Source organism: Nannobrachium achirus, assembly GCF_963921795.1.
Source record: "Nannobrachium achirus genome assembly, chromosome: 3".
Taxonomy (NCBI): Eukaryota; Metazoa; Chordata; class Actinopteri; order Myctophiformes; family Myctophidae; genus Nannobrachium; species Nannobrachium achirus.
This window is the reverse complement of record NC_137812.1, coordinates 44542151-44686329: the sequence shown is the minus strand read 5'-3', so window position 1 is coordinate 44686329 and position 144179 is coordinate 44542151. Positions and strand designations below refer to the sequence as shown.

The 144179-nt window shown below is 42.2% G+C and overlaps 5 protein-coding genes and 1 pseudogene across 7 annotated transcripts; 4 read left to right on the top strand and 2 right to left on the bottom strand.

Moving 5' to 3' along the window:
* The first annotated feature begins 53179 nt into the window (after positions 1-53179).
* gtf2e2 (general transcription factor IIE, polypeptide 2, beta) lies at positions 53180-65945 on the top strand. The gene is made up of 8 exons (XM_080721538.1): positions 53180-53378; positions 53832-53986; positions 61409-61500; positions 62893-63000; positions 63181-63363; positions 64322-64415; positions 64890-65005; positions 65173-65945. Exons 2-8 carry the CDS (start codon positions 53833-53835, stop codon positions 65290-65292), a joined length of 867 nt encoding a protein of 288 aa, XP_080577664.1. The 5' UTR covers positions 53180-53378; position 53832; the 3' UTR covers positions 65293-65945.
* Positions 65946-67156: 1211 nt separating this feature from the next.
* Positions 67157-71133, bottom strand: LOC308281750 (dynactin subunit 6-like). The gene is made up of 7 exons (XM_080722035.1): positions 71078-71133; positions 68580-68644; positions 68347-68452; positions 68044-68132; positions 67883-67930; positions 67606-67748; positions 67157-67429 (listed from the first exon to the last, which is right to left on the bottom strand). The coding sequence occupies exons 1-7, from the start codon at positions 71104-71106 to the stop codon at positions 67337-67339; spliced, it is 573 nt and encodes a 190-aa protein (XP_080578161.1). The 5' UTR covers positions 71107-71133; the 3' UTR covers positions 67157-67336.
* A 584-nt stretch (positions 71134-71717) lies between these two features.
* hgsnat (heparan-alpha-glucosaminide N-acetyltransferase) lies at positions 71718-82653 on the top strand. Its single transcript, XM_080721271.1, has 18 exons — positions 71718-71880; positions 72946-73076; positions 73585-73721; positions 74070-74188; positions 74414-74483; positions 74882-74951; positions 75215-75318; positions 75653-75729; positions 75831-75861; positions 77157-77317; positions 77960-78075; positions 78431-78552; positions 79489-79615; positions 79783-79869; positions 80016-80093; positions 80283-80353; positions 80760-80872; positions 81951-82653. Exons 1-18 carry the CDS (start codon positions 71781-71783, stop codon positions 82130-82132), a joined length of 1896 nt encoding a protein of 631 aa, XP_080577397.1. The 5' UTR covers positions 71718-71780; the 3' UTR covers positions 82133-82653.
* Positions 82654-84054: 1401 nt separating this feature from the next.
* Positions 84055-94811, top strand: LOC308281450 (recombining binding protein suppressor of hairless-like). 2 transcript variants are annotated; one of them, XM_080721628.1, is made up of 11 exons: positions 84055-84104; positions 85064-85102; positions 85263-85358; positions 86367-86532; positions 88747-88921; positions 89448-89585; positions 89826-89938; positions 90389-90529; positions 92344-92499; positions 93416-93519; positions 94400-94811. In XM_080721628.1, the coding sequence occupies exons 1-11, from the start codon at positions 84085-84087 to the stop codon at positions 94746-94748; spliced, it is 1497 nt and encodes a 498-aa protein (XP_080577754.1). In that variant the 5' UTR covers positions 84055-84084; the 3' UTR covers positions 94749-94811. The 2 variants fall into 2 exon arrangements, with proteins under 2 accessions (XP_080577754.1, XP_080577753.1); XM_080721627.1 differs by having other exon boundaries at positions 88747-88927.
* A 5700-nt stretch (positions 94812-100511) lies between these two features.
* LOC308282279 (stromal interaction molecule 2-like) lies at positions 100512-123900 on the top strand (the record flags this gene model as incomplete). Its single annotated transcript, XM_080722626.1, has 13 exons — positions 100512-100858; positions 112349-112479; positions 115076-115187; positions 115846-115957; positions 116773-116888; positions 117809-117986; positions 118406-118583; positions 119892-120053; positions 120697-120797; positions 121803-122062; positions 122295-122478; positions 122616-122820; positions 123214-123900. The coding sequence occupies exons 1-13, from the start codon at positions 100729-100731 to the stop codon at positions 123898-123900; spliced, it is 2556 nt and encodes an 851-aa protein (XP_080578752.1). The 5' UTR covers positions 100512-100728.
* LOC308281547 (phospholipid-transporting ATPase ABCA3-like) lies at positions 106839-110139 on the bottom strand (annotated as a pseudogene). Its single transcript has 3 exons — positions 110133-110139; positions 109115-110089; positions 106839-109067 (listed from the first exon to the last, which is right to left on the bottom strand). The product of its transcript is annotated as a phospholipid-transporting ATPase ABCA3-like (transcript).
* Positions 123901-144179: the final 20279 nt, after the last annotated feature.

Sequence of the window (144179 nt, the reverse complement as noted above, 5' to 3'; positions counted from 1 at the left end):
TGATTTGATTGTAAAAGCTCTGTTTAATTTAAAAGAGTATTTCCCCCAACAGTATGTGCCTCACAGACGCTTCTAGACAATGCCAGTAAGCCAGTTAGTTCCGTTTCTTCACTTAAGCGTGAACACACAACTGTGCCATTAATTCTCAACACTCACCAACTGCAGAACACAAAATCCTTATTGTTCACTTACAGTAACTGAGAGTAAAAAACGGAACTAGGAAGAAAAAACCATTGACTTATGGGGTCACTGTTGGTCAATTTGTACACTCACAGAGTTAAAAGTACGTTCACAATCTCGGCGTGTGTCTAGCCGAAATATGTTTTGTTGACGTGCATTGACCTTGGAGGTGTGATTTCATAGATGAATCAATCAGCAACGGGGTTGTTTTGGCAGCAAAGTGTCCCTTTAATGAAAAGTGTTCTAGCTCACAGTGGTCATTTTCAGATTGCTGCACTGCACCGTGCGCTCTCTCCCCTGTCCCTGCCTCCCCATGGCTCGCTATTGTTTTTTTTATTTTATTTTTTCTATTCCCTTTCTGACAGTGGTGTGACTGTCTATTTGCAGGTGGAGCTCTCCAGAGGCACTAATAATACCCAAGGCTGAGATATCACTGCTGCCTACACCATAAACCCCAGGTATCAGGGGAGAGGAAGATGCAGGGTGTGTGCGTGTGTGCGTGTGTGTGTGTGTGTGTGTGTGTGTGTGTGTGTGTGTGTGTGTGTGTGCGTGTGCGTGTGAGTGTGTGTGTGTGTGTGTGTGTGTGTGTGTGTGTGTGTGTGTGTGTGTGTGTGTGTGTTTGAAAGAAAGAAGCGGATGAAGGATTGACAAAGGAGGAGGGATGGGCGGAGGAGACATGTCAGACCAAAAGACGAATCTGCTTGTTTTGGTATCGTTTCTTTTCATAAATATCTGCCATTTGGAGCGTCGTGATTAAATGAGTTGACAGCGTGTCCCTTTAAGGACATGCACATTTAAGCAGTGTTGTAAAGTGACTAAGTACATTTAATTAAGTACTGTACTTAAACCCTTTCAAAGCCAAAGGGGGCCCCTTAAAAACAGGGGTACAGAGGTACTGCCGTGCAATCTTCTATTTATTTATAAACATGTTTTAAAAAAGCAATGCACCAAATGATAACAACACGCTTGGATCGCTCAGTGCAAGCCAGCAAAACGTGCATGAAGAACGTTTTTTGGTCGGCCAACCTACTTTGATGCTGCTGAAGGCTGTTTTCCACCGTTCATTTGCATGGAGCGAGACGGGGTAAACCGCGAGAAAAAACAGCGCCCGAAAGTACATTACGTCCTCGTTGCACGCACATCGATCTAATCACATGTAATCCACTCATTCGGAAGCCTTGATTTCGTCTTTCGTCTGATCGAAAAAGATGAGGAGACGCACTGGACAACTGGCTGCATACACAATAGAATGGCACGTAATGGCGGCCTGTGGATCCCAGTTTCTCCGTTGCAGATGACGTCATCACGTCTCTGACGCTTTACCCCTTGAGATGCTCTCTTAAAGAGACAGAGCACGACCGGCGACTGTTTTAAAAAATATATATATAATTAATTTCATTTTTACGATAAAAGTACGGGAAAGTACGAGCGGCTGATTGCGTGGTCCGGACAAGTACGGGCAAGTACGGCCGGCTTAGAAAGTGTTAAAGTGATCCCTGACTAATACGACAAATATGCCTTAATACATTATAATTGTCCTCTATAACTACAATGTAAAATTAAAAACACCTTAAATATTTTATTTCTTCTAGAAATAGCTAATCTTTCACTCAATAGGGGAAATGCCTGTCGCAAGTTGATGATGTCATAAATGTCAAGTGTGATCTATCCCTATGGAATTTATGGCATGCATGTGAAAATAAAAACAAACTTAATACTTCCTATGGTTAATATGAGCATCAAATCAATATTTCAAATGTGTTTGTGTTTTGTCTTTTTGCACATGCATGCCATAAAAATTACACATGAAATTTATGACATCATCAACTTGCGACAGGCATTTCCCCTACTGAGTGAAAGATTAGCTATTTCTAGAAGAAATAAAATATTTAAGGTGTTTTTAATTTGACATTGTAGTTATAGAGGACAATTATAATGTATTAAGACATATTTGTCGTATTAGTCAGGGATCACTTTAAGTACAGTTTTGAGGTATTTGCACTATTTGCAGGATTTCCAATTTCCAATACTTTTACTCCACTACATCTCGGATCCAAATATTGTACTTTTACTCCACTACATTTTTTTGAAAACTTTATTACTTTGCAGATATTAAATTATAATATTATAAAACATACATTAACCACTTTAGCCCTATTTTATACCTACGCTATTTGAAAATAGCCGATCTACAAGCTCACAACGCGTCGCATGGCATTTGTACTTTTACTTTTGGTACTTTAAGTATATTTTGATGCCAACACTTTCATACTTTTACTCAAGTACATTTTGAATTCCGGACTCTTACTTGTAAGGGTGCCCTCACACCAAAATACCTAGAGTGGAATCCGCCAATGCATTTCAATGAGAATGGAGTGTTTTTTTTGCCAGTAGAGCATTTCTGCAAAAAACACTCCATTCTCATTGAAATGCATTGGCGGATTCCACTCTAGGTATTTTGGTGTGTGGGCACCCTTACAGAGCATTTCTATATTGCAGTATTGATACTTTTACTTAAGTAAAATTAAAAAAACGTGAGTACTTTTTCCACCACTGCATTTAAGGCCCGGTAATTTCCCCCACACCTTTTTAAAGTATAACGCACATTCTGTCCAATCCGCTGATCTAGCTCATCGGAGCACAGAATGTGTAACTCAGCACATTCTAAGGTTAATCATGCACATACAGTACATATACAGATTGGCATGGGAACATGTGACACACACGTACATGCACTTGCGTGACAGCATGCACACTCAAACGTGCACGCACACACACACACAGGCCCATGCACACACGGATGAGTCAAATGCATTGGCATACAAATTTCTCTCTGCCGCCCACCTTTTCTCTTTCACTTCCTCTTGCTTTATGTCCTTCGCACTCACTCACTCACTCACTCACATGCACATGCACAGGCACAGGCACAGGCACAGGCACAGGCACATGCACGCACATGCGCGCGCACAGAGTGTGCTGCAGTGAGTGTGCGTTACCCACACGGAAAGGAAATATATGCACATATATGATATTATATGTGACATATATGAAACATATATGTTGCATATATGCCATATTCAGGGTAATATATGTTCATATATGTGGATATATAGGAACATATATGTGTCATATATGGCTTATATATATCAACATATATGCCATAGTCATGGTCATATATTTGCATATATGTCATACATAATGTCTCATATATAGCTCATATATGTCTGACCTTATGCATATATGTCATATATAATGCCTCATACATAGCTCATATATGTCTGACTTTTTGCATATATGCCATACATAATGCCTACATCTCACTTTTATTTGCAAAATAATGTGCATATACGTTTTATATAATACAAATTTATCATGCATAGTACTTATTTTCTACTTAATGCAGGTCACCCCGGTTGCTGGGGGGCCGAGTTATGGCCTTTTTAGTGTGCTGCAGTGGCAGGGGTCCACCACTAGGTGGCGGTCTACGAATGGCTATTTCCGCGCCGCCGAGGCGGACGCGTGGATACCGGCCCCGGCTCTCCCGGTCGCTCCTAGGCCGAGTTACGGCATTTTATGTGCACTGCAGTGGAGGGGGTGCTCCACTAGGGGGTGCAATCACTTTTGGATCTGTTCTGGAGCAGCCGGAGTCGGTGGCCCCCCGGGAATTCCCCATGAGCAGCCCTGTTGGGGTGGTCATTTGGTCATTTTTGCACTTTTTGGCAGCTGGAACAGGGGGTCCCTGGAGCTCCGGGGGTCCTGGGAGGGGTGGAGGTTGTGGTTTGCCAGGCAAGGACTGTGTGTGCAAAGTTTGGCATGGGGCAACGGTGGCAGAGATATGAGTTGGGGAAAAGTGTGACGTGACGGACAGCCAGCATTTTCACGCGAAGGGACCAACTACATCGGACTCAATGTCAAAAATCAAGTCAGAATAAGTGTATTTTATCTGAAAAAATATATAATTGATGCTGTGTGTTTTTTAATATAAAACTAATATAACATTCCTATGTAAAATAACATCCGGATTTATTAATATAATTATAGGCTATTAATTATATTATTAAAATTATTTATAGTATGTATTATAATTATAATAGTTGTAATAATTATTGTTATCATTATCAATCAATTTATTATCTAATATAATCTTTGCATATGTGTTGTTCATCACATGAGAAACAATGCATTGTTGCATCAGCAGTTACAGGGTTAAGTTCCCAAACTTGGTTAGACCAGTGACATCACACAGTGCTTTGATGTGCCTGCAGAGTGAAACTGGATTGAACCGGTTTGTTTGAATTGCTTTCAGTGACTCACTGCCACTGCCAGTGAGTGTGAATGCAGGCTGAAGGCTTTCTCATGGACTAAATTCTCCTCTCCATCATCTCCTTTTGGTAGGTGAAATTTAAACAATACTTATACCACTGGATAATGTATGTTAAGAATGTTGTCTGTGGTGTTTTTGTCTGTGGTGTTTCCTGAAGGGCCCATGCTAACCAGTAGACAAATACAAAGCTAATGCTAACTGATGCTAAAGTTATTACAGTACATCCTAAAGGAACTGAATGTTCCAACTGTGTTGAATAGCTTATACTATGCCCTTTTGATAGAAGTGGCAGTTTTTTTGTTTTGTGTTATCATAGGTGCTTTGCTGTGTACTGTAGTATGTGTGGCTATAAGCTAACATTAGTTAGCAATTGTTCCATGTTAGCAGCATGTGTTGTTTGTAGCTAGCTAGCTAATGTCAATTTGCTAGTTGTTCAATGGTAGCAGAGAGTGTACAAATGGAACCAAACAACCCCTAACAGGTTAATTTGGTTCCATTTGTACACTGTTAGAGTTAAGGGGAGACCTTGACATTTTAATCTGTTGTTGACTGTTAGCCCCCAAAATAATCACATTTGAACTGCATGGGGACCTCCCAAAATATTCACATTTTAACTGGGGACCCTCCACCCACCAAGCACTTGGACTGCAGTGAGCTTGTAGATCTGCTATTTTCACACTGGTTGCCTCTTTCTTATATCAGCTGACAATTTGGCCAATGTTTGACCAGTTTGTATTTAGTGTTGTTTACTTTTGATGTTAGATCTTATAGTGGAGCTGATGTTAACACCACTGACACCAGCCAGACAAAATGACACACATCTGACACTCAAAGGAGGCATGTGCTTGATCCATCATCATTGTCAGATCATTTCATTTAATTTCTGGAATCAAATTGGTTTAATTAATTGATAATGTGTGCGTGTGTGTGTGTGTGTGTGTGTGTGTGTGTGTGTGTGTGTGTGTGTGCGTGTGCGTGCACACTGTAGGAAGAGTCCTTCAAGGCGTGTTAAAGAGGACTACGCAAATCACTGCCTTGTTTCCATACCTGGCCGATCCCTAGGGCACTTTGGGCTATGTAAGTACATAATACAAGTCTAACTTCCTTACTCCCCCTCCTGGAATTGCTCGAAAAGACAAGAGTGAGATTTCAACTAAATTTCAACACATTTTCTATATGCTGACCCCAACAAGTTGATCGCCACAGATGTCAGACCTGTTGACCTTGATTTTAGCAATTCTCCAGACAAGGGCATGTGTTTAGTTTTTTAAGGAGAAAAAATAAAACACGTTCTTGTTTTTTAGGAGCAGTATTACAATCCAGTAGATGGGAGTGGGTTTCTTGCATGGAGAGTGAAAACACTTCAAAACGAAGCCTCAGGGGGACAAAAGAAGAGAAGAAACACTCAGCCACTGACAGGTATGTGATTTTGATTATAGTTAGAATTTCACATGTTAAATAATCTTTTAATGTGCATAGGCCTATAGTGCATTTTTGCTACTGTGGTGGGCATCGCAAGGGGGTCCAGTAAAAAGACAAGTGGCCCTCTGGTGTAAGGGGTAAAAACTGTCTTAACGTTTTTGAGAAACTAAACCCAACATCACATTGTAGCAAATCGCGTGGGTGCCCACTAGGCCACTTGTTCCCAAGCAGTGGGTCGGGATCCATATGTGGATCGCAGACACATTTTTTAACGTCCCTTATATTTGTATAAAAAAGTAGTTAGTGAAAATGGCCTAAACTAGTGAAAACAGCAGATCTACAAGCTCACAATGCGTCGCACCGCATTGTGAGCTTGTAGATCTGCTGTTTTCACTAGCTTGGGTCCTGGGCATAATTTCTCTTGAGCTAATAGTTTGGGAACCACTGCTCCAAGCCATGGCCCATTGGTCAGAACTAGTCCCAAGTCCCAACATACCTTTCTCCTAACCCCTACAAGTACATACCTTTCTCCTAACCCCAACAAGTTGATCGTCACAGATATCAGACCTGTTGACCTTGATTTTAGCAATTCTCCAGACAAGGGCATGTGTTTAGTTTTTTAAGGAGAAAAAATAAAACACGTTCTTGTTTTTTAGGAGCAGTATTACAATCCAGTAGATGGGAGTGGGTTTCTTCAGCTAATGACAGAAACCCAGTGTCTTGAGGGCATCGCACTGATGATGGTCAAGGAGAAGATGAAACAGACCTTCACCCATCGCCAAACAATGGTTCATGACCCAGTGAAGTCCTCTGAAATATTCACCACCTTTACAAGATTTCTTGACATTGCAGCTGGTATGTCGCTCTTTAACTGTCTTGCCTTAAAGTCAAACAGAAATGAAAAATGACTTTAAACAGATCACATCCCTGGTCATAGGGTGAACCCATTAAAATGTATGCCATGTTGTCTGTATTCCATCCTGTCTGCAGATACAGGATTTCAGTCTGATGTTTGGTGATGACATCGCTGCAGAAGTGGCCTACTTACTCACTACATGCAGTAAGTCCTTGAACAAAGCTGTGGACTCGCCCAGACAGGCGACCATGTAGATCTGCTTCATAATGCTGAATCCACAACAGAAGAACTGGAAAATGGTACGCTGGAATTAAAGGAATAATACTAATGGAAGAGGGGATGGTTTTGAAACCAAAATGTAAACTGATTTTAGTAAAAATGTCTTTGTTTCCCCCCACCCTTGTATTTTCAGGATGGGACAGTGAGATGTCCTCCATCTTGCCTTATCCACCACATGCCACCCTCACCTCAAGGCTGCAACGAGACCAGGAAAGCTCTCAGCCCGACAAGCCATTGACCACCTTTTGAAGTTTATCTAGGTAAGCTAGGTTACAGTTCAATTAAAGTTTTTAAGATGGCTCACTGTACTGTCCCTAATATTCACCCTTAAAACTATACTTTTCTGAAATTATGCGATGACCATGCTCATCTGTAATCAGCGACTGATATGTGTCTGCTTCTAAATCTAAATACTGAATGAAGAAATTCAAAAACTGTCCTGGGTGTTCCCAAAAGCCTGATTAGATGCTAAAATGACAAAAAGTAATTTTGAAATTGAAATATCTCTTTAAGTTACTCTAGACCCCCGGGTGTGTTGTTATAAATATCCCCTACCCTGGCTGGGTCACCCACCATTCACAAAAAATGAAGCATAGTGTTGCAGTTGTCAATTCTGTCAGCTCATTTCTTTGTCTCACTTGAAACTTTACATTTTCTGTTTACTGGAGAGATGGGGAGAGAAGGTTGCCGTTGAACATGACAATCCCTGCTACTGAGAAAATAAATATTCCATAGCAATGGCATAGCAATGACTGTTATCAGAATATAGCGCTATTTAACACTTATTTGTACTCAACCTTTGAATATGTTGGGATTGTCATAATATCTTTTCCTCTTCATTCCAGGCATTGAACACCTGCAAGCTCTACAGGGACTTGTTGAGATGGTTGGGGACATGGAGATGGCAGATCCAATGTGAAAAGTTTAGGTGTTGGCCATTGAGGTGCAAGAGCTATATCCAGGTATGTATAAATGTATAATGGATTTTACATTTTTGATGGTACGATTATAGTCCAGGTAAAAATTTGGGAGGTAGACGAACATGTTCAATATACATTTCACACTACAGTGAGAAGATTAACTATCTTAACTATATCCCATACTACGCTTTGTGATCTGATAGAGCAAGAAAGTTAAGTTTCCTTTAGGCCTGCTTTACACTGGCAGTCAAATCCAGCCTAAATCAGATCTGAGTCACATTCAGATTGGAATCCGATTGGCTTAAATGGTCACATGGAACCAATCAGATTCCAACCCGGATGTGACACAGATCTGATTCAGGCTGGGTTTGGCTGCCAGTGTAAACCAGGCCTAATTAGATCACACAATGGTCTGTTTCCATGGTCCACTTGAAGAGCAGAAACTTTGTGAAATGTGTTAATCATGGAATCTTTGTTCACTGGCTGCGGACTCTGTGTTCTCGTTGGAACAGGTAGCCATTCACCACAGTGCTAAGAAGGACTGCAGTCGCCTGTTCCACCAGCTGTTTGACAAATTCTTCACGACTGAAGAACTGGAAGGATGCAGTTGTCACAGGGAGGCATGGTGTTGTTCCAGAGCTCAAGGGCAAACATATGCTGGACCCCACCAAAGTGGAAAAGATTCAAAGTAAGTTTATCTTACACTTACACGTTTTGTAAAGTATATTCAGATATACAGTATGATGTCACCATTGCATTGGTTATGTGTGGGAAATAATGTGTCTGACACATTGTGCAGTAGTTAGTAAAGAAATGCTGCCCAGCTTCAACATGATGTTGCAGTGGTGAGAGTCTCTCCCAGTCTAGTCAAATACTTTTTAATGTAATATTGTAACATCCCCCACTGACTGAGCAAAGGACCGAACATGGGGAAAACTAGCCCCATATAGAACCTCACTCTCCGCTGCATATGATACCGTTGTGCTCCTCGAGATGAGGTCCTAAGCGGATATCCCTGGGCTGCAGTAGAATGCCTCCACGCCGAGGTAGAGGTTCTATCCAAAAAGTAAAGGTAGTTCCATGCTCCCAGAGTATGATTTTCCATCCCGCGGTGCATAACAGTATGCAGCAGAGGTTCTATATGGGCTAGGGGAAAACATGTTTAATGTGCTATTATAGCTAATTTCATCTTCTCTGTCTCCAATCTTACGGTATAGCACCGGAGCTGGATGGAAGGCAGTATCGGTGGAAACATCAAGACTGGTTGGACAACGCTGAGGTGATTCACAGCAAGGGGAAGAGCAGGCTGTTCTTCCTGAGAAGACTGCGATCGTTTTGCCACCAAACAGTTTTTTTTTTATTAATGTGGAATAACGTGCTGGGGAGGAACAACTGAGCGAGTGACACCTTCAACTCAACAGACTGGTGAGGAAGGCGGGCTCCGTTGTTGGGTTCTCCTTGTAGGGGGTGGAGGATTAATTGGCCAGGATGCAAATGGCTAGGACGCTGGATATCCTCCCACCCCCTCCACCTTCCTTGGATAGACAGAGGATCCGATAGATTCATCTACCCAGGACGGAGATGTGAGAGACTGGGAAAGTCCTTTGTGAATGTTATACAATGAGAGACACAGCGGTTGGACAACTGTAACTTAACTGGAATAATTGTTACTGACTGTTCCTGTGCGGCTTTGCTGGGAGTCCAGCCCATGTCACTTCTACTTTTTTGCACTGACCAATGGACATTTTGCATTCTCTGTAAGTATGTGCCTGTATGTTAATTACTGCCCCCCCCCCCCCCCCCCCCCCCCCCCACACACACACACACACACACACACACACACACACACACACACACACACACACACACACACACACACACACACACACACACACAATGTGTGGCCATTAATGTGCCAGGCTACAGCAGTCAATATGTCGTCAGTTCAGTTTTCAAATGGAACATACAGTATCAGTGTCAGTTGAGTTCTGCTTGTATGTGAATAAATGCTAATAATGACTTCAAGACTGTGTGTTTTATTTTGTATTCCTGTAGGTATATATAGAGAGTATGGTATGTGTATCATTTAACACATATATGTACATATATGTTGTGCATATATGTGCATATATTCTACATATATATATGTGTACATACCAGTCAAAGGTTTGGACACAGCTTCTCAAACACACATTGAATAGAAGCTGTCCAAACCTTTGACTGGTAGGCTATGTGCATATATCTTGCGACCATATATAAACATGTGTGCATATATACATATATGTACATATATGTCTATATGCACACATATATGACATATATGACATATAGGCGGCCATTTTTTTATATGTGGCATATATGTTAGACATATATGCATGCATATATTACAAACATATATGTTCATATATTTTTCTTCCGTGTATGACGGCTGTGCCGCTGCATATATTCAGCTTAGTGTGGATTGGAGCCTCTAATGCAGATTTATACTTCACTGCACGGCAGTGTGTCATGCGCCGGGAATAGCTGACCTGAAAGTTCACTACGCGTCGTGGATGCAATGCGTTGTGAACACTAGGTCTCTGCTATCTCCGGCATGCGACAACGTCGTAAGGCAAGGTATAAATGAGGCTTATTAAAGGGGTGTGTGGGTGGTGAGTAAGAGTATATATAATATGAACAGAGGCAATCACATTCTTGTCACTGCTGTTTGATCTGACCCAAATTGGAAGAGCCTGTGCCTCCACTTTTAGTTTCTGAAGACAGTAGGCAGACTTTGTTGAATACCATATATGAATATATAACACCCCTCTCTTCATCAAGTAAAAAAGGAATGCAAAATTGCAAATACGTGTATGTAATTATTAAGCAGCGCATGTTGTCCTGAGCAGTGGTTCCCTACCTGTGGGTCGGGACCCCCAGGGGAGTCCCCAGATGATTTTGGGGGGTCCCCAGATGATTAACTTAATGTGCAACATTTTCTCACTCAACAGTAAACAAACCAACATAATGGTTAAGTGTATAGAGGGTGTCTGCACATTTCTGAATCTGAATTAAGGACTTTTTAATGCCTCTAAAAGGACAAATGAAACATTGGTCAAATTGTCAAATATTAGAGGCTGAAATTGTGGAAAAAAATCATAATAGAACCGTGTTACACAAAATGTAATTCCTCAAATCTCAGTGCTTGCCAGGTTGGGGGGGTCCCCAGTTCAAATGCGATTATTTTGGGGGTCATGGCCTGAAAAGGTTGAGAACCACTGGTCTAGAGCAGTGGCTTTCGAAGTGGGGTCTGGGTACCCCAGGGGTACTTCCAGGGGGTCCCCAGAACATGAATCAGCACCAAAGTTCTGTAATCACTTTAACCCTATTTTATGCTCCAGCTTTTCGAAAATAGCCAATCGCCATTCTCACAACGTGAGCTTTTAGATCTGCTATTTTTCAATGATGTTGTGACATTTTGACACAGATGTCTCTTTTCTTGGGGCACATCTTTTCGGAGGTCGGCAGCCAAATGCATAATTTGTGGGGTCCTTGACATGAAAATGTTCGAGAACCAGTGATCTAGAGTCTGCAAAAGACGTGTGTCATGAAATGGTTGGGTTTTCCTCACAACTTAACTAGAGGAGATGAGGGAAGAGTCTGGGAAAGTTACTTGTGCCAGCTGATATCAGGGGAATTCCTGAGTGAAATATGTACTCTCTCTCTCTCTCTCTCTCTCTCTCTCTCTCTCTCTCTCTCTCTCTCTCTCTCTCTCTCGCTCTCTCTCTCTCTCTCGCTCTCTCTCTCTCTCCTCTCTCTCTCAAACACACACACACACACACACACACACACACACACACACACACACACACACACACACACACACACACACAACACACACACACAGATGTACGTCGCACACAGCAGCCTGCACAGCTGCATAAACACTCTCTCTCTCTCTCTCTCTCTCTCTCTCAAACACACACACACACACACGCATGCACGCACGCACGCACGCACGCACGCACGCACACACACACTATCGAGCGCAAATCGTGCCACATGGACGTTGCTACACTCGCGCGCACGCATTCGATTTTATCTGTGTTGTACTGAACGCATGAACGTCTCCTGTCATTTTCAAATGGCTTTTGAATCAGAACGCGCAAACGTCGCCGGCACGCGTCCCTGTGTGCCTTCTCTTTTGTGCCTCACAGGGGAACGCGAGGTCGCGTAGTGTTAGGCGTTTGTGGCGAACGCATGTGTTAACGCACGCATACATCTAATGGCCATGTGGCCATCATGCGTGAGACGACACGGTCAAATGCAGCGCCGCCATGAACTGTACGCGTGATTGACTTGTTGCTCTGCTCTGGAACGCACGTGTGAGATGTGTGCCACCCATTTGATTCTCAGCGCTAAACCTGCGTGTGTGTGTGTAGACGTGTATATCAAATAAAACATCCAGACGTTCATGCGAGCATGCGTTGGTCTGTCTCCACTGTGGGCTGCATGCTTTCTGTGCTCCTTGGCTGACGTAGCAAATTTGCTTTATATAGGCCTATTTGAATTGGGATAAAATACAGACCCTCAAGGACCACCGGTGGTCCTTTGGTGAGTTGGTGGTCCTGGTGGTCCCCCCCCCCCCAAGGACCACCGTTGGCCAAGGACCACCGTTGGTCCTTGGGGGAAGTTCCAAGTGGTCCACAGCTAAATTATGGAGAGTTGTTAACCAAATGGATCTTTTAAATCTTTAGAGTATAAAGTGAAACCAAATAGATTTCGTTTCATTTTCTGGAAACACCCCGCCATTCCGAATATATTATTTATTATTATTTGGGCGATGATGTGATGTTGAAATGTAACTTTCAGATCAGCGCATGCATGAGTCACGGCCTTGCGCCCTGCTGGTTGGGACTAATATATTAAGTAGAAGTGTGTTGTGTTTATGGACTAAAATAACAGATGCTGGTTATTTTATTTGTTTTGCCCATTTTTATATTTGCATTTTAACCAAATGTTTTAATCCTTGACTGATTGAGACTATACATATTTCGTTAATTTATTTATATTTATTTATTTATTTATTTATTTATTTAACTGTTTTTGTTTTGTTTGGTGTTCCTAAGTTGAGCCCTTCGGAATGGCTGCCTTCTGGTTAAGTTGTCAGTTAAATTGCTTTATTTATTATTTGTTTAGTTCTGTTCAGTTATGTTGTGTTTAGACCTTTATTTCGTTATTTGTTTGTTTTGTTTATTTAACTTCAGCTCTGAGCAGCGGCCTGGCCTGCCGGGCTCAATTTGTCACGCACATGTCGGGCTTTGGGCTGGGTCGGGCTTGAGAAAAATAAAGAAAGAAAAAAATTGGCAAGATCTGTGCTTTGCATCCCGGCCAGCAGCAGTTCCAGTGAACGGGTTTTCAGCGCTGCGGGCAGAACCATCTCCGAGCGAAGGACATCGTTGAACGATTTTCTTCATCACAATTTATAAGATCGGTGAGTACAGCCTAGCCTTTAACTGTTGGCAATATATACCCAATGGCCAACGTAGAATGTAGTCATCTTGGTCTCTTGTGATCTTATCATTTATTTATAAATGTATTTTATTTAATTTCAGCTGCTTGCTGTCTGATTGGATTATTCGCCGGTGCGGCCTCCCGGCGCGGCCTTGCGCCCAGCGCTGGATTTTTGGGACTATTAAACTGAACGAATAAGTGTTGATTCATACAAAGAAAAGTGCTGTGTTACGGACTAAAATAACAAATGCTGTTTATTTTATTTGTTTAGCCTATTTATATACTTTAATTTAACCAGGGAATGGGAATGTTTCGTTGCTTGACTGATTAAGGCTATTCATTCTAATATTTTATACACATACTTAACTTGAGATTGTTTATTTTAATTGCACAAATGTCGCACAACGCAAACTCAAAGGATTGTTCATTGTTAAATTGTCCTCGGGAGTCGGGACCTGTTTCACAATTGAATAAAGACAGTTGGAAAGGGGTATCATGTCTCTGTTCTTCACCAATATTTAAAATGTAATGAAAACAAAAGGCCGCCGCTACACGCACTCTGCAATTAAGCTTGTTTAGAAAAATGTCGGTCTTCGGGCCGGGCCGGTCTCCAATTGTCAATTATGTATCGGGCTTTGGGTTAGGGTTAGGTTACATTAGATTTCTGACCATTCTGGCCGCCTCCTCCCCTCATTGATTTAATTTCTGATCACCCCTCCCTCCATCGCACATAGTGTATTATTTGTGAGGAGTTGCTCACATTTAGATGAAAGGAAAGTGCTTCTGGAGTCACTTGTATATCATATATAGGCTATAGGCTAATATAATATAGGCCGATGTGTGGGTCTCTCGCCCTAGCTCGCGCGCGCTGCTCTCTGTGCCAAATCATGTCCAAATGGAGACGCTTTTGCGCAGCGAGTGAGCCAGCGGAGGGCAAGACGAGGGGCAGAGAGAGAGAGAGAGAGAGAGAGAGAGACGTTGTCCTCTTCGTAGATAGTCATATCTTGCTAAAGTATTTTCTGTCTGGTTTATTGCTGGTAGATTTTGCGAGACTCTCCCGCCGCCGCTGGTTTTATTTTTTGATTGCCCGTTTACGAACGTTGACCGCTGATAAATAGACTAATGCGGCGCTTGCGGGGGTCCTGCGGTTACACACAGGGAGATGGAGGAGGCATTATTATGCAGCTTGGATACATTCATGTCCCTGGACAGACGTGCACGGACGATTCCTTGTTTCGGATGACAAAGTGCAGTGCGAGCGCAAACGTATCAATTAAATATGCAAGAATGTGGCAACTTCACCCCTCCCATTCGCACGACTAAACCGAATTATATTATGAGAATGTGGCCTCACCATTTAGGCCTACTGCTAATCTGCATAGATTCTCTGCCATTCCGCCATTTTTTTTGTACCATGCATGTTCCAAGCTCCTCCATGCTCCGGTTTAGATAACTACTGTACAACGCATTTGCCCTTCGCAATAGGGCCAGGTCTGTCTGTCTGTCTGTCTGTCTGTCTGTCTGTCTGTCTGTCTGTCTGTCTGTCTGTCTGTCTGTCACGCAGCAATGCATGCATGCGCTCAGCGGAGAGGCAGCCCCTTGCCTAGTTAGTAAAGCCTGGTGTGCGAGGTTACCTAGTTAGTAGTATAGTAATAAGGGTAATAATAACCCCTCCCCCTCTCTCTCTTTCCTTTAGTTGTCTTGTTATAGGCATATAGGCATAAAACGTACGGCTAAAGTGGATCAATGGATGTTTTATAATATAATAGGCCTAATCATATCTTTTAATTACCTCAACATTTTACTTGAGTATACAGTATAAGTAAATCTACTTAGTTACTTTGCCCCACTGCGCCCAGTGAGAGCAGAGAGAGAGAGAGAGAGAGAGAGAGAGAGAGAGAGAGAGAGAGAGAGAGAGAGAGAGAGAGAGAGAGATCTCGGCAAGCGCCGAGGTCCATTTGGTTACCAACTGTCCAACTCCATCATTAATAAGCTGGGGATTGTGGACCACCTCAAGCCTCAAGGACCACTGGTGGTATTTGAAGCAGATGATCAGATCGTGCAAAACTCGGAATACCCCGAAACGCTTTGCGTGGTGTCACAGGCGAGAGAGATGAAGCAGGGATCCCCACAACCTTCATAGATTCCATATAGTTTCATTGTTTGACAGCACAATCATTTTTTTTGCGCAGCCTCCTCGCCAGCATGGTGCTTTAAAACGGCGAAATTAAACAAATATAGGCCTATTCGCTATATAAATATTTTGTTCGTGGGCCTGTGTTTCGCCGTTAATAGTTCTCCTTGGCTTTATTTATTTTTTCCTATAGGCCTACGCCAATGTAATGTGCACAGGAGTATTTTAGTTGCACAAAAAACAACCGCTCGCCCAGAACGAACCAACGGCGCAGTACAAAACCAAGGCAGGCAGGGTCCATTTGGTTTCATTTTACGCTCTCAAGAGTTAAGGGTCTATATCAGGGGTCTTCAACGTTTTTAGACCGGGGACCCCCAAACTGATGTGGAGATGGAGCAGGGACCCCCTACCACCTCGTAGGGTGGGGGGGTCGGGGCTACGACATATTTTTTATTTTAAACATGTACAAGTTACAGCGAGCAGGGTGGGCCGTACCACTACCATTTCTAAACATACTACTTATTAACTGAGAACCAATGTCAATAATATCAACAATCTGTCAATTGCATAGTAATCATGTATTCAAGCTATTCCAAATGGATAGAATCATGATTTATTTGTTAACATAAATGTAAAAAAAAAAAAAAAAAAAAAAACATGTTTTGAAAACTTTTTTTTTTTTTTTTTTTTTTTTTTTTGCAATAATTTCGCGGACCCCCTGCAGTACCTCCGCGGACCCCCTGGGGGTCGCGGACCCCCTGTTGAAGACCCCTGGTCTATATAGTTCCGTTTGGTTACTCTCCATATTTTAACTGGAGATCACCTGCATGGAAACCCTAACCCCTCAAGGACCAACACAGCACTGGTGGTCCCCGGACCACTGGTTGAGACCCACTGCTGTAGACTCAATATACTGTAATCATATCGAACAAAAATAAATACCCTATGAATTCAATGAAATGTCGGCTTGACAAGTGTAACGCTGACACTGCATGTGTAATGGATGTGTAATGAATGGATGGATGAAATAATAAAATGTACTTTTCATCATGTCTGTTGCTAAGGTATGGCAACATGACTGGTGTCTTGCACGCACGCGAGGGCGCGCGTGCAAGACACCAGTCATGTTGCCATACCTTAGCTTTTGCTGAACTGACGCCACTGGTAAACCCCGACTCTGCAGTCTGCAGGGTCTCCAGCGAACAAGACAGCGCTGATTTGGGACAAGCGCTAGAGCTGCAGGCAGCTCGCCCCGTGTTGCGTATCTATAGCAGATATACAAGCTCATAGCGTGGTGAATTGCGTGAGCTTGTAGCTCTGATATTTTCAACGCGCGTCACCATCGTACGACGAATAGGGCCTAGGCTGATTTTTAACAGCACACAGCACACAGCACAGAAGAAGCGATTTAAACCACGCTGACAGATCATGATAGCCTACAAAAATTATGATTTGTTTTAATGGTTGTAGCCTACTATACTTTAACCAAATAATAATAAGAATAATAGGCTTAAATCTGATAAAATAGCCCAAAGGGAGCCACATGATAAAATAGCCTATATAAGGGAGACATTTTCCCAGCCGGTCACAGTGTCCGGTGCCGGTGGACTTTATAATTACCGGCCAATTAAACATTTTAACGGTCAATGGCACAACGTATGCTTCGCCAATATCTTTATATATATATACAGACAGACAGACAGACATAGAGAGAGGGGGGGGGGGAGAGAGAGATAGAGAGAGAGAGAGAGAGAGAGAGAGAGAGAGAGAGAGAGAGAGAGGTAATGTTCATGAATCATGGAGACTTGTAGAGGATTGATTGAATAGCCATTAGACACCTGGCACCCCCTCAAGAACCACTGGGGGGCCCCGGACCACTGGTTGAAATCCACTGTCAGTAAGAAAGTAATGACGTGCTGCCGTGCATATCACCGAAAAAAAAAAAAAAAAAAAAGTAGGCCTATACCTCTGCCCTCATGAAAGTCAGGCAAGACTGACGTTAACCTTTATTTTATTTAGAACATAAGATGAAACCAAATGGACCCTGTGTTCATGAATGAGTTAGAGCTTAAAATAGTGAAAGTCGGAAAAAATGCATAACGCACCAATGGATGCGAGCGAGGCAGCAAGTGGAGTAGACTACAGAGGCGCACATGGGTATGGTAGCTACCGTACCTTGATTACAGGAGAAAATAATAAAATGTACTTCTTAAAATGAATTCATCATGCTTGTTGCTAAGTATTGGCAACATGACTGGTGTATTCCATGAGTGCCTTCCTTCACACGTGCAAAACAACAGCCATGTTACCATACCTTAGCATTTGCAGAACTGACGCTGCTGGCGGGATCGCGCAGCCGAGGAGGAGGAGGAGGAGGAGGGCCTATTCGTGGACTCTTTTCATTCTGTCTGTCTGTCTGTCTGTCAGCATATTCATTAGGCCTACATTACTCCGTGTGAGTAGCCTAATGGCAAAGCATCTGGATAAATCACTGTCTGTCTGTCTGTCTGTCTGTCTGTCTGTCTGTCTGTCTGTCTGTCTGTCTGTCTGTCTGTCTGTCTGTCTGTCTGTCTGTCTTCCTTCCACACTGTGTGGACAAATTGAATGAATTTTGATATTTTTATAAATGAATTAATAGGCCTACTGTCATTGCATTTCCATTTTTCAATTATACACCGAATAGCGCAATTAAGTAGGCCTAGGTCAACGAGTCAACCCAATTAGCACTCCCGCAGCTGGTCTGATTGGACTCTGACCAGCTCTGCGCTTCTCAAAGTTACATTAGATCATTTAAACCATTGTGGCATTATTCTCAGCCAACTAATGATAGTCTATTCTGCATTCTGGTTGTCGTCACCCCAAATAATGGATTACTTCTTCATATAATTAATATAGGATATAATGCAGCAGCACTCTTTATGTGCAAAGCCCTCTTCTATAATGATCAGATTCATTTTTACTCACAACAGAGTAAAATATATTTAAACTCTTAGGTCTGCATTGTTAAATGCAACGGAACAGGCAACAATAGTGGATGGCAATGGCATAGAATTGAATGGTTTGGTCTGTATTTGAACTGGAATGAGTTACTGCTTAAAACGAATACAATTAAACCATTGATATAAGAATCACTGTACATTTACAGAATTAAATTCTGTAAAAAAAATAAAAAAAAAATCTGAGATTTTTTTTTTTTTTTTTACATGACATGTCACGCGTACCTTCGCGGAACCATCGTGTAAAGACGCGATGCGTCCAGACGCTTTGATGCAGCGCAAAGTGTGCCCCGGAGTGCCACTGGAGCAGAACTAACGCATGCATGCACGCACGCATATGTAAACAAAAAGCCATTTGGCACACATGCGTCGCTTCGCTTAGCTGGCACGGAAAAGCCGCCATACACACACACACACACACACACACACACGCGCACACACACACACACACACAAACGGGCAAGACCCTTAATGTTCCCACGACATCTGTTGCCACAGAGTCCAGTGGGCTGAGTATGAAAGCCACAATGTAACATTCTAGAAGAGAAGCGGAACTCACAGCATGACAATGATTTGGTCACAGAAATAGACTTGTTGACATGTGCTTTTCACAACTAATTACTATATCGTTGCTGTCGGACAGAAACCAACTATCTCCATATTCTAACTTGCTTTTTCGTAAATTAAAGCCCTATACTTGATCATACTACAGTGTCACACAAAAGCATCAAAAGTATAGCAGATCTGCAAGCTCGAAACACAACTCGAAGCAAGCATTTTGAGCTTGAAGATCTGCTACTTTTGCTGCTTTTGAATTTGAATCCTGAACCGTTTTGGACATAGGAGGTTTCCACCCGACAGAGACGATATCCGAGAGATCTTAACCACTTGAGACGTGTACTTTATATATACTTCATCATATCATGTCACGATATCATATGTCTAAATGAAGCCCCAGTATATGAAGGAACACTTCTTAATTTCAATGTTTGGCAAACGGCCATGATATAAGTGGGATAATAATAGCCTGGAACCAGAACAATCCGCCTGGGCAAAAAATGTAAAACTTGCCCTTGGCGAATATGGGTCTGGCCCCGCTCAATTGTGAATCCATTTCCTCTCCCCCAAAATTTGTGGGAACCAATCAGGGCCCAGCATTGGTCTGGTCTAACCAATCGTGTCCAGAGCCATTTTTTTAACCCACCCCTTGGAAATGAAAATTCTGCCCGCGAGTCCAGACTAATATCCGATACGCAGTGAGGAATTATTATGAGCAACGCAGGTTCTCGGATAATAATACACTCAGAGTTAGGTGTTTTGTTTTTTGAAAAGTATTTGATCTGGCAGAGGAAGGACGCCACGTTTACTTGCGCCAGTTGGCGTGCTGTCTGTACAAAAGCTAGACCATAGACCCTTCACATGATAATTGAATTCAACAAAAAGGGCTCTTTCGGGCGTACTGTTAGGAAATTAATTCATACTCTGCTGTACCTTTGTTGAATATTAAATAACTACTAATAGTACCAGTAGTTGTGGAGTTGATTTGTGTTTTAATTTGATGGTCTTGCAGGTAAAAAGGAGTTGACGATTCAAAGTGTTCCATAGTAGTAAAATGGTTTCAGGACACAATTACATGAAGCTCAAAATGTTGTATTGTGAGGCCAGTTTAGAGGATTTAGATGTGATCATGATCTGCCTCATTTGAGATATGGAGTTATGATCATTGGGTAATTCTATTTTCTTAGAATTTAAGTATGAGAAAGCTACATAAGAAAGCAAGTGCAGCATTTCGTTGTTGTCGGGCGGAAACCTTGTATCTCCAAGTTTCAAATGTGCACGTTCATGATGAAGCAAAGCCCTGCTTCATCATGCAAGGCCGTCGCACAAAAGTCGTGAAAACAGCCGATCTACAGGCACACAACGCCTCGCACCGCGAGGCGTAGTTTAAGTCATTTTTAAAATGATAAAGGCAAAACGAACGGTTTTCATCGGACAACGGCGATTTATGTTGCTGCACCTGGTGACTCACTCCAGTCAGTGTAGGAGGACTTTGGTGAGAACATGGATAAGAATAAGATGGATGATTCGTTGATTTACCACCTTCAATCTGGCATCCCTATATTTTGGGTATGCGTTACAGGACATATTAGGCTAACCATATTAGGCCAAAGCAGCTATGCCCAAATACGGAGCGTTTTGTCTAACCTCAATGTGTCGTCATGGCATCAGTCGCAAACAAATCACCCAGCTCCATATGGGCACTAGAGGGACAAGGACTGACAGTATAAAGTTTTTAATGTATGGGCATATCAGCATGCCCATAAATGGGCATATACTCATGACATCAGGGCTCTCCATCCATATATGGGCATAAATCGGACAAGGACTGACATATTCAGAGATCTCCATAATGGGCACAAAAGGGACAAGGACTGACAGATAGAGATCTCCATATATGGGCATTGGGCATATCAGTCGGATCGGTGGTGCGAAGTAGGTGTGAGGGCCATCATGTAGCGACCCGAACCTCTAGTAATAATAAAGAAGATGCAAAAATATACAAAAAGGGTCAGCAGGTACAGTAGCAACACACTGGGACTGAAAGTATTGAGCCAGAGTGAGCAAATCCTTGAACACAAAGGAGTGGTTGAATAAGGGAGAGTAAAGCAACACTGAACAGAGGCAGAATGTAGAGAAACCACATCAACCATTATCAGCCAAAGACAAAACAGAAGCGCATAATGGAGAAGAGAATAAATATCCCAAAAACTCATTTTGCCTTAAGGTTTGTTTTGCCTTCTCTGAGCCACAATAAATTATGGTTGAAGGTGCACTGCTGAAAAACAATAATACATAGTATTCAGGGACGTGCTGGCCATTGGGAAAAGCGGGACAACTCCCGAACGGCCAGTTCATTCCCGGCCTGGACCATTTGGAAAAAAATTAAAATAAAATGTCGGCCTTCGTTCCATTCTCGTATCTCCAAGTTTCAAATTTGTAGATTTTTTCGCAAAGCAAAGCCCTGCTTCATCATACAAGGCAGTCGCACAAAAGTAGTGAAAACAGCAGATCTACAAGCACACAACGCCTCGCACCGCGTGCTTGTAGATCGGCTGTTTTCACTAGTTTAAATCATTTTTTAAATGATAAATACAAAACAAACAGTTTTGGACATACAAGGTTTCCACCCAACAACAACAAAATATATCTCATGTAATTGGCCCACTTGCTTGTCACTTGTCATGATCTGAAATGGCAAATCTTTGAGCAGCAGCAGCGCTATAGAGAGAGATTTCTCTTTATAGCACGCAATGAGGGCCTCTCCAACTCTTTTTCCCGGGCTGAATCAGGGGCACAGCATGTCCCTGATAGTATTATGTCATAATATTTGAAATGTATACATTATTTTTGTTGTCATATTTGCAGTGACCTGTATCAATCAAAGCAACTTTCTGAAAATGATTTGATTCTCCTGCAGCATGTTTCTGGTGATTGCTTTTGATAGAACAGCTTAGAAACCAACCACTTTGGTTGGGACTCAGGACCCCCTGCTTATGAAACAGGAACAACCCTGGCCAAACCGAGACATGTGGTCACTGATCACTGTATGTATGAAGCACCCTTGTCTTTATGGTGAATTGTGTCTTCAGTGGATGTTGTTTTGAAGAGCATGCAGTTAATATGCCTTCTATGTCTGTGACAAACTGCACTGCACTGCACTGCACTGCACTGCACTGCACTGCACTGCACTGCACTGCACTGCACTGCACTGCACTTCAAAAGCACAGCAATGTACTGCACTATAATGCAGACCATGAATGTTTTACTAGCATAAAGAGAATGGGATGTAAGAGATAATACTGTACAAACACAAACACACACAGGCCTACAGATACACATACACTCAAAAGGACAAATTAGTTGAAATGACATGCATGCACACATCCAGGTGCACATCTGCACACACACACACACACACACACACACACACACACACACACACACACACACACACACACACACACACACACACACACACACACACACACACACACACACACACACACACACACAAATCTGTGTACCCACATTACGTGCCCCCTGCTCAGGAGTTGCCCCTTCTGTGACATTTGAAAAGGGCACTGAGGGCGGGCACACACACACACACACACACACACACACACACACACACACACACACACACACACACACACACACACACACACACACACACAGATCCATGACCTCCACACCATCAGGTGTCAGTGTGGCCCCCCATACCGCAGCTCAATACTCAGATTAGCATGAGAACCAGGATTAGCACCCCCCTGTCGAGGTTGGACAACACACACACGTTTCACCTGGCTGTTGCATCGATGAGCACCGCCCCCACACACCATGCACACACACACACACACACACACACACACACACACACACACACACACACACACACACACACACACACACAGTTCTACGGTATACTTGTGAGGACATTAGGGAGGCCACATTAGATTTTATGAATGCCATTTTTACAAATTCTTTGCCGTTGTTTTGTTTGTTAACCCTATCCTAAAGCCAAAAGCAGTTGTGCTGCAACGGGTTGTGAGCTTGTAGATCTCCTATTTTCGATTATCAACCATAACTCCAAATCTATAGCTTCTACATGCTTAATCCTAATCCCAAAGTACAATATTTTCCTAATTGTAACACTAACACGCATAACAAAACAGTTTTATGTCTATTTCTGTAATTCTACTATACTTGCACAGACATTTGGCCCCACAAGCATAGTAACACAAGAACACACGTGCACGCACGCCACGCGCGCGCACGGCACTGCTGAAAACCCCACTATGCTTTGAGGATGTCAAAAGGGAAGCAGAGAGCAAAACAGGCAGAGAGAGGGTCTCAGTGTGAGATGCTGAAATAACGGACAATAAAGGACAGGCTGACGTGATTAGACCAAAGTGGCAGAATCAATGCTTGGCCGGAAGCTGTGTGCGGGTGTACGTGCATGTGCGTGCATGTGTGTCCATGCGTCTGTGTGTGTCATTGTTGATTTTGTCGACTAAAACTATGACGAAAAATGTTTGTCGACAAAATAAAAACGAAATAAAAGGTATGCTGTGATGACTAAAACTAAGACTAAATATATTGACAATTTTCGTCAACAAAATAAAAACTAGACTAAAACGTTAGGGAGGGACTAATGGAGAAGAGAGTCATTTTATGTTTGGTTGCTCTCAGGTGTTGCGTGCTGAAAATAGCAGATCTACAAGCTCACAACGCTGTGAGCTTGTAGATCGGCTATTTTCAGCATGCAACCAAATGTAAAATCAGCCATTACAATGTCATCAAGGCCTACCAAAATACATTTTAGTTGACTAAATCAACTGTAGATTTAGTCGCCTAAAATATTATGATATTTAGTCTAAAACTAAAAAGTTTCAGGTGACTAAATTATGACTAAAACTAAATGACATTTTATTCAAAAGACCTTGACTAAAACTAAATCAAAATTTGCTGTCAAAAACAACACTGGTGTGTGTGTGTGTGTGTGTGTGTGTGTGTGTGTGTGTGTGTGTGTGTGTGTGTGTGTGTGTGTGTGTGTGTGTGTGTGTGTGTGTGCGTGCGTGCGTGCGTGCGTGCGTGCGTGCGTGCGTGCGTGTGTGTGTTTGTCACAGACAGTGCGTATTAACGTGACAGAGAGAGTGGAAGAACCGTCAACCCTTATCTGTACACTCAAGGAAACTCTCCTCTTCCAGTTACATTATTTGCCGAATAATGCATTAACGCCGTTCCATGTCCTGGATTCATGGGCCTACGGGCCCACATTCTGGGACACTATTTCTGCAAGCAATAAAGGAGGGAGAATGTTTGGGGAAAAAACTGCCTCAGCAACAAAACTTTTCCTGCCCCTGTGGTTCTGCATCTATCTTATAGAACAACAGATCAACAGCTGGGCCTGTACTGCACAGCCAGAACAACGCTGCTTTCGGGTGGAAACCCTGAGTCTTTTTTGAGCCGTGCCAACCGCTCCTACGTCTGGCTTTGTGTGTATGTACGGTATGAGTGTCCGACGTCCGTATATATGAGCACAGCACTCCAAGTATGGAGATAACTATGAGTATGAGTATGAGTGTCCGTATGAGCACGGTATGTACAAGGAGATATGCGTGTGTGTCGCGTTTGATACCATTTTGATACCATTCGAGATTTTTGAACTGTGCTAACCTTCCTATATGTCTGGCTTTGTGCGTATGTATGTATGTATGAACACTGAATATCTGTATGAGCACGGAACTCCATGTATGGAGATAACTAACGTCACGGACAGAACAGCCCATACAAGGAGATATGCATGACACGTGTGTCGTGTTTGATACCATGCGAAGTGACTTCGCATAGTATGCTGGTGTGATTTTTGTTATCTTAAAAACATTTTTAAATAGTGATTAATAGTAATAGCCTTTGATTGATTGAATACTGTATTAGCAGTTTGCATAGGAGAAGCACAGGACAGTACAGTTCATACTACTAATAGGATTTAAACCCAAGAAAGCACTTGTTTACACTGGGGTCCTTTGTACTAGTTTCATTGAGATCTGCTTGTAGATCTGATATTTTCACAACTTTTGTATGAAAACCCTACATCTATGCAATCTATCGCCTTTTCTGCATTGGATTGATGCCATTAAGATAATTCCCTTGTGCACTTGCATTCAATGACCAAACAAAATCATCCATCCATCCATCCATCCATCCATCCATCCATCTATGCATCCATCCATCCGTCTGTCTGTCCGTCCGTCCGTCCGTCCGTCCGTCCGTCCGTCCATCCATCCATCCATCCATCCATCCACCCATCCATCCAACTCAGTTGTCTATTCTGATTCCTTCAGACATGTCTCCTCATCCTTACACTGAGTCACCACTCCACACTTACACCACGCTGATGTCTGAACACTGATTTCCCTATTGCAAAGATTGAAGGAAAGATGTTTTATTTCTTTATTTTTGTAAGCAAGCGCATACTGAACCAAGGCAGTAGACCAGTGACCTGGTTTTGACTGTGACAGCATAATAGACCTCCCCCCTCTCCTCTATTACAAGATGCTTTCTTCCATAATCCCCCACTATCTATTCAGCCATGCCATTTAGATTCTCATGTGGCCATAGCATAGGCCTACTGTTCATTTTGCAAAGGTTAGCAATTGGGCTATAGTCCAGAGATTGGGGTCATTAAAGCAGAATTGGCTATTTCTATCTTCGCACAGTGTGCCTGTCTGACGGAGAGGCTTCAGCTTCTCTCCCTGGATAGATGACTCACTTGCTTGCTGAGAAAGAACGCAACAGTGCTGTTCTACTGCCACCTTGTGGACACAGTGACTGATCCATTACTTCTCTGTTAAAGTAGTGGTTCCAGGGACCCTCAGGGGCCCTTGAGAGGATTCCAGGCGGTCCCCAGCTAAATGTATTAGTTGAAAAGGATCAAAATCTGTTTAACCAATCTAACCTTATACATTGACTATTCAAAGGGATGTATTTGTCACTCACTCACTCACACTGCCTAAAAAAGAAAGTCCCACAACAACTTTATTTAAAAAAAATGTAATATCGCAACAATTGAACTAGACCCAGCTGGGCATAATGTTGTTGATTGTCTTTGATTCTGTGAGCAAGGAACCAAGTAGCGATTAAATTCACTCTTGAATGGCAAAAAATAACCTGTCAAAGACAAACGTCACAACCATCGATGGTGGAAGTGGCGGCTGCAAATGTTTGCTTAAGGCACATTTGTTATTTCACTCTCAGAGTTACAGAACCACTTTTTAAGTGCGGAAAAGAGAGGAGCGATCCAAGCACTCAAAAAGTAAAAAAAAAAAAAAAGGAGAACGGAATTAAAAACTGGGTACTTTATTTCATTACAAAATAATATTATTATTAGTTTGTAATGAAATAAAGTAGCCAGTTTTTCTGTCCGTTCTCCTCCTTTTTTTTACTTTTTGAGTGCTCGGATCGCTCCTCTCTTTTTCAAGTTTTATCCCACTGTTCCTAGAAGCACCCACCACACGTTTTTAACTTTGCTTCTACCTCCTACCCCCTGTGAGCACAGGTCCGTGAAATGAGCAGAAAGAACGTTTCCGGTCTGGGCGCTGGCAGAAATAAGCCAGGCTCCAGCCTTCAAAATAAAAGTGCAGTAAATAATGTATATTTAAAAGACACAAATGTATTTAAAAGATGAGTATATGATGTATGTCTCTATACTAGTGTACTTCTAATTGTCCTAACACATTTTCCAGGTTCTTTCAGATTGAAATTCGTGGAATGCGAGCTATTAAAAGCCATTTAACAAAATTAATTCCATTCCAATTCAATTCGTTCTACTGTAATCCCATAAAAGAGCTATCATAGGCTAGAGCAGGGGTTTATCTGTTTATTTTGACAGGACAGATGCAAAGTATGGTAGGCTACTATATTAATGTAATTAATGAAAATATACCTGTAACAACTCACCATAAAAGTGTTATATAAAAATACTCTGTTGCAAGTAAAAGTCACAGAATTCAAAATATACTTGAGTAAAAGTACAAAAGTATTGGCATTAAAATGTACTTAAAGTATCAAAAGTAGGACTACTCATTGTGCAGAATTCCCATTTCAAGTTTTCAAATGTTTAAATAAATATCTTTTGAAAATAGCAGATCTACAAGCTCACAATGCGTTGCATCACAACGCATTGTGAGCCTGTAGATCTGTTATTTTCAAATTAAAATTGAGTACACAAAGTGCCGTTTTCAGAATCTAGTTGGCCCTGGACAGCAGACGTCTATTTGTGTCGGCACTTTGGACACATGCACGCGGGGAGATCTGCTCTGCCACACTGCACTCTCCACTAAGCGGGAGAGGCGTAAAATCAATTTCTGTTGACATTTTCGGACATTTTCTGACATTTTCAGACTCTTGTTGGCCCTGGAGAGCAGACGGCTCTTTGTGTCGTAAATTTAGAGATATGCACGCGTGCGGGGAAACCTCCTTTATCACACCACACTCTCCGCTAAGCGGGGGAGGCGTCCCCTCAATTTCTGCTGGCTTTCCAGCTGCCACCCGCTCAAAAAAGGGTAATTTTCGGAAATTTTCAGACTCTAGTTGGCGCTGGAGAGCAGACGGCTCTTTGTGTCGCCACTTTGGAGACATGCACGCGTGCGGGGAAACCTCCTCTATCACGTCACACTCTCTGCTAAGCGGGGGAGGCGTCCCCTCAATTTCTGCTGGCTTTCCAGTGCAGCCACCTGCTGAAAAAAGGGTCATTTTCGGACATTTTCAGACTCTAGTTGGCGCTGGAGAGTAGACGGCTCTTTGTGTCGCCACTTTGGAGACATGCACGCGTGCGGGGAAACCTCCTCTATCACGCCACACTCTCCGCCAAGCGGGGGAGGCGTCCCCTCAATTTCTGCTGGCTTTCCAGTGCAGCCACCCGCTCAAAAAAGGGTAATTTTCGGAAATTTTCAGACTCTAGTTGGCGCTGGAGAGCAGACGGCTCTTTGTGTCGCCACTTTGGAGACATGCACGCGTGCGGGGAAACCTCCTCTATCACGTCACACTCTCTGCTAAGCGGGGGAGGCGTCCCCTCAATTTCTGCTGGCTTTCCAGTGCAGCCACCTGCTCAAAAAAGGGTCATTTTCGGACATTTTCAGACTCTAGTTGGCGCTGGAGAGTAGACGGCTCTTTGTGTCGCCACTTTGGAGACATGCACGCGTGCGGGGAAACCTCCTCTATCACGCCACACTCTCCGCTAAGCGGGGGAGGCGTCCCCTCAATTTCTGCTGGCTTTCCAGTGCAGCCACCCGCTCAAAAAAGGGTAATTTTCGGAAATTTTCAGACTCTAGTTGGCGCTGGAGAGCAGACGGCTCTTTGTGTCGCCACTTTGGAGACATGCACGCGTGCGGGGAAACCTCCTCTATCACGTCACACTCTCTGCTAAGCGGGGGAGGCGTCCCCTCAATTTCTGCTGGCTTTCCAGTGCAGCCACCTGCTCAAAAAAGGGTCATTTTCGGACATTTTCAGACTCTAGTTGGCGCTGGAGAGTAGACGGCTCTTTGTGTCGCCACTTTGGAGACATGCACGCGTGCGGGGAAACCTCCTCTATCACGCCACACTCTCCGCCAAGCGGGGGAGGCGTCCCCTCAATTTCTGCTGGCTTTCCAGTGCAGCCACCCGCTCAAAAAAGTGACATTTTTACTTGGCAAAGGCAAAAAGATGTGAGTAGGGATAATAAGTGGAAATGAGAATGAGAATGATGGAAATTAAAATGACTTGCAAAAATTTTTTTCATGTGTTTGTCCTATCTTGGAATACTCCTTTGGACTTTGGGATTCAGGTAACTTAACAAAAGGTGTAAGTGTGCATGAGAGAGATATTAGATATTTTCTGTGAGTTTACAAATTTGCTTTAACTAGCCCTTACCCGTTAAAGATATGAGCTCCGAAATGATGTGCAGTGTGTGGATTATGGGATGTGCACTGTGCACACAATATGTGAGGGATGGAAAGTAACTTTAACTGGTGCTTGCATGCTAATATGTAGGAGCATGTAAATACCCGTTCCATTTAACGGCTACAGAGATACTGTGTACCGATCTGCATGATTTTGGACAACAATTTTTTGGGTTTGTGTGTGATTGTGCATGGCCTGAACAACAGCGCCCCTCCCTTAACATGTGTGGTCACAAAAGGTACTGTAGGCTAAATAGATATAGATACACCATAAAAATGCTATTATACAGCATACGATTTGTGAAAGTGACAAACGGGCTTCACAGTTATGTCAGGTGTGTTCATATGCTGATGGTGATGCGATTTCAGATCAATTGCTCCAGCCACCGAGGAGAAACGCTGAGACAGACAGACACTCACTCAGACATTCGCAAAATTATAGTTTAGATGGAGTTGGAAGCATATTTTAAGTAAGATGAGCTCAGCTTTTCACATTCTGAAAATACCTGCCATTTCCCTTGGAGTAGTAACAGAAAAAATAATAAAACAGACAAACAATGGTATATTGGGGGAACTTATTAATCTTTCTCAACACAGACGTGTTGAGAAAGATCAGAAGTGAAGTGCGCCAAAGAAAAGGCCGCATGAAGACGAGATTCAGGCTTTGATGCTACTGCAAAAGCAGTATAAAGAGAAAGACACAGAAAGTAAAGTTTTAACAGGATTCATTCAATGTATTAAAGCTAGCCCCCTTAAGATTATATGTTTTAATGAAGCAGGAGTGAGAATGTGGCACAACTTGTGTACGAAGGATGCAGTATCATGGGATGCAACGGGGGGAATGATTAAGAGCAATATAACAACTAAAAGCATTTTGTATTATGAGCTTGTTCTAAGTTCATCATCCACTTCAACACCTGTAGCATTTATGATCAGCGACACTCATACACAGCACGCTGTGGAGGAGATCCTCACGGAATTGAGGGCCAGTGAGAGGGACATATTTGGTTGCAATGCAACACCTGTTCAGATCAATAGTGACAGGTCAGCATCCAGTCTGAAACGCAGAAAATGCCGGGAGGGGAGGAAGACCATGATCAACCAGACAGTCCACATGACATTGAGGGTGATGATGTATTTGACTGTAAGCACATTCCTTTAAGTGCATCTCCCTTCAAAGACCATTTTGAACAAGTAAGGACTAAAGCCAATCAAGCAATGAAAAACACCAATGACACAGGTATAAATAACTATCATGCAGAAACTATTTTAAACAAACTGTTCACATTCCTCCCAAGTATTCCAGTATGGTCAGATCTACTCTCAGGTGATTTGCAGAGATTCTCTGCAGACTATGCTGGTCAAATAAACCAATGTAAGAAAAGCACAGCGATCAGTGAGGCTAAGCCGTATAAAGAAGCGTGGTGTATAATAATGACTAGAATCTGAAAATGTCACTTTTTTGAGCGGGTGGCTGCACTGCAAAGCCAGCAGAAATTGAGGGGACGCCTCCCCCGCTTAGCGGAGAGTGTGACATGATAGAGGAGATTTCCCCGCATGCGTGCATGTCTCCAAAGTGGCGACACAAAGAGCCGTCTGCTCTCCAGCGCCAACTAGAGTCTGAAAATGTCAGAAAATGTGACTTTTTTGAGCAGGTGGCTGCACTGCAAAGCCAGCAGAAATTGAGGGGACGCCTCCCCCGCTTAGCGGAGAGTGTGGCGTGATAGAGGAGGTTTTCCCGCACGCGTGCATGTCTCCAAAGTGGCGACACAAAGAGCCGTCTGCTCTCCAGCGCCAACTAGAGTCTGAAAATGTCCGAAATGTCACTTTTTTTGAGCAGGTGGCTGCATTGCAAAGCCAGCAGAAATTGAGGGGACGCCTCCCCCGCTTAGCGGAGAGTGTGGCGTGATAGAGGAGGTTTTCCCGCACGCGTGCATGTCTCCAAAGTGGCGACACAAAGAGCCGTCTGCTCTCCAGCGCCAACTAGAGTCTGAAAATGTCGGAAAATTTGACTTTTTTGAGCAGGTTGCTGCACTGGAAAGCCAACAGAAATTGAGGGGACGCCTCCCCCGCTTAGCGGAGAGTGTGACGTGATAGAGGAGGTTTCCCCGCACGCGTGCATGTCTCCAAAGTGGCGACACAAAGAGCCGTCTGCTCTCCAGCGCCAACTAGAGTCTGAAAATGTCCGAAAATGTCACTTTTTTGAGCGGGTGGCTGCACTGCAAAGCCAGCAGAAATTGAGGGGACGCCTCCCCCGCTTAGCGGAGAGTGTGGCGTGATAGTAGAGGTTTTCCCGCACGCGTGCATGTCTCCAAAGTGGCGACACAAAGAGCCGTCTGCTCTCCAGCGCCAACTAGAGTCTGAAAATGTCCGAAATGTCACTTTTTTGAGCAGGTGGCTGCACTGCAAAGCCAGCAGAAATTGAGGGGACGCCTCCCCTGCTTAGCAGAGAGTGTGGCGTGATAGAGGAGGTTTTCCCGCACGCGTGCATGTCTCCAAAGTGGCGACACAAAGAGCCGTCTGCTCTCCAGCGCCAACTAGAGTCTGAAAATGTCGGAAAATTTGACTTTTTTGAGCAGGTTGCTGCACTGGAAAGCCAACAGAAATTGAGGGGACGCCTCCCCCGCTTAGCGGAGAGTGTGACATGATAGAGGAGATTTCCCCGCATGCGTGCATGTCTCCAAAGTGGCGACACAAAGAGCCGTCTGCTCTCCAGCGCCAACTAGAGTCTGAAAATGTCAGAAAATGTGACTTTTTTGAGCAGGTGGCTGCACTGCAAAGCCAGCAGAAATTGAGGGGACGCCTCCCCCGCTTAGCGGAGAGTGTGGCGTGATAGAGGAGGTTTTCCCGCACGCGTGCATGTCTCCAAAGTGGCGACACAAAGAGCCGTCTGCTCTCCAGCGCCAACTAGAGTCTGAAAATGTCCGAAATGTCACTTTTTTGAGCAGGTGGCTGCACTGCAAAGCCAGCAGAAATTGAGGGGACGCCTCCACCGCTTAGCGGAGAGTGTGGCGTGATAGAGGAGGTTTTCCCGCACGCGTGCATGTCTCCAAAGTGGCGACACAAAGAGCCGTCTGCTCTCCAGCGCCAACTAGAGTCTGAAAATGTCGGAAAATTTGACTTTTTTGAGCAGGTTGCTGCACTGGAAAGCCAACAGAAATTGAGGGGACACCTCCCCCGCTTAGCGGAGAGTGTGACGTGATAGAGGAGGTTTCCCCGCACGCGTGCATGTCTCCAAAGTGGCGACACAAAGAGCCGTCTGCTCTCCAGCGCCAACTAGAGTCTGAAAATGTCCGAAAATTACCCTTTTTTGAGCGGGTGGCTGCACTGCAAAGCCAACAGAAATTGAGGGGACGCCTCCCCCGCTTAGCGGAGAGTGTGGCGTGATAGAGGAGGTTTTCCCGCACGCGTGCATGTCTCCAAAGTGGCGACACAAAGAGCCGTCTGCTGTCCAGAGTCAAATTTGTAAAGGCTATGCACTCCAGTGAACAGCATTTATCCATTTATTATGTTTTTATGTTATTAAAACCTTTCTTTTATACCCAGAAACCTAATTTGCATTTTGTTTGTTCGTTTAGATACTTAATCTATATTTGTAACGTCCATATTATGACAAAATTATCCGTTTTCAATGTTTTTGCAATGGCTTTAGGGGTACTCTTATTCTGAAGAGATCGGCGCCGGAAGCCTTATTTCTGCTAACGCTATTTCTGCTCATTTCACATAGGCGTGAGTCTAGTTTATCTTGTTTTTCACTTTTTAAGTGCTCCTTAAGAAGGTTTGAGAACCACCAATCTGGGAACCCATCGTCAAAGAAGAAAGGGCGACACCTATCGGTCGGCGGTAGCGTTCTCTGAGGCTGTTCTTGAGAGACTAGAGAACCACTGGCCTATAATGACATGCCAAATAGGGATGCCGTGCCAGGTTAAAAGTGTCCGAGGAAATCCTTAAATGCAATCCCCTCAAGAATGACATGGTCGTTGGTGACGCTTCTTGTGTGCAGTGATTTGAACTGAGCCTGTTGAACTTTGTCAAGCATTGTGTTAAACACTTCCTGTTGAATTACCCTGACCAACAGTTATGACTAATCCTCAGTTCATCAGTCATATCCATTGTTTCCTTCCACTCAATCATGTGAAAGGAGACACACACACACACACACACACACACACACACACACACACACACACACACACACACACACACACACACACACACACACACACACACACACACACACAATATGAAACGCACATTAATCTTGTTGGAACTCGGAACAAAAGGAAGTAAGGTTATGTTCTTACATGGGAGACTTCCTGTCTGCGGTTCCCGGAGTTCAACACCAGGCACACCTGCTCTACTCTGCTACAAATACTGTATGTGAAAGAGACGGTGTCCTAGTGTGTGTGTGTGTGCGACTGTGCTTGCGTGCATGCATGACACTAAAATGTCAGTGAAGCCTGCAGGTGCCGGTAACATGCATGCACAGTGCACACACACACGCGCGCGCACACACACGCACGCACGCACGCACGCACGCACGCACGCACGCACGCACGCACGCACGCACGCACGCACGCACACACACACACACACACACACACACACACACAGTTTCCAACAGCTCCAAAAGCTGTCAGTCTGGGGGGATTTGACGGTATAGCTTGAGGACTTCAGTGCATGGTTTCATGTCTTTGACATCACCCCTTGCTTCACTTCAACACTCCAGTGTAGGCCTATACTCTCTCTCTCTCATCTGGGTCCCCGTTCAACGCCCCTTATTACACATGCATGCACACATGCACACAAAGGCATGTGTGCACTTGCGTGCAGTCTATGCACACATGCTACACACACAGAAACAGACAAATTAGGCAGAAGGCCCAAAACAACTTAATTAAGTAAAGTAACTAAGCCATGCCTAGCCATGAGTCCCATAGGGCAGGATCCTGTTTCTGTATAGCGTGAGGCGACTTGATGTACTGTAGTACTTCCCTTTGGAGTGGACATGACACTAGTATGATGATTGCGACCGAAGGTCGCAGTATACCATGAGAAATGTCGTAGCTTGTCCTTCCTTCCTTCTGTCCTTCCGTACAGGAAGTGATGTCACGTGACATCACCTCATCAAAGATCAAACCCTGGATATCCATACTGTCACTGTGATATCACAGGTGACCTATCACCTACCGGTATGTAATATGGGTATCCATTTTATGCCCATATACAGTATGAAGATCCCTGATGTCACTGATATATATCACTGGCCAGATGACAAAGTCATGGCCCATATCTGTGTGACTGGTTCAGATAGGGATCTCCATGTATGGGCATAACATTTATTGTATGTATTTGTATGTATATGGATACATATTATTATTAAAAATAAAATAAAAAGTTCATATATGGTCATTCCCAGAAACAAAATCCCTTTTATGCCCATATAATGGAGATTTTGTGATGTCATCAATCCCAGGCCCTAAAGCCTGTATCATCGTCGGGTCTGCGGTGGAAGGCTTTACACCGCGGTGTAGTCTTTTCGAGTCTTTTTGAGTCATCAACTACAACGTTACATCATTCCTCACGGTGGAGAGCTTTCCACCGTGAGTCCCAACACATCTCTCTGTTTTTACTATCAGACAGGCAGGCTCTACACCCCGTTCACTGATTGGTCGACCTGAACCGGTCTAGACGGGGTAAAGGACTTCACCGTGGGCCGTGACTATGATGGCCTGCACTTATTTTCTGACTTGAGGTGGAAAGCTTTCCAACTAAAATTTGCGGTGGATAGGTCTCCACCGTAGACTCTGATACGGGCTTAACTGGCCCAAGAGCCTGCTTTACTCTGATTTACACCCTACCTTCCCCGAAAACGTTAATATTAAGTCCATGATGCCCTGTTATTGCCTGGTTAATAAACCAGACTCTGGTGTTGAGTAAAGTCTGGTTTTAACCAGGCAAGCCCTGTTAAGGTACCCCCTTATGCTCATTTATGGGGATCCCCAGGCATCAAACCCAGGCCCTACTGGCTTTACTAATTAACATACGTTTAATGCCCATATATGGAGATCCCTGTCCCAATGTCATCAATATTAAGGACATATCTGGGTATGCCCATATTTGGTAATGCCCATATATGGGCATGTTTTGACATCATGCAGGGGTCTCCATGGGTAGCTGGTCATGTTGCCCTGAGGCGTCTTACTAGTAGTATTAGTGTAGTGTCCGTAGTAGATCCAGTACATGTCTGGTTTAGGGGTACAGCAATGAATCAACCTAATCAATTTAATTGATTATAAAAATGTAGCGATTATTTACTAAATAGTTTTTCAAAAATAGCTAAAATAGGCGATATACAAGCAAACAATGCTTCCCGATGCGATACTATTGTGCAATGGCGTATATAAAATAGGGCTTAAATGGTTAATAGGACTAATCAATATTTCGTGTGTGGATTAGTTAATAAAATAATACATTGTGCTTCTAGATTATCGGATTAATCAAAAAAAGTAATTGAACTAAAAGGATAATCAATAGTTGCCGCCCTACTCCAGTTTCTGGGTGACAGTATTGCTGTAACTATAGCTCTAGTTAGAGATCCAATCCATTGTCATATTCTTCCCTGAGACTCCACGGTGATAATAGTGAACTAATGTTAAAGTCGGGCCATCTGAAGCAGAATAATTCTATCATTTGCTTCCTCTGAAAAGTCTCCAATCTCCCTCCCTCACTCTTTGGCTGCAGTGACTAAACAGTGTAATTCATTCATTATGGATTGAAGCTCCAAATTAGGTTAGCACATATTTAATCATTAATGTAAGGCTCTCTTCATTGACCGGCCTGTTGAATCATTAATTAGAGTTTTGGAAATGCTAATTTGTTCTGTGATCTGCATGGACATCTGAAAGTTGGATGGACTGAATGAGGGGTGTTTTGTGGTGTTGTTGTTGTTTGTATGTGTCGGTATCTGAGGTGGTTTCTACATGATCTGCTGTTAACGACTGAGCACAGTCCCACACAACCAAAGACAAACACCCCCTCCACACGCACGCGCGCACACACACACACACACACACACACACACACACACACACACACACACACACACACACACACACACACACACACACACACACACACACACACACACACACACACACACACACACACACACACACACACACACACACACAACACACACACACAGAAAGAGAGAGAGAGAGAGAGGTCAGGCATGAATTTATTTCAGGAAAGCTGTTGATGTTACATTTCATCTATTTCCTAATTTAGCCTATGCTCTGTTGTTCAACGGTGACACGTGCCAAAAGTAACCGAAATGCAAGCTCAACATATCGCCTCCCTGACTCCCTGAGCTTGTAGATGTACACTATTCTTGGCACGTAACACTGTTCTACAATGAATAAGTCAGACTTAAGCAAGTAGCCAAGCACAGATGGAGGATCAAGGGTAAGATAAACACACAATATATCACACAAGTCTCTAAGACCTCATGTAAAAACAAAAGCATGCACACTTAATATTCCTGTAGAACATCAAATTATTATTATGTATTTTTAGAACATGTTTACATGGTTAAATCTGAAGATATCCACCTGTTTCCGCGAGAATTTACTGTAGAATTATTTGCGGGACACTTCCGGTTGACAGCAGACATACAAGCTCACGTCGTGTCGCAGATGCAACCGTTGTGAGCTTGTAGATCACTCTCGGCTGCGGCGCCGGAAGCTGCCTGCACATTCTGTGCAATGCACGATGGGATGTTGGAAAGTTGCGGATGGGCCCCCATGGGGCATTTGTATACCAATCAATGCAGAGCAGAGGTGATACGTTTATGCAGGAATTAACTTTTGCAATTGGAATTGGATCTTCAGAGATGTATCTCCCTGCACCACAAAAAAAGGAGACAGCAGGTAGTATCCGTGTTGCCTTGTACCTATCAGGGGCTTTTTGTGGTCATATGCACATAATACAGGCAGCTGGTAGCAAGTCTGAAATCAAAACTGGATAAACTATACTGTACCAGTAAGACTCCCTAATCGGGAGATAAGCGACCGTAGGTCTCGCTAGAAGAGGGCCATGTGAGAAATGAGGGGTGGGGTCTCCGCGTTGCCTTGGCGGACGAATAGGTACCGGCCCCGGCTCTCCCGGACGCTCCTAGGCCGAGTTAGGGCATTTTATGTGAGCTGCAGTGGAGCTGCAGTGGAGCTCCACTGGGGGCGCCACCACTTTTGCATCCGTTCTGGAGTAGCAGGAGTGGGTGGTCCCCGGGAATTCCCCGTGAGCAGCCCCATGGGGGTGGTCATTTGGTCATTTTTGCACATTTGGTATTTTTTTTACACCTGGGGGTCCCCCAGGGTCCCTGGAACTCCGGGGGTCCTTGGAGGTTGTAGTTTGGCAGGTAAGGAGTGTGTGTGCAAAATCTGGCATGGATCGGGGCAACGGTTGCGGAGAAATGAGCAGGGCAAAAGTGTGACGTCTGACGTGTGACGGACGGACTGACTGACGCACGGACACCTGGTGGAGCTTTCTGTAGTAAGTGCGACCTACGGTCGCAATGATGACTATGCATGGCAGGGGCAGTGGTGTGTTCTAGCTAGTTTTGTACATGCACGTGTGGTCGCTGAATGAAATAACTGCACTGGTGTTAAGTAGTTCATGCGCGAAATTCAGGTAAACTGGTAACCTTGGATTTCTCCAGTTGGAACCTTTGGTTGATCTTGCTCAGATCAGCCGAGAGCTGGGATGTGACAGAGGCAGTCATGTGCCTTCCAAGGCTCAGCACACGTTGGTCCACCACAAGCGGGACCATCAATATTACTGAGAAAGAGATGTTGCCATTCCTGGCTCCTTTCCAGATTGAGAGATTGAGGGACATGGCTGGCTTTATTTTCATCCGATCCCACGCTTGCAGCTCTTTTCAGGAGTCTGGTGGTGCACAGTCTGCACACTGCTGTCTGAAGGAGGGTGATTGCATCATCCCTGTAGGGCCAGGAGTCACTGACCTTATTGGGATCCTCAGACCATCTGTCTTCCTCCAATGATCTCAAATGTTTCTGTGAACAGGATAGGAGATATAGAACAACCCGTTGCTATCCCTTTCTCCAGCTGATGCCAACCAGTTGAAATCTCCTGGATTGTGTAGCAGACGTGGAAGTTGTTGACGTAGTTTGCTCCGAGGCTTTGAATGCATATGGTGTGTGGATCAGTTGAATGCAAAATTGATGAGGTACCGACCCGTAGGCATTTGGGAAAGAAGATCCTACCAAACTATGTGTAGATCTGATTTGTTGCGCTTGGTTGTCTGGATTTGTTCCTAGCTCATGGCAGAGTGCTATATATACGTAATATTCACGTGATTGCTCTGTAGAAGGAAAATACTGCAGTCACTTGCTATACACGTAAACCACCACCATTCAGCGCCCAGGGCCCTCTTATAGGTTCAACATACATCGCGTTTAGTGCACGATTTCAGAATTCAGACCCCTAAACTTTTGGTGGGGTCCCATCTGACTGCGGGGGGAGACTTGTCCCACCCGTCTCCCTAGGATTGACGCCCGACATGAACGCACGCACGCGCATATGCACACACACGGTATAGGCATACACATACACGCAGGTGACACAGGCATATAAAATGGCTGCAGTTTAATAACTAGAAGCAGTGCTCTTCCGAGCACAGGTCTCCACCAGGCCGTGCATCCTGGTGGTGCTACTGTATAATAGGCCAATGTAAAAAAGGGTGGCATATGTTCTTCACCTTAGATCTTTCATGGCAATCGGACGCTGCATGCATGATTTGAAGCATTGTGTTCCAAAAATGTGTTTTGCTAAAGTCTACCTGCTGGTGGCGCTATAACAGGCCAATGTGAAAAAGGTAGCATTTGTTCCTTGACCTAGTGGGAATATGTGTGGCAAATTTCACGGTAATCGCAAGCTGCGTTGATGATTTGAGGCATTTTGTTCAAAAACAGAGCAATCCTGCAAACTTTGGAAGCCAATATTAGCCAAACAGGATGGAATATGAAATATCAGACGGATCGGACTTGATCACATGACTATAGAGATACTGTGTACCGATTTGCGTGATTTTTGGATAAAATCTCAAGGAGTAATATTAAAAAATGTGTTTTACATAAGTCGGCCCAAAGGTGGCGCTATAAAAGGCTGATGTGAGAAATGCAGGGCAAAGGTTTATCCTTAGCCTCTAGGGAGTGCGCTTACAAAGTTTGAAATTGATCGGTGGAGTAAAACCAGAAATCGGCCTGTTATAGCGCCACCATGAGGCTGATTTCAAAAATTTGAAGTGGCATTTCTTCCTCGACCTAGTGGGAACGTGTGTGCGCAATTTCATGATAATTGCACTTTGCGTTTGGGATTTGAGGCATTTTGTTGAAAACGGCTCAATCCTACAAATTTTGGAAGCCAATCTTAGCCAATCAGGATGGAATATGCAAAATTGGACAGATCCGTGTCAATCACATGACTGTCGAGATACTGCCTACCGATTTGTAGGATTTTTGGACAAAATCTGTAAGAGTAGTGCACAGAAATGTGTTTTGTGAACATCGGCCACTAGGTGGCGCTAGAAAAGGCCTATTTGAAAAATGTAAGGCAGAGGTTCTAGATTGGCATCCAGGGAATGTGTGTGCTCACTTTGGCAGCGACCGGGCCAACGGCGACTGAGATTTGGTGCACACAAACTGCGAGGACGCACGCACGGACGGACGGACGCACGCACGGACGGACGGACGCACGGACGGACGAAGGGGAAAACATACTCTCCCCCATGCCTTCGGCTGGTGGAGACAATGACATTTCTTAAGTAGCAGGGTGGGTGGACATTTCTTAAGTAGCAGGGTGGGTGGGTGGGTGTGAGAGAGAGAGAGAGAGAGAGAGAGAGAGAGAGAGAGAGAGAGAGAGAGAGAGAGAGTGGGCGTGGGGAGTAGAGGTGTCACATGTGAGTTCAGAAGTTTATGGCTCTGGCACGGTTCTCCAGATGGTAGCAGAGTGAACAGTCTGTTTCTGGGGCTATAGTGAGGTTGCGTAGCAGGAAAGACTTCCTAAAATCAGTCAAGGTAGTCAAAGCAGAACCCTATCCCTATCACTCATAAATCCCTATATAGGCTCTCTCTCTCTCTCTCTCTCTCTCTATATATATATATATATATATATATATATATATATATATATATATATATCCACCTATCTATATATATATATATATATATATATATATATATATATATATATATATATATATATATATATATATATATATATACATAATTGTCTGACAGCATGTTTTAAAAAGGAAGTGGAGGTTAAAATGTGGTCCATTAGATCTATTACAACATATCTGCATCTATATTTCCAACAAACTATAACTCATAATGTTTGGATTCATGCCTATTTTCGGCATTGGTTAATGGTTGTCATCAGTGATCTATAGCTGTTGGAAGCTTTGGCTCTCATGGGCAAATCTGTGAATCTGAGAAAATAAAATAGAAATCTGAGCAGATGGACCCGGCCAAAGAGATCACAGCTTTCTTTTTTTGAATTCCCTCAATTGGCTAAAGTAACATAGTTCCCATATTTGTCTGTTTTAAAATTTAAATGCAGTACATGAACTGCCATACACTTCTATTGGCCTTTATACTCATAAACAGAGAATAGAGAACAGTTACACTGGATCCAACAGTATTTATTTGTATTTTTATTTATTTTTTAGATTACCAGCAGGGCGATGTCTTGAGCATATAGCTCCTCTAAACAACACCTTTCTGGTACCATAAATAAAAATGTAATCTAACTATTAACATTTGGAGCTGGATCCAGTGTGTCGACTCTGTTCTCTTTTAATATTTGTCTTTGCCCAGGAAATATAACTGGCCGAGTTCTTAATTTACTTGCTTGCTAAACTCATCTTCTTAATGACTCCAACAGTGAAATGACTTTTACCTCTTGGTTTTGAAGGATCCAAAAAGGGCCAACAGAGGGAGCACTGCTATGTTTAACTTCTAGCCTACACCCTCTGCTGGTCTGCATTGAGCCTCAAGGGGGTGGACAACCATGCTTTTTTGAGGTGATTAGATTGGGCTTTTGAGGTCATCAACTGAGTTGATCAAAAATATGTTCTCTATAGTTAGAATGTATCTCACCTTTATTATTCACATTAAATGACTGATTCATTCTGTGTTAGTTTCCATCATCATATTATTGACTTTGCTTTTATTATTCTAATTATCAGGCTATGACTTGAAAGCAGGTCACTCGCCAAACACATCTGATTTCCTGAATATATGTTATTTTCAGATCAACAAAGTCCTATGACAAAAATTAGAATTAAAGATGAAGTGAAGGCAGTGATGAAGGAGGAGATCCACTGCAGTCAGCCTCCAACTGGCAAGCACATCAAAGACATCAATAGAGAATGAATATCATTGGAACAAATTATGTCTGAAAGCAATTGTTTCTCTCCCCCACCAAAACACACACACACACACACACACACACACACACACACACACACACACACACACACACACACACACACACACACACACACACACACACACACACACACACACACACACACACACACACACACACAATGGAAATCAACAAAGCAATTTTCTGTAGGCCTATTGCATTATTATTTTCAATGTTTGTATTGCTCCAGGGCAGCTTTTTTATATTTTCTTTTAATTATCAATCAGTCAATCGCCCACACAGAAACATAGAGACTTCTTTCTAGTCAGTGTGTGTGTGTGTGTGGGTGGACTGGATGGGCATGCACTCCATGATTTTGGGGAGGCCTACGAAATGTGTGGGGCTGCTGAATGCTGAATGCAGTCTGTGATAAAAGAAAATCATGGCTTGCCTCATCAGGATTCAAAGCTTCAAAACAAATAAAATGACCACATCCATTTGTGGACAATGAACTTGAGAGAGTACTGGCTGAATATTAATCAGTCTCCTTGCGTGATGCTGAAGAAAATCAATCTTGATTTCAATTAAAAACAACAGGACATCAAGCACTGAGAGGACAGCATCTATATTCCATAGCCTCTCTGAAAAACGATAAAGGGAGAATGTTGATGACATCAAGCACATTGGCTCCTCTGTGTCCAAGAAAATACATCATAGGAAGCTTTGCCTGCCTGAGGTAGTCTTCTGAAACGCATTCACAACATGATTCAACTTCAGCCTTGTACAGTATGCTTTGAACAGCAGATCCACCACAAGTGGACACAGGATAGCAACATTACATAAATCATTAGCACCCGCTCATTTTGACAAGAGGACAGATAATAAACAACTTTTCTCTGTAGGCCTACTGTCTACAGTAATGTCTACATTAAGACAGTGTGTAGAGTTCTCTGAACCACAAGGTGGTGGTCTTAGTCGTTCAGCAGGGTCTGTTCACGCCTCGGCCCAACATTATCGCGATAATATCATTATAAAATTGAAATTGCTATTTCCAAAATAAGCCTGGTTTTCCGAGGCTACAATAATTGTGACATGACATTTTCATATCGTCCCATCCCTAGTCTATCTACACCCCTGCTTTTTCCTTCTTTTGTGTATCGTCATCATGTGTCCAACTCGGTGTAGATGTGCAGGCACGCCCTCATCTCTGGTCCCACTAGGAAGAGGCCCTCCTCTGAAGCTATACAGGGGACACTGGGTGTTGATTATGTGTCCAGCAGTCTGCTCAAGCTCCCTGCTCCCTGTCAGCCATAGGCCCCACTTCTTCGAAGGCCTTTTGAAGCAGCTGACCAGGCACGTGCACACCTAGACATCAAAGGGGCTTGAGCCCCTGCCCTTTTATCCGTCTGTAAAAAGTGCCCTCTCCAGACCAGGAATGCAGTTTTTACTATGGTGAAATAAAAGCAAATGCCCTCTTTCCATGCCATACCTGAAGGCAGCTTTCAACAGAATTGCCTTGTCCAAACTCTCCTGAACTTGAATGCCTCATCTTATGTTGAAAAAATTGGCCTTACTGTGCAGAAATCCATGCCATTACGCCACATCTACCGTATAGACTTGATTATGCTTTGTTCAGTGTATCAAGTACTGAAAATAGCCGACGCGTTGTGAGCTTGGAGGTCTACTATTTTCAATATTTTAACCAAAAGGCCCTTTTAGAAAGTTCAGCCCCTGCCCCTCTAACATTCTCTGCACGTCCCTGCCGCTGACTGCAGACCCCAGTACTAGGGCGGTTCAGCAGGGTCCATTCGCCGGCCATGGTAGATCTTGGGGGTCCCTGCTTCATCTCTCTCAGTGCAATATGTAGTGGGGTCCCTGCTTCATCTCTCTCTCATACAATATGTAATGGGGTCCCTGCTTCATCTCTCTCATCTATACAATATGTAGTGGGGGTCCCAGCTGCGTCATCGCTCTCTCAGCTACGATGACACGCCTACATATATACACAGAAGTAAGCAGACACACTATGTATATATATATATTGCATGTATTTCTCATAGAGGTATAAAATGGTTCTGGGTGCTATGCAGGAGCAGCACAAGACGTCTCATATCCAACGCAGTTGCGCCCCAGATCCACCAGGTGGCCTCATAACACATACAAAAACTATAACCCTTCCAAGGTGAAGCACCAAGGACAACAGATAAAATTGTATATTAACAGGGCCAAAGTAAGAGTCATAGCACCTACTGTAATCCACCTGACATTCACATTATCCTTAGTGTAAGTAAGATATCTATGATGCATCACCATCATGTGATTTTTCACTTGAAAACGGGTCATTGTCAGTAAACACCATCCTGTGGCCACTATCTAACATATAATTTTCCGAATGTCTGTCTGTCTGTCTGTCTGTCTGTCTGAGTGTCTGTCTGTCTGAAACCGCGTTTCTCCTCAGTGGCTGGAGCAATTGATCTGAAATCGCATCACCATCAGCATATGAACACACCTGACATAACTGTGAAGCCCGTTTGTCACTTTCACAAATCGTATGCTGTATAATTGCATTTTTATGGTGTATCTATATCTATTTAGCCTACAGTACCTTTTGTGACCACACATGTTAAGGGAGGGGCGCTGTTGTTCAGGCCATGCACAATCACACACAAACCCACACACACACACAAACACACACACACACACGGGGGGGGGGGGGGGGGGGGGGGAGTGTGTGTGTGTGCAGGCGGGCGGGGGGGGGGGGGGGGTGGTTCTGGCCCTGTTACAGATGTTGTCCAAAATCATGCAGATCGGTACACAGTATCTCTGTAGCCGTTAAATGGAACGGGTATTTCTTACATTGATGCTCCTACATATTAGCATGCAAGCACCAGTTAAAGTTACTTTCTATCCCTCATATACTGTGTGCACAGTGCACATCCCATAATCCACACACTGCACATCATTTCGGAGCTCATATCTTTGAACGGGTAAGGGCTAGTGTATGAAAGGCAGTGTTTTTTCATCCAGTGTCTCCCTTAATGTAAACCCTGTAACCTAGCTCTTCCATTCTTTTGAATGCCTATTGGATTATTATCCACTTAAAAAAGATAGCAGATCTGTAAGCTCATAGACTGTCTGAGCTTTTATTGCTGCTACTTCTGTTTTTAGATTATTATAGCCACAAAAAACATAAATGAATGGCAAGTTGAAAATGACACTGAATAAGTTAGTTTCCCTTAAATGTGAGAATACTTGGCCAGAAATGAACATATTACACGAGCAAGCATCCATCATATCTTGAACGTAGGCTACAATGAAAGTAACAAAGACACACAGAGATACTATGCCTTGTTAGCTTGTAGATCGGCTATTTTCTCATAAATAATCAGTACTTGCAGCAGGAATCGAAAGAATGAAAGTATTGCAACTTCTGAATCGAGCACGCAAACAGCGTGTCCATTTATTTCACACTCTGCACTCACACTGACAACACAACACACACACACACACCTCTTCTCCCCAAAGCCCCGCTCACTCCATAAAGAACCAGGGTGTATTATTACAATTCTGAGTCACTACATACTTTTACTTTTGGTACTTTGGATATATTTTGAAAACAGGACTTAAATTTGTAACAGAGTATGTTTACAAAGTGTTATAGCTACATTTACCTAAGTAAAACAATGTCATTACTTGCACCACTGCTGCTAACATGCTGGTGTAGAAGGAGTTACAGTAGGGGGGAGGAGTTTGTTGAGGGTCCTTGTAGGCCTCTTGAGCGGAAGCAGTGAGGGTCTTGGAGGACTGCTGCGTTGTGGTCTTGGGAGCCGGTGCTGATGTAAAGCGAGCAGATGAGTGCTGAACATGTTGGCGATGCTGTAGTCAAGCCGGGCTTTTGTGATCTGACTCTTCCCCTCCTTATAGTCCATGATCTGGAAACTGAAAAAAACAAGACAAAGAGCAGGGATTTAAAAAATACATATTTTAATTCTGGTGGGGGCGGTGTGTTTGTGTGTGTGTGTGTGTGTGTGTGTGTGTGTGTGTGTGTGTGTGTGTGTGTGTGTGTGTGTGTGTGTGTGTGTGTGTGTGTGTGTGTGTGTGTGTGTGTGTGTGTGTGTGAGAGAGAGAGAGAGAGAGAAATGTGCACAATAAAATCATCAATCCTACTGTCAGAGTGCACACATTGAATGAGATTGCAAAATGTTACCTTGCCTCCCACCATTCGCTCGCCTCCCACCATTTACTCCTCCTCACTGTCCACCAGATACCGGGGATGAAGGTCAGCCAGCTCTGAGGACGAGAGAAAAGTACAGAAATTAACTGACTGCACCTGATGTTTAAGCCATACAGACAAAAACAGTGCTATATTGGTCGTCAGATTACTACAGACAAAGCACATTAATGAAATCGCATCCAAATTGACCCTTATCAGGTCTTTAACTCTGAGAGCGTGCAATGGTCCTTTACATTTGTACACTCTCAGAGTAATGGGGGGGTCCTTGAAATTAAAAAGGTTTGAGAACCACTGATCTAGGACTGTATTATTCCAAACCCACCTTCTGACACAGCAGCTGGCAGGCTAGAGTTGCCCCCACCGAACTGGACGAAGCACAGGCCAGTTTTGACGATGGACCTGATCCACTCTGCGACCCAGTCCACTCTGGCGTAGACTCCGGGCAGTCCGGGGCGAGCACAGCCATGACCCCAGCTCACAACTCCAGACTGGACCCATTCCTCCCCCGGTTGCTTGCGGTTGACCATTGGACCTCCAGAATCGCCCTGATAAGACAGAAATAGAGCATTGTTTTACTCTTCAGTTCTACTCGGTTATGGCTATAATATTTGGAATGGGATCTAAATTACATATCGTTGTTGTCGGGTCGACTCGGGTGGAAACCATGTATATCCAAAACCGTTCGTTTTGTATTCATCATGTAAAAGAATTACTAAACTAGTGAAAACAGCCGATCTACAAGCACACAAAGCCTCGCATCGCGAGGCGTTGTGTGCTTGTAGATCTGCTGTTTTCACTAGTTTTGTGCGACGGTCTTGTATGATGAAGCAGGCCTCATCAAAAAAACGTACAAATGTGAAACTTGGAGATACAAGGTTTCTGCCCGACAGTGACGATATTATACCTGACATGAGTCTTTGCCTCCTTCCGGCAAACCAGCACAGATCATGTCCTCTGTGATCATCCCTGGATAGCTACGGTCGCAGGATTCGTTGTCGACAACTGGAACCTGGACTTGCTGCAGAACATGAGGGTGCGGCAGGGCGACTGCGGATGGAGACAACACACAGTAGAACAATCTTATCAGTCTGCAGCCTCTCACTGTAGTGGCTGCCTTAAGACAGTTATAGTATTAATCACTTTCAACCTCAATGTTATATTAAAACTATAGGCAGTCACTGCCTATAGTTTTAATATAACATTGAGGTTGAAGGTGATTAGTCTGTCAAAACATTATTCAATGGAATTCTACTGTACTTTGCCAAATTTGATGACTTGGTCACCAGGGTGCCATTTTCACACCACTTCAAGTGAACATGTGATGATGTCATGCTCACCTCCCTCGTGGATGTTCCCCCAGCCAAGGACCCAGCTGGGAGTGCCGTGGCTGAACACGCTGCCATTGGCTGCCAGGCACACAGGTTTGATGTCATGGTTGAACGAGACAGGCGAATTCAGCCGGAACAGAGCTATGTCGGCGATTGGATGACGCACGACTTCAGCAACACGTCTGGACACTCCAGGTGGACCGGTCATCAGGATTCGCTTCCCCAACACAACGCTGGTGAAGTTTGGGTACCCGCGGCAATGTGCAGCAGTGAGTACCCATTCAGCGTTGATCAGTGACCCGCCACACCCATGTCTACCATAATGCTGAACACTGACCACGAAGGGTCCTTCCTTGGCAGGATCACCGCCAACTATTAAGTGTGACGGGTTGTTGTCGAAGGATGATCCAGGTTCAGGTGCAGCTGTGCCAGAACCTGGGGAAGAGATCAGTGATATTAGATACATACTGTATATAATGTATACTTACAGTATATATTGGACTCCATTATAAAGTTACGTTTACCAATCAATATAGGTCTACCAATCAAGAGTTAAAAAGTAAAAGTACTTAATACTGTAATAACATATTTATGGGTTATCATATTATGCTATTTTACAGGGAACATCATTATGCAGATATGTAAAACACTGCAATAAACCACATTATTATGAAACTTGACTTACAGCTGAGGCCCCATATCAAGCCGGCGGTGGCAGACACACAGCACACCAGCACAGCAACGGAGTAACGTTTCCTCCATTTGAACTGGGCTGGGCGAACTGGAGAGGACACACACACACACACACACACACACACACACACACACACACACACACACACACACACACACACACACACACACACACACACACACACACACACACACACACACACACACACACACACACACACACACACACACACACACACACACATGAAGAGAGGGAGAGAGAGTGGGAAAAAGCAGAGAATAAAATCTTTGAACCTAAAAGGTTTAATTTAGCATTATATAATAGCATTATTTTGTTGTATCTTTCTGTAATTTCTAGTTGCAGTAAAATCTCTTACCATCTGTCTTTTCAGCAGTATTGTCAGTCAATTCAAGCTCAGGGACTTGCATGCTGCAGACACTCATGATGCCTCTCTGATCCGTGTCACCAACGAGATGGTGAAAATGTATTTTAAACAGGTCTTTTATACATGTTCTGACGCTCATAAGGGAAAGTCCTACTACGAAACGAAACTTCATATCTGCCAAACGCTACATTGCATCGCAAAATAGGTAACACAGCATGATGTGTCACTGCAGATCACATGTTTTTTCCAAGAATATATTGTAGCAATTCAGTTTCGCCCATCTGAAAATATTTTGTGACAGAGACCCCCATACAACCTTAACAAAAAATAAATATAATAAGATTCCCTCTCTTTTGTCACATGCATTTTCACATAGTCCTATTAGTCCTCTGCATTTAACCCATCCTAGGTATTAGTTTGCCAGGGAACAGTTAGGGGTTAAGTGTCTAGCTCATGGACACTATAGGAACCGGGGGTCAAACAGCTATAGCCGGGGAGCCATAGGCCCAAAAGCTCAAAGAATAGGATGTTACCTGTGATGTCATGACATACTTTTAATTTTTGTTTTTTCTATTAATTTGGTCATCAAGGTCCACAGAATGAGAGGCCTGCTCTGCCGGAAATCCTGCGAAAAAAAGTTATGGCCATTTGTATATTCACTCCATCGACTTCAATATAAAGGAAAGAAACACACCAAAAAGAATATGCTTTAAGTAGCATGTGAGGGGTCAAACTAGGGATTCTTGATGATTCTGAATCCATTGCAAGCATTTGTTTTGCATGAAAAACATTCCTTGGGCTAGAAAACGGACCAAAATAACGGTGAAAAGTGATGACTCATCACTTTTCACAGGTTTGAGAGGCTGAAATCTAGCCCAAGGAATGTTTTTCATGCAAAACAAATGCTTGCAATGGATTCAGAATCATGAAGAACCCTTAGTTTGACCCCTCACATGCTACTTTTTTTGGTGTGTTTTTTTCCAGTATAGTGAAGTCAATGGGAAACTTTTTTCGCAGGATTTCCGGCAGAGCAGGCCTCTCATTCTGTGTACCTTATTGACCAAATTAATAGGACAAACAACAATTTGGAGTATGTCATGACATCACAGGTCCTCTCTCATTTTGGCCCAGTGGCTCCCCGGCATTAGCAATAGGTCTTTATATGTACACAGATGCAGTCCATTGTTTGAAATTCTGAGACCAAAGTTAATGTGTACTAACCCTAACCCTTCTGATTAAATAAGCATTGCTGTACAGCGTAGCTCCCACGTATATATACAGTACGTGTGTGTGTGTGTGTGTGTGTGTGCGTGCGTGCGTGCGTGCGTGCGTGCGTGCGTGCGTGCGTGCGTGTGTGTGTTTGTGTGTGTGTCTATCCGGGATAGGAATCTAACTAGCTCTCTGGTCCATAGCGTTAGAGGTGAATTCCTCTTCCTCGTCTATATGGACCAGAGATAGAATCTAACTATGACCAGCTAGTTGAAAGGAGAGGAGAGATCCGAGCACTCAAAAAAGTTAAAAGAGGAGGACGGACGTAAAAACAAGGTAGGCCTACTTTATTTCATTGTAAAATAATGAATAATTATAATTATGACCAGTTAGTGTTGAGCTGTATGGTGCCATGATTTACAGTCATTCTTAGATTCCTTGGGAATGTAGGGATTTCAGGGCTGAAGGGAGGGCGTTCCACAGAGTAGTGGCTGTGTGATAATTAAAAGACATCTTTCCCCTTAAGCGTCCTGAAGCTGGAGAGAACAAGATAATTGTGAACTTCCAGGTCAGATGAGACCGGGGTTCCATTTTAGAAGTAACCTCACTAGCTCAGGGGTCTTCAATATTTTCAGGCCAAGGACCCCTTAGTTGAGAGACAGATGATTCCATATAGTTTCATTGTTTGACAGCACAATCATCAGTGTATTTTGGATTCATGTCAATTTGTGTTTTCTGATTCTGATATTTAACCACTTGAACTATCACTAATTAATAAACTTGACGATTCACTCTGTACTTAGTGTGCTCTTTTTCTCCTCTACACCAAACCTCTCTGCGAGGCGTTTTGAGCTTGTAGATCTGCTATTTTTGGCTAAAGTTCTCAGCATATGGACACTGGGGTTCAAGTAAGGATTGGAAGATTTGGAGGACCCTCTGTAGTAACTCTGAGGACCCCCTAGGGGTCCCGTACCCCCCGTTGAAGACCCCTGCATGGGAAAAGTTTGAGTACCACTGACGTAGAAACATACTATAGGTTTTTCAAAAAACCCTTAGAAGGATTTGAAATATTTAAGACTTGCACAAATGTTCACGATTTTTCAAAAATAGCAGATCTACAAGCTCTCAGCGCGGCACTCAGTGCTGCACTGTGAGCTTGTAGATCTGCTATTTTTCAATAGTTAAAGCACAAAATAATGCGTAATAATAATGCGTTCCCAGTTCCCCGTATGAAGAACATTCATGGGGGTGAATCCTTGTACCCAGGGCCCAGAATTTGGTGCGACACCCCTTCCTGTTAGTTTGTTATCCAATATACAACCTAAATACTGTAAGTGACCTCTACTCTTGTGACTACATTGTCAGCAACTCTAACCATCATGGGTTCAGTATTTCCGACACTTGTTTTTCATTCTCTCATCTATGCGAAACTCCCATTTTAACATTGTAACCATGAATGGAATGTTCTAATATCTGCTGACTTGTTTGACCTGATTCTGAAGGCCACTCGAGATAAAACATGCGGGCAGGTTTTTAACCTGTCTGAGTATTCAATAGTCTGCTTTAGTCAGTGGTGGAAAAAGTACTCATTGATTGATTGATTGATCGATTGATTGAAAAACGTTATTAGAAGTCTATGGCTATAATTGAGGTCATTTGAAAAGAAACTTGAATGACAGACAGATAATGTTTTACATGTTTCAAATGTTTTACTTAAGTAAAAGTATCAATACTGCAATGTAGCCTACATTGCAGTATTGATACTTTTACTTAAGTAAAAACGCTTGAGTACTTTTTCCAGGGGTCTTCAACATTTTCAGGCCAAAGGAGAAGGGTCTATCTGCAGACAGTAAGTAGGAGGAGGAGGAGAATGATGACGTTGGAGGAGGAGAAGAAAAAGAGGAAGAGAAAGGTGAAGATGGAGGAGAAGAGACAGCAGGTTGAAGTGGCCAGGAGGAGGATTTGGGTTGCAGGTCCAGTGGGCACCTAAACCTTTGGGACACCTCAACTTTAAATTGGATGTTTTTTCTTCTCCAAAATGTAAAACAAATAAATAAAGCATAGGCCATGCTTTGGATTGTAAAATTGCCTGAAGTAATGATGATTTTAGCATGATAAATTTACCCTTGAACTTTTGCCCCAAATGACTGCACAGGTTTTGTAGCAATATTATAATCCACTGCAAAGAAACAGTGCTGACAGTTGCCAACTCCTGTCTATATAACTACCTACAGGAATTCCAATCTGGATAAGACAAACATCTGATTTGGTCTGCCAGTATGAACATAGCACGTAGGCCAGGTGGAAGGAGAAGTCAAGACCATGACCATATATGTATCATCCTCTCCCTTGCCCACAAGCAGGGACTTGCAGAGAATGTTAGAGAAGCAGGGGCTGAAATTTCTAAAAGGGCCTTTTGGTGAAAATCTCGAAAATAGCAGACCTCCAAGCTCACAACGCGTCGCACTGCGACGCGTTGTGAGCTTGGAGGTCGGCTATTTTCGATGCTCTATTTCTACACAGAGAGGGCAATTCTTTCAACATGAGATGCTGCATTCAAGTTCAGGAGAGTTTGGACAAGGCAATTCTCTTTATGGCATGGAAAGAGGGCATTTGCATTTCATTCACCATAGTAAAAGATGCATACATGGTCTGGAGAGTTTTACAGACGGATAAAAGGGCAGGGGCTCAAGCTCCATTTGATGTCTATGTGTGCACGTGCCTGCCCACAAGCACCTTAAATCATCACCGTTTAGAAAATAAGATAGAACATAATCTAAAATTATTTCAAATTGTTAAAATGGCTCCCTCCATTTTAAATACCTGCCAAATTTTACCAGACAGACCTATCTCTCTCTATGTACTCTGCATTTTTGTCTTAAGGCACTTATTTAGCTATTACCTTATAAATTAGATTTGAGGTTCTTTTAGACAACTAACTAAAAATACATTAAAGATGAATAATTAATAAAAAAAAATATATATTACATTTTGCTCAGATGCTGATTAGGTTGCTAATAAAAGACAAATGAACAAAATAAATACCTTTTTCTGACTGCATACATTTGATTAAAGAATAGCTACACATTTGTCAGGCTAAAGGGTAGCAAATACTAAAGGTATTTTAAAATTAAATATTCAATATGTTTTTGTTCTTGACCCTATAGCCTACAAATTCCAGCATTAGTTGCCGATTCGATTGCGGTAACTAAATTAGTTGGCAGCAACTCATTTATTAATCGATTCGATTAATCGTTGCACCCCTACTGTGGGTCCTCTTAGCCTCCTTATAGGAGTAGTCTGACTAGTCTCATGATTTTTGTTTAACTCATTCATCTTTCAGTTTCTCACATTCATGAATGTATTGAGTTTATCATTATTCCTTCATCAATGTTTCCCTTTCTGTGCACTTAGGCCAAACTTGGTTGGAGCTTATTTGATAGGCCTATTATTTGGAACATAGGTTCAGTGAATAGGCCTCCCACCGTAAGATGTTCCATTGCAACAACAAAAACTAAACTTGTGATATTTCCTTAGTTGAGGAAAATATTCTATTGGGCAGAAAACAAGACTTACTCTAGCCTACATAATAAAGTCTACTGGTAGCTAGCTAATGTATTTAGATGGGATAAGTGGTGAACTTTAAAATGCCGTTTTCAGGATGTACAGTAGGTGGCGCACCATTGCTTTGAATCAGATCGGTCGGTTTGAGGGAAACCCTGTGGATGTCCGAGAAGTCGAACAGCAACACACACAACAAGGAACGGAAGTGCACGTTGGGGGCTAACAGTAATACAATCATGTAGTTCAGTATAACTGATAATCCACTAGTTTGAGGAATGCTGGAAGGGAAACCAGCGCGGTAGCGTTTAGGTTTAGAAACGCCATTCACTGTGGCTGACGACGTGTGAAATTATTTCTTTAATTTGTGTCTAATACCAGTTTATCTGAAAACAGGAGCAGTCCAAGAGAAAGGTAATGTTAGCATTTAGCTTAGCCAAGCTGGGCAAACCATCTAACTAGCGTTTCGGATGTTGATGTTTTGAACTTATTATTGTTATTTAACCAGTCCAGTAAGTGATATCGTATTGGTAGACCATTATCAAAGCTTTTCCTTTTTCATATAATGCCAAATAGTTACATGACTGTTGGTTACACACATGAATAGCCTTGTTATGTAATGTCTGCTATTCTGATACCTGCTAGTTACTTTACTGTAACTTAGTTGTCTGCCTTTTTATTGCTTAGTATTCAGATACATTTACATGGCTTATTAGCCCGAGCTGACATCACATTCTCCATAGCATAGCAGTAAAGCTGTGTGTGCTTTGAATATGTATTTACTTGCCGTTTAGATTATGATACGAGGTGAAAAATATTGCAAACACAAGCCTGTATGGATAACGACACTTGTTCTTGTCGTGTCAGGATGGATCCTGCTCTACTGAGGGAGAGGGAGCTCTTCAAGAAGAGAGCTCTGTCCACTCCAGCTGTTGAGAAGAGACCTACAGGCTCCGACTCACACAAGAAGAAGAAGGCCAAAGTTGACAAGGAAGGATCCTCAGGGTCCAAACACAATGCTGGTAAGTAGCAGCTGGTCATGATGAAGAACTACCCTCCAATGTTGCCAACTCTTGTGAGAGAAATAAGCCAACCCACCTCCAAAAACAAGCCAAATCTTGTGAGAGAAATGAGCCAAATCTCACCTCGAATAACAAGCCAAAATGAGCCCAATAATATTACTTATAAAAACATATATACCGGTATATTAGATGCATAAATCATTATAATTACTATGCAAGTTTATATATAATAATGTAGGTTTTGGTTATTCATTATTCATTATAACATTATTACACCCATACTAGAGCCAGGGCTTAACACATTTTGGGCGGGATGTTTGGGTTTCTTGTTGTTATGTACAGTATTTAGCAGCATAATGTATTTGTAACTTTAGTTTTTTGTTAGTCAGAAAACATAGGTCATGATTTAGAAGGCATTTTTAGAATCGGCCTCAGTCCTTAATTGGTTAATAACTAGGGACACCAGACAGATTCTGTCACTCAATGTGATTCACACTCCTCCCCAAACCTATGCAGAATTCATTTAGGCTTGTTTGATTTGCCAAAGAAACCACAGGATTTTTAAAAGAAGCCCCAAAAAATGCACCTGGTGATTTATCATTTTCCCCCTGCAACAAGAAAAAAAAAAAGACAAAAGTTGCGGTAAATAAGCAGACTTGGCACCTCTGCTTCCCTCTGGTCATAATAGTTGGTTGGTGATTGAAGACAGGTGTGAAATGTGTGCCTGTGAAATATCAGTGTCACAAGCCTTGATGCATTTCAATATTGAGTATTGACTTACCTTTTTCTTAAGCAAGTTGCAACTTCTTTTGCAAACGTTTTCGCTTGAGATCCAAAAGGTTAATTTGGTGTTGTCTCCCTGGGACCGAAGCTAGTGAAAATAACCTACAAGCTCAAGTGTCGTGATGCAACGTATATATGCTATTTTAACTACTTATTTTTTTTTTAATGTATGGAATCTTAGTTTTTAAAAAATATTGTGAAAAATTACTTTTTCGATTTAATAAAGGTTGTGACTATGTAGTTTGAGGTATCAGTGCCACTTGGCCACTGGCCAGGAATAAGGTGAATACATAGTAATACTGAGTCTATACATTTATGGAAGGATGATTGTTGCTTAAACATGTAACTATAATTTTGTGAGACAAAATATGCAATATAGTTGTTAAATCGTTATATAGTGCTGCTAAGCGTATAAATGTCTTGGCTCTGTTTATGTTAATGACTATTATGGGTTCGATAAGGGAGACTGAAATTTTGCAGTATAGTAACATAAAACCAAATATGTTTTGTGTTATATGTATGAGCTCAATATATTTTATGTCTAATCAATGGTCGGGACTCGGGAGTGACTCATTTATGCTAAATCCTGTCATAACACCATAAATACCATGTATTTCTGGCCAAAGTTACTACTGCCCCATTCTTATAGATGCAGGACCCTTCAAACACCAAACATGCATTTTTAGTATGTGCCACCAGCCCACCACCATTGAACGGGTACACATTATTGTGTATCATTATTTTATGCTTTAACTTTTGAAAAATAGCAGATATACAAGCTCACAGCGCTGCGAGCTTGTAGATCTGCTATTTTTTTTATATCGTGAAAATTTGAATTTTGACCCGATTCTATAAGTGTCTTTTGAATCCTTCTAAGGTTTTTTGAAAATGTATGTCAATCTGGCTTAGCCATCGTCAAAGAAAAGGTCCTTTTCACTTAACTGGAGCTCAGTTAGTCTGTTCTTGAGAGACTACCATGTCAGTGGTTCTCAAACCTTTTCATGTGAAGGACCAGAGAAGCAAAATTTGAGTTACAAATGTTCGCTTTGAAAATACATATATTCAAAGATTTGCACACATTTTCACAACTTTTTCAAAAATAGCAGATCTACAAGCTCGCAGCGTGGCACTCGGTGCCGCGCTGTGAGCTTGTATATCTGCTATTTTTCACTGGTTAAAGCATTCAATAATTCTAGGCCTAAATGGGTTAAAATATTCAGAAACATCTTGCAGGAAGTTGAGTGTAAATGTTGTGTTGAACCATGTTGAAAATGTAAATGACATTAACCATTGCTCATGTGGCTTTCTTCTGTTGAAATCCTAAAGTATATAATGAAAGCAGTGATGCCAAATCTTGGCATCACTGCTGGGTATACACGCTTTGGCATGTATGAGCTGGTCGAGTCATCACTGTGAGTCCGTGAGGTCAGAAGTAGAGGTATTGACCAGCTCCATATATGGAGATCTAGGTGGTGATCTACAGTAGTCGTCTCCATGAATGGATATACAGGGTTTGATGAGGTCAGTGTTGTGATCTTCATATATGGAGATCCAGGTGATGATAGTCAGCAGTCTTGATTTGCAAATTAATTCTGTCTTTCTTGGCCATATATGGAGCGTCGATGTATGTGCATTGCCAAATATGGGCTTAATATATGGGTATTCCCAGATATGGGCTTATTATTGATGACATCAGGGATTTCCATATATGGGCATGGATATCCAGGTGATGATAGTCAGCAGTCTTGACAGTCAGTCAACAATGTGATGTCAGAACAGCTATAGACATAGACATAGACATAGACACGGACGGACGGACTGACGGACAGGATGTGCTGGTTTTCATAGTAAACCAATGCTGATCTATGCTAGGAAAACCCAAAAGTATGTGTCCAATGACAAATAGTTATTCAAAAAACTTACTGGGTTAAATTCTGTGCACTGTTTAAATCATTGACCATTTATTAGGCAATTTGTGTTTAAGGCATATAAACCATAGTGTGCTCAGTACAATGTGGCTTTTTTGCGTCACTGTGCGGTGCCACATATCACCTGTCATTTCATCTTATTATATAGTCATTTTACAGTGTCAAACACGTTAAAGAAAACAACATTGTGGAATACACACAGTCAAACGATTACTTGACCTAAACTCAGGATTGTTTGTTGCCTGTCTCAGCTTGACAAGCTAATAGATGATGTTGTTCAGGCCCTGTAGAGGACGGTGGACAAGGTTTAATTAAAAAAAAAAACATATCGATTGCATTTTCTGATCTCTTGGCAGCTTTTCACTTCTAGTCAGAGCAGCTTGTTTTATCTTTATCTTGTGTATGGGTCTGGCGAATTTTAAATTCAATATCTGGGCAGTTTGTCAGTGGCATGAAATGACCACTGACAAACCTAACCTATGCCCACTGCTTTGAAACCAATTCACCGTCCCTAGCAATATGATTGCATTGGTTTATAGATGCTGCAATTTGTGACACAAGATGTGTCCGTGGGCCGAGGTCTCTTTTATCTGGGACACCTTTATGCTCCCAGGTCACAATATTGGGCAACATGCAATTAGAGACTTGTAGAGCAAGTAGAGACTTGATTACCTTTTTGACAACCTTTGGCCATGCTACTTGTAGAAAGCTCTTAAATTGACAAACCCAGTGTTGTGTGTACTAGGTAAAATAATCACCTAACATACATATCCAGTATTTCTGAAGCCATAGTGTATGTATCCTAACTTGGCTTCAGTGGTTTCACTGTTTAATGCACAGATCCCGTCAACAACCCGCCTACTGTATCCGGTAATTTGCACCCACATAATGTATCCTAAAGCACTGCCATGCTTGCTTTATTAAATCAGATCAATAGAGTAACCTTGCGTTTTACTCTGGTAGGTTGCATTACATGAGGAATTCATTTCTGAGCTTTTTCTTTAGTTGTGGTGTATAGAGGCATGAACTTCTAAATGTAATGAGAGGGCCAGCTACGGTAGACTTTACTCCAAATCAAAGCAAAAGAAGGGTTGTCCCATCTCTCCTTCTTTACTTGTCTACATGACCCTGTTTCCCTTGACCGACATTTTGTCCCTTCCCTCAACATACCCTTCTCTTTCTGTCAACTGTGAGTGAACTTATCACTACTGGGTGGTTTAAAAAAACAAAACGTTCAGTTCTTTGGGTGTCAAAGTCATGGTATTTGCACCAGTCTCTCCTGGTGGCTTCCCCCCATTCTCCTCTCATCTTCGTCCTACACCACCTCGGTTTCGGACTGTGATGGACGGAGGCTGCTCATGAGCTTGCTGAAGCCTCCAGGGCCCTCCTCCTGTAGCTGGCGATGAGTCTTTCCCTTGGCACAGCACCAACAGTCCAGCAGTTCATATACCACAGCCAGGGCAGCCAGGGACAGCACAGTGAGGATGAAGAGCAGTAGGATGACAAAGCAGGCTATGTTCCATCCATCATGGAAAGGGTAGACCTCCTGTACCTGCAGGGAGACTCGGGAGAGCGGGGCCACGTCTGGGTGCCAGGGAAGAGCACTTGGGAGCAGGCTGGTACTGACGTTGGTCATGATTTCTGAATAGAGAGAGAAAGAGAAGGATAATGTCAGTATTTGCAGATGTAATGGTATTTGGTTCTGTGGGGGAAGCGCTAGGGTAAAGTCATTAGAGTATGAAGGATGACTAAGTCTTGTGGTGCTGGTTGTAAGGTTGCTATCATTGTATCTAAAATAATATTGTGTAGGCCAGTCATACGGTGAGATGGTTAGGCATTGCTACAAGAAAACAATAACAAACTGCACCTGTTCTACTAGTGGGGCCATCTGTTGGATACCAAAATGGACGTGGGGAAAGTTGCAACAGTCACTCATTTTACTTGCGGCCTGCAACATTTGGGCTGTAAGATCTTCATTATAGTTTAAGTCTATGTGGCTGATGGGATTAACATAGATTATCACAGTTGTTACTTCATTTTCACACTACATCCCACTCATGTCACTTCACCTCCTGAGGCAGCAGCATGGCTCTTTAGTCTCCACTAACACATGGACACATACTGTACATACACAAACATCTCTGTACCACACTGACACATGCACACACGATGACCCGCTGAGTGACTAGAGGGGCTGTGCTATGTTGGCCCATTTCGCTTGAGTGAGCTGAAGAGATGGGATAAGGGAACATGGAAGCATGTATAAGAAAGTGGCTTTTAAATGCATCCACAGACCAGTCTATATGCTCCATCATGAAAACGGGTTGTTTTATGCACAGCACCTAGGGTACGTTCATTACACATTCTTGTGTCCTGTCGGAATTCAGAGAGTATTCTTGTGTGGACCGTTGTTGCACTCTGCTGTGAGAGTGTTGATTGCATGTTTTTCAGTCCACGTGACGAGATGGGTGAGCACCGAGCACTCATTCTGTAATGCTAAAGTGGGTCATTCCCGTCACCAGGTAGTGTGTCAGTAATGTGATCTTACAGAGTTGTTGTGCTGGCTTCAGTATTATGAGAGCATCCATCCACCCATCCCATCCCATCCCATCCCATCCCATCCCATCCCATCCAATCCCAAACCAAACCAAATCCACCATTTCAACACGTCTCCATGACGACCACCTCTTTGACATCCACCTTGTCTTTTTTGTCTGGCCTTGCCACCCTCAACTCTCCCTGCCCCCTGCTCTTCTCAATGGGTACACACACACACACACACACACACACACACACACACACACACACACACACACACACACACACACACACACACACAGAGAGAGAGAGACGGACAGATTGCCCCCCCCCCCCATCTGTTATCCCTTCCCAAAATGAAGCCCACCCCAATTCTAAGGTGTTTTAGAGCCACAAACTGCTTTATTTGTGCACAGATGCTCTCCCCCTTACCACACACACACACACACACACACCACACACACACACACACACACACACACACACACACACACACACACACACACACACACACACACACACACACGCGCACACACACACACACACACACACACACACACACACACACACACACACACACACACACACACAGCGCACACACACACACACACACACACACACACACACACACAAACCCTAATGTATCTAGCTGGCTCCTCACAGCTGTCTGTCCTGCATTGATTTCTTGCTGAGAGAAAGAGGCATCTCTTTACCAACAGAAACACACACAAACATAAGAGATGTTTGGCATTCAAGCAGGACAGTGCAGACAGCCAGATCCATGTTAATCTAATCTCCTGGTTTTAAAACGAATCCAAATCTTTATTATTATATCATTTTCTATTACCAACTTTGATCTCCCCTCAGTCCCCTGAGCATTCATATTAACCTAATTATTATATAATCTAGGTGTTTGTAAAATACCAGTTAGATACATTAGAGTAGATATTTCTGATGACATTAGTCATCATTTCCTCTTATTCTTTTAGACCAAATCTAACCGTTTCAAAATGAAATCTTACAAACACACAGGCCTGACAAGATTCCATCCTTATCAAGTCACACCAGCTGCTTAATCAGACCCAGTTGACACACACACACACACACACACACACACAACATTTACATGGTAGCCTAAACGTCCTAATAATCGGTTTTCTCTCTCACAGTCAATCCATACATGCATAGTTAACAAACAAAATAAATCTGCAGACTCACCTATGTGTTGGTGTCAGTTTCGAGATGATGCAAGTGAAGAGATGCTCTCTCCTCTCTGCTGCTCCACCTTATTGCTCGTCCTTTCACTCCCGCGCCTGCGATCTCTCCTTTATTTTTATCGTCTTCTTCAGCTCGCTCCCCCCTCTCTCTCTCTCTCTCTCTCTTTCACTCTCTCTTTCTCTTTCTGTCTGTGCCCCTCCTTGCAGCTCTTTATTTCTCAGCCTACCAGAGAACGGACATCCATTTCTCTCATTGGCCATGCATGAATTCAGCCCCTGCACCATTAGCGCGCCTGCCTATCACACAAATCTAAAGTCCCGCCCCTGAGTACCACACAGCAACAGCAGCTCCCGCCTACACTGTGAATCATTCATGAGCCAGTTGGCTCTGATTGGCTGTACTCCAGCACAGACCTCAGGCGGAGCATAGTCTCCCCGGGGGGTAGAGCATCTTGAATGATTTCCAGCTGGTGGGGCCTCAGGTCCATAAAATCAATCTGATCAGATTACACTAACATGCTGCTTATGTAGCCTTTTTAAGATGGTGTTTTTGGTGTATGGACTGTGAACTGTGCTGATGAGGTGTGTTCCATGAAATGTTTACGTTTCATGCAGATGAAATAACTAAGTCACTGTGACTGCTATTTGGCAATATCGTGTCAATCATATTTAGTAATAATAATAATAAAACTTTATTTGTATAGCACCTTTCATGACATGTAATGCAGCTCAAAGCGCTTTACAGAGCAGAAAATGAATAGTGATAGTGCTTCCATTATAGTTGTTGATATGTTGAGTCCATCTGATCATAGTTGGTGATACTGGTTCGGTCATAGTAGTTGGTGGACATCCTGTGTGTAACATTTGGTCCTTAGGCTTTATTAAATAAGAGAAAAAAGCAAACTTTGTAACTCTGTGACATTTTAAACAAACACCTCTTTCTCTATGTTCTCCAGACACAAGTAATGGCAACTTCAGTCTGAAGGCTCTCTCGGGTAGTTCTGGCTACAAGTTTGGTTGCCTGGCCAAGATCGTCAACTACATGAAGGTAAGACCATAGGCAAGACTTGCTAACACAACCACTAATATAAGAGTGGCCAAGTGTGGATGTACAGTATTCTTACTTCTTTCTCAATTCCTGTCAAAATGTTTTACAATGAACAGCACATGATGATCAGAAATATTAAAATGGCTCATCTACAAGCTCACAAGATCACTTATTTGCACTATTTTTGAAATGTGGCATAAGTGGTTAAAGCCCTCGGCAACAGCATCTTGTTAGTGTTGGATTTTGAAGCACAGACTCTCTATCAAAGCCTAAAAAATTGACTATTCTATTTACCATTCTGTGTCGCTGCAGACAGCCTGCTAGAATCACACCAGTGCACTGACTCATCCCGAGCTGCAGGACATTCATTATTTTTGAATGTATTGGCAGGATTTATTTGCAGTGCATTTGATGTTCCCAGAGAGTTTTGAATTGTCCATTGGCAATTTTACAAACAATAGACCCAAGGTCTAATTATAGATGTCCACTACAGGTCTATTAGCATTTAATATTTTGTCTGTTTTTCTATTGTATTACTTTGATTTCTAAAAAATGAACAAAACCTGTTTCCTCTTTGTACCTGACTGCATGATTAGTTTTTCCATAAAGCAGCTATGTTCCTAAACTCAATACAAGAAGACAATGGAGAATGATCAGAACATTTTATGGAAAAATGGTCAAATGAAATGGCCAGGTCTCTGCTCTCTGGCAGCTATTAAGCAGGCCCTAGGTAGTGGCACATGTGCTGGTCTCTCTCACAACTACCCCTTTGGACTACACTGATCAGTACCGTCCACGAGCAGTTGGGCTCAAGACAGCCACCCATTGACTTCAGCCTTACCCAACAAGAATACTTACAGCCAGACAGCCAGCCCATGACCGGCATATAGATTGGAGTATAGATTATGTCCAGAACCGTTACTTTTCAGGAAATGGAAAGAACCTGTGTTCCAAATGGATTCTGTGTAGTTATTTTATTCACAGGCTCTCCTTAATATCTTTTATTGCTTAAATATTTATAAAAGCAACACAGACAGACTTGTTCACCTGGAATCCCTTTTTGTGTCTTAGGTGACAAATTGGAAAATTGCAGATCTAAAAAATCACAGCTTGTAGAGCAGCTCTTTTCATTACACAACACTGTAAGATGAAATATGGCCATAACGTTTCTGCCCGATAGCAACAATATGAAAGTTGTTTTTAAAAGAAATGCATTCGCTCACTTAAGAGCAACAGTCAGCCTTTGCTGAAATGACAATGCCACACGTTTAATCTAAACTCTACTGTGTTAATAAGAAACGTCTCTCTCACACTCCCTCAAATTCTACTTTTGGCCCCATAAAGGCTGGGGCCGGCTTGGGTGTTTATTATGTTTGTCTATCTCTCAATCAGACCAGGCATCAGAGAGGGGACACACACTTCCTGACCCTTGAGGAAATGCTGGATGAGACCAAACTGTTGGACATCGGGATGAAGCAGAAACAGTGGCTTATTTCTGAGGTGTGTTTGTCTCTTTGGATCAACATTCATAAACCACATGAACCGTAGTGTGCCCATTCTGGGCATGTCCTAATAGGACAAGAACATTCTGCAAAAAATATTCAAACAAAGTTACAAACCAGAACCCTTGGCTTAGAACCTTGAACTTAACCTTGACATGTCCTACCCATTTGAACCCAGGCCTTGGTCAACAATCCAAAGATTGATGTGCAGGATGGGAGGTATGCCTTTAAGCCTAAATACAAGCTGAAGGACAAGAAGTCCCTGCTGAGGCTGCTGGACAAACACGACCAGCTGGGCCTGGGAGGAATCCTGCTGGATGATGTGGAGGAGGGTCTGCCCAATTCAGCCAAGGCCATAAAGGTAATACACACTATTTATGTAAACTCAATTACACTTTGCCCTACGTCCACATCACTGCCCCAAATGAACTGATTTTCATGTGAAATGTGTGTAACAATTGGTTATATTCAGCAAGCAACTGTTGCATGTTTAAATTAGGCGTTAGCCTTTAGCAGACCTGAGTATTGTTGAGGACGGTGCCTTTTTGAAAAAAGTCTAAGCACACTGTCTTATTTGCTATTAAAACATTTTTAATGTGAAAGTTATGTCCCTTGAAAATGCTGCCTTTTTGGCATCATAACATACTGTATTTTTTATGTTGTGAGAGATGGTCCTGATGCAGATTAAGGTCTGATTAATTGAGTACCTGAGACGAATAACAGTCTAAGTCCTTTTCTTTTTTTTTTTTTATTTACCAGTCAGACTATAAACCACAAACTAGTCATTTTTAATCTGTTAAATTGTTAATGCACTCCCCCTCAGTTTGTTCAATTGTCTGTTTTAATGTTATCTGCTCCCTTTGTCTGCTGAATATTGCTTGTACGGACTTGTACTGTTGTTCCACAAACTGTTGGAGATATACTCTTTTTCCACTTTCCATAAGTATTATGTCTTATAATTCCTAATATAGAATTTAAAAAATCTAATTCAATAAAATGAGGGGGGAATGCATTAAGAATTGAACAGTTTAAAAACGTCTAGTTTGTGCTTTGTGGTTTACAGTCTGGTAAATCACAAAAATATCTATATTCAAATTTTTAAAATACGGACTTGGACTGTTTTTCGTCTCAGGTACTCAATTGTTAGTTGCGTGCCAGAGTTGCTCATCGGAAATAGCTGATCTGAAAGCTCATAGTGTGTCAAATCGTGACGCGCTGTGTGCTTACAGATTGGCTATTTTTGGTGTGCGACAGACAGGATGCGTAATCAAGTATTAATCAGACATAAGACCATGTAAAGCCATTTGGTCTCCCTACAGGCTTTAGCGGATCAGATCATCTTTGTGACCAGACCAGACAAGAAGAAGGTCCTATTCTACAATGACAAACACTGCCAGTTTGTGGTGGATGAAGGTGAGTACTGGCCAGGCTTTTTACAGTTGATGATTGACGTAATTGTCTCCTTAATTCTTAGATGGAACTATATTTTGCTTTATTGATTTTTTGGGGGAAATTCAAGATTATTTCCCCATGTGGGGAAGATTATTTATCATCAGAGGTAGGTGTATGCTATTTTTAATAGCAAATGGTAAATGGTGCATTTATACACAGATGGTAGAGGAAACCCTTCGACACCAACTAGGGGGAGCACAGGATCGAACTGGTAACCTCATGGTTCCCATCAGGCCGCTCTACCGGCCACTCTACCCCTGAGCCACAGAGCATTATAGCATACAAAAGTCATTACGATTTGTATGGTCCTTGTTTCCCAAGCTATGCAGCTGCTTCAAAATGTATTTCAGCTTAGACTTGGGTTTCTTTTGCAATGACTTTGCATTGTCATACACTAATCACCTTGCGTTTCAATTTAACTGCTTTAATTCCTAGAATTCCAGAAACTGTGGAGGAGTGTTCCAGTTGATGCCATCGACGAAGAGAAGATTGAGGAGTATCTCAAGAGACAGGGCATCTCCTCCATGCAAGAGACAGGACCAAAGAAAGTGGTCAGTGCCCTTTTGACTCTCCTGTTACTTCCAATACTATGCCCTTTCCCCAAATAGTAACCGTAATCTCTTTTCTGGAAATTGAATACTTGAATCAAAGTTTACAATCATTAACAGAGCTGTTGGATGAGATTTTTATTCTGGTTTTGCTGCTTTACTCTTTTCAGTTACCAGTGCAGAAAAGGAAGAAGCCAGGTGGCCAGAAGAAGAGGCGCTTCAAGACTCACAATGACCATTTGGCTGGAGTGCTGGAGGACTATTCAGAGGGTGTGCCTGCCAAGAAATAAGACCCCTCCTCCTTCCTCTATTTTCTGGTTCAGAGAGGTTTGATGCAGAAGCAGTTGTCCAGAAATGACGTGGATCAACAACAAAACAAAGACTTTATGGTTGTCTCTCTAGTGTTAATGGGCTCGTTTTGCTTTCCTTGCACTCTTTTCTCAGTGATGAGTGTTCTCGCAAGACATGAACTGAATAGAAGCTGTACAATTTAATGGTGTCCAGTTGCTATGTTTATCATTGATAGCAGAAACCAGAGGAATGAGAGTTTAGATTATTAAATAAGACACTGGATGTCTGTGCCAAAACTACAAACAAAAAGACGGGCGCTGGCATTTACTTCTTAAAGCAAAATGCAAAGCTGTAAATATTTTTTTAAGCTTTACCGAGTATATCACGGACATTTATAGTAAAATGCGAAATATTCCATAAGTTTATAATTATTTGGATTTAAATAACTTGCATCTCTCAAATTTCTATATAGTTTCATCAGAACTGCCTTACTAATAGGCTTTTGGTTTGTCATTATCAGAGCAGATGTATTTCCAGTGTGTTCGGTGTGGTATACACTATACAGTATCAACCCACAATGTTTTCATGCAGTACAGATACCATTTGGTGTTTTCTTTTACTTTGTGACTATGCCATAGTAATAAACTCACTCCTTCACAGACTATGAGATCAGGTGTGTTGGACCTACGCACAAACCCATAAGAAATGATTGTCTCCACCAGCCGAAGGCATGGGGAGAGACTATGTTTTCGCCTCCGTCCGTCCGTCCATAAAGTTTGTTACCAGCTAATCTCCGGAGGCGTTGGCCTGGTCGCTGCCAAACTGAGCACACACTCCCTGGATGCCAATTCAGAACCTCTGCTCCACATTTTTCACATGGGCCTGTTCTAGCGTCACCAGGAGGCCAATTTGTGCAAAACTACCTTTTGGCCAGTACTCCTACAGATTTTGTCCAAAAATCACGCAAATCGGTAGACAGTATCTCTACAGTCATGTGATCGACATGGATCTGTCTGATTGTCCATATTCCATCCTGATTGGCTGAGATTGGCTTTCAAAGTTTGTAAAATTGGTCCATTTTGGACAAAATGCCTTAAATCACAAACGCAGAGTGCAATTAACATGAAATTGCGCACACACGTTCCCACTAGGCTGAGGAAGAAATGCCACTTAAATTTTTTTAAATCAGCCTCATGGTGGCGCTATAACAGGCCAATTCGTGGGTTTACCTAACTCCACCGATCAGTTTCAAACTTTGTAAGCGCACTCCCTAGAGGCCAAGGAAAAACCCTTTCCTTGCATTTTTCACATCAGCCTTTTATAGCGCCACCAGGAGGCCGACTTATGTAAGACACATTTTTTGGATATTACTCCTTCAGATTTTACCCAAAATTAACACAAATCAGTACACAGTATCTCTACAGTCATATGATCAAGACAGATCTGTCCATATTAAATATTCGATCCTGATTGGCTAAGATTGGCCTCCAAACTTTGTAGGATTGATCCGTTTCGAACAAAATGCCTCAAATCATGAACACAGCGTGCAATTATAATGAAATGCACACACCTTCGCAAAAGGCCAAGGAAGAAATTACACTACAAAATGTTCAAATCAGCTTCATGGTGGTGTCATGAAAGGTCTAAGATTGGTGAAGAACACATGCCACCCTTTTTACATTGGCTTATAGCACCACCAGGACGCCTGGCCTGGTGGAGACCTGTGCTCGGAAGAGCACTGCTTCTAGTTTTCGTATGAAATTTATACTGTCACTCATTACAGTTTACTCATTACAGTTTATGTCTACTTATTATACTCCTATTCAAATGTAAGTGCAAGTAGTCCACACAACCATTCACTGCTCTTAACAAGTTATACTTTATTTAAGTAAAGAGTGGGAGTAGGAAAGTGTATATGCAAATACAAAACATTTCAGATCATCAAGTCATATTGTGACCGTAGTGTGGTATAAATAAGGCCATACTTTTATAATTGAAAACTGTTTCAGCCCTTCTAGAAAGTTGATTTAATCAATTATTAGGTTAGCTTGCACTGTGGCTGGTTTTGACTGTTTTCTTTAAGTGGTGGTAGTTGGGCAAGATCTTCATCAGAAAGTCAAGCTGAAGAGTCTGGGGCTGAAAAAAAGAAGAAGAAATGGATGCATAAATATTGCAGAAGTGGTGCTTTTCTTCATTTTATACCTTTTTAACAATATTCAAGAGGCATTTTCCATTCCAAAAAATCAGGATATATCGGTACACTCAGTTACATCCATACAACAAAAACAAACGCATGCAGCTACTGTATGTACCTGTGGTCTCTCTGTCTGTACTCGTCTCATGCAGCCAGAACCGTAAATGACTGTATTCTCAGGTATGACCTCACAGGTGTTCACCTGGCAGAAAGCGCCGATGATACAGCCACTAGTTAGGATCACATTCCTCCCGACGTCGGCTGGACAAGAGCAGAGCACATTTGATAATGGCACAATAAAAGTAGTTGACATGGCTCCATTATACGGTATAATGCACTTTGCAGGCAGTGACTGACACAAAACAGCCTAAACGGATGCAAATGGGGCATCTCACCTTTAGATTCAATGACATTGTTGTCACCAAGTTTCATGGCTTGCGATACTGAAGAGGAGGTTAAGGTCAAGTCAATGGTACATACGAAGGTACACAGCATATACATACCAGGTCTAACAGATTGATTCACCGTTACACTTTTAAGACCGACCAAAGGATACCACATCCTACTTCAAATACGTTGTTTATGCCAATTGTCATCGTCTTGGGCTCCACTCCCTCTGAATCTGGTGTGATATTCTCTGGGTAACTGGAGGTAACAGGCAAAATAGCTTGAAATGAATGTGTGAAGACTACAAATGGGACCAAATGGACCCTTGGCTTTTACAGACGTAACTCTGAGTCTACAAATGGAACAGTTGCGGGTGCATTTGGTTTCATTTGTAGACTCTTGAGATAAATGAACACTCAGGATTTTACAGTGTACAATCCATGTACAGAAATCATGATTACTATATAATAACCTATTAATTATGAGAGCTTGCTCCTCTATCAAGTTGCCCTCTCCAATCACAATGGGTCCTGCCTCTGCAATGATGCGAGCTTTGGGGTGGACCACCGTCCTAGAGCCTGATCAAAACACACATAAACAAGGAGCCTTCATTAAAAACATTGTACAATGTTCAACCTATGTGAACCTGATGGTTACAAAACAAACCCCGCAAGTCAAGATTACTGTGTGAAGTGAGCATCTTACCAATAGTAACATCTCCTCGAATTTCACACTCAACACACACCACTGCTCCAGCTGCGATTTTAACGCTGAAAGAAAAGCGAGTAATGTTGAGTTATATTTGTATAATAACAATAATAACTAGAAAAATATTGTTCCTTCGAAACAATTGTGGGCTCGCTTCAAGCCAGAAAACAATGGCTATGAAAGCACAAAATGTCAAGATCGCAGGCAGTGCTCTCTTTGACGTTACTGACGTCAAAGATTGGTCCATTTTGTTCCAAAAATGTGTTGTGCAAAAGTTGACCCGCTGGTGGCGCTATAACAGGCCAATGTGAGAAGGGTGGTATCTGTTCCTTGACCTATTGGGAATGTGCTTGCAAGATTTCACGCACATTGCAGGCTGTGTTCATGATTTGAGGTGTTTTTGGCTTTGGCCACTTTATCGCTGCTTGCAGCTATATTCATTATTATTATTTTTTTGTGTGTGTGCACTTCATAGGCATATTAGATAAAGGTCCTTTGATTGTGTGTAGAATGTTTCATGCAAATTGCAAAAAAAAATCCTAACGGGTTTAAGCGTTTCACAAACTGCTCAAAATGATATAGCGCCCCCCTTTGGCCAATTGGGGTAAGATTGGTTTTAGTGATATTTGGACTAACACTCTACATCTTTGCCAAATGCCATGAACGTGTTACTTTGCATGTATGATTTAGAGGCAGAAGAATAATTTGCATAAAACTGCAATATTCATTGAATTTATTTTAAAAAGCATGTTTCAATTTTAAAGAAATCCGATCTGACAGATCTTTAGATATCGGTCCAAAGTTCACGTAAAAAAAGTTTTGTGCACGTGGAGCGAAAATTCCAGAATAAAAGCGGGTTTACGCGTTTTACAAACTGCTCAATATGGCGGAAAATCGAAGGGCGGAGCTTACTTAACAACGACACAGATGTCTTCCGCTCGAGTCAAAGCACGCGTGTAACAAGTTGCATGTCTTCAAACAAAACGAGTCATGACTTATGCCCGTTTGAAGTTTGAATTTTCAAACGCTTCGTATAGCGCCCCCCTTTGGCCGATTGGAATAAAATTGGTTTCAGTGATACTTTGACTAACCCTCCACATCTTTGCCAAATGCCATGAACGTGTACCTTTGCATGTATGATTTAGAGGCCGAAGAATAATTTGCATAAAACCGCAATATTGATTAAATTATTAAAAAATTATATTTCACTTTAAAAAAAATCTGGTTGATCAATCTGACCGTATTGGTCCAAAGTTCATGTGAAAAAAGTTTTGTGCACTTGACGCGAAAATCCCAGGAGGAGATAGATTTTTACTGTTTTTCATATTATTCCGAATTGTGGGAGACCTAAAGGTCAGAGGTCAAAAGTTAGAGGGTAAAAGTTCTTCGGCATGAGGAGACGCATAAGTGTATACAGGTTTCATGGCTGTATGTATAACACAGCATGAGCTATACCTGTTCAAAGATCGCACTTTCGAAGGCTTCCTACAGCGCCACCATTTGGCCGATTGCTGTATAAAGTAATAGCACACGTCGCCACTGTAAGCTGAACACATTGATGTTTTTATTTTCATTTTCTCACTAAGTATGTAGGAGTAGAAAGGAACCGAAAATCCCGTCTACTTACTAGATAAATAAATAAATAAATAATGACAATATCTAAAGTGTGCTCGCCAGGTACTGGCGAGCCCACAATAACTATTCACGATATTCCTGGCCATTCTATGGAGGCTGCCATTTTCTTTTACAGAGGGTGTGTGCTTAAAAAAACATCTTTTCACTTCCTCCCAAGTAAGGAAGTGACACGGAATTGTCTGTTGCCAGATTTTGCCAAAGAAATAAGCCCAACAGAAGCAACTAGGATCTACTTTACATTTACAATTGAAAATAGCAGATCAGCAAGCGCACAAATTGTGAGCTTGTATATTTGCTATTTAAAAAAATATTGAGGGGAAAAAAAGAAATTTGAATATTTTTGAAAGATTTTAACAACATAAATCTGTGTGGAGGTCCCTGGCACCACATATTTTCAGATGGGGGTCTGCAACTGTGGACAAATATGTTACACTGGGGTCCTTGATATGAAAAGATTTGGGAACCACTGGTTTAAAAAATATTAGAAAGTAAGCCCAATAAACAACTACACAAATTGCTTATTATAAGCAGACATGGCAACACCGGTTCATTCAGAGCCAAGAGCTCAGAGCGCCTCTACTGACACTTTAATGCAAGGACACAGGAAACCAAATGATGTTTTTTATTTTCTTTCAGGATGTGAACAGGAAGCCGGGGGCGGGGCCAGGAATAACGTGAATAGACATTGATGTTTTTGCGAGCGCACGCCCTACATAATATGCTACGTTTAAGACGACAAACATTAGAAGAACGGCCCGTGGTTGTTTCTTTCCCGCCCCACTCCATTCTTCTTTATTCTACACTCTACAGGATGATAATAATATTGTAATGTTAAATAGATTGTCTTCGGGCTTCATTACCTTTTCTGAATAGTTTGTTTATCAGCCATGATGGAAGCTCATCCATCAACTCCTTCCTTCCGCTCGCTCGACAATCGATTTCGAGTCCTACAGATGGCTACGTGCAGAGGCGTCAATTGGGTATGGCAAAGGCTACAGAGGAAAAAAAAAAAATGACTGTAATCGTGCCTGTTGCTAAGGTATGGCAACATGACTGGTGTCTTGCACGCGCGCAAGACACCAGTTATGTTGCCATACCTTAGCTTTTTCTGAACTGACGCCGCTGGCTACGTGTGCGCAATGCGCATGCGACACAAATAAAAGATAAATAAATAAAAGGTAAAGTGTATTTTGTCCCTTCTCTCTCCCACTATAACATCACGTCAGCAGCTGGGCTTCCCCAGGGACTTTCTGCAGTACCTGTGGAAAGCCTGGTTCCTATTTACTGCTCTGTGGTCTGATCCGGTCTAGAGCCCACCTACTATATCCGGCGATACGCACGCGCACATACATGAGTACACAGTTTCCGTATCCGCTCTGGACCCAGACCGGATCAGCTGCCTGCAAGGTGAATGTATCGGTCTATTGCCTGTACTGTGTCAAAACAAGGAGAGGGGGGGGGGAGTGTGTTATTATGAAAAAAGATAAATCAAAGCCAGAACGAAAAGAAAGGTGTTGGGACGCGGGGAGAAGAGAGGGACCAGGGGAGGAGGACTGTGCCAACATGGCTCAACCAAAGAAGAACTATGAGCTGCTTTTTCTTGCAGTGGTCGCTCTGATTGTAGCTGTTTGCGTGGCTCCTCTGACAGCTGACATGTCTTCATGTAAGTCAAGTGTTGTTGGCAGCAGCATCCAGACTGCTAGTTCTACATAGCTACATAGCTAGTGGTGGGGAGGTACTCACAAGTAAAAGTATCGATGCTGCAATGTAGAAATACAAGCAAAAGTACAAAAGTATTGGTATCAAAATGTACTCAAAGTACCAAAAGTTCAAGTTTTCAAATGTACACACATCTTTTGAAAATAGCAGATCTACAAGCTCACAATGTGTCGCATCGCAATGCATTGTGAGCTTGTAGATCTGCTATTTTCAAATTGCCAAAATGTATATAGGGCTGTTAGTGTATATGTTTTGTAATAATAGTAAAAATCTACAAAGTAACTAGTAACTAAATGTTTCAAATAATTGTAGTGGAGTAAAAGTAGTAGGATAGCAAATACATTGTCCAGGATAGTGAAGGGACCAGCCAGCCAGCAGTCAGTTCAACTAGAATGGACCTCAGGGTTTGAAATTCCCTCCCAGGGAGTTATTTTATCCTCTTGAAGTGGATTGCTGGGGCATGTGACAACCGGTGTGATGCGGGCACAACTCAACCCCCCACACTCACATGCCTTCCGTCAGCCAGTCCAGTTAGGCTATTACTGCGTACTGCTTGCTTGCTTCCTAGTAAGATGGAATAAACAGAAAGTTGCTATTTAGACCTGAATCAGAAGCATTAAGGTAAGTGTCAGCTTGACAGCAGATGGAAATTACGAAGTAAACCCCCGAAAGGGCGATTGAAACGTTAAGGTACATTTCCTGCATCTTTACATTTAGGACAGCACTTAAGCATGCAAGGCAAGCAACAGTAGCACCAGGCTATGCTTGTTTAGTCCATCCCAAGCTACAGCTATGGATGGATGCACTGCTAATCTGGCAAGAAGGGTGTATGTAAACAGTGGTTGCACATTTAGGTGTGGTTTAGGAGAGGTTGAATGTGGCTAGTGTTGACTGAGTCTTTGTCTCTTTAAACTTTATGTATTAAACTGTATGTTTTGGGTGGATTTTATAAATCCGATGATGATCAAATAGATTGCATTGCACAGTGTGTATATCGCCTCTGTTTCAGTGGGTCATCCTCATCGTCATCAGCATCAGTACAAATCTCTAGTGCTGAAGATGGATGAAGCTTTTCTCACCGTAAACAATGAACTAAGCACTGAGTTGGTGGTGTCCTGGAGGTCAGACCACTGCTATCAGGTACCGTCCACCACACACACACACACACACACACACACACACACACACACACACACACACACACACACACACACACAGTCACACACACCTAGCAATTGCAATTGAATATTGTAACGTATGAATACAATATTACATTTCTGTTAGCCTTTTATATTTAATCATTTTATAATCGAAATGCCCAATCTACAACCTCACATGTCGCACCCCAAGGCGTTGTGAGCTTGCAGATCTGCTATTTCCACTACTTCTTATGAAAATGTTTGAAAATGTATGAACATTTTTCAACGGATGAATTTAGATGAAAGATAATATTTGTGGATCAGGCATATTGGTTTTGTTATTACCGCTATTGTTTTGAGCATTGTGTGTGTGTGTGTGTGTGTGTGTGTGTGTGTGTGTGTGTGTGTGTGTGTGTGTGTGTGTGTGTGTGTGTGTGTGTGTGTGTGTGTGTGTGTGTGTGTGTGTGTGTGTGTGTGTGTGTGTGTGTGTGTGTGTGTGTGTGTGTCAGTGTTTGTACCAGTCTCTAGGGGTGGTGCCCACAGTGCCAGGTCCTGGCATGGCCAGCTCAGTGGACTTCATTGTGGGAACACAGCATGGCATTACACTGCAGCTCAACAGCTCCAATTTCAGCCTGGAGCTGTGCACGTAAGCACTCTAAACATAGTTCACTTAATGTCAGCATATCATATAAAGGATTTAATTTGATACAGAAACACATTTTTTAACGCTTTGTTTAATATACCTGAACAAAGTCATTTTGAGCATCTTAAGTTAAATATTTTAAATACTTCAAGGTAAATAATGTCCTTACGAAATAAATACATCTCTCTCTTAAGATATTTTTTGGGGCATTTGCAGCCCAGGTGCCTGGACTGATACACTAGCCGCCCAGGCCACAAAACAAATGAATAATAAGCATGCAGAGTTAGTGAATTATTTTACCATGCATGCACGTGAGTGCGCGGATCTCACGGTTTTGATCTCTTCACATAGGGTTCCATTCCACTTTGGGGAGTTTGGTAACTACTCGTTGTGGGTTAAGAATCTGAAAGATCCTGCAGTTGTTAACTGCTCCTTGGTGACCGAATCAGAACCTGAAGACAGCTACATACGTGAGTCTCTCTCACTCTCACACACACACACACACACACACACACACACACACACACACACACACACACACACACACACACACACACACACACACTCCCTCTCTCTCTCTCTCTCTCTCTCTCTCTCTCTCTCTCTCTCTCTCTCTCTCTCTCTCTCTCTCTCTCTCTCTTTCCTACTACAAAATGTACAGTATATTAATCCCATGTACGACATTTTCCCCTCAGCTATCTTGATAGCCTTCCTCTTGCTCACTGGCCTGACCATTGTATCTGCCATCGGAGGTACAATATTGGGGTAAATCACATTTGTATTTTTTATTTTGTATCCTATTTCCTCACTTGAAAGCATGGCATGAGCACTGTTCTTGCCTAGTATATAATATATAAACTGTTTTTCAGTGTGGACTGCTACCATTGCAGTGGTTCTCAACTTTATTAATTCATTTCTCGTTTAGTTTTCTTTTATTATTATTTTTACCCACTGTAAAATGTCATAAAAAGATGAGCTCAGTCACACAAGAGCAGGGTGCAAAGTTAAAGTTAATATATTGTATTAATGTGTTTTTGGCATTCATTTTGATTGCATTTGCGCACAATGCTAATGTCACTCACCGTATTGTTGAGACCCCCTGCTTGGTGTTATTACTGTGTAATAGAAACGGAAGATTGTAGTAATTGACTGATTATGTCCAGGCTGGATGCGGTGAAAAGTGCCCTCTTCCGATTGGGCAGCACCATGGAGACAGAGAGGCTCATCAACTCTGTGAGTATTTTTGTGTAGTGGGCATTCTTGTGATTACACACGTAAAAAATGATTTATTAGACGGGGATGTTTCTGGAATTAGAACAAAAAGATAGCATGCTACATACTATAATTGAGGAGTAACCATAAGTAATGTTATGGTCATGTCCATCACTATTTAAATACAAATGCTAACTAAAGACTGCCCTGTACATGGTTTATTTCTTTATTATACATTTTGTTAAAATGTCTTGGCTGATTGATCATTTTTATCCATCTCTCAGGAACTGGGCCCCCCAGGAAGGTCAGTGGAGGTAGTTCATGATACTATCCTCCCTCCACCACCCACCCCCAGTAATAGGCTACGGTCCTTGGACACTTTTCGAGGGTAGGCCCCTCTCCTCTCTCCAGTTTTTCTCAGCTTGTTTAAAGATACTGAAAGGATAACTGGATTGACTGTGACATATTGAGAAATGAGCCCGTGGACCACTGAGTTTAAAGGAAAGGTTTCTCTGAGCCACCATCCATGGAGAAACAGTAATTGTTTGTAGGTAGATTGTCTTACTTGCATGAAGTAGACCCGGGAAGGGAATTTTTGGGTCATACATTTTAAAACCCTTATTTCCTTCTTAATTGGAACACTGAATGTCCATTTACCTGCAAAATGTATGGAACTGAATGGATAAAGAAATGTTGTTGTAATAATGCATATGTCCTCTCAGAATCTCCTTGGTCCTCATGGTGTTTGTGAATTATGGAGGAGGACGGTACTGGTTCTTCAGGCACGAGAGCTGGAATGGTGAGCGCAGCTCTCTCGGTTCTTTCAAACCCCATCACCAATTCTTCATGTGGTTATTTCTGGAATTGATGGGCAATTCATCTCTATTTGTCTCTGTACAGGCCTTACTGTAGCTGACCTGGTCTTCCCTTGGTAGGTTCACTTCCTGCTTCTTTCTATACTCCCCCAGATTTAATTCAGCACTAGTAATGAATAAGTTCCACTGAGCTACTGTATACTCTAGGCCAATGTATACTTGCCGCGTCTACTTGGACGCAACGGTCCGCAACGCCGCATCACATAAAGTTCATCACCTGCCCATGCTACATCCACGTGCATGCCAGAATTTGTTATTGCACATACTTAAAGTGTGGACAATTACACTGACTGGCTGCACATGTGACCTACTAGAAAATAAAAATGGACTGCTGTATTACTGTATGTTATGTGACAACAAATAAAGGACTTAAATTTATAGTTGACAGGTTTTATAAATTGTATACAAGCAGAACAGAATACAAACCTGAATAAGAAAGACTACTGGATGATTTGTTGAAGGAATTCTGAGGTCTCACAGTATATCTGTAACTCACAGAAATAAATGCCACAAAATTGAATAAACTAGGACAATAGACCTCACAAAGGCCTCTTGCCAGGGCACAGCTGTGTCCATGAGGTTGTGCTTTGTATTGAGTGCAGCCCATGTTACTGTTGCTCTTGAACATGTGCGCGTTTGAAGACGCCATATTATAGAACAGGGGTTTTCAAAGTGGGTGACGGGGCACCCTGGGGTGCCACTACGGCAGTCCAGGGGTGCCGCGAGATAATTTGATAATATTTGGAATTTATTTGGACACTTGAAAAAATATTTAGTATTTTAGACTTCAAGTACAAAGTTATTTTCAGTCACTTATAACCAAAATGGCTATTATCTCAACGTTTTCCTCGCAACATAATCACTAAAATATCGTCACTGTCGGGCAGAAACCTTGTATCTCCAAGTTTCAAATGTGTACGTCTTTTGGTAAAGCAAAGCCCTGCTTCATCATACAAGACTGTCGCACAAAACTAGTGAAAACAGCCGATCAAAAACAGCCGATCTACAAGCACACATCGCAAGGCGTTGTGTGCTTGTAGATCTGCTGTTTTCACTAGTTTAGTACATTTAATTATAGGGAGTGAAAATTATAATGTAGGGGTGCCTCGGATTAAAATAATATTTATGGGGTGCCCTGAGACAAAAAGGTTTGGGAACCCCTGCTGTAGAATGTGTAGAACGTGGACCCTCTCAGCTACATGGTTACACAAAAGTAAAGATCAGGCCTTAACAAGTGCTCTGCACTGCCCACTGTGTGAATATCTCATTTCCTCTCTCTTTTCACACTTTCACTCTCTCCTCACTTCTCCCTCCCCTATGTTTCACCCCACCCCCACCCCACCCCCCGAAGGTTTGTGTTTATAATGGGGACGTCAATAGCCCTCTCAGTCAACTCTGTGCTGAGCAGAGGCACATCTCGAGGCACATTACTATGGAAGACTGTGTGGAGGAGTCTGCAGCTCTTCATCATAGGAGTCATCATCATCAACCCCAACTACTGCCAGGGACCCTGTGAGCACAGCCACACATGCACATTTCTATAGTAGTGTAACAGTATCAGACACATTCCACTGCCTTGTACTGTGTGTGCTTGTGTTACAGAGAGCATGCCTGTATAGGCGTGTGTGTGCGTGTGTTTGCTTGTGGCTGCGGGTAATGGGTATTAGGGATGGGACGATATGAAAATGTCATATCACGATTATTGTGACAAAGGAAATCGCGAATTAAGATATTATCACCATAATCAAAATCCATTATCCTGGGGCTTAACATTTGCCAAAAAAATAGCAGATCTACAAGCTCACAACGTGTCGCGTCGTGTTTTGCGACGCGTTGTGAGCTTGAAGATCAGCTATTTTTTGGCAAAGACATTTGATAGAGAGTTAAAAAAAGACTGTATCAAGTACGTATATTATAAGTACCTTTTACCAATATAATTATAGAGGGTTTAAGTGGTACCGGACATGCAGCTCGGCAAATAAAAGGTGAATTGATCCCAGTGCATGACGGAGGACGATATCACGATAAATTAAATCTCCACGATACGATTATCGTGATATAATGTGTTTTTCATCGCGATAAACGATAATATCGCTTATCGTCCCATCCCTAATGGGTATGCAATGCATGCTCATGCTCTGCTCTCGTCTGCAGTGTCGTGGGACAACCTACGGATCCCAGGTGTGCTGCAGCGACTGGCCTGGTCATACCTGGTTGTAGCCTGTCTGGATGTGTTGGTGGCCAGGGCTCGCCTCGACAACCTGCCCACGGTCAGTCAAACACTGTTGTTTACCCTAGAACCCTAACCTTTAACCACTTAACCACGAAAAAAAGGTTGATCTACAAACTCACAATCCATCGCAGCATGAAATTCAAAACATTTTCAAATTTATAGATTTTGTCTGTAATGACACGTCCAAATTTGGAATGACAGGGTTAAAGTGGTTAATTTTCTCAAGTGTTCTTCCATTGGAATATTTGCTATGGCTTCTACGGCTATGACATGACATGGTACAGATTTTATGACATTCTTACTGTAATCTTGCACTTTATTTATGATAGATGCTTTGTTTATAAGTGTGTGTACCTTTTGTCCAAAATCATTATTGCCTCTTTATTTCCCAGGATGCTTGGTGGTACCCTTTCTGTGATATTCTACTCTACTGGCCTGCCTGGGTGTGCGTGATCGTATTGGAAGGCATCTGGCTTTGCCTTACCTTCCTACTCCCTGTTCCTGGCTGCCCAACGTGAGTCAGACATGAGTGTGTGCGCAAGCACGTGCGTGCACATACAGTGTTTTGTTTTGTGTGATGAAAGTTGTCAGAACAAATGACAGTATTTACATGCAACAGTTAACAGTCCGTAAGGCTGATTTCAAATCATGAAACCTTCACAAACTAGTTGCAGGTTGCAAATTGCATGTAAATTGACAGTTATACAAAGAAATTGAAAGATAATCAGTCATGTGCAACACAATAGAGTGCTATTATTTATAGGTTTTATAGGTTTCATTTGCTCACTATTAGATAATATCTTCTTTCTGAATGATATAATTTCATCCAGCAAGTAATTTTCTGCTGGATGATAATCATGATATAATTTTATCCCGCAAGTATTTCTTTCTTCTAGCACTGGCTACTTTAACTATCAGAGCAGTAACATGTGTTGATATGTGAGAGGAAATAAACAACAATTTACAACCTACTGTAAAAAGGAAAAATGGGTGTGGATGAAAGACCTTTGACTTGAAAGAGTACGAGGGAGGGTAACCAAACCTGAATCACTATAGAGTGAAGACATTCGATTTCTGAATCTATGTCCAATAATGTAATGGATGTTGAAATCAAGCACTGACTGTTACATTAAACTATTTTCAGTTGAAATGTGTGCAGCTGTTAGCGGCTGAGTTCCAAACAAGCTTCAGGCGTACTGGAGAGGGATTTACAGTACTATGCAACTCAAATGCAACTTGGATTAAACTAAGCTTCAAACAACTAAAGCTGCATGAAGTTTTGCCATGTAAAGCCAGATTTTTTACCCTGACTTTCTGATAACTATGAACAATACACAACCCCAACTTGCCATGAACCTTTTAAAAGAGTTTGGCCATGATTCACAGCTGTCCCCTGAAGGAAAAAAACTGACTTGAAACCCCCCCCCCCCCCCCCCTTCTTTCTGTACAGTGGCTATTTGGGTCCAGGTGGAATTGGGGACATGGGTCTGTACCCTAATTGCACTGGGGGAGCAGCTGGGTACATTGACCGCTGGCTTATGGGAGTCAACCACATCTATCAGACCCCTTCCTCCCGGGTTAGTGACAAACTTACCAAAAACACTGTAACCAATTTATTCATGTTTTGTCTTCAGTAATGAGTGGTTATAAACATTATTTGTCTGAGGTTGAAGAACAAACTAGTGACTTATTATTCTATTACATATGTCTAGAATAATCCAATTGTGTTCACACTTTAATTAAGGTAATTTATGCGACTCACGTGCCATACGACCCGGAGGGTGTTCTAGGGAGTATCAACTCCATCGTCATGGCTTTCCTCGGATTACAGGTTTGCGCTTTCTCCGTTCCCCCCTCCCCCCTTTCCCTCTTTTTTTAATCTTCCTCAAGCAGAGGAGATTATCATTAAGGTCTCTGGATCCATCCGACTGAATTAATTGTGTTGTGGATGTGTGTTTCTGTTTTTGGCTCCTCCAGGCAGGAAAGATAATGTTACACTACAGAGATCTCCATTCCAAAATAATGTCAAGGTTCCTTGTATGGGGTCTCATGCTGGTAAGCAGACTATGTTGCTTTATATCACATCTGTGCAGCTCATGTGTAAATCCATCTGTTATCTCTATTCCAACATACTGACTCGCTGTGTGAAAGCAACCTGTGCCTTTTCTCAAAGGGGGGTACTTGGTTTTTCTGTGAAATGTGTCCAGCTCTTGTTGAGCCTCAGCGTTTTTTTGTGTTGCACAGGGAATCCTTTCAGCTGTTCTTACCCTGTGCTCCAGAGATCAGGGCTTCATTCCTGTCAACAAGAACCTATGGTAAACCCACTTGTATTAGTCGTGACTTGTATTAGCAGACACTACTACTTGTTTTTTTGTCCAGGGAGCAACTTGTTTAGAAAACATATCATACCAATAAATGCACAGCTAGATGCATTGCTAATGAAGTTTATGAATATTTCCTCTTTTCTTTTTTTCTTTTTCTTTATTTTGTATTTTTTGTATGCAATTTATGACTGTTTTTTGGTAGTGAAACTGCCTGTTATTTCTAAATATACATGAAATAAGTTTCTAGAATTTTGGCCAGATTCTTTGCCTTTGTGTCCCAAATTCCAAGTGCAAATATTTATATTTGTCTCTACCCCGGTTATGAGTAATGATGTCATACTTGTTTTCTTTGCAGCTACAGTAATTAATTATGCTTTCATGTCTGTCTATTTTCCAGGTCTCTGTCTTATGTGACAACACTAGCCTGTTTCGCCTATGTAGCACTGGTGCTGGTCTACTACACTGTAGATGTAAAGAAGTGGTGGTCAGGGGCTCCCTTCTATTACCCTGGTGAGCAGCTTGTGATTTCTGTTTTTGGGCATATTTACAGTATTACAGGGTTCCCACGGTCATGAAATTCCTGGAAATATTTTGAAATTAGAAAAATATTTTTCCAGTACTGGAAATGTTTTGGAATTTATCAAGGGTCCTGGAAGGTCCTGGAAAAAATAGCTATGCATTTTCTTTGGTTATTGTTTTTTTTAATACCTCTGAAATGACAAATTAAACATGGGCCAAATTGTCAAATATATAGAGGCAGAAATTATGAAAATAGACGATCTACATGCATGTAGATCTGCTATTTTCACAATAGAACCGTGTTATACAAAATTCCTCAACTCTTAGTGCTCATCAGGGTGCCGGGGTCCCCAGTTAAAACATGATTATTTTGGGGGTCACGGCCTGAAAAGGTTGAGAAGAACTGGCATACACTACCTGTCTTTTGGCATTGCGCATAGGAGTAAGCGACCTGTTATTGAGCTGAATTATTGTTATATAGTCCTGGAAATTGGGTTAAATATTCTGGAAGTTTTGGAAATTAATTGGTAAAAATGTGTGGGAACCCTGGTATTAAGTAGAGTGTTGTTCCTTAAGGTGATAGTATACACCATGCAATTAAAAAGTATTTATGTCATATTGTTTATGTCCCAAAAACGTTTTTCAAAAGGTTTGAGGCTAAATTACCACTCCTGAATAGAGAGCCTCTCTCATTTTTTAATGGCTCTGAGCATTTTCAGCTGCAGTACCCTTCGCCCCCCCCTCCCCCCCCCCCCTCCCCCCCAAAAAAAAATATATATATATTTTTGAATTATTATTATTATTATTTTTTTGTTGAAAATCTTCAAAAACGGCCGATGATGACGTCATCATCGGCAGCAAATCTGGATAGCCTGTTTTGAGAACCCGTAGGATACTTTTAACCTTCACCTTCTCAAAACCAGAGAAAGACACAACGGTCAGAAATGGGACTTTGTGAGGATAGAAGGTGCTAGTGGGACCCCAAAAAAAGGTTTTAAAATAGGAAAAGTGAAATTTCATGGTGTATCACCTTTAACCTTACCTCTCCGTCCTGTGTGCATGGTTCCAGGCATGAACTCTATCCTGGTGTATGTGGGCCACGAAGTGTTGGAGAATTACTTCCCCTTCCGTTGGCGCATGGCCAACAGCCAATCCCACGGCGAGCACCTCACCCAAAACCTCTTCGCTACTTCCTGCTGGGTCTTCATCGCCTTCCTGCTTTACAGGAAGAAGATCTTCTGGAAGATTTAGAGGGAGAAATTCTACCCGCTGCCAGGGAGGTCCTGACACACGGCAAACTGTAGTTATGATTTGTGGTCTGGAGTATTTCGAAAACAGAACGTGGAATTTGTTTTGGCACTGTAGTGTAGCTACAGTATGTTTGTTATAGCTGCTTAGATAAACCTGAGAGTTCACTTTCTCCAAAGATATGCTAGACTGGAACCAGCTGATTCCTGGAAATGGCTGAACGCGACTCAGGAAGAACTGGTCGATTTGAACACTGAGCAGCAGTACAATAATTGACATTAATAATTTGTTGTTTGTTAAAAATATATGTCTACTTCTTGTCATTCCACAGCCAAAGTGTGCGTGTGATTGAATTCCTTTGTCGTTGTTGTTTTTTTTACTTACCATGTGCCATGGTAGTACTTAGATAATTTGCGTTGAGAAAAAGATGAAACTCATTTGGCTTTTCCAATGCCCCTGTACCAATGTCTAATGAATGTAAAATATGATCTATGTTATACGCATAAATTACTTTTGTATCAAAATTCTATTACTGTGTTTGAAAGTGTATTTCTCATGTAATACTACCTTGACAGGTGTGTTTCGCTTCAATATGTTATACAATTGAATTTGGGGCATCAAAGGATAGTTAGAATAAAACTGACTGAAGTATGAAGCATACAGTGTTTTATTTTATTTTTTATTTTTTTCCTTTCCAAATCTGGATAGTTTTTGCAATGGCGGTTCTTTAGTGAAAGTAACTTTATATGTTTTTATTCACTCACCAAAAGTCTCATGACAACGATAGATCTGCTTTCCCAGAGGAGGGAGAGTGTAGGCCATCTACTTTATAATATTTGTTTTTTTATGTCTTATCTCAACAACAGTATCATGACCTCAGTTAATACTTCTCAGTGTCCTCTGCTTGTGCTTTCTAACCGTCAGTGTAGAGAGAGGTGTAGTTGGTTTATTGCTCAATAAGGCGTGGGAATCCAGTTACAGTGCGGCACCTTGTGAAAAAAAAGAAGAGAAAAAAAAAACCTAGGAGGTTATGAGGCTATCACTGCGTCTCGCGACAGGTTAGTTCGATCTCTATTCTTGTCTATTGTGAGAGTTTTCCTGCTCTCGCGCGACATCAGAACTTTCCCACGCCTGTTGTTGTGGCGTCTGCCCTTCTGCTTGTCACCCCTCCCTCTCTTCTCACCCCTTTACCCCGTCACCAGGGGCGTCACACGGGGGGGAAAAGTGGGACTGAGCTACTAGGGCCCTTAATTATGTTATACTTTAGCTATTGAAAAATAGCAGAACTACAAGCTCGAGTTGTAGAATGTAGATCTGCTATTTTTGAAAAGTCGTGAAAATGGGGGCAAATCTTTGAATGTAGGGCCTATGTAGTTTTTAAGTGAACATTTGTAACTCAAATTTTGCTTCTGGGAGCTCCCTGGAACTAATTATTTTGAGATGGGGTCCGTGGCCAAATACATATCATTTTGGGGGTCCTTCACATGAAAAAGGTTTGAGCACCATGCACTGACATAGAAAAAAGGCCTATAGGTTTTTCCAAACATCCTAGAAGGATGTGAAATATTCAAAGACTTGCACACATTTTCACAGTTTTTCAATAGCAGATCTACAAGCTCTGAGCTAGTATATCTGCTATTTTTAGTTAAAAGCACAAAATAATGAGTTCCCCCTATGAAGAACAGTGGGGCCCCACAGTGAATCCTTGTACCCAGGGCCCAGAATTTGGTGCGACACCCCTGCTCCCTCTCTCTCTCTCTCTCTCTCTCTCTCTCTCTCTCTCTCTCTCTCTCTCTCTCTCTCTCTCTCCCTTCCAGTCTGGTTCTTCTGTTGTCCTGTGTGTGCGTGTGTGGTGTGTATGTCTGTGTGTGTGCGTGCGTGCGCTTTGGTAAGGGGCTGTATGGGGGAGGGAGGGATCTCGCGATTGTTGGGACTTTTTGGAGAGTTATTGGAAGATGGCGCCCGTTGTGACGGGGTAAGTGTTGAAATTCGGAGCAAAAAAACCCCGAAGTCCTAACTCGTTAAAGTAAAAGTTTGAAATGGATTGTTTCAGTAGCCGTTGGCATGTGGTTGCATTGAAGCGGAGTGTGTTTAGGAGCGCTGGTGATCGTAACCATGCTGCCCTCACTACTACACTTTACTTTGTGTCTAAAATGTTACTGGGCCAGTTCTCCACAACTCGCCACCCTCTTCTTCACCGTGCTATCACGTCTTATTAAGTTATTTGCTGGATTCCTATGCGATCAGTGGTGGGGAAAAGTACTCCGATTTATTTTACTCAAGTGAAAGTAATACTACTACAATGTAGAAACGCTCGGCTACAAGTAAAAGTTGAATTCAACATGTATACTTCAGTAAAAGTACGAAAGTGTTGGCATCAAAATGTACTTTAAAGCTCCAAAAGTAAAGTACAAGCTCGCGACGCTTGTAGATCGTCTATTTTCAAATAGCCTATAGGTTTAAAATGGGGCTAAAGTGGTTAGTGTGTGATATATAATTTATATCTGCAAAGTAACTATAACTAAAGTTTTCAAATAATTGTAGTGGAGTAAACGTACTATATATGGATCTGAGATGTAGTGGAGTAGAAGTAAAAGTACTGAAAACCGTAAATACTCAAGTAAAGTACAAGTAAATGTACCATTTTACAACACTGATATTAGCTTCTTTCAGTTAAACGTAATTTATAACATTATGCTTGTGACTTGTTCATTAATTTCTTTATCGCATTCGATTACAGCCCGATTTGATGTTGTAGTAAGGTTGTGTGTGTGTGTGTGTGTGTGTGTGTGTGTGTGTGTGTGTGTTGGCTTTATGCATGTCTTTTGTAGCTTAGCAACAAATAGTCACGTAGACTGCTTATGAGTTTGACCATGTGAAACCTGTCTATACAGTGTGAACTGCAAAGTAGGCTAACCTTCTATTTGTATATAGGAAGTTTGGTGAGCGACCTCAACCACAACGTTTGACAAGGTAGGAATCAACAACTGTTATAATCATCCCACAATAACTCATTTTAAATGACCCCATTAGTTGTTTTCATATTGTGTGTGTGTGTGTGTGTGTGTGTGTGTGTGTGTGTGTGTGTGTGTGTGTGTGTAAATCCAAGTTTAATCGTGTGTTTTCCCCACAGGGAGGCTATGAGGAATTACTTAAAGGAGAAAGATGATCAGACGGTGCTCATACTGCATGCGAAAGTCGCTCAGAAGTCTTATGGCAACGAGAAAAGGTGTGTGTGTTTGTGTTTGTGTGACTGTGTGTGTGTGTGTGTGTGCTTATTGAAAATTCAGGTTTAGGGTGAAATTATTTTGCAGTTACAAAGTAAGAATAGCTATAAAGGAAAAGGTCAGATAACGAGACAATAATATCAAATGTTTACTACACAAACTGTATAAAAATCTCCCGTGCAAGTAAAGAGACATCTCTTAGCCGCAGATATGTCAAACATGTAAAATAATGCATGCAGTGCAAAAAGCATAGGATTACATAGATGTATACGTAAAGTGATGATAGTGCCTGTGTGACATCCTGTGTTAACTTGCCCATACATGGCCCAGCACTGGTTCTTCAAAGCCATCATGGTCTGGTGTTGATGTCCTCGTGATGTACACCAGTAGTTCCCAAACATTTTACCTCAAGACCCAAAATGTGTGTGATGTCTCCTCGTGACTGATACGTATGAAACTAGCCGATGAACTACACGTTTTTTCTTGTTATTATTCTTGAGCGGTGGTCACACCGTCTCCTATGTGTGACTGCGTGTGTATGTTTGTTACTATGTAACTATCTATGTATGTAGCAAGAGCTGCAATACCGCTGGGTGACCAGTGGCAGGCCTGGGTGACCAAGGGGCGCCGTTGAGCACACACAAACACACACACACACACACACACACACACACACACACACACACACACACTGATTAGCTAGGAAACTTAAATGAACTGCTCACATCCATCGCTCACTTCAAACATGGGTTTGATTTTTTATAAATGTATGGATTTATGGAAATAATAAACTGATTTTAATTGCTAACGAAAAGGGATGTTTACTCACAAGTTGCAACCAAAAATAATTGGCCCTGCCCCTGCCCCATTGTTTGGGAATCACTGAGAGCAGTATGATGTGTGCGTACAATATGCGTATTTACCTGCTTACTGTCAATCGCTTTGGACTAAGAGCGTCTGCTAAATGCCTAAATTGTAAATTGATGGCCTTCTCCTTCTCAATATGCCAGGTTCTTCTGCCCTCCGCCTTGTGTCTACCTGATGGGCACAGGCTGGCAGAAGAAGTTGGAGAGTATGGAGAGAGAGGGCTGCTCCGAACAGGAGGCCCAACCCTGTGCCTTTATTGGCATAGGCAACAGTGAGCAGGAGATGCAACAACTCAACCTGGAGGGGAAGGTGTGTTACACAATTCATAATAACAGTGCTATACAGTAGAGCAAGGGTCTTCAACAGGGGGTCCGGGACCCCTAGGGGGGGTCCTCCAAATCTTTGTGTGATAGAAACTTTTTTCTCCTTTTTTTATATTAACCACTTGAATCATGGCGTCCATATTCTGAGAACTTCAGCCGAAAATAGCAGATCTACAAGCTCACAACGCCTCGCGCTGCGAGGCGTTTTGAGCTTGTAGATCGGCTATTTTCGGCAAAGACGTTTGGTGTAGAGGGGGAAAAAGAGCAGACTAAGTACAGAGTGAAATGTCAAGTTATGTATTGACTGTTCAAGTGGTTAAATATGTTATCTGAAAATACAAATTGACATGATTTCAAAATACACTGATGATTGTGCTGTCAAACAATTAAACTATGTGGAATCTATGAAAAGGTTGTGGGAGGTCCCTGCTTCATCTCTCTCTCAACTAAGGGGTCCTTGACCTGAAAACGTTGAAGACCCCTGCAGTAGAGTTTGTTGTTTTATTTTCAATCCTCTCATTTGTTGTGGTACATAACTACCACACATACACACTGACCACCACAGTTTACTTGTGTTTACCACATACAAGGAATTTCAACTTGGAGGTGTCAAATTAATTTGAGGTTAAAAAGTGTGACTTTTGTCTCTGCATGCATGCGTGCTCCCAAAATGCATTCCAGTCACACGATGAGTCATTCTTAGCCTATTGGTTTCAGGTCTAGGATTGAACAGGAATGTGTACAGTATACCGTTTTCTTTGCATTTCATACCGTGTCAGATGTGTACAGGAGCTTTCTGCCTGCAGTGTATGGAGTTCTATGATGGTGCGAATGTCAACATGGTGCTGTTAATATGGTTATAATCAGCCCAAGGTGTCTATAAACCTTCTGAAACATTTTGTTCATTTGAAGTTTGACACTCGGTACCATTATTGATTTAGCAGTATAGAAGCCACATCAGCAGTTCAGCATATAACCATACACAGTCCCTCACATACATCTTTTGGTCTCATATGTAGCAGTTATTCACTAACTAACTAACTTTTAAACTTGGGTGACAGTTTGATATAAAGTAAATCATACATTTAGCAGGAGGTCCTCAGTCAAAGGGGCCACAGGCAGCCTTTATAGCCCTGGGAAAACAATGTATGAGCTTCCGAACACTTGTACAATAGATTCACCATTGGTGGTACATAATAATGACTGAGTAGGCTAATAAAGGTGCTCAGGTGAGCAAAAACCAGCTGAACTGGTAGTCTGTACAGATGAGTACTGGCCCAGTGGAATCACTTGTCTGTAACAACAATGTCATTAACGAATGGTCCAATTTTCATCCCGCTAAAATAAAAAATGTGGACAAAGCATCAAGTTGCTGATGGTTTAGTCCCTTGGCTGTAATAAAATTGTTGTGATTAACCTGTTTAAACCTACCGGTAGGGCTGCACGATATGGACAAGATTTTGGCTAATATCACAGTATTAATGCCAAATATTTCTATATCGATACGATATTGCCTTACAAATTTCATATTCAATATTTTAAGCGCTGCAACAGTGAAAACGAAGCATTATTCAAACGTATTCAACAGCATGACAACAAGTCAATATCGCTCTATTGGGTTCCCCCACACTTGTTATTTGATATTCAGTGTAGCAAAAGGCAACGATAAGATAATCAATCATTATAATTTTATAATGTCTTCTAATCACTTTTATAATGCATTATATTGTGATTATAAGTGCTATAAGTACTGTACGTGATCTTTGGTTGTAGGCAGAAACGTCATATGATGTTCTTGCATAGATTTAATGCTGTTTATCCCACTTTAATTTATGCACCCAATAACCTTGGACTTAAGGTGACTTATAATCACATTATAAAGCGTGTTTAAAACTGTGATAAGAATGCTTTATACTACGATTAGTACGATCCTTGCCAAGTCTGTAACTGACCACCAGCAATTATGAAGAATTATGATACTTGACTTTTATGTAATTATTATAAGCTTATAATGTGTTAATGATCATTGATTATTGTTATAAAGCATTATGAATACTTCTAGTGCATAATAGTAATAGGACTAACCGATTTAGCCAAAATAAAAATCAACAGATGATACGGAAAAAAAGGCAATTCGGTTAATTGCACAGACCTAATGTGAAGCCCCCATTAACCCTTAACCCTTATCTCTCCCTATCAGCACTTCTGCACAGCTAAGACGCTGTATATCAGTGACTCGGACAAAAGGAAACACTTCATGCTGACAGTGAAGATGTTCTATGGGAACAGCTCCGACATAGGCGTCTTCCTCAGCAAGAGGATCAAGGTCATCTCCAAGCCTTCCAAGAAGAAGCAATCCCTCAAGAATGCAGACTGTGAGGGTGAACGCACAGGAGTACACACACACACACACACACACACACACACACACACACTAGAAAATTGTGTAAGGTAAATTGTGCACCCGCTGTCTTTATCCTTTTAGCCCAGTGGTTCTCAACCTTTTCAGGCCGCGACCCCATTTTTTCACAATTTCTGACTCTAATGTTTGACAATTTGTCATTTTAGAGGTATTAAAAGGTCCTTAAATTGTCACTTTAGAAATGTGCAGATACCCTCTATCTATACACTTAAACCTTATGTTGGGTTGTTTACTGTTGAGCGAGAAAACAACAAAAAGATATTTGGTCCCGACCCACAGGTTGAGAACCACTGTTTTAGCCAACTAACCACTTCCAGATTTTGCGAGCCCAAGGTAGTCGACCCGGCATGCCGGAGATAAGCGCTCAGAGGAGTACGATTTTGTAGTTTTTATTTTACTGATATAATAACCCAACATTCCAGGGTTAAAGTGGTCAAGAAGACACTCTGACTCTGTGTCCATGTCCCTCCTCTCTCCAGTGTGTATAGCATCAGGGACCAAGGTGGCCTTATTCAACCGTCTGCGCTCCCAAACGGTCAGCACCAGGTATCTCCACGTGGAGGGGGGGAACTTCCATGCCAGCTCCCAACAATGGGGGGCTTTCTTCATCCACCTATGTGAGCCCCATGTCCAACTATTCTTTTTAAGCATTTTTCTTTTGCAGACGTTTGTTTTTTGTTATTTATGAATTATTTTGACCTTTATTTTTGTTATCGTCCTCTCCAGCCTAGTTTCTTCCTCCTTTTCCCTTTTCTCCCCCTTTCATTGTTGTGAAGATTGCCTTTCTTACTGTAATTGAAGGCTAGGTCAGGTTATAGAAGTAACATGTTTTGTGTGCACTCTGCCTGTGTTTCTAGTGGAGGATGACGAGTCTGAGGGAGAGGAGTTTGCTGTGAGAGATGGCTACGTTCACTATGGCCAGACAGTCAAATTGGTCTGCTCTGTTACCGGCATGGCTCTGCCTAGACTGGTAAGTGTGCATGTGTGCGCGCACGCACGCTTGTGCGTACTTGTATTACTATACTTGTGAGTGCCAAATGTATAGTAGAATTGGACAAAAAGACACGTTTCCTGGTTCTCACATGATACATTTTGGTTTATGGTTAGGAAATGGATAGTCTTACAAGTAAAAGATTCAGGTTCTTGTTAGGATTAGCCATTTAGAGGTTATGGTTTAGAGGTTGTGGTTGGAGTTACATATATCTGATTCATAATTAGTCGAGGCATGTTGTGACACAAGCATGCAACTAAGCACCATCAGTAAGGGTAGTGTTAAAGACGTCAACTTTTTTTTGTAAAAATGTCATGTCCTCACAGGTATAATAATGGTGTGTGTGTGTGTGAGAGAGAGAGAGAGAGAGTGAACATTATACCACATGAGTGTTTTCAAGTCAACCTAAGCAACCATGTCCATTTACAGGTCATTCGTAAAGTGGACAAACAGACAGCATTGATGGATGCAGACGACCCAGTGTCACAGCTCCACAAGTGTGCCTTCTACCTTAAAGATACAGACAGAATGTATCTCTGTCTGTCTCAGGAGAGGATCATCCAGTTCCAGGTATGCACACCTGCACACATTGAATTTGGTTTAAAGGCCCAGGGGTCTGGCTTGCAGCACAGACTGAGCCATATACTGTATAGTCTTTGGAGAACAATATTGACTTCTGAACAAAAATCAAACATCCATTACTTCTTACTTGCATAATTACAACAATGCCTCAGTTATTCAGGTAAGTTCTGTAAAGTTTTAAAGACTATGGAGAAAATTTAAACAAATGCAAAATTATAACTATAATAATTAACAGGATATTATTGCGACCAAAGGTCGCAGTTAAGTATGTGAACGGTCACAGCTTGACCGTATCTCTGTCACGCCTGACACTGGTTCCACTGACACATCACTGTGACATCACAGGTGACACCACAGTGATGTCAGATACTCAGAGCAGGGCTGTCAGGGGAACCACTCTTAACAGAATGGGTTTGCCGCTCTGATTACGCTCTGGCTTCACTGTGATGTTACACTAACAAATCCCTTTTATGCCCATATATGGAGTTCCCTGATGTCATCAATATAAGCCCATATCTAGGACTTCATATGGGAATGCCCATATATGGAGGCCACATACCACACTAACAGAATCCATATATTGCCAAGACAGCCCATATCTATGTGGCTGGTTCTACAGACAGGGATCTCCATGTATGGGCATAAAAGGGTATGACGTAAGATGTCATAGATATCATAGGACTTTCACATAACGAATAACTTAGTAAGCATGTTTGGGCTCTCACAGCGTATCTTCATATACAGCAGGGTTTCCTGCAGCACTTTACAGGCCAGGCGCCCCGCCCGGCCAGAAAACCCCCCCGCCCCCCCAAGGGTATTAAAAAAAAAAAAAAAAAAAAAATTGGTGACACAGCTGCACAGCGAGTCGTAGATTGCGTCGAGAGAGAGAGAGAGAGAGAGAGAGAGAGAGAGAGAGAGAGAGAGAGAGCTCTTCGCATTTACTCACAACGACACAAGTAAAGTACAAATACCTGAAAATCTCCTTTGTACAGTATAAGTACAGTAGGCTACTTAAGTAAATCTACTTGGTTACTTTACACCAATGTTGTTGTTTTTTTACTGTGCTGTAGACTTCTATTTATATGGCACGAGTGCTGGTTGATTAACCTGGGGGGAAAAAAACAAGTTACACTGTCCTGTGAAAAACGTAGTTATTCAATGTTGAATAAATGTGGATGATAGCATGTAGTTGTGTTTTCCGTCATCATGGGCACATTCATGTGTTTTTTATAGGGCAAAAATAAGAATTAATATTAAAAATTAAATGAATTAATTACTCGAATTCATTAATTAATTATCAAAAAAATTCGGCGCACGCGCGAACATCCCCCTCCTGGTCAAGACTTTTTCCTGCAGGAAACCCTGCACAGTACATGGATCTCCATATATGGGTACCAGGGGTCTCCATATATGGGTAACTGGTCCAATATACATCACTGGCCAGATGGCCAATAATTGGCGCAACCTCAGCGAGGTCGCATGTCGCCCTGAGGCGTCTTACTAGTGTTTATGTACAATAAATGGTCACAACTGTGAATAGAAGTGTATGGTCCTTCCTTTGCAATCGAATCTGGGCCATATGATGAAAAATCTGTAGAACCCCTAGTTCAATATCGTGACTAGTATACGCACGCACGCACGCACGCACGCACGCACGCACGCACGCACGCACGCACGCACACACACACACACACACACACACACACACACACACACACACACACACACACTCACACTCACACTCACACTCACACACATTTTATTAGAAGGTAATGACCATGGACTGTTCTCCACCCCCTCAGGCCACACCCTGCCCCAAAGAGGCCAATAAGGAGATGATCAATGACGGGGCGTCCTGGACCATCATCAGCACCGACAAGGCAGAATACACCTTCTATGAGGGCATGGGCCCCGTCCCCACACCTGTCACACCTGTCCCTGTAGTGGAGAGCCTACAGGTAACTGTCTGTTTTTTATTCACCGGGGGGGGGGGGCTAGTGCAGATGTGATTTTGGCAATGTCCAATCTGCATTGGCATCTACATACATTTGACAAGTTATCTCTCTCAACCACCTGAACCCTAGAGTCGCTATCCTGAGGCGAACATTCTGACAAGCTTAGCGTACGTCGAGCTTGTAGTCAAGTCAAGTAAGCTCTAAAAACACAGTGAACATACACAAACAAGAACATGGACATAGACATGGACATGGTCACAAGATCCAGGTAACAATAAGTATAAGAAGTGTAACAACAACCATCCATGAGAAAAAACAGATACCTCCTCCTGCTTCCGTTATTGATAGCACGGATGGAGGTAGGGACAAATGAGAATTTGTACCTATTATCTTTTGTTACAGGGGCCTTTAACCATTGGCCGGAAGGCAATAGCTCATATGAAGAATTAAGGGGATGAGAGCTGTCTGCTTTAATAGATGATGCTTTCTTAAGCACCTGCTCATCATATATAAGACTCAGACATCTGAATTTACCCCCCATAATCTTGCTAGCACACCTCACAACCAATCCATACCAACAAATGATAGCAAAGGAAATTATAGACTCTGTAAGAGCCCTATAGAACAGAATCATCAGAGACTTATCCACCTGAAATTTAGTTAGCTTCCTTAGACAGAAGAGGCGCTGTTGACCTTTCTTACACAACATTTCAGTATTTGAGTTCAGTATTTGTAGATACATTATTACCACATTATTGATCTTGTTTGTTTGTTTTTTTCCTTCTGCACAACTAATCGTGTACCAACAGTACTGACCACATCCTCTGTGACTGCGGCTCATTTTGAGAGTGGATGTGCACACAGTGCACAGACAAATAGAAATGTGTTCTTCCATATGATCTCTCATTCTCTTGTCTAGTTAAATGGGGGTGGCGATGTGGCCATGCTGGAGCTGACAGGGCAGAACTTCACCCCTCACCTCAGAGTGTGGTTTGGAGATGTAGAGGCTGACACCATGTACAGGCAAGGGCCTTATTATTTGTATGTCTGTGTCTCTGTCAGCCCATATGTTTTTCTTTCTTTTGTCGTAGAGCCTGACTCATACTTGGTTTGGCCAATCTGTCTACCAGTCTGTGACTTTACTGACAACATCGATATTGACAGTTTATGCAGCCACTGTGTCCTGATTTTGAACCTTTTTAAAATGTTTTCAAAAGGGCAGATCAACGAGCTCACAAGAGATCGAGATGAGACGCGTTGTGAGCTTGTAAATCAGCTATTTCTGAAAATAGTATAATTTTCTAAATCAAAACCCTACATCATACAAAAGTAGAGAAAATAGCAGATCTACAAGCACACAACGTCTCGCGATGCTAGGCGTTGTGTGCTTGTAGATCGGCTATTTTCACTATTTTAAATCATTTTTAAAATAATTAAAAAAGGAAGGTTATGGACATACAACGACGATATACAGTATACACTTAAAGTCAATGTGTGTGACTTTCATTTCTTCTTTCTGGCAAGGCATCTGGCAACGTTCCACATTACAGCGTTTGTATCTGTACTGAACCTACTACTCATATGCTGCAGGATTCTAGTCCCTAGCGGTATTTAGGAAGGAACGCAACTAAAATATATCAACTGTAAAATGCATAAATAAATACATTTCCGGTGCCAACACTCACAAATAGAAATGTTTAATAATGTTTCGAGAAGAAAAGGTTATTTTGAAAGGTTATTGTGAAAAATATACCAGTGAAACTTTACCGGGATATAAAAAAAAGAAAAAGAGAGAAAAGGTTTTTTAGCAATTCTAGTCACACCTTCTAGGACACCGACTCGCATCGGTTGGGCTCTATATATGTTCGTGTCACTCACACCGTCTCTCATGCATGTCACCCAGGTGCGGGGAGAGCGTGCTGTGTGTGGTGCCCGACATCTCGGCCTTCAGGGAGGGCTGGCGCTGGGTGAGACAGCCGGTCCAGGTCCCCGTCACGCTGGTCCGCAACGACGGCATCATCTACGCCACGGCGCTCACCTTCACCTACACCCCCGAGCCGGGCCCCCGGCCCCACTGCAGCGCCGCGGGGGCCATCCTGCGCTCGCACAGCACCTCCTCCTCGTCACCGGCGTCCTCGTCCTCTCCGTCATCGTCGCTGGGCGGCCTCGGGGACAGCCAGGGGGCCTACACGACCAGCGACTCCGCCAGCAGTATGTCGTCAGGGGCGTCGGCCATGTCGGTGCTCTCATAGTGATGCGTGTTTGCGCCTGCGTTTGTGTAATTAAAACCCATTTAGGCCTAGAATTATTGAATGCTTTTTAACTATTGAAAAATAGCAGATATACAAGCTCACAGCGCGGCACCGAGTGCCGCGCTGCGAGCTTGTAGATCTGCTATTTTTGAAAAATCTTGAAAATGAGAATTTTGACCCGATTCTATAAGTGTCTTTTGAATCCTTCTAAGGTTTTTTGAAAAACCTATGTTTCCATGTCAGCAATCTGGCTATAGCCATTGTCAAGGAAAAGGTCCTTTTCACTTAACTGGAGCTCAGTTAGTCTGTTCCTGAGAGACTACTATGTCAGTGGTTCTCAAACTTTTTCATGTGAAGGACCCCCAAAATGATATGTATTTGGCCACGGACCCGCATCTCAAAATGTTTATTTCCAGGGACTCCCCCAGAAGCAAAATTTGAGTTACAAACGTTCGCTTTGAAAATACATATAGTCAAAGATTTGCACACATTTTCACGACTTTTTCAAAAATAGCAGATCTACAAATGTATCTCTGCTATTTTTCACTGGTTAAAGCATTCAATAATTCTAGGCCTAAATGTGTTAATGAGTGAGTGAGTGAGAGAGAAAGAGAAAGAGAGAGAGAGATGACGTGTGTATGTACTTCCCAAAGAGGCTCATGGACCTGTGAAGGACGACACACAGTCAGTGACTCTTCATCTGGAGGGCGAGTGTGTTTTTAACAGGAGTGAGAAAAGAGAGTCGGAGTTCAAAGACAGATATATTGTCTCCACTCTAGCTCCCTCGTGTGGATGTTTGTGGATACGACGGCAGTCAGACAATTTGGCCCACAAGTCGGTGCATCCTTCTACTTCTGCACCTGACATTCACCGTAGCCTCTCTTGTGAAAGACACTTTTTATATATTTTTTTTCCCCTGGGTTTGGAAGATCATTTCACCATGCTTACTTTCTATCAAGACTGTGCTTTCACAGCAGAACAGCTTGGTGATTTATCATTGTTGTGCAAGGTGAACCTTGTAGGGGGGGATACATTCTAATAGTAACATAGTTTCTATGGACCAAGGAATATTATTATTATATTATTTTATTCGTATGGTATTTTATAAGCTTTAGCTAAGGTACATTTTCAAATTTTTATTTTGTATCATAACGCATAGTAAGTTCACTTTTGTTACCAAATAGATTGATTTGTAACTTCTTTTTTTTTGTTGAGTTTTGGTCTTCAGTGGGGTGTGAAAGGTAGACATAGAGCTACATAGTCGTAACGTCACTGCCGCTGGCTGGTTTTGTATTGATATCCCCATAGAGGAATCTTAGATCACGTCGTATAAGAACTGTGTTCCAAAATGAAACAAATCGTCCGGGTGTTTCTGTCAGGGGGGTGGCTCTGCATTGTTTATGATATTCATTCATATTTGATATAGCCTGTTTCTGGAGAAAGTTTAGTCGGAATCTACACTTCTGGGACACTTCCAGGTTTGAAATCACTGTTCCCTACCAGCCGCGTTCATGGGAAAGAATCGTTGGGTTTTGTTTGACTCGTTTCTAGCGTTTATTGTGTTACTCTTTGGGTAAATGTGTACATTTCCACCTTCAGTCGATGCTTCGACCTTCAGTCGAGTACAAATCGCTGACGTGGTGTGTTTATTTTTGGAACACAGTTCTTATATGAGGTGATCTAAGATTCCCCTATGGGGATATTGATACAAATTATTACAATGGGAACCCGGGTAATGGCGCCATCTAGCGTCAGTGACGTCAGACGGTTTGTCTATAAGGCCTGAATTATACCCATAGTTGTGCGCGGGTGTCATTGATTGAAAATATCCGGTCTACAAGCTTGCGACGCGTTGTTGTGAGCTTGAAGATCTGATATTTTCTGTGTCGCGCAACTAAGTATAAATATGGCTCAAGAGTAGCTGTCTTTATTGTGAGGTCTCGTTCACTTATATGCCCCTGTGTTGGACAGGAAAGCATGGCTAAATGCAGACCCTGTCTAAAGGGACGCACCATTTCAACTCACTAGTTCCAGAGCAATACAAACAAAGGTCTAGTTCCAGAGCAGTACAAACAAAAGGCTAAAGTATATAGAAGGAAGGACACCCATTAAACTGTCGAGACAGGCCCGCACCTACCGTTGACTTGCGCACAGCTGCCTTTGATCTTCCTGGCCCCTGGCCTCAACTGACCTTTACTAGACCTTTTATACCAAGAAGACGTGTGTAGTGTACATGTGGATGATGTTGTTTAATACACCATCAATGTGTTTCAGGAGACCAAGGCCTGTGATCTAATCAGTTTTTTTGTACCAGAGCACTCAATCAAATTTAAGCCTGGCCCCTCTCCAATCACTTGCACCGAAATGGATGGTTGGTGCTTGCTTCCAGTTTCAGCAGAATATCAGTGGGTGGTGGGAAAAAAGATATTTCTCTTCGTATGTTATTTGCACAGAGAGAGATATGAGTAAAAAAGGGTGCAGCGTAAGGAGGGCAGTTGAGTCTCTTCTCCACACGCTCCACCTTTTCTCACCCACCCTGTTCCTGTGCACGCATCAACAGTTCAGAGGAGCTTACGCTGAGTATTTGAGTTGGTGTCGAGCGTTGGAAGAAGAGCTTTAACACCGTCTCTGCCTTTGTAGCCTGCTGTGCTCCCGCCCCCCAGCTCTTTTATTTAAGAAGGTGTTGTTGGCCTAAAGAAGGTGGTGTTGGCCTGACCACCACAACACTAAAATGGCTTCAGTCGTGCTGTTAAAGTGACCTTCGTGCCTCGTGGGTCTTGTCCAAGCACGATCCAGTAAAGTGCCCTATGCAGAATTTGATACCTCCACATGTTCTCTCAAGTCTACACACTAAAATCCTGGGTGTTCGTTTAATTCTTGACGGTGTAAAAATCTAACTTTAAGGTGGTGTCAGGAATACTACTGTGTGTCATTTAAATTGTGTCTGCCTTAAAAACCACTACTCAAAATGAGAGTTAATCCTGCTCCGTTTCTCACAGTGTACCTGTAGCTACACATTTACACTAAAGTCATGAATGTCATAGTGTGACTTGCTTACTGCCAATTGGTATTTTAAATGTCAATGAGGGAATCAGTTTGTTTATTGTTAGGCCATACTGAACATGCCTAAAAATGCTACAAAGTACATCTACTCTATTACTCAGCTATGTATTTACACAATGGGCTCTACTCTGTAAAATCATTGGTGTTAACTCTGGTTTTACTGTGATAACCTCAAATGGGTTCATTATACCTTTTGTATCACTGGTGCTGTAATACAATGAAAAGGGATAGTTACTGTGTTGCTGTTGAAACACGTTACTGCAACATTTAGAACGTGTTTCTTCTTTTTTCTTCTGGATTCACATTTGGACTAACCATAATAAGCTGCAAATCTAGAGCTGGCTTGAGGGCTGTGGTTAAGGAGGAACATTTTATGCTCACGTTGGTATCACCGGTCATGTGCTTTATCCCCTAGAGCTCTGTTACATTGACCACTATCTTTGATCCTGTCTAAACTAGCGTTATGATGTTTTAACGCTAGCCCTTTGCATTTATTCTCACCATTTCTTATCATTTTCTTGTCCTCATTTATGTATGTTCTGCAACAGGGTTGGTGCAGTTGTCACTTGTGTGTTCACCTGGCATTGGTTTTACAGAACTATCACAAAGCGTTGAAGGACACTCCCCATTCTTCAAACAAGATTCTAACCTGGCTGGGCCCAAAGCTGGCCCTTCAGAGGTAGCCGTGATGTGCATGTTTTTGAGTAACTAGCACGCCTGTGTAAATCTCAGTCCATTTCTACAATCTTGAGATGGTTTTATTGCGGCTCCTGAATAACAACTGGTGTGATTGACTGGGCTCAAAGTAATTGGATCCTTCACTATTTCAGTCTCCTTAATCGCTATGGTCTCAGCAGCTCGTTCTTTTGCTTTTAAAATCTCTGATTTTGAGACACCAGTATGTTCTCCAGGGACCAGATTTATAATAAGTCGGCTTCAATTTACCATGCCAAAAAAAGCTAATATTTTTGATCCTGGCAGCTTTACCTGCCGGGATCGGGATTTAATGTGATGTAATGTCTAATTTATACTTCCCCTTATGGCACAGCAACACGCTATGAGCTTGTACCAGATGTGTGACCATCATACAACAAAGGGCTTATTTCACCCCTTTCTGTCTTAACTCTCTCATCCTTCCATCTCCCATCTTCTCGAGTCCCTCTACAAGTGAAATCAGTCTGCCGGTGTTCTTCAATGAAATGTCATGAATTAAAAAACAAAGCTGAAGTTGGCATATCTTTGTTGTTTTTGGTGTTGTTGGTATTCTGACAGGTTTTGACTTCAAAGTGTCAGACAGCAGTTGTTTTGCTTTTCAAGAAAGCTGCCCAGTCTGTTTTTATTCCAGTCCTCAGTCTGGACTGTGCCCCCCACAGCCAAGCTCTGCTCCCACTGAGGTCTTGATGGACATTTGTCATCTGCACATGCTCTGCAGGGTAGGGGGTCAAGACTGCCCCACTTTATATTTAGACGAAAGTCGATACTGTGTAAGCCTACTGTTCCCATGAGTGTTTGTGCGCGTGTTGCTTGTCCTCTGAGGTTAAACCTAATAGTTCACTAAATGTAATCTCAAAGATAGCCTGGAGTGGAGATTCATGCATGCACACAGCACACACGTTTATGTGCGTGAGGAATGCAGCTATGTAAAACTTGTATCTGGAATAGGCAAGCCAGATATACTGTACTGTAGCTGGGCAGCAGCTGACCAAACATTTTAAATCCATCCAAATCCTACTTAAAACTTTGCTCTGGTTGTATGAGTGCTTCTCTATGGCAGTAGTTCTCAAAGTGGATTACAGGGACTTTATGGGGGTCTAAATTGGCCCTTACAAGTCTGTAACTTTGACAGTGTACAAATGCCCGTACAGGGTCCACTTGCTTCCATTTGTACAAAGTCAAAGTTAAGGGGAGACCTTCAAATTTCAAAGTATGAGAACCACTGCTCTATGCCTGTGTGTGTATATCTCTTATCATGTGCACAGTGAACACGTGTATGTGTATGTGTGTGTGTGTGTGTGTGTGTGTGTGTGTGTGTGTGTGTGTGTGTGTGTGTGTGTGTGTGTGTGTGTGTGTGTGTGTGTGTGTGTGTGCGCGTGAGAGCCGGGGGGAGGGGGCATCATGTGTGTGTTGAGGCTCCCGGCATGGACGTCACTGGCCGGCGTTTTACCAATTACCATATCTACCACTCCGTTTGGGAACGACGGGAAGGGATGAGTTAAGACCGTGGACGGAAAGCTCAAGCTTCGGTAGGCTGCTTAGCTATAGACCAAAAGAGACACTTTGGTTTCTGGAACCGGCGACGGAAGAACTCTTGGCTCTTGCCACGCTTGTTTTTTCTACGGACCATGAACATGCACTTTTACATGTAGCCTAAAAACCTCAAAATTTACGAATGGGATTATAGAACTACTGTGCTGCCTGCAAGATCTGCTCTCCATGGAATCTGGATATGGAACCGGTGTGCCAATATGGAATTTAAATATTCATGGATGTCGTAAACATTTCTTTCCTCACATATAGATCGATCTGAGTTTTCTTTTCTGACTGCAAAGCCGTTCATTTCAAATAGAGCAAATAGGTAGGCATTCACATGGCAGTGTCCATTTTTGGAACATTTTTACGCACGGCCTTCCTGTGGATGACATGACGGATTCTCTAAACTTTCAGCACTTCTCATCTAAAGTTCAAATATATGTTTTTGTTTTTCTTTCTCGCGTAATTATATTAAAGTTGCAAACCAGTTTCATTTTACCACTTCTCAGCTGACTGCTAGTCTTTAGGGGTTGCCGTTAATAGAACCCCAGATCGTGTAACGCACTGGCTCTGGTCCCGTCGTTAAACTTGTCCGGTTACTCCATCTGTTTTGTGGATCCTATATCGTCGCTGGCCAGTCGACAGCAGGTCCGTTTAATCCGCTGCTATGCCTGTGATGCTGCTGCTGTCCCCGGCCGTGCTCCTGCTCTGCCGCTTTGCCCTCTTTGTAGCTGGGCAAGGTGATGACCACCGCGGATATGGCTTCCCCGGTGGAAGCACAATGTTCAGCCCCACAGGTAGGTCAGTCACATTCAGTCCAGGTAGGCTGGTGCCCCAAATTCACTCACTGACACCTGTGGCCGAGATACAATGTTGAAGTCCTATGCCTTTGGGGACATTATTGCCCAATACACATCAGTCAGTCCAGAGGCGTCAATTGGGTATGGCAAGCTATGGCAGCTGCCACCTTTGTTTCAGGGGCAAATAATAAAATGTAGGCCTACTTTAATCGTGCCTGTTGCTAAGGTATGGCAACATGACTGGTGTCTAAGACACCAGTCATGTTGCCATTTGATTGATTGATTGATTGATTGAAGGCTTTATTAGAAGTTTGCATAGGAAAATGTACAGATTCATGACGGTACAGTTCACTGGTACAAGGTCTACTAAAAGGAGATCCATGAAAAGACTAAGCTTATTTCAACAGGAAACCATTAAAGTATCTCATATAACATTGAATGACAGACAAATAGAACACAGTACTATGCAGTAGATATGTAAAGAAAAAAAGAAAACAGTAGGTCTATACAATCAGTAAGTACAGTATATACAATATATACAAGGAAGGGGCAGGTAACAGTAAGTCTAAACAATCAGTATGTACAGTAAGGAAGGGGCAGGGAGGGTAGGGTTGGGCTAGGTTTTTTACCAGTTGCGAACGGCTGCTGCCTGTAAGTGGCCATACCTTAGCTTTTTCTGAACTGACGCCGCTGAGTCTGTCACATCACAATATTGACTAGTTAACACTAGAGGCTCGGGCCCTTTACATAGAGCTACTCAACTCATGTGATAGAACAGCTGAAAGTTCTCATCACCAGTTGTGGAAAAGTACTAACAATTCTTATGTAAAGGCTACTGCAATGTATAGCCTACTCTGTTACAAGTAGCCTAGTAAGTCCTATAGGCTATTATACTCAAGTATAGTACAAGTATAGTAAAAGTAGGCCTACACATTTCATGTTTTCAAATGTATCCAAATCCTTTGAAAATAGCAGATCGACTATTTTTCAAATTGCCCTAGCCTATGTAGGCCTATAGCCTATAGGGCTGACATTGTTTATTTAGGTTTTGTAATAATGATCAAAATCTACAAAGTAGGCCTAACTGGTAACTAAAACGTTTTCAAATACATGTAGTGGAGTAAAAATACTATATTTGAATCCAAGATGTAGAAGTAAAAGTATAGGAAATAGGAAATACTGAAGTACAAAAATAACTCAAAAGTGTATGTCTACTTAGTTACTTTACACCAAGGCTTTCCACTGATGAAAAATGCTGGCCTCTGAGAAATGTGCGTTTTATCAACATCCATGGCATTGATGTAGGCTTTGACTGACAGAGATTTATTATTGTATAGATTCTGGCAAACACAAATGTTAGAATCGATAAAATAAATCTCTGTCAGTCTTGGTCCAAGACTAGGATTGATGTTAGTTCCATTCCATGGGCATGGGGCCCATATTGGTGCAAAAAATAGTATTCTGTAGATGGGTAGAGGAGTCAACATCCTATTAGTTCAGTCAGTGGAGGAATATAACAAAGTGCATATACTCAAAGTTCTAGTAACATTTAAGGGCCCTATTATGAACCAGGTATTATGCCTTATGCCTTAACTTCTTTGCCTTTTTTTACTATTTTGTTTTTGTTTTTTAAATATTTCAAATTGCTGATCTGCAAGTTCACAACGTGCAGATGTAGATCAGCATTTGAAGTATTTAAAAATGTTTTTCAAAATAGTGAAAAAAAGGTAAAGAAGTTAAGGCATTAGGCATAAGACCTGGATCATAATAGTTGTTGTTTGTACAGTACTTGATTTCTTTATAATATATGTATTCTGAAGTATTTCTATACTTCATATAGCTACATTTCAGAGGGAAATGTTGTAGATTTGTTACTCCACATTTATTTGACTGCTTTTGAACTTTGCAAATTTTGATTATTAATACAAATTATAAATCAACAATAAAATCTTTGGTTAAACTACCTAGTATTAAGTCATTATGTACCTTTTCCAACTTTAAAGTGGTGAACATGACTATTGCAGTCAGCTATCTATCTCATTATATGTGGCATTTGTTTCTGCAATGTCACAGTTGTTTACTTCTCTTTGCACCCCTCCACCCCCACCCATTGAAACACTTCAATCAAATGAGTGTTGGTCCATTTCGCTGGATTAAATCATGTTAGCCTACTTTAGTCCTGGGCCGAATTTAATCAAACAGTGGCTAGCTAATTTGTTGTTATTTACCAGTTGAAGCTGTATTGTGATAGTAGACTAATCATTGCTGGGTGTTTGTTCAGTAACAGGGGTCGCCCCATCTCTCTCATCCAATCAGGCGAGAGTATCCATTTATCAGCTTAAAGTTTATAGTGTTCCAGTTCCAATTTTGTCTGCTAATTTATTTGTGTTATCACTTGTTTATGCTGTATGAGTTCTATCCCCTGATTGGATAACATTTGTATCCGAATTGAAAATGCATTTTCTGTTTACTAAAGAGCTGGAGGGGAAGGGGGAGGGGGGGGGGGCTTATTTTAACAGAAGAAAATCACTAATTACCTGTTGGCCAGCAGTAGGTCTTTAATAGCAACAGACCTTTGAACCACAAGCCCTCTAACTATGAGAAGAACTACGGAGAAGGAAAACTACTCTGACTCACCAAGAACTTATGTAGACTAGACTGGTCACTAGGGATGCTGGAAATGGAATACCATACATTAGAGCAGTGGATCTCAACCTTTTCAGGCCACTACCTCCAAAATAATCATATTTTAACTGGGGATCCCCCCACCCTGACGAGCACTAAGAGACGGAGTTGAGGCTTTACATTTTGTATAACACTGTTCTATTGTGAAAATAGGGTTAGGGTTAGGCCTCTAATATTTGACAGTTTGGCCACTGTTTAATATGTAATTTTAGAGGTGTCCTTATTTTAGAGGTGTCCTTAAATTGTCACTTTAGAAATGTGCAGAGACCCTCTATATACACTTAAACTTTATGTTGGTTTGTTTACTGTTGAGAGAGAAAACAATGTTGCACATTAAGTTAATCATCTGGGGACCACCCAAAATAATTTGGGGACCCCCCTGGGGGTCCCGACCCACAGGTTGAGAACCACTGCATTAGAGCAGTGATTTGCAACGTTTTCATATAAATCACACCAAAATTGTGGACCCCCATTATAAAAATATTTTGTGACACAGACCCCCGTAAGTGACGATTTAGGTTGTTGGATTAGATTTAGTAGATATTATACTGTCTATACCCACAGTATACTGTAGGTGGGGAGAGTGAAGAACTCCAGCCAAAAGTGTCAACTACAGGATGTTCTGATAGGCTGGACAACATGCAGCCATGTAGACCTATGTGTGTGTATTTCCGCTTAGACACTTTTTAGGCAGTTAGTTCTTTCCGAGGCTTTATCTCCTCATGAGAGGAAGATAAAACTGGGAATGGGGTTGCATATGAACTGAATAGTCATACGTGTACATACTCTCATTGGACTAACTTCTATATATTCTATATGACATTTTAAATGGTTCCTCGTTTTCCTGGGGACAGACTGGAGCTAATGATTATGTTGAAGGAAGGCGCTGGAGCAAACTCCAGACTGTTGAAGCCCTTTTTATTTACAGGGTGGCATCTCCATTCAGAAACATTGCCATTCAGAAGATTGACTTCCATTATTCTAAATGGAGGTGTCACATAAACCTAACCTAAACCCTAACCCTAACCTCAGTGGGGGTATTTCTGAATGGGGATGTTTCTAAGTGGGGGTGTTTCTGAATGGTGGTCTGCCCCCCTTGCTTTGTGGTTTTGCTGCAGACCAGTGCCATTTGGGGATAATGGCTTTAAGTAGTTGCAAGGAGTTGGTATATGAACTTGCCTTTACATTCAATTCCAACGTTATATTTATTTTAGCTGTGGTTACAATGTCCTAGCTGTGGTTGCCACTCTTCAGAGATAAAAATCGAACCTCTGTTCGAAGTGGAGCTGTGTGTGTGTGTGTGTGTGTGTGTGTGTGTGTGTGTGTGTGTGTGTGTGTGTGTGTGTGTGTGTGTGTGTGTGTGTGTGTGTGTGTGTGTGCAACAGCGCCCCTCCCTTAACATGTGTGGCAAGAAAAGGTTACTGCAGGCTACATACCCGGAGACAGACAGACAAACAGACAAACAGACAGACAGACCCACACACACGGCCACGTATAGGGAGCTCCACACAGCTCCAAAAGGTCAGAGTAAGAGTAAACATTCATGGTGCTGTGATAATTTGGGATGAATGACTGAATAACTTCCCATCCCTACTTCATTTAATCAGTGCAATTCAACAATCGTATAATCCTGCTTGAGCAAAGATCATTACTACCCTAGTACCTAGTACCATGCAGGTTTTTGGGTCCATTTAGGAAAATTCTTACTCTAAATGAACAACACCCTTTTTGAAGCGGTGAAAACCGCTTCCAATGAGTGACTTTGTGTGTCCCACGCCACGCCCATGGTCATTTCAGTCCAGAATGAACAGGTTTTTTCAAAAACAAAATGTATGTCACCTCATGTCCATATATGGTCACTTCAGTCCAGAATGAACAGGTTTTTTCTGTCCCGTACGTCCAGAATATCAGTCCAGAATGAATAGGCTTTTTCAAAAAGCAAAATGTGTGTCCTATGTCCATATATGGCCATTTCAGTTCAGAATGAATAGGTTTTATCTGTCCTGTACGTCCAGAATATGTGTGTAGTGTCCCTCCCGGTCTGATGAATGGATACTTTGAGGATTGGTCAAGCTTCACATGATAATTTGGCCTTCAGGTTTTATCTGTCCTGTACATGCAATAGTTCTCACCTACTGCATCCACAACTAATGCTTCACCGCTTCACTTCGAACCGAGGTTTGATTTTTTTATATCGTTTACCTTTTTTTGAGCGGTGCAAACCGTTCCTATAAGTGGCTGTGCGTGTGTCCGTAGCCTTTTTCCTCAGCGTTTTGCCATAGTAAAATGTGTGTGCGTAGCATCATGTTTGTCTAGTGATGTCATATGTCGTATGTCTGTAGCCTTTTTCCTCAGCGTTTTGCCATAGCGAAATGTGTGTGTGTCCGTAGCCGTGCGTGTGTCCGTAGCCTTTTTCCTCAGCGTTTTGCCATAGTAAAATGTGTGTGCGTAGCATCATGTTTGTCTAGTGATGTCATATGTTGTATGTCTGTAGCCTTTTTCCTCAGCGTTTTGCCATAGCAAAATGTGTGTGTGTCCGTAGCTGTGCGTGTGTCCGTAGCCTTTTTTCCTCAGCGTTTTGCCATTGTAAAATGTGTGTGCGTAGCATCATGTTTGTCTAGTGATGTCATATGTCGTATGTCTGTAGCCTTTTTCCTCAGCGTTTTGCCATAGCAAAATGTGTGTGTAGCATAGCCTGTACATCCTAGACTTAAATCCTAGTCTGAAGATGTTATGCAAGCACGACCACCGCTCACTTCACATTGGGTGTGATTTGTTACAAAGCAATTATCTCTTCTCTGAACCTTTCTGACCATTCCTTAGACTTAGCCATGTTTCTAACTGCTCTAATCACAGTCAACAAGTCAACAAACTTCTACTCAGTCCAGATTGCACATCTGATGCAACTATTTAAGTCCTTGATTAGTCGATTGCAGTTGATTACAGATGTTTTCAGGTGTAATTACGAATGAATAATTGAAAGTGAAAGTGGCATTTAGCATTGAAAAAAAAAAATCATTTTTACTTTTGTTGAGCTATTTATATCATTCAGTTGTCAGTTTGTGAATTTAGCCAATAAACCAACCAGATTTGCAGAGGGGGGGTGAATAATTTTAAGCACAACTGTACATAACATTTGTTCTACATCCCAGTATTTCGACGCAGGTGAATGTTAACCTAGTGAAATGCTAACCTGCCGACGCCCGTAGTCTAAATAATAGGACGTAGAAATAGCGAGATTTCTCAATGAAGAACTTCTGGGCCGAACTCCTCCCACACCCGCTGCTTGGCCTCAGACACAGGTGACGGCCTCGCCGATGGCCAGGTGGTAGTTTACCGTGCCCTGGTGCTCGTCCTTCAGCCGGCAGCCCGGGAAGGTGCGTTCGACGAACCGCTTGAAGCGCTGCAGGTTGCTCCCCTCCTCCTTATCCTTCTCCTCGTCCTCCACCTCCTCTACGAGGTTGTGCGGTCGCGCCACCTTCGCCAGCAGGGTGTAGCCGCTGCCGAACTTGCTCTTGAGATGCTGGGCGCTGCCCAGACACTTGAGCCGCCCGTTGACCATGACGCACAGCCGGGTGCACAGGGCCTCGCACTCCTCCATGTTGTGCGTGGTGATGACCACGGCCTTGCCCGACTCCCGCGTGGCGCGCGTCACCGCGTCCCACAGCAGCCGCTTGGCCCGGGGGTCCATGCCGGAGGACGGCTCGTCCAGGAGGACGAGCGGGGGCCCGCCGATCAGCGCCACGCCCGCGCTCAGCTTCCTCTTGCTGCCGCCGCTGTAGGCGCCGACCAGCTTGTCCGCGTGGGGCTCCAGCAGCAGAGACACAAGGAGGCTCTGCACGCAGGCCGACAGACGCCTCTCGGGGATTCCCCTGAACCTGGCGTACATGCACAGCGTCTCCCGTCCCGTCATGTGGTCCAGGAGCGCGTCGAACTGGGGACAGTAGCCGACGTGCCGCTGCACCATTTTGACGGCGCTACGGACGCTGTGTCCGTCGACGTAGGCGTCCCCGGAGGTGACGCTCTCGTCGCCGGTCAGCATCTTGAAGGTGGCCGTCTTCCCGGCGCTGTTGAAGCCCAGCAGGCCAAAGCACTCTCCTTTTCCTGCAGCCAGAGACAGCCGGTCCACGGCCAGAGGGGTCCCCGCACCGCCATACGCCTTGCTGAGTTCCTGCATGACGAGGGGGCTGCCGGCCGCCGACTCCACCGCGGGCCGCCACTCGAGGAGCCTGCTCCTCTCCGTGGCCACGTCGCTGTCCTCTGGAAGCAGCGCCGTGTCCGCCGTCAATGGTCGCCGCCGCGAGAGCCTTCCGCCCAGCGAGCGGAGGAGGGAGCCAAAGAAACGGCGGAGGGTCCAGACCACTTGCAGCTCGATGACAAAGAGCAACGCCATGAAGACCATGCCCTGCACCGAGAGAGACACCAGGTAACGGCCCACCCCGGGCTCGGACATGGAAAAGTAGTTCTCGTGGTATGTGACTCCCATCCCCATGCACATTGCCTGGGCCTGTAGGCTGGAGGTGCAGAGGGAGACATACACAGAATTTGGGTAGAACAGGCTGAAGGACATGCCCAGGCAGTAGCTAGGAAAGATCCGAAAGATCTTGTCCAGTACTTCTGTAGGATCAATGAGATACCCTAAACTGGTGGCAGTCACTGAGATGGCAGAGCCTGATAGGATGTTGAAGGCGGCGAGGCATTTGTACGCGGAGCTCGGTGTGTTGAACAGGAAGCTGAGCAGGTACATGAGCGGTATGACGGCCCAGCCGTACAGCATCAGCATCAACAACGTGCTCGCCGCGCGGCCGTCGCCTACGAAGGCCTCCTCCTCAAACGCCCCGAACAACCCCAGCAGGAGGAGGCAGGGCAGCAGGAAGTTCAGCAGGTCCCACAGCAGGGCCGAGAACCAGTAGTTGGCCAGATAGACGCCGCTGACCTGCTGGACGTGCTTGGACTTGACGGTGCGCTCCGTGACCAGCAGCAGGGCGAACGTGCTGGAGAGGAACGCCATGCCGCACATCAGACCGATGGCGATATTGTAGCCAGAAATTTCAGGCATGCCCAGATCTATGGCCTCCTCCTCTTTGTCCTCTTTGGAGATTGGGCGTGGTGGCATGGGCCAATTCCCGGTCCAGATGGAAGCGGATGGATTCCCTGCCACGAGTTTGAACAGTGCGTTGTCCACCATCCACAGGGCCGTGGCCGGGGTGTGGTAGCCCGCGATGTTGAAGTACGCTGTGACCTCTGCAGAGCTGCCGCTGCTGCTGCCGCGGAGGACGGCGCCCACCACACACTGCTGGTCGAACGCCTTGCCCTCCTTCTCCGCCTGGGTCAGGATGTAGTCGTTGAAGTCACCATCGACGTGGATGATCTGTGCCCCCGATGCGTTGACCTGGGAGGCATACGCCGCGTGGACCTGGGAGATGTATGCCCCTGCCAGGGCATCTCCGGGCTCCAGGACCACGGGTCGGGGACTCTGGTGTGGCCGTAGTGGCTGAGATTCAGGTTCAGGTTTGTCTGGCTGAGGGAGGGTGACCGGGATGAATGCGGCTGGGACAGCACAATCACAAACGCCGTTAAGACGAGGGGCACCAGGAACTGGGCCACCGTCACCTTCCAGTTCCTCAGGCTGTACAGAGCTCTCTTCAGGAACATGGCGTAGAACTGCTGCACACATAATCGTGCGTGTGTCCGTGTTGAGATCCACGTCCTCTGAGCCGAGCATCTGGCTGTCGGCGAGCTCCGTGGTGTCCTGCGTTCCACCGGCGCTGCCGGCGTCATCTGCGGTCTTCTGCTGGACGTCCAAACTGGAATCGGCCAGTCTCCCCAACCTGAGGAACACCTCCTCCATGGTGGTGAGAGAAGCTCCGTAGCTGGAGACGCCCAGCTTCTCCCTGTTCGCCTCCAGCTGGGAGAACAGCTCCTCAAACCTGTCCGTGCTCTCCTTAGGCAAGATGTAGGAGAGCTCCGTCCCCACGTTGCTCTCCAGCGTGGCATTGGGGACGTGCCCCTGGACCAGACGGGTGATCTCGAACACGTCACAGACGGCCTCCTTCACGATGACCATGTGGTAGCCGGCGCCGTACTTGTTCTTGAGGAAGAGAGGCGAGCCGCAGCACTGCAGCTCTCCCCCGGCCATGATGGCCACGCGGTCGCCCAGCCGGTCGGCCTCGTCCATCATGTGCGTGGTGATCACCACGGTGCGCCCGCGCTTCTCGCCCTGCAGCAGCTCCAGGGCGGCGCGCCGTGCCGCCGCGTCCATGCCCGTCGTGGGCTCGTCCAGCATCACCACCTTGGAGCCGCCGGCCAGGGCGATGCCGATCGACAGCTTCCTCTTCGTGCCTCCAGAGAGGGTCTTGGTGCGGGCGTGCCGCTTGTCCTCCATGTTTAGGACGCTGAGGAGGTGGTCCACGTCAGCCTGGATCCGCTCTCTGGGGAAGCCCTTCAGCTGCGCGTAGAAGAACAGGTGCTCGCTGACCGTCAGGTTATCAAACAGGATGTTGTGCTGAGGACAGAGACTCAGGCTGCGGCAGACCAGAATGTCTTAGGAATGTGACAAAAAACAAAAAATTATATTGAACTCTACTCTCCATGGCATGAGTAATCAATAGAAGAAAGTCATTTTGGGGGTGAACTACTCCTTTAAAGTGACCATTTTGTTAAATTTAGCATTTGTAGTTATTTTACTGTAATTTAATTAACAACATAACCAGCACAGACAGACAAAGAGACATTCATGTATTCATATTTAGAACTAACTTTTATCTTCCCCCCTGGACCCAGGGTATGGCAGCTGCATACCCCTGCCATACCCAATTGACGCCCCTGGCAGACAGACAGATAACTCCATATATGGACATAAATGGACACAGGCAAACAGATGGTCAAAACAGGTCCTATGACAACAGGTATAATGGGGTTTGCATTAAAGGGCGGGGCATTCATTCCCTATTTACATCATTCCCGAGTTGGCCAGGTCGCCGACTAGCTTCTAGTACATTATAATATGCTGTAAAGTAATAACAATGTAATTCAGGGGTGTCGTGGATTTAAGTTATTGGCATTGTTGTGTGAGTGACCTGAGACGAAACCCTTCGAGAATCACAACACTGACATCCAACCAGTCCACAGGGGCGTTACAAGGGGGGGGGGGGGGGGGGGGGGGACTGAGTTACTGGGGCCCAAGGTGGAGGGGCCTTAATAGAGGGTATGCGCATGCATTAAGTGAATAGCAGATCGAGTGGCAAAGTGAGTTTAACGTTGTTTAATGCAATCAGATAAGACTTTTCTGTCATATGGGCTGTCAAGGCAAAAAACAAAAAACGCCTCTCAGTAGGCGTTCCCACATAACTTCCGGGTATGATGATGTCACACGCATAGCCTCTATTGTTTTATACTTTAGCTATTGAAAAACAGCAAATATACAAGCTCACAGCGCGACACCGAGTGCCGCGCTGCGAGCTTGTAGATCTGCTATTTTTGAAAAGTCGTGAAAATGTGTGCAAATCTTTGAATACCGGTATATGTATTTTTTAAGCGAACATTTGTGTCCTTCACATGAAAAAGATTGAGCACCACTGACATAGAAACATAGGTTTAAAAAACTAACTAGACCAGGTCAACCTGGTTGTGCCAGACCCCCTGTCTGTCATCATCATTTATGACATCATGCCTTTTGTAGGCATGTCATCATCATGTCATCATCATATATACCCTTTATATAGAAAACCCGGACAGACAGACCGACATTTGCTTATGTAGGCCTACCCATTTCATGGGTCTGGCAAAAACTAAGAAATATTCTAAGAAATATTCAAAGACTTGCACAGATGTTCACAATGTTTCAAAAATAGCAGATCTACAAGCTCGCATCGCTGCACTTGTATATTTTGCTGTTTTTGTGTCCCACGCCCATATATGGTCATTTCAGTCCAGAATGAACAGGCCTTTTCAAAAACAAAATGTCTGTCACCTCATGTCCATATGGTCATTTCAGTCCAGAATGAATAGGCTTTTTCAAAAAGCAAAATGTGTGTCCCATGTCCATATATGGCCATTTCAGTTCAGAATGAACAGGTTTTATCTGTCCTGTACGTCCAGAATATGTGTGTAGTGTCCCTCCCGGTCTGATGATTGGATACTTTGAGGATTGGTCAAGCTTCACATGATAATTCGGCCCTCCATTCTTTATATATTCATTAGAATGTAGAATTCAGAATATATAAAGAATGAATAGATCACAGAGTCCATAACTGTATAGATGTATAGATCACAGAGTTCATAACTCTAGAACACATAGAATAAAAGTTCACCGCTTCACTTCGAACCGAGGTTTGATTTTTGCCAGACCCATGAAATGGGTAGGCCTACATAAGCAAATGTCAGTCCGGGTTTTCTATATAAAGGGTATATATGATGATGACATGATGATGACATGCCTACAAAAGGCATGATGTCATAAATGATGATGACAGACAGGGGGTTCATGAACCGCCTGTCTGTCATCAGAACCGGGGTCTGGCACAACCAGGTTGACCTGGTCTAGTTTAATATGCAATGAACATGCATACATGCATCTAACTCAAATCTTTGCTTCTCAGGTCCCTGGAACCAAATATTGTGAGACGGGGTCGGTGGCCACATACATTTTTTATACATACAATTTTGGCGGTCCTTGACATGAAAAGGTTTTGAGCAACGTGGATTTAGAAGGCATTTGTAGAATGGGCCTCAGGGTCTTTAATGGGGTTAAGCTAGAATGTGACTGATGTCAGAATGTTGCCTTTTCCCTGGCCGGTGCAGACCCGTGCATGATGGTGTCTCCACACTGTATGAGCGAGGCAGACCGCTACAGCCTGGAGGCTCTGAGGAACATCCACCAGAAGATTGACGACGACCAGGACGGAGGCATTGAAGTGGAGGAGAGTGTGGAGGTACACAAACCCACACCCACTCTAGTGCAGTGGTTCTCAACCTTTTCAGGCCGTGACCCCCAAAATAATCATGTTTTAACTGGGGACCCCCCCCCCCCCCCCCCCCCCCACCCTGATGAACACTAAAGAGTTGAGGCATTACATTTTGCATAACACGGTTCTATTGTGAAAATAGCAACGCAATTTGAGCATGCAGATCGGCTATTTTCACAATTTCTGCCTCTAATATTTGACAATTTGGCCAATGTTTAATTTGTAATTTTAGAGGTATTAAAAAGCCCTTAAATTGTCACTTTAGAAATGTGCATATACCCTCTATACACTTAAACTTTATGTTGGTTTGTTTACTGTTGAGTGAGAAAACAATGTTGCACATTAAGTTAATCATCTGGGGACCCCCCAAAATAATTTGGGGACCCCCTGGGGGTCCCGACCCACAGGTTGAGAACCACTGCTCTAGTGGTTTGATTTTGATTTTCTTGTTTATTACGGCCAAACCGCACCAATGCAACTACTCACAACATGCAACTACTCACAACCATTATCCCCAATGGCAGTTGCAAGGAGTTGCTTTGGTGCGGTTTGGCCTTTAGTTTCTTTTCTTTCTTTTTTTCTTTTCTTCAGTTTATTGGTTATTTCTGAAAAGATATTGTGTTACAAACTCTACAAAACATCATATCATTAAAGAAATATATTAACAGTTCAAACTGTCTCACCAAAAAATTGCAAAATAGATTTAAGAAAAATATTATGCTTGTATGAAAGGAACTGACAAAAACGGAATGAGTATATTTAGTTTTGTAAACACACAATACAGTTTCAGTTAGTTTTATTCATTTTGTTAGTTTTAGTTATAACTGTAATAACCTTGGCATGTGTATACGTTCTGCATATGCGTGTGTGTGTGTGTGTGTGTGTGTGTGTGTGTGTGTGTGTGTGTGTGTGTGTGTGTGTGTGTGTGTGTGTGTGTGTGTGTGTGTGTGTGTGTGTGTGTGTGTGTGTGTGTGTGTGTGTGTGTGTGCTTGCATAGAGCATGTGTGTTTGTGTGGAAGTATGTCATGGGGCTAATGGAGAGGAAAATATCACAGACAAAACAGATGTATGACAACAACAGGTGGTATGATTTGATCCCACATTTGAATGCTACTTCAAGGATAGCACCAGAGTAATCTTGTTTACACCTACCATTTGTTTTGACGCTCCAGCCCTATATTTATTCATAAGTCCTTGAAAAATGCTTGAACTGGCATTTGCACGGTTTTCATTATTTGTATAAGAAAGAAAAAGAAACAATGAACAAACAAACCCACCCCAAAAAGTCAATGAATATATTAAACCTTGTTTCGTTGTGCTGTCTCTAAGGAAAAGAGAAGTGTAATAAATAATGTGCTGCAGGAAAGATATGAGCTATATAAGATATGAGTGAATAATCCCTTTAAGGCAAATGTTTTCAACTCAGATAGCCAGACCAGACGTAAGATTGTATTTGAAATTGACTTGTTGTTAAATGAGTGAAACCAGTGTTAATCAGAGAGTCAAAAATATGACTGTATGATTTTGTCCAGTTGTTAGTCGGTCAGACCAGCTCTTGCTATTAAAGTGTCCATCTGGCTTATGAAAAAGGATGCCTCTGTTTATCACACGTGCAAAAGTATGTATTTGACATACAACATGCAATTTGATATTTTACATGTTTTGGTCCCAGTCCAGAGTGATTAACTGTGTTTTACTCAGAGTGTGAATGGGCCTCTAGTTATAAGTAGGATTGGTTGTAAACTCCAGAATTCCAGAAGGTTATGGCGCTCCAGAATGTCCTCCAAGGATACACTATCCCACGGCTCGGGTTGCGGTAACCATAGAGACGGGAAGGGAGGGGCAAGAGTTCCTCCGAAGACAGCCATTTAGATTTCTACAGCCATCACATGAAGACTCCATTTGCAGCCAAGGACACATACCAAAACACACCCGGGGAGCCTCCCTGTGCGCACTTACTCACAAATGCACGCACATTTATACTCAGCAGTAGTCCTCAAACTCTTTAATTTCAAGGACCCCCACAACTATACAAAGTACGGTATACAACAGTAACCAACTTGACTCCATTTGTACACCCAGAGTGTCCCAGAACCCCACTTTGACAACAACTGATAAAGTTACACAACATATGTGTTAATGTGTACATGATCATATTACCTCAATGCTGAATGAATGAACTCTTTTCTTACATCGACACATGAGAACATGAAATCTTAATCTTACCACATCTGACACTGACACGGGCTGGATAGACGAAACGTTTGTCCTTTCGGGAGACATGGAGAAATAAACTAAGTCACTCTTGTCACTCTGAGTGCGACCCATCACTTGTTTAAACATAAACAGCTTGCAACAGCTGATTTATTTTGAATACTGAGTCGAGAATCTGTTCGGCTAATATTGTCTCTCTTTGACCTCTAACCTTACGTATTGAAGTTAAATGGCTGATGAAGACTTTGACACCTCTCTCTCGCTCTCTCTCTCTCTCTCTCTCTCTCTCTCTCTCTCGCTCTGCCTGTCACTGTCTGTCTGTCTGTCTGTCTATCTGTCTGTCATCTAGTTCATCATTGAGGACATGAAGCAACAGCAGACTAACAAACACAGCCATTTGCACAGAGAAGATCAACACATCACTATAGAGGAGCTCTGGAGAGGATGGAAGTCGTCTGAAGGTGCGTGTGTGTGTGTGTGTGTGTGTGTGTGTGTGTGTGTGTGTGTGTGTGTGTGTGCACACGTATGTGCACTGGTATCTTGATGAGAACCAATTGTCCTCACAAAGATACACAGTTAGGGAAAGTCACGAAATTAATAGAAATCAGTCGAATATAACACAAGTATAGCAATAAAAGGATGTAGTGTGTGTGTGTGTGTGTGTGTGTGTGTGTGTGTGTGTGTGTGTGGGTCGGGGTGCGTGCTTGCGTGTGTGTAGACATGAATGCATGAATATCATCATTGTCGGGTGGAAACCTTGTATCTCCAAGTTTCAAATTGGTAGGTTCTTTCACAAAGTAAAGCCCTGCTTCATCGTACAAGGCCGTCGCACGAAAGTAGTGAAAACAGCCGATCTACAAGCACACAACGCCTCGCACCGCGAGGCGTTGTGTGCTTGTAGATCGGCTGTTTTCACTCGTTTAAATCATTTTTTAAATGGAAAATGCAAAACGAACGGTTTTGGACATACAAGGTTTACTCCCGACAACGAAGATATGTTTGTGATAGTCAAGGAAGGGTGAGTGTGAATCTGTGTCTCTGGCTCTGTCCAAAGTATTTAGCGATTCCGTCTCACACTGTCATCTCTCATGTGGCTTCCCTTGTCGTTTCTTCTCTCAGTTCATAACTGGACTCAAGAGGAAGTGCTTCGCTGGCTAAAGGATTTTGTGGAGTTGCCACAGTATGAGAGGAACTTCAAAGACTTCAGGGTCAATGGAAACACCCTCCCCAGGTGAGGGCAACACTATTTGCTAGTCCATATGATCATACAAAAGGCACAGCTTTTAGCGTGATGACCTACAAAAAGTAATAGTATTTGTAATTAAACTGAATTTAGTTTGTACATTTCCAGGGGGATCATTGTTTGGGCAGCAGCACGTACTATATCACTTGTTTTTGTCAGGTGTGTAAAGTAACTATGTACATCTACTTAAGTACTGTACTTGAAGTATTTGTACTTTACTTGAGTATTTCCAATACTTTTACTTCTACTCTACTACATCTCGGATCCAAATATTGTACTTTTACTCCACTACAATTATTTGAAAACTATTTACTAGTTACTTTGCAGACATAAATTATAATATTATAAAACAAACATAAACCACTTTAGCCCTATTTCATACCTAGGCTGTTTGAAAATAGCCGATCTACAAGCTCACAACGCGTCACATTTACTTTTGGTACTTTAAGTACATTTTGATGCCAATACTTTCATACTTTTACTCAAGTACATTTTGAATTCTGGACATTTACTTGTAAGGGTGCCCTCAGACCAAAATACCTATGAGAGTGGAATCCACGTTCCGCCAATGTATTTCAATGATAAGGGAGCGTTTTTTGCAAAAATCCTCTGCTGGCATGAAACCGCTTCACTCTCATTGAAATGCATTGGCAGAACGTGGATTCCACTCTCATAGGTATTTTGGTCTGAGGGCACCCTAACGGAGTACATCTACAGTGCAGTATGGATACTTTCACGTAAGTACAAAATGTGAGTACTTTTTCCACCTCTGTCATTACTGACTATCACTTGTTTGTGTGTAGGATTGCAGCCCAAGAACCTTCATTCCTGAGCGGCCACCTCAAGGTCCAGGACCAGAGAGACAAACAGAAGCTTAGCATCAAGGCTCTGGATGTGGTGCTGTTTGGACCCCCCACACGTAAGGAGAACTAACTCTTTTACCTTCTACCTTGCTACCTTCATTTGATCCGTTTCCATTTAACCTGGCTTTACCTCACCGTCCTCTGTCTGTGGCTTTTCCTCACTCTGTTAACAATGGGCTGATTTGTTTGGATTAGATTCAAATCTATGTTTAGAGATAAACACAGCACAATTTGGCTGGAATCGTCCATTTAAACAAAGGCTATTACTCTACGATTCAGACATTGCACTTGTTAAAGCTGCAATCTGTAACTTTGATATTGAGCGAATAGAGCACACCTACTTACTAAGGCTGGGCAATATTAGGAAAACCTTGGATATTCGATAAGGTTGTTGAATACCTCGATATCGATATTACTCACGGTATTAGTAAAAACAATTGCATTATATGTTTTTCTTTTACGTTTTTCTGCTTTAGGTCCACTGCCTGCCTAACCCAGATAACAAATAACATATCCATGCATGCAGACTGCACAGTGCACATAGAATAAAGAAATTAAATGGATTATTTCCATTTTCCAACAATGGTACCTGGTTACAGATGGACTGCTTTTTTGCATGTGCTACGTGCATGCATAGTGTGTCTTTTAATTTATGTGACACATACACCAATACCTCATTTCAAGCCGTCTTCGTCGATATGTATACCTTGCATGTTGATACCTCGATATCGATTATTTTTCAATATATTGCCCAGCCTTACTCAGTGGAGAATTTTGACCTTCAGGCAGTAGCACTTACCACCTTAACCATTAGTTGTCATACCCTACCGCAGGGTCTACATTTCTAAAGCCAAAATAAAATCTTATTCACACACAAAAAAAGTTACACGATGGAGCTTTAAACTCTGTTGGTTCTTTATAGCACACACACACATCTTCATCTAAAATAAAGTGGAATTCCTGTTCCCCTGTTTAGGTCCTCCCCATAACTACATGAAGGACCTGCTGCTGATAGTGTCTGTGGTGATGGGAGTTGGAGGCTGTTGGTTTGCTCAGGCCCAGAGCAAGTCCAGCAAGATCCACATCACCAAGATGATGAAGGACCTGGAGAGTCTGCAGACAGCCGAACTGAGCCTCAGAGAGCTACAGGAACAGTGAGTATATTGCCGTTGTCGGGTGGAAACCTTGCATGTCCAAAACCGTTCGTTTTTATCATTAAAAAATATGAACTAAACTAGTGAAAACAGACGAGGCGTTGTGTGCTTGTAGATCTGCTGTTTTCACTACTTTTGTGCGATGGCCTTGTCTGATGAAGCAGTGCTTTACTTTGCGGAAAAAAAAATACAAATTTGAAACTTGGAGATACAAGGTTTCTGCCTGACAGTGACGGTATACTGTAGTTTGAGAGAGAGTGGGTGTGTGTGTGTGTGTGTGTGTGTGTGTGTGCGTGCGTGCGTGCGTGCGTGCGTGCGCACGCGCGCGCGTGTGTGTGTGTGTGCACGCGCGTGTGTTTGTGTGTGCTTTCATGCATGTGTGTGTGGGCGCACTCAAAATAATTGTTTTGTTGCGTTAGACTGGAGCAAGCCCAGGAGGAGAAGCGCAACGTGGCCGAGGAGAAACAGAACCTGGAGGAGAAGATGAGAGACGAGATCATGGGGGCCCAGGAGGAGGCCCACCGCCTCCACCAGCTGAGACGGGGAGCAGTCAGTGAACTCAGTCGGCTCCGATACGCCGAGGAGGAGCTGGAGCAGGTAGCCATACTGGAGTAGAGCGGTTTTCAACATTTTTGAGCACTGCAAACCACTCGAAACGTTGGACTTAGTGTGTAGGTCCCTATGTCCCTATGTACTGTATGCAGTACCAACAGCTCACACAAGACTCCATAGAAAGTACGCAGACACCGACATCACCACAGCCCAGCCTGTACCGCTCAGTTCACACGGGTGTGATTTTTCATATCAAGGTCCATTATTTATTCAGCATTTGAACCACGGACCACCATTTGATGAGAGTTAACCTCTCAGACCCAACACTTTGAATATTTTGTTATCGTTGGATAAGTTTTTTTCATTCCATGCAGTATTGATGTTGGTACCATAGGAATTCACCCTTTGTTAGCCTCCTGGTTGGTCCCTGACTGACCAACCAGCAGGCTCTATCTGCCTTGTCCCGCCCTGGTTCCGCCTTTTTTATGCTGAATTAGCTAAAACATAATGTTTGGAGAAATAAAAACATTTAAAAACATGCTAATTCACTATGCTGCCACTGAGCAGCTCCAATTGACTGAAACAAAGTTTGAAATTAGAATTGAGCACACAGAATACCAATATGAAGCAATTGAATTAACATGGCAGTGGATGGAATGTCCCACTGAATGTCCCACCAAGACACAGCAACCAATGGGTGTGGAGAGGGGCAGGACAATGGGCGGGACTTGACAAAGGGTGAATTATAACAGCCAGTTCCTTTCCCCTCCATCAGGCTCCCCGGATGGCCAGTGGGAGACAGTATAGAAACTAGGATTACTGCATGTTTTTTGTGAGGGTACCTACCGTAGGAGACGCGGGGAGAACTTGCAAACTCCACACAGAAAGGCCCTTTTGCCAACCCCCATCAATATTCCTAAAATATTATTATCAGATAATAAATAATTCAAGACCATTTCGTCCTACTTCATCGTTTCACAGTGTTGCTCAAAAGTAGCAAAAATAGCCGATCTACCAGCTCAAAACATGCTGAAAGATTCTGACATGTTTTTGTTTAAAACAACATGCCTAAAATAGAGACACCAGGTGGTTAATTTTGTCTTTGGGTTATACAATAATAACTATATTATTGGATCCGTTGGAACCAGTTCTTTTTGCAATTCAGCATGGACATTCTGCCTGTCAGCGGCAATATCTACAGTAGTTCTTACCACATGCTGAGTAACCTCTTTGATGTAGCCAATGAGTTTTTGATCCCAGCTCATGTGCTTGTGAGTATTTTGACAGCATTGATGAATAATTGATCCATCCAGAGAGAGGCCCCTGACATGGCTGGTGTGTGTTATCCCCCAGGTTCGTGGAGCTCTCAAGCAGGCAGAGAAAGACATGCAAGCTAGCTGGACTGCAACAGAAGCCCTCCAGTTGTGGCTGCAGCTGACCCATGAGGTAGAGGTCCAGTACTACAACATCAAGAAGCACAGCGCCGAGCTACAACTGGGCTGTGCCAAAGAAGAGGTAATGGATTGTCTGTCTGTCTGTCTGTCTGTCTGTCTGTCTGTCTGTCTGTCCATCCGTCATCCGTCTGTCTGTGTGTGCATTAGGGCTGTCACGATTATGGCATTTTACTTGACGATTAATTGTCACTCAAATAATTGTGATTAACGATTTTATTGTGTATTTGTTGTTGACAATTACATTTCTATTTGGCTTTTAGGCTTTGAAGTTACACATGGCAATCATGACACATAACTTAATTATACAAAGAAATTACTGACATACAGTATTTGACAATTTTATACTTAAAAAAGAAAATTGATAGTGGAAATAGCCGATCTGCCAGCTCACAACGCGTCGCATCGCGACGCGTTGTGAGCTTGTAGATCTGCTATGTCCAATACTTTTTGAAAGTGTTTGTAACTATATTAACATTTCTCAATATGGAAACGATTATGACGATTATGACAAATATTTGCGATTACCTCAAATAATTGCGATTAGACGATTATGTAATAATTGTGACAGATAGATAGATAGATCTCTTGATTGGCCTTCTGTATATTTATCTATAAATCTATAAATCTATTCAATGTAATTATCTCTTTAGTCTATGAAGTGAGAGGCAAAGATGTGTAATGTGTCCTGTATGTCATGAATCCAGGCAGAGAAGATCAAGAAGAAGAGGAGTTCATTGTTTGGAACGCTCCATGTGGCTCACAGTTCATCTCTGGATCAGGTGGACCACAAGATACTGGAGGCAAAGTTAGTTGGACACGATGTCCGTTGTGCCGGATGTTTTTGTGTGCATGTGTGTGTGAGAGAGGACTGAGAAGTAAATGTGTGTATTGATTGATGTGTTATTATGGTTAAGCACCTTGCACATGAACAGCATCAGTCCCTCTGGGTTACAGAACATAAACAGCAGACAGGGACATCCATCTCTGGCATAGTAACTATGAAAATGATAATGCGTGTTTGAAACATCTGACAGCATTTCCTGATAAGATATTGATGTGTTTAGTGTTGTGATTGCCATTTGTGACCTTAGTGCCCTGACTTTGGAAAGGCATCCCTGGTGGATATAACAGAGATAAACATAACAGAAATACAATAAACAGAGACAAATATCTGCAATGTAGTACAGGAGAACTTTAAGTCCTGGATACATATCCATATAATAAATCAACATTGTGAAAACTAATATGGCGGTACTCCGGTGTGTCTTATTGTAGCCTGGAAACCAGACAAATCTGCTACTGCAAAAAGTAATAATAAAACAAAGCTCTCTGCAGATTTGGTCTGGCACTGCTCAGTTGTGATTGGATTTTCACTCCCTCCGAAGTAGTGAGGGACCAATCAGGGCCCACTATGCAAATATTGGGCAGCTTTATCACCAGAGGCATTTTTGTTAATCCGCCCCTTGGAAATGCAGGTTCCAAACAGAGATTCCATGATGATCATGGCCTGTCTCCTTTGCCCAAATGAAAATAGTTACCTCTATACCTACTGTTAGAATGTTTTACAAGTGTAGATTATGACCCAACTTTCATTGCCTTCTTAAGTTTAACTTCTTAAGTTAACTGTTCACCTTTACTTGACCAGGCTATTTTGAGTACACTAATGTTGATGCCTTTTTTTGTTTCCTCCAATACATCCCACTGATGAAGCCTTGAAAAACATTACATCTAGGAATTGTTTTGCTACACATTTTATTAACTAATTTCAGTTTGTGCACCCATTTTTGATGAATGCTTCTACGCTCCACAGAACCTCCCTGTCTGAGGTGACGGCCTGCCTTCGAGAACGCCTCCATCGCTGGCAGCAGATTGAGCGTATTTGTGGCTTGTGCCTCATCAGGAACGCTGGTCTGGCAAACCTCACAACCAAACTCTACGCGGACCCCAACGCTCAGTGCTTTGCCAGGATAGTTCAGCCGTCTTACTCCAGCCACAGCTCCAACCATGGATCTATGGAGGATTTGTTTGACTTCGAAGACCCTCCATCTCCCATTATACCACAGGCGCCAGGTGGGTAACACAAATGACAGTTAAAGTGATGCTAGTGATGAAAAACTTTATTTTGCTTTTGTTTGGTGAAGAAATCTTTATATCCTTTGTCAGTGCCATGGGATTTAGTATGGTTTAAAGGTAACTGCAATACTGTAAGATACTTTTGGGAATGATCATAAGCATTAACATGTTGAAAGGAAAAACAAACATTAAACGTTTACCATTTCTTTTTTTGCGTTTTTTACTCCAGTTCCACCAATGAAGCGCTCCCCTCGGCCTCAAGGTTCCACCAGTTGCCGTTCACGGCGTTCAGGGGTCGTGACCCAGACAATCTCTATGATCCCGTCTGACCCTGACCTTCTGGTCCCCATGCGAGCCCCGCTGCCCTGCTTTGAGGAGGAGGAGCCCATGTTCATCTACAGTCAGAAGAGAAGGTGCGTCCAAATATGTCGCTGTTAAATTGTGCTGCTTTTAACTGCAGCACTGCTGTGTTGTAATAATTGCTGTACAGACAGACACACGTCTTACCTTCCTTCCTCTCTTCTTTTTCTCCTTTTCCTGTCATTGACAGAGACTCCCCAGAGATGTTTCCAGACACAGACGTCATGGCTGCTGCTGCTTCTATTAACAGAAAGTTACCTAGCACCTCCACCATCGACCTGTCCTCTCGCAAGATCTATCGTGATGAGATGGAGATGGATTCCATTGAACCCCCTGTGCGTAAGACCTCCGTGGGGGAGACAGAAGCTTCCGCAGAGTTTGCCAGCAGGAGGATGGTGAGAGATAAATCGTTTGACGGTGCAGATTCTCCATTCGCAATGGTAGCCAAGGAGGAGACTTTGATGGATATATATGCGGATAGAAGTGATTTATCTTTGGATGTTGACAGAATGATGCTTCGTAATGAATTAGACACACCAGTAAATATGGTAAAAAGAAAGATATCCCGAAGCACGATGGGGGGTTCAATGGACACTGCCTCAAGAAAGATGCTCCGAGATGACACAATGTCCAAGAGGATGACCAGCGATCCAAAGGGAATGTCTGTGGACACGGGTTCTAGAAACTTTGGTTGGGATAAAGGAGAACATCTTGATTCTCCTATGAGAGTAATGGCAAGCAATGAGAGTGTTTCAATCCTAACAAGAAAATTATCTAGAGATGAACAGGAGTACTCTACAGATAGCTTCTCCAGAACGATGCTACCCAGAGAGAAATTGGAAGCACTTATAGATCCCTCTTCCCATATGGTCTTTAGTGAGAAGCAGGAGTTGGGCTTGGAACCTGCAGAAAACAGGAGAATATTGAGAGATGAACTTGACACGCCCACCACTTCTCTCGCAAGAAGAATCCCCAGAGATTTGTTTGACAGTTCCATCGACACGCCTGCAGAAAAGATCTGTGACAGAGTTGACGTCGCCATGGAAAGTCCTATGTCGAGGGAGGACTTTGCAGAATCTGAATCCAGTTCAGCTGCGGTTCGTACCGGACAGCCCGACCTTACCATGACCTCCACTGAACCACGGAAAACATCTGCTGAGCTCTTCCCCTCCGGCCCGCTAAGCCAGCTTGTATACGATGGAATCCTGGAGAAGTCTTGCATGGCTGCCACCCCGACTGGCCTGTCCGTCTCAACACCCAACCTGCCTCAGAGCGTAATGAGGGGAGAGGCAGAGCCACCTCTACCACTGCAGAGGGTTGCCAACCCACCTGTCAATACGTCACCCCCGGAGAATAGAGCGGAGAAGAGCAAGGATAAAGAAAAGAGCAAGAAGTCTTCAAAACTCAAGAGCCTGTTCAAAAAGAAAAAGGATTCAGCCACAGAAAGGCTTCAAAGTGGCCTCCAGAAACTCTGACTCTGAGATGGGATTCTGTTTTTAAATTTTGTGTGAAAATATTATGTTTCTCAAGGTGTGACATGAAAAGGGACATGAAAAAGGCACCGACAGACATCATCTTTTTTTAAGTCGGTGCTGTTTGTAATCATGTCACATCAAATGTCTGAAATGACAATCAAAAGAGGCAAAGTAGAACACTGGATGCTCTTTGAATTTCATTTGGAAGAAGAACCTGATGGAACTGGCCACACGTGAACATTTTAGTCTGGCTGAAATATGCAGACATTTTATCTAATGGAAAGCTTTTTTAAACATAAGAAAAGGAAAGACAAGGTACACCTTTATTAATCCCGCAGGGGAAATTCAGTTTCAGCTTCACCGAGCTGATGGCTTCTCAGATGGTCATGATAAGTTATCAAAGGTAGCTGTTAGGGCTCAGGGACACTTTGACATGTCCAATATGCGAACTGGGAGTACCTACCGAGGGAGAGAAACACTGATTAGAGATGGCCTCTCTTCCCACCAAGCTACGGCCACCAGAATCATCAAGTGGGATGTCCAATTTAATTGAAAGTGATTTATGTTTTTGATATGATATATTTTATATATATGAAGCTACATTTTGTCTCAGTTGAGTCTTACATTGACAGAGGATAGGTACCATGCCATTTTAGAGACTTACATTGCAATATTTCTGGTTGAAGCAAACTATTTTTGAAATGGTGTTTTCTGTTTAACAGAAATAGAACTTAAAATGTAATTTTCGCATTTTTCATATTGGGAAGTTTTATTTGGAAAGAAAGAAATATGTACAAAGAGCAGTGTTTTAATTGAATGCTTGTTTTTTTAACATCTGTTTGGCATAATAGTTATAAACCTTTACTTAGTAAATGAATTGAGCTTTGGTTCAGAGAGAGAGAGAGCAGGATAGGTAATTAAGTAATAGCCTGCAGCTTTATCTTTGACTTAAAAAGCATTTATAGTGGTTATGATTTTTGAATGAGCACATTTCAATGCTTTATGATTTTGATATATAATATAGTATCATTTTCAATTTAATTGTTTACAAGCTTGAGATTAGTGTAGTTTATTGAGATATATCATATTAATCAGTCCTTAGATCTCCTAAAGATAATGATTTTGGTTTGCTTATTTATTTATTTATTTTGGACTCTTTTGGAGTCTTAAAAGCAGAGCCATTACGACAATCCTTTCCACTGGAAGTTCTAGACAATGATGTGCACTGAATTATTCTTATTATAGCAGGTCTGCTGTTATCTCATGACTGCTCATAACAACTTTGGAATAAAAAAATGGAGATAGTGGGGAAAATTGTGAGATATTGCTTGAACTATGACATTTTAAAATAGGTTTGTAGTTGTGATCACATAATTCACATTATGACAATAGTCGCCTTGTTTTATCCAACTTTATTGCAAAGAGATGAGCAATCAAAATTACATAGAAACACAAGGTATATTAATGATTATTATTGACCCCCACCCACCACACTCTCTCTCTCTTTCTCTCTCTCTCTCACACACACACACACACACACGCACACACACACACACACACACACACACACACATTGGTATTATTATTATATTACTTGATTACTAGATTTTGTGTTCTGTGTGTGTGTGTGTGTGTGTGTGTGTGTGTGTGTGTGTGTGTGCGTGCGTGCGTGCGTGCGTGCGTGCGTGCGTGCGTGCGTGCGTGCGTGCGTGCGTGCGTGCGTGCACGTATACTTGCATGTGTAGGTGTGTCTGTGTGTTTTATATACATTCACTAAGTGAAACAAATAAAAACAAATGGATGCATAAACAACAATAGATGGAGAAAAGCAGCAACCAAACAACAGTTAAGTTGCATATTTCGTAACATTTTATGGTGTAACAGTTTTTGCCATGTGGGAAAAGCCGTTCCATAATTTGTTGATAAAAACCTACATTGAAATTTCACCAGTTAGTGAGTGATAATTATGAATACTACGGTATGTGTCAGTTGGCTTGTATGATTGTATTACTATTAATATTATGAAAACCAAAGCATACATCTTTGAAATATAATGTAATGTAAAGATAAGGTCCAAATACTATTGGTTACAAGACTATTTCATTAGGATTCTGCAAAATAATGTTGAGAAACACAGGCCTACTTCTGAAATAATGCTTGGATGCTTGATCTTTTTCAGTTGAAGAGGGAAAAAAATGTAATCAGGGAGCTGTGGATTTTTGCTCATTTGTGTGTCCATTTTGTGTCCAGTGGACGCCTACAGTGACCCATACCATAGCATAACAGAGTGATGACAATACTGCTGTCAGTGCTGCAGTGAAGGCTTTTTGGTATGTGGCTTGATCATTCCACTAGAGGTCAGCTCAGGCTCATTAGGAAATACATAAATCATGGCTGCTCTGTTCCAATTCATCTCATGCAAGGCCTTTGGTAGGTATTTCAAAATGAAATCACACATGCACGCGCTCGCACACACGCGCGCGTGCGCCCACGCACACACATACACTACACACACACACATACACACACACACACACACACACAAACGTGTGCGCGCGCGCGCGCACACACACACACTAACCGTATTTAGGTTGTACAATAAAAATAAAAAACTCCCAGAGATTGTCGGGTCACAGTTGTGGCATTTCAAATTACTTAATTATATGTGCACATAGGCTACCTGAAAATGTGAGTTTTTGAGAAAATGTGTCCGATAACAATTAATACATTGTCCGAAATCAGTCCCTACTTTCCAGTAAGTCCAGATTTTTTTTTACTGGAGTCTAAATGTATAGTGATAATTATTATACCATCTTATCCCACAATGCATTGTGAAAAGTCACTATCGCAAACCCTATATACGGTATACCATCATGCATTACGCTGAAAGGAAAAAAAGCTGATGTTTATCTGGCCCGGGACAGCAATGACGTCATTGGCGGTGACCAGCAGTATCCAAAATGAGTGAGTGATTTCATTCAGACACAGCCATCTGGCCGAGGCAAGGGTCAAATCAGTGACATTTCTATTCCCAGACGGACGAGACGGTCTCTCTACCCTCTCAGCTATGGCCACCCAAACAGAAGAGAGAGTGTGGACACACTCCCCCACTACCAGATATTATGCAGTAAGGATCCGTCTATTTGAGGCATTCCCTGTGGTCACTGTGGCCTGAGTGCCCTGGCCACGTCTCGCCCTGGGTGAATGTCCTTGTTGGTGATCAACATGTCTTCCCTGCGAGGTAACACATGTGTCACTGTTTCTCCTCTGAAGTTCTCCCCTCCTTCTACGGTTGGACTCTGGTTACAGCATTAAGAGAAATTAGAGAACAGATAAATCTATCAAAGAGAAATATAAATCATACAAGCATGAGTGTATAATATAGCAGCTGGATCACAATTCTCTTTTCATTAACTTTCATTAACTCATGTGTTAATGAAAATGGACCCTTATATGAGATCCATTTGTACACTCTCTGTCAGAGTTAAATTCATGGATATTCTTTAGTTTTTGTCGCATTGCTGAGCTAATAATTTGATGACCAGCAGAGTCTCCAGTAGTCTCCTGATTCCTGACCGATGACCCGTCATCAAATTATTGTCTCATAAACTGCAACAAAAACAAAAAAATCTCCATGAATTCAATAAAGGCCTCATGGGTGTATAATTGACATAATCAAGTAATGTTTTGGGTGAACTACTCGTTTAAATGAGCACAGCTTGACACTGTAGTCCCAATAATCCAGAAAACTGTATAGTTGCCGTGGCAGTGGCCTAATATGCATATCAAACAGGGGGAATCTCTGATGTAAAAGATGACCTACCACAGATGGTTCCAATATAGTAGGCACTTGGCAGGAGGACAAAAAGCAGAAGTCTGGAGAGAACTAACAGGAGCCAGCTCACACTGCAGTCACACTCACAGCTCACACCGTTGTCACTCTTGGTAAGAGAATGATCTGTTCATATTGGATGAAAAATGCACATGGTATTAGTAGCCAACATAATATTTCTACTACAGTTATGTCGAGCTCATGCTAATGTTTTAGATTTGAGAATAAAAAACACTATAGTGTATGGATAAGTAATCATATTGACCATTAGCATTCTATAAAAAAGGAACTGAAACCCTATAGCGATTCTGCTATCGATTACGTTTTCAATTAATTACAGTAATATGATTGAATTATTATTACTAGAAGCTGGGCCGCCCTTCGGGGCGGCCCAGCGTCTAGTCGGCGACCTGGCCAACTCGGGAACGATATAAATAGGGAATGAATGCCCCGCCCTTTAATGCAAACCCCATTATACCTGTTGTCATAGGACCTGTTTTGACCATCTGTTTGCCTGTGTCCATTTATGCCCATATATGGAGATATCTGTTATCTGTCTGTCTGTCAGCGTCCATTTTATGTCCATATATGGAGATCACTGCAGATATAGTTCTGGGTCCATTTTATGCCCATATATGCCCATATATGGAGATATCTGTCTATTTGCGTCCATTTCATGCCCATATATGGAGATCTCTGTATCTGTCTGTCTGTGTCCCTTTATGCCCGTATATGGAGATCTTTGTGATTCTGCGTAAATTTTATGCCCATATATGCCATTTGCGTCCATTTTATGCCCATTTATGGAGATCTCTGTATCCGTGTGTCTGTGTCCCTTTATGCCCGTATATGGAGATCTTTGTGATTCTGCGTCCATTTTATGCCCATATATGCTATACATACATACACACTCACAGAGATTTTTTGTTGACTCATGTGGCGTACGTGATGTCAGAGCCTTTTATGAAGTGATGTCACAATGAGTCAGAGCTTTCGCCGATTTCCTCCGGAACAGCCTGATGTCAACAATCAACCCCGCATAAGGAGATTCCGAACGTTTCGCGCCGGTTCGGGAAAACCGCGATCTGTTTATCTGCGTCCATTTTATGCCCATATATGAGATCTCTGTCGCTTTTTGTTTGTTTCTTCTTTAAGCAGAATACACAGCCTGCTTAAATCTGCATCATTCAAGTCATCCTCCCAGTCCCACGCTTTGTCGCTTGTCTTATGTTTGTCTTTGTCTCTTTTATTTTCTTTTTTGGAGCGGACCCCATGAATGCCCCACCCTTTAATGCAAACCCCAATATACCTGTTGTCATAGGACCCGTTTTGACCATCTGTTAGCCTTTGTCCCCACCCTTTAATGCAAACCCCAATATACCTGTTGTCATAGGACCCGTTTTGACCATCTGTTTGCCTTTGTCCCCTTATGCCCATATATGGAGATCTCTGCACACACAGTACCGGTTGCGGAAAACTCTGATGTCAGACATCAGCTCCCCATTCGGGGATTCATTTTATGCCCATATCTGGAGAACGCGCGTGCCGGTGGAAGAACGGTTCTCGAGATTCACATACATACATACACATTCACCGAGATTTTTTGTTGACTCATGTGGCGTACGTGATGTCAGAGCCTTTTATGAAGTGATGTCACAATGAGTCAGCGATTGTGCCGATTTCCTCAGGAACAGCCTGATGTCAACAATCAGCTCCGCATAAGGAGATTCCGAACGTTTCGCGCCGTTTCGGAAAACCGCACATCGGGTCGGGTCGAGGCCCGGCACTGCACTCCGCGCCACGGCGGGGAACGCGCGTGCCGAATCTGAAGCCGGTGGGACGAACGGTTCTCGAGATACGCGGATTACATACACGCAGACAGACAGACAGACAGACACGCAGAGACTTCTTGCATTTATAGATAGATTATCATCATTATTATAGGCCTAAAAGAAAACGGTTAACCAGTGAAGTGTTGTATAGGTCTACTATTGTTTAAATAGCAATCTACAAGCTCACAATGCAATGCATTATGACGTGTTGGAACTTTGCCCCTATATTAGCCTTGCGTAGCCAGACTATCACTGCGTGCCAGTGCGTGGATATGAGTCTGGTACGTCTTCTTCTATATGGAAGGATGGGCTAAGAAGAAATGGCTCTGGACACAATTTGTTTGACCAGACCAATACCGGGCCAGGTTAGAAATGGCCAGGCCCTGATTCCAGGCTACCTATACCCAAAGGGATCTATTTTTAATTGATTATTTTATTAAATGATCTATTATTGTTAGTTTTTTATAATCGATTAAATCGATTAGGTTGATTAACTCTTGCAACGCTACTGAAAAAACCAAGTTAAGTTTCATTTGAAACATAACTCGGTATCAGATGTTTTGAAATTTCGAAAAGTTACATAATTCCTTTTCTAGGAATACAAATTCGTTTTTAATCTATTTGTAATTATGTGTCCATATTAATTGTAGGCCTACATACAGAATAGAAAATTGGAAGTGGATCAAAAATACTTATTGAATGAAATTCTTGTGGTGAGGTTATAGGAAACATACAGTACAGTATAGGCTATGTAGTATGTTTTCTGTCTAATTCTATTTTTATCCTCTACAGTTCAGTTCCACAGTATAGGCTAGTAGAGACCCAGGTCAGAATCAGTTACATTCTCTATCAGCAGATCATAGGATTCAGTAGATTGGTTCATATTGAATTTGAAAGAGGAATGCCTACATGATCTACATGATCACTGTAAATGAATTACAAGAATAAGTTTGGCATTTATGAGAGCAGTTCCTGAACCACACATAAATAAATAAAAGGAAAAGTGGGTAAAAATACTTACTGAATAAAATCCTTTTGGTGATGTTACCATATTTTATGTTCAATTTTGTAAAGATTTTTTGATCCTTATGCACCACTTCAGTATATTGAATTCCACAGTAGTAGAGACCCAGGTCAGATTCAGTTACATTCTTTATCAGCAGATCATAGGATGCAGTAGATTGGTTCCACTTGAAATTAAAACATGGGTAAGAAGACTGTGACTGGTAGGGATTTTCCTCGTCATTGGCAGGAACTCTTAACACCATTTCAAGAGTAGGTTGTTTTTTATGAGAGCAGTTCCTGTACCACGACATGTAACCTTCAGGTGAAGTTCTGCAGTCACAGTAGAGTGTGATGTTGTCTCCTGGTCTGACTGTCATCTCCACTTCTAATCCAGAGATCCTATCCTGACTGATGTACATGACACCTGGAACACAAAAGCAATAAACATTTATTTTAATATAATATAATAAACAAATCATTAATTCATTTACATAAACATATCTCAGTTTATCTTAATCCTACTGTAAGAATGAAATGGTATTAATTCTTCCTCAATAATAATTAAAGTTTACCTAGTAGAACAGCTATCATATTATGCAGCTTTCCCATAGCTGATGGTGGCATGAAGTTGACAGTGACAAAGCTCTTTGACACTGATGTAAAATATGATGGGCACAGATACTCTTACTAAACGATAATCAAACTGTGATTGGTTAGTTGAACGGAATGTTTTCTATGACACCTGTTTGAAGCATTCTCCATGTTGTGGTGTTTTTCCACTAGTAGACCACGCCTTCAAACAATACAAGTTTTATTTCAAGATATGGTGTGATATTTGTAATTTCTTGTGTTACTGTAAAATACTGGTTAAATAGCTTTATATTCTGATATTACAGTTTTTCAAGATTTTTAACACACATTTCTCGATACAATAACGGCTTTCTCAAAACTGCACACACAAAATGCTAAACCTCACACTCCCTTCCCAAGATGACACTTTTCCATCAAATCACTTACTGTGTTCACAGAATGGAACTCGTGTTTTTCATTTGGTACACACAGCCATATTTTCAAATGACACATACCATTCATTGAGTACAAAAAACTAAGCATTTGCTGCACACTACCAATCATTTACAGCACACTGAAGTGCAAAATTGAAAACACAATTGTGGAAATGGAACACACCATATGAATGACCCATTTCTCCTTTTGTAAAATGACTGTGTAGGCTGACTTTTTTCATAGTCAAACGTAAAACAGCACACACATATGCATCCAAAAAGTTGTATTTGGGTAAATGATTTACAGTCGATTTAGGCATCATGCCTCAGTTCAGAGATGGGCTCAAAATACAAAGGTATTTTGAAAAAAATCAAAATACTTGGTCAGTACTTGGTCTAATACTGACCAGGATACTGTATTTGTATTTCAATTTATTTTTTGTATTTTGTGCCCATCTCTGCCTCCTGTTCCTGTCTGTTCCTGTGTGTAGTGTTTAGACAACAAGGTGATGTGTAATTGACATCAGACGTGAAAGTGTAGAGATTTGAATATTTGTGTGTTGTGGATTGATGCTTTGAGATTTTATGTGAGAAGTGTGTGCAAACCTGAAAATTGTGTGTTGTGTTTTGACAACAAGGTGATGTGAAATTGACATCAGAGTGTAAAGAAGGAAAGTCAGAGTCTAATATGATAAGGAAATCTAAAGTAGTAACAAATTGAGTCAAGCGATTGGGGACAGAAGTAAAGGTTGTGAAAATTGTGCCTAATTTGAGCTTTTTGTGTTTTAGCAATCGAAAAAAACTGTAACATCATTACAAGAGTAGGTTGTTTTTTATGAGAACAGTTCCTGAACCAATATGTAACCTCAAGGTGAAGTGTGAAGTCACAGTAGAGTGTGATGTTGTCTCCTGGTCTGGCTGTCATCTTCACTTCTAATCCACTGATCCCATCCTGACTGATGTACATGACACCTGGAACACAAAAGAGAAAAAAAAAAAGAAAAGCAAAAAATGTCATAGTATTCATTTCAAATCCACAGTATAAGATGGCTGCTAGAAAGAAAAGTCCACAGTTAATCCTATTATTGTACAATCAATGAACAACCTAAGAATTCAATCAGAATACGTTTACCTTGTAGAACAGCTAAAATCATATGCAGATTTCGCATGTCTGATGGTGTCTTGAAGTTGACAGTGACAAAGCTCTTTGATACCGATGTCAAATATGATGAGCATGAGACTGAAAGCTACTAAACGATAATGAAACTATGATTGGTTGGTTGAGTGCAATTTTTTCACACTAGTGTTGCGTGAAGCGTTGGTGTTAAGTAAAACTGGACTGGACCTCATGTCTGTAGCATGTATAGATATTACATATAACATTCTGCAACTAAACATTAGTTTAGTCAAGTCACACTCACAAGTATACACCAGGTGTATAATAAGGGGTTACTTTATATTAAGTATTTAGTGCAAGCTTCCCACTAATTGCAGTTACATTTTAAACAAAGACTTTTATATTAGGCCTATTACTGTTATCAAATATTAGAGAAAGATTCAAAAAATCTAAACTAATATTGAATATACATAAAGTGAGTGTAAAGTGAGTGAGAGTATTCTGCAGTCTCAGTTATTCGTTATGCAAAAGTCCTATGATGTCTATGACATCTGACATCATACCCTTTTATGCCCATATATGGAAATCCCTGTCTGTAGAACCATCACACAGATATCCGCTGTCTTGACCATCTGTCTTGGCCATATATGGATTCTGTTAGTGTGGTATGTGGCCGATGTGGCCTCCATATATATGGGCATTCCCAAATGAGGTCCTATTGATGACATCAGGGAACTCCATATATGGGCATAAAAGGGATTCTGTTAGTGTGACATCACAGTGAAGCCAGAGCGTGATGTCAGAGCTCTCCAATTTCGTGTGATGGTGATCAAATGGGGCATTAATTGACAAAAAAAAACACACAAAAAAAAACATGGAGAATATGGAGATTGGAGGTTTCTGCTCAACAGCAATGATATAGCAGATGGGGTGGAAATTACAGACACGTGTAGAGCTGAATGTCTAATGGCCTGGTGGAAACCCTCAGTCCAGGGGTTCCCAAACCTTTCGACTCAAGATATCAAAAGATACATTTGGTGTCTCCCCGTGAGGGCAGTGACCCACACTTAGAGAAACACATTGTGAATTAACCACTGGAGACCTAGGCTATTTAATAGTCATAATAGCAGATGTACAAGCTCACAATGCGTCACATTGCAGCACATTGAGAGCTTAGATCATTATTTCTTGTGTTTTACTTTACTTTTTTTTTATTTTATGTATGGGTTTTATTTTGGAAATTTTTCTGAAAAATGTTTGAAATAACTTTGAAAATTTAAGATTTTCTTTACGGTTGTGCGTTTAATTCTGCCTATGCGGTGGATCCTACCAATGCTTTTCAATGGAAACGGTGCGGTTTGTTGCCATTTGCGGATTTCCGTAAACAAATGCTCCATTCCCACTGAAAAACATTGGCAGAATCCACCGCATAGGCTGAATTAATGTTTGTTTTTTTCTCTCTCTTTTCTTTTTTTGGTAATGATATTTTAATAGAAACAGTTAAACAAGTCACAAAAAACTAATTTACAAAACTAAACTAAAAACAAATGAATTCATCAAAAAGATGCAGCTGGAGTGAAGCTCTAGTGTTGACATGCATGTTTTGGTACAATTATTAGAGAAAGATATACGCATACAACAACAGATCAGTTGAGTGGAAACATTTGAGCGTGCAGGGCTTTTCATAGGAAACTGATATTGTGGTGAAATTCACACTTGGCTACATGTTGTTTGATAGGAGCCTCAAGCAACATCATACACACATCCTCTGAAGGGTTTGTTCAGCTTTGTTTTCTACTCCGGCCTCTCTGCAGGGGTGGTGTCTTAAAACCACAACAGTTTCCATCTACCTTACAAGTGTCAAGTGCATGGTGGAGGAGTCAGACATACAGATACAACTCATCTGGTTTTAAAGAGCTCAGATAACTGTGAGCAGAAGGGTCTTTGATGCAGAGCCAAAAGATTCTATGTTCTCCACATGGTGTCACTGCCATATAAAATAAATAGTCTGATTGCAGATAGTCAGATGCTCTATAAGTACACAGGATATCATCAGAAGCACTCTGCAGTTATTGCGGGTGCTGCAGAGCTGAGGAACTTCATACTGTACGCATGAGCACAATATCAATACCAAATAGATACTGTATACTTGTATAATGATTTGTTGTGCTCTCTATAAACCATTTAGTCTTAATTGTATGTAGTCAGACTTTATTTGAAATTAGATGAGATAGCAATAAACTTACAATTATAAAAGTAAGAAACACAAACACACATAAAATGATCACCATCATAACCTTGGAGTTCAGTTATTATGAGCCAGAGAGAGAAAAAAGAAATAGGCACATTTAAAATGAATGTAACTTCTATCGAAGGAAAAGGTAATTAAAAGGTCAAATGTAAAGTATAGTACCAACAGAAACACAACTAAGAAATGAATATCCCATTTGAACTGAATTAATATCCCATTTGAACATTTGCAATGAGCGTTATCAGTGGGTGACGAGACTACAGCCTATATGTCACCCGACATATGTCAGGAAAACTGACATTCAAATGCTGCCATTGTTTATAAGTCAATATTATTCAAATAATCTGATAATATTATTCAAATACACCTGATATTCCCCAGAATTTACATTTTGGCAGAAGATACAGAAGAAAATACATACATCCAGGGGTGTAAGATGGCAAGGAAACAAAGAAACCAAACAATAACACAAACCTTATCAACAGTTTGAAAGTGGCAAATAGAATTATTAGTCAGCAGACCATCCTCACTGACCAGTTGTGCAATTGGCCTATGTTGTTGAGCCGGGGAAACCAGATGGATCTGCATTCCAGGCTATATGTCTCTGGCCCTCTCTGTCATTCTTCACTGCTGAAACACTCATTTATGCATATTACATCCAGGCTTGACTACTGCAACAGTATGCTTCGCGACATAAACTCTAATGTCCTCAATAAATGTCAATGTGTTCTCTCTCTCTCTCACACGAACGAACGCACGCACGCACGCACGCACGCACGCACACACACAGACTCACACTACCATCATGTCCATTCCCTCAGGTCTAGTGATTCGTCAGGTGACACGAGGTGTCTCCTGAAAATCCTCCAAGGATCAAGCACCTGCAAGCTTGAGGGCATTTTCTGTTCCTGCAACCTCTCTTGGGAATGCACTTCAAATATATCCTTCAAATCTGCCGTCAAAACCCACCAATTCAAAACCATATAAAAACTCAAATGAACAATGCAAAACAAGCAAACGAAAACGTATCAAAACTTAGTAAAACTAAATATAATTGAATAGAAACATTTGTGAAATAAAATGTATTATTTTTTTATCTAATGTAATGAATAATTTCATCCTACCCTTTTCAGCTTCTGGCCGATTCATACTCCACTTTTAGAGCCGAATTTATTTCGGTTTCGGCTCTGTCCAAACTACAATATGACATCATTGGATCGGGGGGGCGGGTACCGTCATTAATTTGGCTGTTCGGTGCCACCGAGATTTTGTGACTCCCCAAAATGAATAAATTCGTCTCTAAAGGTGGAGTATGAATTGGCCCTTAGAGACAAATTTATTTCGGTTTGGTTTGATTTGGGGAGTCACAAAATCTCTGTGGCACCGAACAGCCGAATTAATGACGGTACCCCCCCGAACCTCTGACGCTATATTATAGTTTGGACAGAGCCGAACTGAAATAAATTCGGCTCTAAAAGTGGAGTATGAATCGGCCCTTATAAATCAAGGTTGAAAAACTGAAACTAAGACTAAATTGGCATTGAAAAGGTCAATGCTAATGGGCTGCTGCTACGCCTCTAAGCAGAGCATGACTTTCATTACAAACATTAGACTTGGGGTCTTTTATGTTGTTTTTTTCTCCCCTCCAGTCAGTCAGTCATCACAACCCCGTATGGCAGCATCAACTTCACTTGCTTAATCAAAATCAGAATGCCAAAAGCACGATTACCACACAAATTGCTGATAGCCGAGTTGTTAGAGCTTATAAGGTACCATATAAGCTCTGATGTGGCCTGACAGCGACTCAGCGAGTCACCTGCTGCATATCACTCCCTGACTCTCTCCGTACGTACTATCTAATAATGGCACAAAAAAAAGCGCTGCTTGGCAGTGGGCCAGAATAGTAAAGACTAGCTGAAGACTGTCATGAAGATGTGTGGCCTGAACCCCTACTCAGCTGGAGGACACTGCACTCAACTCTCCATCGGACGGAGGAGTGCATAAGGTTGAGGTGAGGTATACACAGGGGCGTCACAAGGGGTAGGAAAGTGGGACTGAGTTACTAGGGCCCAAGGTGGTGGAGGGGCCTTAATTAATTTATACTTTAGCTATTGAAAAATAGCAGATATACAAGCTCACAGCGCGGCACCGAGTGCCGCGCTGCGAGCTTGTAGATCTGCTATTTTTTTAAAGTTGTGAAAATGTGTGAAAATCTTTGAATATATGTATTTTTTAAGCGAACATTTCTACCTCAAATTTTGCTTCTGGGGGTCCCTGGAACTAAAGATTTTGAGATTGGGGTCCGTGGCCAAATTCATATCATCTTGGGGGTCCTTGACATAGGTTTCTTGCACACATTTTCACGATTTTTCAAAAATAGCAGATATACAAGCTCGCAGCAAGGCACTCGGTGCCGCGCTGTGAGCTTGTATATCTGCTATTTTTCAATATTTAACATTCATGGGGGGCCCACAGTGAATCCTTGTACCCAGGGCCCAGAATTTGGTGTGACGCCCCTGCCAAAACCTGCCATTAGAACACTTATAGTACGGCAGCGGAGGCAGGATTGTCGTTGTCGGACACAACACACATCCTGCTAGTATTAACAGCAGCATATGTACAATCACTCTGTGCTGCCATCTTCTTCTTCTTCTTCTTCTTTGGTCTTCTTGATGCTGGACGGATATCCAGTGCAGCATAACACACATCATCATCATCCTAAAAGACAATTTGACTTTTGTAATTCAAATAATCTTAATTGATTTGAAATTATCATTAGCCTATTATACTGTGCTAAGTTAATGTCAGAGGTGAGCTTCCCTCCCTCCAGAGAATATACAAGAGGCGATGCGTGGCTATGGCTGAACAGATTATTTGGGACGTTCACCATCTCAGCCACAGCCTGTTCGGGCCAGCATTTCGGCCACGGCCAGGCAAGTGGTATCTCAGCCTTGCTTGCTGCACACAAAGACTACATAAGCTAGTCTGCAGCTAGCCATCATACTTATGAACATGGCTGTGGCTAATGTATGTAGACCTATGGCTATTTTCACTTGAGCTATTTTTCAATTTTAGGTAGTTTAGCTCTTTTTTATAGATTATTTATTTATTCAAACAGCTTAGTTTTTTTTTAAAACACAGATCACATTTGACAGTAGGCTAGGCCTACTGTCTTTGACGTGGTACTCTATAGCTGCTGTGTTGATTTTTAGCGCACAATCAATTTCACGTGCCTTAATACAATTGTTATTGTTGACAATAAAGTTGAACCTTGAGCCTATAAGCACATCTTTTCTTTGAATGCTAAAATGCTTTAAAGACCTATAGGTGAGTGAACTATGCACTGTGAATGTAGGAAACACAGTAGTAGCACAGAGTACAAAATAAACCATATTAGAACCCCTCTTGGGCAACATGAGATATGCAGCCAACTATACAGTATGGCTGTAAAACCTTCTCTGCACTTTTATAAAACTTTCTCTTTTTGTAAGCAAGGAGCTTCCAGTCTTGTTCAAGTGGACATCTGATATTACCTCATCACATAACATTCATGAAGGTTGGACATGTTGTTTACCTGAGGACCTCTGGTGAAACGTATGTTCTGATGGACTTGAGGTGTTTTATCTGTAGACAATAACATACAGCTTCTAGTTAAACCACATGGCACAGGACCTTGAGGTTCTCAAGTAACAAATCATGAAATTATACGCATAAAATTGTAAGGAATTTGAGGTTTAGTCTACCTGTTCTCCTGTGGAAGTGGTACACCAGCATGGAGGAGAGGAGGGAGCAGAGTAAAGCACAGACAGGACAAAGAGTGTAAAGCAACTTCCAGCACTTTGCACAACATCCACAGTCTGCAGGGCAGGAGGACCCGGAGGGCTCAGAGGAGTCTACAACAAATACAAAGTCATGGGTGGTTACTTTTTGAAAATCTCTTGCTTTTTTATCTTCTTACTTGAATGTGTATGGCCATCAGTAATGTAGATTGAATTAATTCATCTTTAATAGAATGTTTTATTTCTGTATTGTGGAAAACCAAGGCCTTTCTGATTTTAAAAAGTGACCAAAGAAAAAAAAAGGGGAAAGAAAGTAGGAGTTTTATATTTCTGAAATAACATAAGCTAAATTAGATTATTTATTTAAAAAATGCAATGGAATATTAACATTTAATTATTTTCATATAGGAGGTAAATATGAATAATGCATGAATAATGGCACATCAATTCGGAATATTCATTTTTTAATGTGAGACAAAATAATATTAGGAGTGGTAGAACTACATTGTTTTATAATAAATCAAACACAAAATACAAACATATCAGAAATGATGAATAAATACATCATGATCAAATGAAAAAAAGTTCCATTCTATACTGTAAAAGTACTTAAATAAAGATGAAAATATTTTTGCTTCCCTAGTTCACACTGAGATTTGTCTCAGTATTGTTAAAGCAGAACATAGTATTGTTAAAATACTGTGAAACTACAAGACAAGTTACATTTACCATATTAAAATCTATGACTGTAAGTTTTGAGCAACCATGATTTAACAAAACATATCATTATTGTTAAGATACTGTAGAAGGAGATAGGACCACCATGGAAAATGACTTTCTAGTGTTATGCTTTTAGCCTTAAAGCCTTACTGTACCACGTCCTGTTTAAATGTCGGACTAAAGTATTCAATCAATCAATCAATCAATCAATCAATCAATCAATCAATCAATCAATCAATCAATAAACAAAAAGAAACTATGAATTATAAAGGCTAAAACTATGTTGCCAATATTGCAAATGCAGCACAAATATGAACTAGTCGACAAGCTCCATCATTTTATATTGCATGGGGAATGTCCTAATCCATTCCATTGTACATGAAAATGAATAACCACAATAAGAAGTGGGTCAAAATACTTACTGAATAAGATCCTTGTGGTGGTGTTACCATATTTGTTCAATTTTGTAAAGCTTTTTTTATCCTTTTCAGTATATTCAGATAATTCAGTTCCACAGTAGTAGAGACCCAGGTCAGATTCAGTTACATTCTTTATCAGCAGATCATAGGATGCAGTAGATTGGTTCCACTTGAAATTAAAACGTGGGTAAGAAGACTGTGACTGGTAGGAATTCTCAACGTCACTTTCAGGAATTCTTAACACCATTGCAAGAGTAGGTTGGTTTTTATGAGAACAGTTCCTGGACCAGAACATGTAACCTCCAGGTGATGTTCTGTAGTCACAGTAGAGTGTGATGTTGTCTCCTGGTCTGACTGTCATCTCCACTTCTAATCCACTGATCCCATCCTGACTGATGTACATGACACCTGGAACACAAAAGCAATAAACATTTATTTTAATATAATAAACAAATCATGAATTAACTTACATAAACATACCTCAGTTTATCTTAATTATTGGATTATCAAGGAGCAACAACCTACTGTAAGAATGAAATTATATTAATTCTTCCTCAATAATAATTAAAGTTTACCTAGTAGAACAGCTATCATATGCTTTCCCATAGCTGATGGTGGCATGAAGTTGACAGTGACAAAGCTCTTTGACGCTGATGTAAAATATGATGGGCACAGAGTAGACTCTTACGAAACGATAATCGAACTGTGATTGGTTAGTTGAACAGAATGTTTTCTATGACACCTGTTTGAAGCATTCTCATGTTGTGGTAAGTGTTTTTCCACTAGTAAACACCACGCCTTCAAACAATACAAGTTTTATTTCAAGATAGGGTGTGATATTTGTAATTTCCTGTGTTAATGTAAAATACTGGTTAAATAGCTTTTTTAACACACATTTCTCGATACAATAACGGCTTTTTCAAAACTGCACACACAAAATTGAAATCCTCACACACAAAATACTAAACCTCACATTCCCTTCCCAAGATGACACTTTTCCATCAAATCACTTACAGGGTTCACAAAATGAAACTCATGTTTTCATTTGGTACACACAGCCATATTTTCAAATGAAATACAGTTTACAGTTTAGGCATTTAGCAGATGCTTTTAATCTAAGACTCCCTAATCGGGAGATAAGCGACCGTCAGGTCACAGTATACACAAAGAGGCCTGTAAGTGGCATTGGTTCCACCCACAACTTTGTACGACAAACGGTTGATGAGTAAAGCCAAATAAAGTTTCGGCCAATCAGAGGAGGGGGCGGGGCAAAGTTAAACCAATTAAGGTGAAGGACTGTTAATGAAGTTAATTGACACCACCCACAACTGTGTACGACAAACAGTTAATGAGTAAAGCCAAATAAAGTTTGGGCCAATCAGAGGAGGGTGCGGGGCTAAATTAAACCAATTAAGGTGAAGGACTCTTAATCAAGTCAATTGACACCACCCACAAGTTTGTACGACAGGAACATACCATTCACTGAGTACACAAAACTAAGCATTTGCTGCACACTACCAATCATTTACAGCACACTGAAGTGCAAAATTGAAAACACAATTGTCGAAATGGAACACACCATAAGAATGACAATGACTCTGGAGTATGAGGTATTGAGCTATTCTCCTTTTGTAAAATGACTCAGTGTAGGCCTACTTTTTTATAGTCAAACATAAAACAGCACACAAATATGCATCCAAAAGGTTTTATTTGGGTAAATGATTTACAGTAGATTTAGGCATCATGCCTCCGGTCAGAGATGGGCACAAAAAAATAAAAAATAAAAGAAAATCTAAATACTTTGTCAGTACTTGGTCTACGTAATACTGACCAAGATACATTCACTACTGTAAGATACTATCCTGGTGACAATATCCCGGTATTTGTATCTTTGTATTTCAAATATTCTTTTGTATTTTGTCTCCATCTCTGCCTCCGGTTCCTGTGAGTAGTCCTTAGACAACAAGATGATGTGTAATTGACATCAGACTTGAATGTGTAGAGTTTTGAAAAGTTGTGTGTAGGTTGATACTTTGAGAGTTTACGTGAGAAGTGTGTGCAACAACTGAACATTGTCTGTGATGTGTAATTGACATCCGAGTGTGTTGTAGGTTGATGCTTTGATATTTTACATGAGAAATGTGTGCAACATCCAAACATTGTGTGTCGTGTATTGTATAGAAGTAGACAATAAGGTGATGTGTAATTGACATCAGAGTGTAAAGAAGGAAAATCTGTGTCTCCTAATGCAGAAAAGGGAGTGTGAAGTAGTGCCAAATCGGGTCAAACTATAGGTACATGAAGTTAAGGTTGTGAAAATTGTGCTGAATTTTTAGATTTTTGTGTGTTAACAATTGTGAAAAACTGCATTGCTGAATGTTTGTCATGGGGCCCCCTGTCTTTAGCTCTATAGGAAACAGAAATGTTCAGGTAGGGATACATTACCAATTTTAACTAATCGGGTGAGAGAACTCACACAGGATAAACAAGTGAAATTGGAAGTGATGACATAAAGATATGAGCAGACAAAAATGGAACTGGAACACTATCAAATTGAAGGTGATAAATGGGCACTCTTTTCTGGCTGAAAATTGGCATGCAGTCCACCTAAGTTTTTATTTATATTTTCTTTACTAAAGAAGAGCTGGAGAGCCCTGTTACTAAACAAACAACTATAGCAATGATACATAATAATAAATAAATAATAAATAAATACATATACATATACATATATATGTATATATATCTACATATATATGTATATATATATATCTATATCTCTCTCTCTCTCTCTCTCTCTCTCTCTCTCTCTCTCTCTCTCTCTCTATATATATATATATATATATATATATATATATATATATATATATATATATTAAGGCTGGGACTTTAACTGATTAATTGCGATTAATTAATTGCAGAAAATTAACGCGATTAAAAAAATTAACGCATTTTAATCGCACTTAGTTTTTGCACCACAGAACCTTCAGTTTTGGGCATATCGATCATAGCGATGCACCAACCAAGAAGAGACAACCAACACAAAGGGAGAAGTAGCCGATCAGAGCGCTTTGCTTGGCCCAGTGGATGTGAAATTTAGATTTAAAAAACTCACTCGTTGATTCACTCGTACAACAAAATGTGTTTTACTTGAAAAAAATGCTTCTCAGGTCAAATATCGATGTGCGATTAAAATGTGATTAATTGCGATTAATTAATCACAGAGCCTGTAATTAATTAGATTAAAAATTTTAATCGCATCCCAGCCCTAATATATATATATATATATATACCGGTGTATATATATATGCACTGTATGTAATGCACTGTATTCGAACCTGGGTCTCCCACGTGAAAGTCCAACAATGATTAAGATATTGGCTTTTCATGCAGGAGACCTGGGTTTGAATCCCGGGCATTACATTGGTGCTGTGACCCGGATCGGGTTTCCCCGTGAGAGGAGATCGAAAGAGGGGTGAGTGTAGCAGAGTAACTCACTGCCTCAGTCTGATTGCGTCAAAAGTCTAGTATCTCCCTCAGTCCATAGGGATGACCCTTTGGATTAATGGTTAAGATGTTGGACTTTTATATGGGAAATCCAGGTTCTAATCCTGGGCGTTGCATGCATATATATATGTGTGTGTGTGTGTGTGTGTGTGTGTGTGTGTGTGTGTGTGTGTGTGTGTGTGTGTGTGTGTGTGTGTGTGTGTGTGTGTGTGTGTGTTTTATGACTGTAGAGATACTGTGTACAGATTAGCGTGATGTTTGGAAAAAATCTGTAGGCGTACTGTCCAAAAATGTGTTTTGCACAAATCGGCCCCCTGGTAGCGCTATAACAGGCCCAAGTGAAATATTTCATATTTTATAATTATTCACAGGATGATGTTAACTCAAGGTAAGCGAAAGCAGAACGGTTAAAGCCAGCAGCTGCCTGGTGTCTTTTTTCATGGATACAACACAAAATCATACCTAGCAAGTAGACTGTGTAGAACACACAATCAATTTAGGCCAATGTACTGTAAGTAGGCAGCAGTGGCTCATGAGGTAAGGAGGGGGGGGTGGGGTAACCATTGTGTCCAAGTGTCCTTGAGCAAGACACAGAACGACTAAACACAAGACCTCACAAGTACTTTGAACACAGCTTGCTCTCAGTGAGCGTGTTGGTGCCTTGCATCATTCCCTTTGCCATTGCTTTGTGATGATGGTATAAAGCACTACAGAAGTCCAGATCAAATGTGCTCCTCCTCTAAGAGAGAAATGCAATTATAATTTCTATAGATAGATTAACATCATTGGAAAAGGCTTTGGTTTTAAAGTGTA

Coding starts and splice junctions, on each gene's coding strand:
- gtf2e2 (XM_080721538.1), top strand. CDS start 53,833: ATGGATCCTGCTCTACTGAGGGAGAGGGAGCTCTTCAAGAAGAGAGCT. Junction 63,001..63,180: donor AACAGTGGCTTATTTCTGAG/GTGTGTTTGTCT, acceptor ATTTGAACCCAG/GCCTTGGTCAACAATCCAAA. Junction 63,364..64,321: donor ATTCAGCCAAGGCCATAAAG/GTAATACACACT, acceptor GTCTCCCTACAG/GCTTTAGCGGATCAGATCAT.
- LOC308281750 (XM_080722035.1), bottom strand. CDS start 71,106: ATGGCTGATAAACAAACTATTCAGAAAAG. Junction 68,645..71,077: donor AAACAAACTATTCAGAAAAG/GTAATGAAGCCC, acceptor CTTTTCTTTCAG/CGTTAAAATCGCAGCTGGAG. Junction 68,453..68,579: donor TCGAGGAGATGTTACTATTG/GTAAGATGCTCA, acceptor TGTTTTGATCAG/GCTCTAGGACGGTGGTCCAC.
- hgsnat (XM_080721271.1), top strand. CDS start 71,781: ATGGCTCAACCAAAGAAGAACTATGAGCTGCTTTTTCTTGCAGTGGTC. Junction 71,881..72,945: donor GACAGCTGACATGTCTTCAT/GTAAGTCAAGTG, acceptor CCTCTGTTTCAG/TGGGTCATCCTCATCGTCAT. Junction 80,873..81,950: donor GGCTCCCTTCTATTACCCTG/GTGAGCAGCTTG, acceptor GCATGGTTCCAG/GCATGAACTCTATCCTGGTG.
- LOC308281450 (XM_080721627.1), top strand. CDS start 84,085: ATGGCGCCCGTTGTGACGGG. Junction 85,103..85,262: donor CAACCACAACGTTTGACAAG/GTAGGAATCAAC, acceptor TTTTCCCCACAG/GGAGGCTATGAGGAATTACT. Junction 86,533..88,746: donor AACTCAACCTGGAGGGGAAG/GTGTGTTACACA, acceptor TCTCCCTATCAG/CACTTCTGCACAGCTAAGAC.